The 144,179-nt window shown below is 37.8% G+C and overlaps 2 protein-coding genes across 3 annotated transcripts; both read left to right on the top strand.

The window, feature by feature from the left end:
• Positions 1 to 26,489: 26,489 nt before the first annotated feature.
• ETFQO (electron-transfer flavoprotein:ubiquinone oxidoreductase) lies at positions 26,490 to 86,734 on the top strand. 2 transcript variants are annotated; one of them, XM_010260221.3, is made up of 18 exons: positions 26,490 to 27,195; positions 31,378 to 31,454; positions 33,757 to 33,863; positions 34,609 to 34,690; positions 34,770 to 34,878; positions 41,182 to 41,228; positions 41,363 to 41,437; positions 41,939 to 42,055; positions 54,554 to 54,622; positions 61,511 to 61,603; positions 62,005 to 62,107; positions 64,544 to 64,668; positions 65,731 to 65,780; positions 65,889 to 65,955; positions 81,300 to 81,379; positions 85,507 to 85,635; positions 85,726 to 85,792; positions 86,290 to 86,734. In XM_010260221.3, the coding sequence occupies exons 1-18, from the start codon at positions 26,691 to 26,693 to the stop codon at positions 86,371 to 86,373; spliced, it is 1,986 nt and encodes a 661-aa protein (XP_010258523.1). In that variant the 5' UTR covers positions 26,490 to 26,690; the 3' UTR covers positions 86,374 to 86,734. The 2 variants fall into 2 exon arrangements, with proteins under 2 accessions (XP_010258523.1, XP_088747127.1); XM_088891001.1 differs by lacking the exons at positions 85,507 to 85,635; positions 85,726 to 85,792; positions 86,290 to 86,734 and having other exon boundaries at positions 65,889 to 66,010.
• Positions 86,735 to 103,861: 17,127 nt separating this feature from the next.
• On the top strand, positions 103,862 to 141,225 carry LOC104598261 (ER membrane protein complex subunit-like protein). Its single transcript, XM_010260220.3, has 8 exons — positions 103,862 to 104,268; positions 104,497 to 104,559; positions 104,654 to 104,749; positions 115,316 to 115,363; positions 127,717 to 127,788; positions 129,641 to 129,699; positions 140,623 to 140,713; positions 140,846 to 141,225. The coding sequence occupies exons 1-8, from the start codon at positions 103,951 to 103,953 to the stop codon at positions 140,984 to 140,986; spliced, it is 888 nt and encodes a 295-aa protein (XP_010258522.1). The 5' UTR covers positions 103,862 to 103,950; the 3' UTR covers positions 140,987 to 141,225.
• The last annotated feature ends 2,954 nt before the right edge of the window (positions 141,226 to 144,179 follow it).

Raw genomic sequence — 144,179 nt, 5'->3', positions numbered from 1 at the left:
TTCTGGTGACCCAACTTTCTTGAACAGAAGAGACAAGGATTTGGGACTGCTCATTTTTTGTCAACATTTGGATGGTTGATAAAGAGAATTATATGACACTCAAAGGGTATTTGTGTCTTTTCAAATGACACTTAAAGGTTGGTTAATGGCAGGTACTGGATTGGCACATTTTGAACGTTTAGGTACTAAATTGTCGCGTTTTAAAATTCAGGGACCAAAGTGCCATTGGACCCAAAGTATAGGGTACTAATTTGGAGTTTTCCCTACTTATAATGTGTTTATTTTGCAAGTGGCTGTATAGTTTTCATTTGTTAAAATTAATTAAAAAGTATGAAGCTAGCTTATAACTTGGATACGCTTACCCTAATGGTTGGGTAATTAAGCTTAGAAAACATATTTGAATTTGACAAGTCAAACCGTTAGATAAATGACACATGTTTTAATCGAAGACTATTCCTAGCTCAAGATTGGTTCTTAGAAACCCATTAGGTCATGGTTAGAACTTGGAAACAACCCTAGCACAATAGGCCCTAGAAGTGTAGGGAGTAGGATCAATAACAACAATAACAAATATTTTTCATAAGTAGTACTAACAAATATTTTTCATAAGCAGTGCTAACAAATATTTTTTCATAAGCAATGAGAAGCATATAGAAGGTACAAAAAAAAAAAAGTAATAGTTTTCTAATCACATTAAAAATATATATATATATATATATATATATATATAAAGAATAATAAAAAAATAAACAATAAAAATATTGGTTTTCCTAATTAGACTAGAAGACAGTCTTCCTAATTGGGTTAGGAGTTATTATTAGCATACTAAAATCAGCCTCATGTCAACATGGTGTTTCTTTTTTTTTTCTCCCTGGAGTCCTAGGCCCATGACAATTAAGATTGCACTCTTCCTATTTTAGTGGTGTTTCTTGGTCTTGAAGTAGGAAAACAAGGGAATGGGTTGATCAACCCCTTAAAAAAAAGAGAGAGAAAGAGATAATTATGTCGAAATACCATTTGAAATTTCGGAATTAATGAGTCCAACATCCATTTGAGTTTTGGCATCATTTGAATCGAAATTTCATAATTAATCTAGTAAAAAATTCCGTTTGATATTATTCTGTTCTCAAGCGAAATACCCATCCGACCTTATTGTTTGATTCCAAAATGTTGTTTTATTTATGTCATTTAGTGAATATTCTATTTGTTAGATTTTTGACAAGTTGTTTTATTTATTTTCTTGATTATTTTGCTTATTGATATTTAGATTACAATCCAATATTGTGATTTGTTAATATTTAGTCTTTCAAATTTTTTTGTTGATAATCTACCCAAAATTATTACCTGCTTATGACTCTAATAGACAGGTCTAACCCGAATCCGACTTTGGTTGATTTAAAGCCAAACAATTAATTCAATCAACCGAGTTAGTGTAGTTTATTGATACATGCTCTTATGTACTTTGTTTCGCTTTTCCATCGAACAGATTATTTTTAACCATTGTAACCACTAAAAGAAATTATCATTTCCATCTTGTTAATATGTTTTGCATTTTAGCATATAGTGGCCAGGAATTTACATGAATTTACATTTCACCATTACTGGAAGATTCACTTTCGGTGGATTGTTACGTTAGGGAATTTCATTTTTTTTATAACTTGTTTTCCAGATTTGAAATCATTCCTTTGAAACTGCATGATTAAGGCTTTACCCATGAGTTTTCTAAAGAAATTGTTTTCCGAATGACCTTCAAAGCATGCTATTTGAAAACGGTATTTTAGGTCAAACAGCTATTTATCAAAGGCACGCATTTATCACAAAACACTATTCCAATAAGGTTTTTTTTTTATATATACAAATAGTTATTTCCAAAAACATGCTCTCAATACAATTTTCTAAGATATGTAAAATATGTTAGATCTGAAATTTTACTGTTGTTTCTCAAAAAACGTGGTTTTAAAACATGGTCCTTTTGCGATAAAAAAATACGACTTTGAGATAGGCTAACAAATTTTGAAACGAGTTTTTATGCGTTCATTACATATCTTGCAATGTGTTTTGAGTCTTGCGATGAAGTTACGATACACCGATATATTCTAAATAGTACAATATAATTGTTGTTAATGGACATATTTTGATTTGTGCGGTGAATCTTAACCATGTTTATTATATATACATATATACATCTACATATATGCTCATACCTCCTGGAAACCCCAAGATTGCACACTGCTAAGCCTTGGACACGTAGCAAAAACTGAATTTCCCTACAAAGTAATTCAAATTTTCCTTTCTATGAAAACGTTAATTTATTATTTACATAATGTTATTTGGGATAACTCCTTCACACCTAATAGTATCTCAGATGATTGGAATAACAGTATTCATTTTCTCTAACGATCTGCGATAAAGTCCACATAGAATCCCAATCCTTCTACAAAAAGGATCAAATACCCTTCCCTAAGCGCATACTAAAATTACTCACAACCTTATCGCACCCAGTGAAAATTCGAGAAACAGAACAATAGCCGATTTTCTCTCCTCTCTAACAGTTTGTGATTAAAGGCCAGTTATGATGGCCAATCACCATGAAACATACAAGCATGTTCACTCACAATGAAGATTCACAAAATATTCAATTTTGAACACTTGGGTTTTATTTGTGACCTATATACGCAATTTGCGATAAAACTTGAGACTTCGAATACCCACACCATGTTACTCAACAAATTGTGTTGGGCCTTTAAATCTGAAGTTTTGATAAGTACCTATGGTGCGATGATGTTAGTTTTCGATTTTAGAATGGCATGGCTAATACGGTATATCTTGGGAATTGGTATAACACTCGATTTCCCCCTCTAGCGGTCTATGACTAAAGTTTGAAGTTGTATATATGTCAACACCCTTACAGTCCAATCATAACAACACTCGGGTGATAAAAGTTTGCAAAACATCCAAATTCAAATCTTATTTCGATAGTTGCACTAAGTTTCTAAACTAAGGAGTATGCACGATCCACTTTGCCAGAACAAAAGTTGCAATAATGTTTTCCTTCAAAGCTTCAATACTTCTAAATATCGAGTGAACATAGGATCACTATTAACATGAACGCACAAACCTAGCCATTGCCTGGAAAAGGCAACCCACATTACAATCCCATATGTTGTCTCATTATCCCCTCCCCTGTTAATGGCCATGGGGGGTTGAAATACGGAAACTCAGCACTAGCTTGCCCTTGCCAGGAAGGAGCATTACACATAGTAATTCCGAGTGTCCTTTGCTAATTTCCTTCCCATCAATGGTCTGGGGGTTGAGACACACAAACAAGGCATAACATTGACCATTGACAAGAAGAAAATCACCAAAAGACAGGGGGGCTAAATCGTGGAATGTAGGGAGTCCCCATCGTAGACACAAGATGCATCCCACCTACACAAAATCACAAAAATAGGGAAAATTCCCAGACCCAACGCATAGGGAGTCCCCATCGTAGACACAAGACGCATCCCACCTACACAAAATCACAAAAATAGGGCAAATTCCTAGACCAACGCATGAAAACCAACTCACCTCAAGATCTAAAATCAAATACGAAGGTAAGTGCTTATCGATAATCTCCCACTTACCAATAAGCAGGGGCTAATGTAGGGACATAGTGGTCACTAAGACCATCAGAGTACAGAGGGTGTCAAACCAGCGCTACATGGACGCCTGTGATGAATCCATAACCCATTGCACGATCGCGATAAGTTCATCGCAGATCTGCAATTGCGATGAACTCATACCTAGAATAAGTTGCGATGAACTTTGGCTTGCGTGAATCTGCGATAAAGCAAAGACATGCATAGGTTTGTGATGAACCCCGAACAAACGCGGAGTTGCGATAAACCTGACACCATTACAAGAACTGCGGAATCACGGTAGACTATGAATAAATGCTGGCTACACGTTTGTCTTTCAGTTACGCATGCGGGTACGCACTTTAAATGATGACGTCACTCACACCACGTCAATACAATAGGATCACGTACGGAGAGAATCTGGAAGGGTAGGATTCTCTAATAATGATCCCTTAATAAGACCTCCTTTCCTAATAGGAGAGATCCTCTTTCCTAACAGGAAAGAACTCCTTCCCTAATAGTTTTAACTCTCTCTCTATAAAAGGGAGAGAGCAATTCTTTCTTAGGGAGACAATACAATACAACCTTGACCTAGGGCTTCTGAGGGAGGAACTCCCTTCTCTCCTCTCTTCTTCTCTCTTCTCCACCTCCTCTCTCATTATTGTCGCCCTCTTCGGACCTTTGGAGACTGACCGACTGCTAGGAGTCTACGGTGAAAAAAACAACATAATGTAGTACGCCAAAGCATTAAACCAGTTCAAGTAATTAGACATCAAAGGATTTATAGAACCATTACTAGGGGTGTCCACGGATCAATTAACCGAACCATGGACAATTTTTGCAAACCTAATTGGTCCTACCGATTTTTCAATTTCTCCAAACCGACACTGAATCGATACCATCAATTAATCAGTTTGCCGGTTTTGGATTTTGACCAGTTCGATTCTTCGGTTTTTTGGTTTTTTATATTTATAATATATATTATATAAATTTATGTATAATATTATATGATAAAAAATAAATGATATATTATATATTATAAAATATATAATATATATTATATTTATAAATAGATTATTATAAATATAATATATGTATATATTTATATATAATATATAGAAAATATGTGACATATATTTAAAATATATATAAAATATACATATAAATATATATACTGGTCAGTTCGGTTAATCGTCAATTTTTTTCTACGGTAACCAAAAACCGAACCGGCCCTTCAATTTTTCAAAAATACCAAACCAAAACTGATGGACACCCCTAACCATTACTTTGTTGGAGGAAGAAAATGATGGATGCAAGGTAGCTAAAGATTATGAAATTGAGGAATAATAGAAAGGGAAACCATTGAGACAGGGGAAAGAGATTTGGAAGAGGTCCCAGCCAATGTAAGTTTTGCATAGTGAGAGATATATCCAGTGGTATCAAATAATTCAATAGAAAATTCAAATATAAGTTATACCAAGGAGAGCCAGACAAAAACTACCAAACAAAATTTAGATTTTTTTAGTACATTAGCAAAAATTGGAGTTAGTAAATAGAAATCCAAGCCCTTATGCCGAGTCCATAAATATAATCAGTTTTATTGAAACTCCAAAGTTGATTTCATGAATAAATAGTTTTTGTTTTTAGTGAATTATGGTTCCAGTCTCTTTTTCAACTCTCTTCTAGTGGTATAAAGGACCATTACAGTGTTGGCTCCAACTATCTAGGGCCTAGGAGGGATGATCTGGATATGGACCTAATCATTAACCTGAGTGTGCCTTGTGGCCTAATCATTGATGAGCTGGATATGGCCTATGGTTCTACCATTGTTTGCTTCTAAATTTATTTCTTTCTTTTAGATCAGAAGCCCTTCTATATATGATTTGAATTTTTTGCTTTCTCCTTTCCATCTTACATCACATGTTTGTTTTAATGCAGAGTAAGGTAATATCCATCCTAATTAAACCATTCCTAGAAACTCTTGTGGGACCCATGGTTTAGACTGTATCATTGGATTCAGTGGCCTATCCTTGCTGTAGGATAAGTCAAGTATAATAATAAAAAGTCATAGTGTTACCATTTTAAGATAAGAAAAGAGGGGGTAGGTTCCTAGATTCCTGCATGCTTCACATGGTCTTTGTTGTGGGCAATTAAGAAATTTAGTTGGGTTGGATGACTCCGACCCACTAACACCCACCATTCACTGATAAAGAAAAAAAATAATTATTTCTTGATAGGTTAGGGAGAAGTGGTTGAATTATATAATATGAAAATGAAAACCAAAACCAAGAGAGTAGTGTTGGTCATAAGGCAACCAAAGATCAAGAATAATTAGCATCTATTCATAGAAGTATGTCCTAGGCAGGACAAGAACTTGATAATGCTTTCAGAACACAAAAGATCAAGAATAATTAGCATAATTTATTTTTTATAATATAATATTATATATATTTATATAATATATATTATAAATATAAAAAACAAAAAAAAAACTGAAGAATCAAATCAGTCAAAAACCAAAATCAACAAACCGGTTAACCGATGATATCAATTCAGTTTCAGTTTAGAGAAATTGAAAAATCGGTAGGACCGATTAAGTTTGCAAAAATTGTTTATGGTTTGGTTAACCGAACCGTGGATCCCTCAACTTGCCTCCAAAGCTACTATACCTGAACCACCACCACCATCCTCCACTCCCTTATTACATTTTAAAATGGAACCCAACATGTGACCCTTGAAGCAGGTCTAGGTTTCAATTTTCATGGATCTGAGATGCACAAGACATATCCCATGGAATGCCTATATCCCCCATCTAAATCCTCACCACAGTAATAGGTGATGAATCAACATAACATCATGTGCAACAGTGACCATCCTAGGATTGCACATCTTTGCTCAAAACTGATAGACCCATGTAGAACACCTTTGCAAGTGGCATTACCTATTGTGATTTAGATGCACCTACTCAAGTAGTTGGTGGTTCTACTTCAAGTGAGTATAAAGAATGGCTTAATCGTATATCATACAAACGAATTCATCATCTTCGTGGACCATCAAGTATGATATAGTTGCCAATATTGTAAACATCTTTAATTTTTTTTGCAAAAAGTCCTCTAGAAAAAATATTATAATTTAAAATGGTCATTTACATAAACACCCCATATAATTTTACATATTTATTAAATTTACCTATAATTTGCATATTACGAAAATATCCCTATAATTTGCAATCATGTTATTTAATTGACCTTAAGGCTCAGTTTGGAAGGAGTACAAATACAAACATGTACAATGCAAATACATATAAAAAAATACAAAATACAAGATTTTGTGATAGGTTAAATAAAATATAATTCCTATGATACGTTCTTAGTTGAAGGTTTTCAATGTTGAATGATATTTTGACTGTGATGGGACAGCTAAACTCATGACCATAGTAGTCTTAGAGGCAAATATCCATAATTTTTCTAGAACATGTAAAAAGAAAATCCTTGCATTTGGTTTTTGTTGTTGGAGAGCATTAAGTTATTTTCAATAGGGCTCAAAAGACAAAGTATCTAATAAACCGAAAATTTTCCACTATTAGACTTCTAGTTTAATTGTTAAAAATGGTTCCATGAGATTTAGACCATTAGATATTTGTTGTATATTAATATCCACCATCAGATGCTAGTACACCCTTAAATTTGCTTTTCACAAAATTTGGACCATCCTTTCCGTACACAAAATATGGGTCATTTGATCTATGTCTTATGTCTTATTCCATTTAAATAGTTGGATATTTGTATTTCATTAATTTTGATCATTAGATTTTCCATACACACAATTTGGGTTTCTAGGTCCATACTATATATCATATAAACTATTGGATATACATATCACAAAGTGTGGGACGTTAGATGAGAATCGATTTGTCTTGATGCCTAATATGTATAGTGTATAGTGTGCTCATTTGTATAGTACTTGTCTTAAATATGATTTGTTAAGCAAATAGAAAGATATCACCAAGGGAAGGGAAATAGGACTTAGCTCAGAATATAATGAGATCGGATCCGCTTCACAAAGGATGGTGTCCGTATTTATAGAAGTGAAGGAAAGGGTTATGATGACGGGTAATTTGGTATTTTCATATAAAAAGTGACACGTGGACATCATCGACAGCACAATGCCAAGTCAGCAGATTAACTCGACGGTCAACTCAGAGCGCTTCACCCGAGCCATCCTCCACCTCACCTAGTCCGACGACCACCTCGGCAAGGCCGAGCTGGCAAATCCCATAAGATTATGCCGACTTGTTCTAAGAGCCAACCGAGTTGAGAGGACCTAAGGCGACTTGCGAGGAAGAGCTCGTCCAACTATTCACGCGTCCCGTTCCAGGGGCTCCAATATTGCAGCTATTGGAACAGTTTGTCGTACCGCACACCGCAATCCAAGCGAACAATCTATAACCGCCGCAAAGATCGCGTAACTAACACCTCAACGTGCCTCATATTGTGGAAACAGTTCCGCCAGAAGCTCAGGGGCGTTATTAGGACCCCCTGATCCCCCGAAAATTATAAAAAGGATCAGAACCCCCCAGAGAGGTATGCGCACATATACATTCAAGCTCTCTCACTTTCTAAAATACTTTCTAAACAACCTTTCTGACTTAAGCATCGGAGTGTTCTCCCTAGGTAAAGCTACCTGGGCACTCTCACCCTTCTTTCCCTATAGCTCGCTTCAGCTCAGGCATCCAAACGTTAACTCGGCCATCCAGCTCGGCCTAGCTAGATTGGCACCTGAATAGAGTCCAAGTCATAGTACATGAGGGAACGACCAGATTGTGCATCATCAATTGACACTGCCTGTGGGAATCGCAGCAAAAAGCTAAGTTCCCTTCCTTTATTCTCTTTTGAAAGTCCATCAATGGCATCTTCAAGTAACCATCCTGCTAACAACAATGTCAATGGCCAAGTCCCCACTGTCACCATGATTGATGTTCCTTTAACCCAAATGAAGTATAGGACAATGTGAACATACCTCCTCCTATGGTGGAGCCCGCGGTGGCTCCTACAGTGGTTAACATGTAGTAGTTGAATGACCTAGTACAATGCATGCAAGGAATGACCGAACAACTCAGATCTTGGGAAAATAGATTCACCTTCAAGGCCGAACAATAGCAATAACAACAACAATAGCGACAACAACAGTTTCCGCAGGTACCCCTCTAGTAGGTACCTCAGAACAGTTAACAGGTACCATGGAATAGTCAACAAGTACCTCTGAATAGTCAGCAAACACCTCGGAATAGTCAACAAGTGCCTCGGGATAGTCAGCAAGTACCTCGAAACAGCCAGTAGGTACCACCCCAGAACATCGGCCTAAACTAGCCCAATCATGAAGATCCAACTCTCCCACAGGTGTGCAGTCGGGTTCAGGTCCCCAATGGAGATGAAAACCTAGATCATGTCAACGATGCAGCTTGAAATGATCAGCTTCCATCAGAGAGCTGAGCTGAGGTTCCTATTGGGACCGATGCTGCCAGCTCAACTAAAGGTGTTAGGAAGAAACAGAAGAAGCGCATGCAGCGTGCCAACAAGAAAAGCCAGCTCACTCCAATGAGAAGTGAACTTCATAAGGGAGAAAATGACACAGCTACTAGCAGGATAGTTTCCCTCTCTGAACCTCTCTGCTTAACTCATGAAACCCCACTAGCTCCTGATATCCTTAAACCCCAAGACCAAAGAACTTCAGGGCACTAGCTCTTGAATCTTACAAATATAAGACGAACCAGTGGAGCATGCCAACAGTTTCCAGGCTCTCATGCTCCTCCATGGAGCCAACGACGCAAGCATATGAATAGCTTTTCTGACAACACTAAAAGAAGAAGCTTGGCTCTGGTGCTCCAGACTAACCCCCGATTCCATTAAGAACTGGGACAAGTTCACCAAACTTTTCATCAACCAGTTCGCCATGGGCAAGAGGCATTCCCAGTCGGCAACTTGTCTGTTGAACGTGATCCAAAAACCGAATGAAACATTGAGAGACTATATCAAGAGGTTCAACATAGAATGTCCCTAGATTCCAAACTTAGATCTTGCCATTCAACTCATCACAGCTAAGAATGGAGTGCAGCACCCCGAGCTGAAATGGGAAATTGAATTACACCCTCCAACTACCATGGAAGAGTTTCTCGACATAACACATCAATTCATCAAAGCTGAGGAAGCTATGGGATCGAAGTCCAACCTGGTTGGAAAAAGGAAACGAGCTGAGGAAGAAACAAGTCACAACAAGACTAAGTGAAGGAGTAAATCCCCCAAAAGAGGCAAATCACCGAAAGGCAGGCACAATTGTTTGTCGCACAGGAGTAAGTTGCCGGCCAAAGGTTCGAGCAAGTGGTCAACAACACCACCAGCGTATACCAGGACCTTCACCCCACTGAATACCAAGAAGAAGGAAATTTTGATGCAGATCAAGTCAAATGACTATGTGAAATGGCCAACCAAGATGAGGGGGGACTCCTCCACCTGGAACCTGAACAAATATTGTCATTTCCATAAGGATGTAGGACATGACACAGATAATTGCTGGAACCTGAAGAATGAGATTGAAGATCTCATCAAGAGAGGATACCTGAGACAATTTATCAAAGATGAGAGGCAACCTGAAGAAGGAACGAGCAGAGAAGCGCCACAGGCCAGCTGAGAACAGGAACCAGCTGCCTGAAGCCAACAGCAGCCAAAAAAACAGGTCTGAGGGACCATTACTGTGATTACTGGAGGTTCGATCCTTGCTGGCTGCACTACTTTAGTGGGAAGAAACTCAGTTAGAGAACTAGAACGGGAGGACAGAAACCCGCTGAAGTGACTTAGGAGGGAGGAGGTGATCTACTTCATTGAAGATGACATACATGGGATCCAGTACCCACACGATGATGCACTAGTTGTTAGGCTACTTATTAATGATTTCAGGGTCAAGAGGATCCTAGTTGATTTTAGCAGCTCCGCCGACATACTCTTTCTAGAAGCCTTAAAGCGAATGGAGCTTGGCAAGGACAACCTACAGCCCGTCGACATTCCCCTGGTAGGTTTCAGCGGCGAGGTAGTCCACCCCCTTAGCAAGGTTAGAGTGCCGGTTAAGGCGGGCTCGCCTCCTACACTATGCATTTTGAGCATGACTTTTTAGTAGTTGCCACCTCCTTCCCCCTACAATGCAATATTGGGGCGACCAATTCTACACACTTTGTGAGTTGTTGTTTCAACATACCATCTAGCATTGAAGTTTTCGATAGATACTGGCATAGGGGTGTTGCATGGTGATCAACTGGAATCCAGAAAATGCTATGTAGTAGCTCTGAAAACTAAGGGCAAGATAGCCACTAACCTAGACCTGGAGTCACCTCCAGAAAATGTTGAGGAGCAAACTTGCCTGACAGAAGAGACCATTATGGTCCCCATCTCTGAGGCAGAACCTGGAGAAACATTACAAATTGGAGCTTGCCTGACGGAACCCATGCACTCCGAGCTTGTAAATTTTTTATTAAATAATTTAGATGTATTCGCCTGGTCAGCTGCAGAAATGCCTAGCATATACCCCAAACTCATCACTTACTGACTTAACGTTGACTCCGCAGTTAGACATGTCTGGTAGAGAAAGCGTAACCTCACCCCAAAAAGGTGGCAAATAGTAGACGAGGAGGTGGAAAAACTGTTAGCAACGGACTTCGTGAAAGAAGTCTAGTACCCGAGCTGGATGGCAAATCCAGTCTTGGTGAAGAAAGCCAATGGCAAGTGGTGCGTGTGTGTCGACTACATGGACTTAAACCGAGCCCGCATGAAGGATAGCTTTCCCCTGTCCCGCATAGATCGCTTGGTCGATGCGACCTCAAGTTTTGAGCTGCTCAACTTTATGGATGCCTATTCCGACTATAACCAGATCCTGATGGATCCAGAAGACCAAGAAAAGACTGTTTTTGTGACTAAAACAGGCTTGTACTGTTACAAGGTCATGCCCTTTGGACTAAAAAATGCTGGAGCGGCCTTCCAGCGTCTTGTAAATTCTATTTTTTTCTAATTTGATTGGTGACAAAGTAGAATATTATGTAGATGACATGGTAGTAAAGACTCTTTTTTCAAAGGATTTGATTGCCAATCTAAATCTTGTCTTTAACGTTTTAAGAGAACATAATTTGAAATTAAACCCAAATAAGTGTGCTTTTGGTGTGACTTTAGGTAAGTTCTTGGGTTACATCATCAGCCAGCGTGGCATAGAGGCGAACCCCAAAAAAATCCAGGCTATCTTAGATATGAAACCACCTAGCTCGGTCAAGGAGACCCAAAGACTAACCGGACGGGTAGCCGCCTTGAACCGATTTATGTCCAAATCGGCTGGGAAGTGCCTTCCCTTCTTCAAGGCTATAAAGAAAAACTAGGCCTTTGAGTGGACCGGAGAGTGTCAGGTTGCCTTTGATGAGCTGAAACAATACCTTAGCTCGCCCCCCTCTTGACCAGACTCGAGACTGGGACGAGCTTAAACTTTACCTCTCTGCGAGTGACGAGGTGGTTAGCTCAGTCTTGATAAAAAAAGTTGGCAAGATACAACGACTAGTGTACTACGTAAGCAATGTCCTACACGCAGCGGAGACAAGGTTCCCCGACATAGAGAAGCTTGCATTCGCACTAGTGCTAGCTGCTCGAAAGCTAAGGCCTTACTTTCATGCCCATACCATTGTTGTCCCAACCGATCGACCTCTAAGGCAAGTTTTTTAAAAGCCCTAGGTCTCGAGGAGACTGATAAAGTGGGAAATAGAGCTTAGTGAATACGACATCCGATACGAGCCACGACCAACAATAAAGGCGCGTGTTCTGGTAGATTTCATTGCTGAGTGCACCTTTAGCTCGCCAATCACTGAGGTGACAGATCCCGAAAGCACATCAACGGCTTCGTTCAGCGCGACACCACCCCTAGCTCACGAGATAGCAGGCTGGGATGAGGAGCCCGAGATACTCAATGTACATGTTTTGTTTAACCAGAACGGGAGTGGAGATGGGTTGATACTCTACGGACCTAGCAAGGTTAAGTTAGAATACGCGCTCTGATTCCAGTTCCGATCTTTGAACAATGAGGCTAAATATGAGGCATTGATAGCTGGGCTACCACTGGAAAAGGAAGTGGGAACCAAACACCTTGTAGTCTGTAGTGACTCGCAGCTCATTGTTAATCAAATGAATGGAGAATACGAGGCGCGAGAATCCTTCATGGCAGCCTACCTGGCCAAGGTGAGGGAACTCTTGCCAAATTTTGACTCCTGCTATCTCCAACAAATTCTGAGATTGAAAAATACAGAGGCTAATGCCCTCTCTAGACTTGTGATAATGATTGACTCAATAAAAAGAACGGTCTACATAGAAGAGCTACCTCGCATATCGATAGAAAAAGGGGTAAAAGAGGTCGCCCATACAACTGATACAGAGTCGAGCTGGATAGACCCAATCTTCAACTACCTAAAGAATGGCATAGTGCCAAAAGAGAAAAATGCAGCTCGGTGAATAGAATGACAGTCAGCTTGCTACGTGATAGTTGGCAAGCTACTCTATAGAAGGACCATCACGCTGCCCTACCTACGATGTCGGCGACAAGCTGGAGCAGATCAGGTGTTACACGAGATCCACAAAGGACTCTGTAGAGGACACATGGTGGGCAAGGCCCTCGCTCAGAAGCCTTTGCGGTAAGGGTACTACTGGCCTACTATGAAGGCAGACATGACTGACCTAGTCCAGTGGTGCGACAAATGCTTACGACATGCCAACATCTTACACCAATTGGCTACTGACCTAAGGCACTTCACCAGCCCGTGGCTGTTCACACAGTGGGGCATAGACTTGTTGGGCCCCTTCCCCCCAGCAAAAGGACAGAAAAAGTTCCTGTTAGTAGTAGTAGACTATTTCACTAAGTGGGTAGAAGTTGAGCCTTTGGTCACCATAACAGCTCGCAACGTCCAAAATTTCTTCTGGCATAGCATTGTCTATAGGGTTTGTCTACCTAGAGTATTCATTTCAGATAACGGGAAGCAGTTCGAGGATATTAAGTTTCAAAATTGGTGCGGACAGATGGGAATTAAGAAAAACTTCACCTCGGTAGCACACCCCCAAGCTAACGGACAAGATGAAGACACCAACAGGGCCATTCTACGTGGCCTCAAAGCTCGGCTCTCCCAAGCTAAGTGTTTGTGGGTGGACGAGTTACCCAGCGTACTGTGGGCCTACAAAATTACCATCAAGACAGCAATAGGTGAGACACTTTTCAACTTAACCTATGGGACTAAAGCAGTGATACCAACTGAAATGGAAATACCGACATTGCGATCTGAAGAATTCACTGAAGAGTTAAATGAAGAAGATTTGCGAGCAAGCCTCGACTTGGTGGAGGAAGTCAGAGACCTGGCCTACATTCGGATCGTAGCATGCCAACGATGTTTAGCTTGGTACTAAAACACCCGAGTTAAGAAATGTCACTTCAGGATTAGTGACCTGATAACCAGAAAGGTTATGGTACCCGACCCCAGTGTAGGAAAGCTCAGCCCAAATTGGGAAGGCCCCTACAGGGTTTCTAAGATCATAGGTGGAAATGCGTATGAGCTCGAAACACTCGAGGGAAGGATAGTGCCCCAGGCATAGAATATAGACAACCTGCGTAGGTATTATCTTTGAAAACGAAGTGTTTCAAGCTACACCTATGAACTAGCCAGAGATCAACTAACAACTTGGCCAAAAGTTATGGAAAGCAAATTGATAGAGTTAAAAAGTATAGAGATAGGTTCTATCAGCAATACTATGACTGAGCCATGCTAATCAACGTAAAAGCAGCCAAGTGAACAAAAGATGGGACAAAAACAACAACTTCTATTAGAAAAAGAAAAGGGCCAAACGACCATATAGTAAGCAGGCCAAATGGCCGCTAAAAAAAAAGAAAGAGAGCAAGACAGAAATATAGACATAATAGGACACGCAGGCCCCAGAAAGCTTACAGGAGCATACAAGCCCGTGGAATAATAGAGACATCACCACCACCACCAAGACCGGCCGAGCTACTCATCGTAATCATCATCCAGGGCCTCCACATCATCTCCCTCCTTGACCCCTTCTTCGTCGTCATCCTCCTCCTCTTCTGGGGTCAAGGTCTCTTCATCTACCTGGGTAATGAGATCGTCCGGGACCCTGCATGTAGAGATGGAGTTGACATCAAGGTCGGGATACAAGGACTTCAGATAACGACGGCACAACTTGAAACCCTTCTTCATCGAAGGCATGCCATCTAGTGCCCTCTGCTTCTCGTATTCAAGGGATTGCAGATAAAGGGCAACTGCCTCTTCCCTAGCTCGGTGCATGTCCTGAGCACACTTCGACCGCCTCTCCTCTAGCTCGTGCAGTGCCTCGATCAGCTCGCATTGTGACTGGGTCAACTCGCGCTACAAGTTCATTGGTGTTCCTAGCACTCTCCCCCTTCAAATCGACCTGGAGCTTCTACATTTCAGCATTAAGCAAGCCGATGTTCGCTTGCATGCTGGCCCATTCCTTCTGCCCTGAATGAGTGCGGTCCAACAAAATCTAGCCATAGGTGTTCACCTGCAAGAATTGAAACTAGAATGAGATGTTTTGCAAAAAAGGGATCAAGAAATCTAAAAGGAAAAGAAAAACCTGGATGATGCATTGGGTCAGCCGGGCTCCAGTCTCAATGAGGTCCAGCTCGCCAAATTGTCACATGTCCTCAGGAAGAATTATTCCCCAGACCAATCGAAGAGCTATGCGCACGTTGTTCGACTAATCGGTCACTGACACGTTAGGTACGCTAGGGATAAAGGGAGGGATGTCAAAAATATAGGGGCCAACCTCTCATTCCTCCAGGCCAACCTGAGACTCAGGCGGGTGCTTCTCAGTACACATCGGATCTTTATCCCCCTCCAGGTCGACGACGGGAGGGGTGCAGGACAAAGTCCCCCTACAGAAGAATGACACTCAGCTAGGCGATTTTTTCGAGAAGACCTCCTTTCTTTATCGGCCGACATCATTGAAGACAATCTCACCATACCTACGAATGAGAACAAAACCATTAGTCGAGCTAATAAGAAAGGAAAATAAGCAGATGAATGACCCGACAACTGACTTACCTATGCGACTTAGGCCCGCCTAAACAAGCATGGGCTCAACCAGAAACTCCTCTATTTTAACCCGTTCCTGGACGAGCTACTAAACTGCAGCCTGTAGCTCGACATCTTTGCTCTCAACAACCTTTTGGCAAGTACTATACCAAGTAGTATCAACATCCCAACCTCCGTCCTTTTCAAGAAAGAAGAACCTCTTCTTCCACCCTCTAACCTTGTTGGGAAAATCAAATATCTTCCTTCCACTATGAAAGGGAAGGTAAAAGCAAAATGGGCCTGAAATTCTTTTCATCTGGACTAAAGTAGAGAAAGCCTCAAGGCTCGAGGGGAAGTGCCGATGGTGGCACAACCCATCGGACCCCATTTGGGGTGAGCTGACCCAGCAACACCCGGTAGCGCCTTAAGACAGCAGCTATAAATGGATGGAGAGGGAAGTGGATACCGGCTGCTAGTGATTCCTCATAGACACACAACCCATCTCGGCCATGGTCCCAAGGGTAGTAATTGGTGGCAGGCGTGATCCAACGATATTTGTTGGGAATTTCATATCTTTGGCATATGCCGATTATCTCCTCCCCAGACAGCTGGGTCAACTCAAACACGTTTATTAGCATTTCCACCATTTCCCTTTTTCCCACCAAAGCACCGCTATAATAAACCCTGCAAGAACCCTCTCCTGAGGAGCTCACCTCTTCGTCTGACCTATCATTGGACAACCTATCTTCAGAAGGGCAATGAGACATGACCATAATCAGAAATACTCATCGAGAAGATGAAGATCAAGAACGACTACGATTCGGATCAGCAAAAGAAAGAAGCTCGCTTCACCAGATCGCAGACCACCAGTCCTCCCTAGAAAAATCCAAAAAGCATCAGTAAGTGAGTGAGGACCTTGTCAGGGCCCCCATACTTATAGCTCATGGAGGATGAAACCGATGGTGCAGATCCAAGCTACAACTAGTAAGGGTGTGCATGCCAAAGAGCATACAAATTCAAAATTTTGAATTTGTGTGTACTCAAATTCAGATTTGAGCGCGCGCTCACAATTAAAACGCGTGCTCAAAATTTCTCCAAGCGCCCACATGGGAATTCTCCCTCTTCAAAAAAATCCCAAAAGGCCCGGTCCAGGCTACAAGCCAAACTCGGGCGAGCTGAACCACCCACAAGGCAAACAGACCAAACACCCTAGAAGAACCTACTTTCTTCACCAGATGGACTTCGGCTTGAGAGTGGGAGGCAATTGATGAGGGGTAATTTGGCCCTCCCATACAAAAAGTGACACGTGGACATCATCGACAACACAGGTCAACTCGGAGCGCCTCACCCGAGCCAACCTTCACCTCGCCTAGTCCGACCTCCACCTCGGCAAGGCCGAGCTGGCAGATCCCGTAAGATTATGGTGACTTGTTCTAAGAGCCAGCTGAGCTGAGAGGACCTAAGGTGACCTACGAGGAAGAGCTCGTCCAACTGTTCACCCGTCCTGCTCCATGGGCGCCGATATCGCGGCCATTGGAATAGTTGGTCATACCGTAAGCTGCAATCCAAGCAAACAATCTATAACTGTCGCGGAGATTATGTAACTGACACCTCAACGCGCCTCATATTGCAGAAATAGTTCCGCCAGAAGCTCAGGGGCATTATCAGGACCCCTTGAGCCCTCAAAAACTACAAAAAGGATCAGAACCCCTAAGAGAGGTATGGGCACTTATACACTCAAGCTCTCTCACTTTCTAAATAACCTTTCTAACTTAAGCATCAAAGTGTTCTCCCTAGGTAAAGCTACATGGGCACTCTCACCCTTCTTTCCCTGCAGCTCGCTTCAGCTCGAGCATCCAAACGTCAGCTTGGCCCAGCTAGATCGACACCTGAACAGAGTTCAAGTCATAGTACACGAGGGAGCGACCAGATTGTGCATCATCAAGTTACGTTGCATGAAGCAAGAATTCTAAGATATTTTCTAGCGTAAGTAATATTTGGGAATAGATTTCATCTATTTCTCCCCTTAGAGCACATGTCTTTTAGGACCACAAGGTCATCATAGCACGACCTCAAGCTTTCTCCAAGAGTGATGCATTTTAATATGACACTCAAGTACAACTAGTCGTGGTTTCCCTAAGGCATTGATCACACATCTAACACCCTCAAAGCCACCTTCTCACTTTGTACTCTTGGTTTAGTCTCATAAGGTTTGATTGAATTAATAGGGTTTGATATGCCTCACGAGGTGAAGTTAGTTTAACCTTGCAGGGTTTGGCTTGCAAGGATGAATTAGCCTTGCCTCGCAAGTTTGAATTACTCTATCCATGGATGTTTGATTACTACTCTTACAAGGTTTTGCAAATAACTTTGACTTTGTGAGGGCACATTGTTTCTGCTTTTTAATGCATTACAAAACACCAATCTTGTCATTTATCATAAGTCTCATCGTATATGTTGGTGGGGTTCTACCTCTTTACCCTTGAATATATATAAACTATCCCACACATATGAACAGATGATAACAAAACAATGTTGCAATAGCGTAACCAAACCAAACATGAAGGATGAAACATTGCAGCCAGTGGAAACTCTCATTCCAAAACAATCAAATACAAATATGTACAATGCAAAACCTTTTAATATTGTATTTTTAAACCTTGTATTTGAATTGTACATATTTGTGTTTTCACTCTTCCTAAACTAAGCATAAGGATTAGTTTGGGAAACATTGCAACAAGGGGAAATTGTAATACCTAAAATAACCAAATGTAAAGGATGAACCATTGTATCCAGGGAAAATGTCACACCCAAAATGATTGGAGTCACTAAATAATCAACTACACAAGAGGTAGTAATTGATTACCTGTCATAGTTGAGCTTAGTATTACACTGGCTCTAGATAATAGTCAACTAATGAAAAGGAAATATTTGACTATGTCTATCAACCAATAATGAGTTATTGATAGTAGTTGATTACAAGAGAAAAGAGATTATCTCCTATAAGTAGTAGTTGACTACTTAGACATGATAGTCGACTACTTACTTCATACAGGATGAAGTAGTCAATTACTTGATCATGGTAATCAACTATTTCATGAAGAAAAAGATGCTTTTGACTGTTTGAAGGCTCGATGATTATTTTCTCTTTTGTTAAGCATTTAAGAATGTTGAAAACAAGTTATAAATATTTCCTAAAGTGGATTAATCCTGTTCCACCAGCTCTATAACAATCACAAGTTCTCTAAACTTTATTCATGCTATATATGCATGAGTTCAAACTGAAATTTTCACAGAAGTAAATTTAGCAAGAGCAAGAGAGTGAAGTAGTTTGAAGAGTTCTCAATTGAAAGAGTCTATCCTTGGGGGAAAAGATTGAAAAGGCTATTTGTGCTTCATTAATTGTCTTCTAGAATCATTAGTTTTTTCAAGTGCTAGTGCTTATATTTGTTATGTTTACTCTTACATCTGAATAGTTTGTTCTATATTTGTATATCTACTTAGTAGAGGCATTACCTTGTGCTGATTTTGTTCTTCTTATCATACTTGTTGTGATTAATGAGCTAGTGGTTTATGGTTGATGGTTGTTGAGTCTTTTGGGCTTGAACACTAAAAGTTTGGGATAACATCCACAAGTCTATTTGATGAAAGGTCTTATTGGCACCCATAAGTTTATTTGATTAAAGATTTCTTGTGGTTTCTAATTAATTTGTAAGGGAAAAATAAAACAAAGAAGAATCTTGATCTACCTAAGATCACACCCATGGTGGTGTGCAAAACCTTAATTCTAAAACAAAATATCTGCATACCTCTTATGTAGATTCAAATTTCTGTAGTAGATCCATAGGAACTTAATTCTAACTATAGCCTTGCAAGTGTTTGGCCTCTAAGGTTGATCCACACGAAGCATCAATAATCAAAATCCCCAATTCTTAAGGTAAATCATGATCTAGGAGAGAAAAAAAATGGGAGAATGAGGGTTGGGTAGTTCCAAGAATGTGTTAGTAGTATGTTTTAGGGTTAGGGTTTAGTAGATAATGTGATAATCTATTCCTAGGGCCACCCCTTGCTTATTTTATATCACATGTGCTCCTTTTTTATTAGGAGAAGATTTATATAATAAATTTCCTTAATTGCAACAAAGTCCCTAATTTTTACAATTAGATCCCTCCACTAAGACCCCCTTAGCATACCTTCATACTTTGTCTGCGTATTACCCCTTAATGTGTGTGACCTCTTAGGTTTAATGTTATTAGGCATCTTATATAGAATTCTTTCTATTTTAATTAATTTAACTCTTTTAATTCTCCCTTGAATATGAATAATCAACCATTATACATAGGGGTTCCACAAACCATGAATGATACCTAGTAGTATGTCATGGCTATTCTAACAACTTTTAGTTGTTTGAACCTTTTCATCTCCAGTTACTATATAGTCAAATCCTTCTATCATATAATGTCCCTAGAGAGCAAAGGGTCGTGGAGAATAAGTCAAATCCTACCGGCTTAGTCATATGTTCCATTGAATTAATGATGATGCATATGGTGATACTTGTAACTCTTTCCATATACCATATTACCTTGTCCAAGGACTTCTGGAGTCTCACCAATTTTTGTCTCATAGGACATTCTTTCTCCTCGTATAGAGTGATAGATTACTTGTGCATTCACAAACCTCTATGCATAAGACACCACAATCAACATGTGCATACTTAAATCCTTTGATTAAGGCATAAGTATTTATTTGCACTATCAAACTATAATGCTTCATATACAATATATCCATAATGCCTTAGGTATGAATGAGTATTATCTGTATGATTGGGATGATAGGAACAATTATTGACTAAGGGATTCCATATAGTTATTCTATCATGGATCATGTTCAGTAGACCTGTTATCTAAGAGGCACCCACATGTTTGTTTTAGTGTCTCAATACAAGTGACTTGATATTCATCACCCCATAAGGTAAGCATAATATGTGTAAATCTATATAGACTATCAAAGCCCTCTTGATAGTCCTATGACTAAGAACTATTTTAGGATCTTTGTGCCACTAAAAGTATATCTTAAATTTCTAGTACACTTAGAAATATGTTTACTTAACAAAGAAGCAATGGACTATTTATGTAAACATAGGGTGGTAAACATGAATGAAAAATGCCCAATTACATTATTAAATGTAATACGAATAGTATAAGATTGCCCTTTACATTGTCACAAGATTGGTTTTAGGGCACAAAACTAATGGTTGAGGCATTACCTTGTATTATATTTATTTATTTTGTTATAATATTTGTTGGTTAATTAGCTAGTGGTTTCTAGCTGATAGTTGTTGAGTGTTTTGAGTTTGAACATTAAAAGGTTGGGATAGCACCCATAAGCCTATTAGATGAAAGGTCTTGTTGGCACCTAGAAGTCCAACCGTTGTAAAGGTCTTATTGGCACCCGGAGAGTCCAACTATTGTAAGGGTTTTGTTGGTACCTAAGGTCTATCTCATCTTGGGTAAGATAATTGTGCCACCATCCTTTGAGTTGTCCCGTGAAGGACTTAGTTATCACTGTGGTAATGACCCTATCTTCATTTTCAACCAATTTACCAGCACTAGCATACATCGCCATATGGTGAATCATTTCATGAATTTGGTATTTGGATTTTCCATTCATAGAAAGTATTACCATCATAACTAATTTGAGGTTTGGTCGGTTTTTCGAACAATAAATCTACTAGAATATGCCTAGGATAATAGGGCTTCTTGCTTTTATATGAGAGCTTATTTAGCTTTATTGAGGGATATTCTGTTGGCTCTACTTCTGATCCAAATCTTTCACTTAATAAATCAACTAAGTGGGAATCATATGCCTTTTTTGTCCTTTTCTTCTTCTGGTATTTGTTCTTTAGAAGAAGATTTTGAATATTCTCCTCTTTCTCATTTAGAGGACGAAATCATCTTCACGGCTAATACTTTGTAGTCTATTTTAGACAAATCTAAAGCCTTCTTCTTAAATTTCATGCTTGGAGGGAATTCCCATATCATTTCCATAGGTTTTTCTTTTTTAATTACTAATGTTCTCTAATTAGAGATTTCTAGTGAACTCAATAATGTTTCTATTCTATTTATTTGAGAACAATGTTCTAGAATATATGAGAAAAAAGAAAAGAAATCAAAATATTCTAAAACTAAGAAAAATTATAAGACCCATACCTGCTATAAATGTGGAAAGAAGGGACACTATGCTAATAAGTGTTTTAAAAATTCTAAAAAGATTAATGAGTTAGAGGAATCTAATAAAGGAGAATAAACCACTTCTGATGAAGGAGAATCTTCTACTTCCTTAGAAGCTTGTTGCAAAAAAAATGGTCTTTGTACTTGTAAATATGAAACAAGTACAGAAGAAGAATTGAAAAGTATTAATATGCTTTCGTTAGATGAGGAACACCTTCTACAAATTCTAGAATACATTCTTGATGAGGAAACCAAAAAAAAGCATCTGTTTATAGCAATGCAAAGTAACAAAGGAAAAGGATAAAAACAAAAATCTAAAAGAGATTTATTCACATCTGAGAACATAATATCATATGATGAGATGAAAAAGGCTCAAGTAAGCACCTCACGACCTCCTACTTTAATAGACCTTAAAGATTTAAGGTCCTCAGAAGTTGAACAATTAGTCTTATAAAGATTTAATGTATCAAGATAGATAGGTCCTCAGAACTTATAGAATTTGTAGGAGAAGATGAAGTGTTTATATATTAAATTGAAGAAGTCAAGTACCAAAAGTGGTACTCAAAAGTGACTCTTAGAATTAAGGGTTTTTATCTTACCACTATAGTCGTAATTGATTCAGGGGCATATATAAATTGCATCTAAGGACTCATTCCTTCCAAACATTTTGAAAAAAACCACTCAACAAGTGAGTGCAAATGAGAGAAAGTTGGGAATTAAATATAAAATTCCTACAGCCTACATTTGTAATCAATGCACCTGCCTAAATACTACATTCCTTATGATAAGGAACTAAAGGCAAGATGTTATTCTAGGAACCCCTTTCTTATTGTCAATCCTACCCTGCCAAATAAACTCCGTAGGAATTACAACCACCACAGATGAAATAACTATCACTTATAAATTTTGTTGAAAACCTAAGACAACAACCTTAAACACTTTAAAAGAGAGTCTAAAAAATAAAGTCAAATTTGTTTCTGAATTAATGACAGAAATAATAGGAAAGCAACTAGTTAAATCCCTTGAAGAGCAAAAAATTCAATTAGAAATTGAGAATTTTCAATCTAAATTAGAAAAGGAAATATGCGTTGAAACTCCAAGCACTTTCTGGCATAAGAAGAAGCATGAGGTAGATCTTCCATATGAAGAAGGATTTAGTGAAGCTAAAATTCCTACAAAGGCCAAACCTATTCAAATGAATAGTAGATTATTACAAATCTATAAAAAATAAATCCAAGACTTATTAGTTAAAGGTCTAATTAGACCAAGTAAGTCTCTATGGAGTTGCCCATCATTTTATGTAGAAAAAATAGTAGAAATCAAAAGAGGAGTACCTAGGCTAGTAAAAAATTATAAACCATTAAATAAAGCCTTAAGATGAATTAGGTATCTCATTCCTAATAAATAAGATTTAATAAATAGTTTATATGCCGTAGAAATATTTTCTAAGTTTGACTTAAAGTTAGGACATTGACAAATACAAATAAATGAAAAAGATAGGTATAAAACTACCTTTATAGTACCATTGGGGCATTATGAATGGAACGTTATGCCCTTTGGCTTAAAAAACACCCCTTCAAAATTTCAAAGGATTATGAATGAAATATTTAATCCTTATACTCAATTTATAATTATCAATATAGATGATGTCTTCGTATATTTTCAATCCTTGAAGTCTCATTGGAAACATCTAAGTATATTTCTCAAAGTCATGAAAGAAAACGGCTTAGCAGCATCAGCTAGAAAAATGAAACTTTTCCAAATTGGAACTAGATTTTTAGGATATCAAATATCCAAAGGAAAAGTAGCGCCTATCCAAAGGGTGATTGAATTTGTAGATAAATTTCCTTATAAAATAAAGGACAAAAATCAACTTCAAAGATTTTTAGGTAGTCTTAATTATGTAGCAGACTACTACAAAGATTTGGCTAAAGATTGCCAATTACTCAAAAAAAGACTTGAGAAAAGTCCTCCATAATGGAATGATCAGTTCACTGAAACAGTAAAGAGGATTAAACAAATAGTCAAAACCCTTCCTTGTCTCAATATTCCTCGCCCTTAAATCCCTAAGATCATTGCAACTGATGCTAGTGAAATGGGATATGGAGGGATCCTAAAGCAGAATAGAAACGACAATGATGAAATTATCAGATTTACCTATGGAACCTAGAATGAAACTCAACAAAAATATTCCAATGTCAAAAAGGAGATGTTAAGCATTGTTTTATGCATAATAAAATTTCAAGGTGATTTAATAAATCAACATTTTACTTTGCAAATTGATTGTAAATCTGCAAAAGAGATTTTGGAAAAAGATGTAAAAAAACTTGGTTTCAAAACAGATTTTTGCCCGATGGCAAACAAATTTATCAGTTTTTTATTGCAAAATTAAATATATTAAAGGTGTTGATAATGTTTTTCCTGACTTTATAACCAAAGAATTTCTCTAAGGACATCTAATTAAAAATGGCAAACAACAACAGGAATTATCTTCCAAGCCCTAATCAGAGGCAATTCAATAGAAGGAGTCATTAGTCCAGCCCAATTTCTTATAGGACTAATTAGTCCAATAGAACTAATTCTCCCTTAAATAGGGATCAATCTCTGCCAATTGATGAGACTGAAATTAGCCAATATATGACTAACTCTTATGAGTTTATTATAACAATAAGTTGTGCGAAGGCATCAGTGATTTCATCCTCCATAAATATTGATGGAGCAATAAATGTGTTCGTCTCTGAATATTTAGAGGGACATCATTTTATTGTCTGTTGTCTAAATAAAGGCCAAAGATATTATGAAGAGATCCTTATTTTAAGGATTCTAGAATCCAACACTATTTTAAGGATTCTAGAAAAACTAGTATAGCTTATTCAAAGCTAATAATTGTTAAATTCCTGACTAAAGATTCATGGGGAGAACCCAATAGACATAAATTTATCACCAGGACAATTGATTGAAGACCTAGAGTATTCAACTACTATGATTATCAAGATGCCTAGTACAAGGTATTCTTAATCCAGAATACTGTGTTCCGTCATTCTTGGTTCATTAGATTCTTAGAAGACTTTCAAGGCCCATATCTAGACTGGGTCTATCTCTAGTGGACATCTTGGGGAGCGCCTGATGATATATTTCCCCAAAAAAGAATTATTAGATAAATATATAAAATTTGGCTAAGGGAGGAGTTATCTGGAGCATGATCATGTAAAACAATTTAAGTTTTTCAAGACCTATCGCGTTCCCTAATCCTAAGGTGGAAGTATCACCTAGGTGTTTCATGGATGCCACTTGCTATAGAAAGAACTATAGAAATCAAGTGATGGGACAAATTTGATCTTACAACCACTCTAAAGCTTCAAGAATACAAATATGCTTAGTACAACTACATCCAAAGTAATACAAAATACAAGGTTGTGTACTCTACATATTTGCATTTGTATTCTTTCCAAACTGAGCCTTTGGTCGTGAGACATAGTAGATGCCATCATGTCAAAAGTAGCTACCTAGTAACTATGTTGATTCATTTCAGCTAGGGGTAGTATCAATGGACTAGTTTTGGGTTGGACCTCTCCAAATCAAAATCAATTTGGACGGATTGTTGAGATATATTGAATTGGATCACTCTAGACTTAATGATCTAAATATTTATTGGGTTGGATTGGACCTGATGCATCCATAGATAGTAGGTGAGAATACAGGTGTCAATAGACTAAGTTTGGGTTGGAAACAATCTAAATTAAAACCAATTTTAACAGGTTCGATAATTTAGACATTGAATTGGACCGATCCAAAATAGTCCAAAGTAATCCAAAGTAATCATCATATTAGATTAGACCTCATCCAAGCTCATATTAGACCGGATTAGATTATACCAAATGACACCCCTGCATTCAACCATGGACCATGGGCCATTGCTTTGCTTTATGTAGCAAGTAGCAACCATCTTCGCAATTCAGCTGGTTCTAATTGAACTAGGTTAGCTTTTTTGTTAGTTTTTATTTTGTTATTATTATTTTTTTCTCTTTTAAACTATGAATCTAGAAATATAATCGATTCTATCGGGCCTGGTTAGCCTGACTAGTAATCGATCCAATGCTGGATTTGAAATTGTAGTATGTGTTTGGAACTATGGACATTTATTGACTAAACGTTTTGTACTTGATTTATTTGAAAAATCGAGAAAAGTAATGATGAACCCGTTTATTAACACTTAGGCACCACATCAGTAAAATAATTTATAGACACTAAATGGTATTCCCCCAATGATAAGCGCACACATAAATTGAAGTCTAATTTTACAAGTCCCTCTGAATAGGGATTCACATAATGAGAGAAATGTTGAAGTGCTGCCTACCTGATAATATTTATTTAATAAATGCACACGGTTCCAAACACCCATCCTAGAATATGTTGTAGGGGAGATTATTTTTCGGTTCGGACCTATCTTCGGATGTTGCAGGATCCGATCCGAATCCGGCACGATTACTACACATATTTGAACCTTGAAGTACCATCATTATCATCCCACGGAGAAGGAATGCAAACAATGAACCTCCAAAAGCTGCCTATTTCTGACATGTGTAAACGTAGGGAAGATCCGAAGATGGACAAACATCATGACGACTGACGAGACGGCGAGCGCGAGACCCTTTTATATTAAGAAAGTGTCCCGTCGGCCTTATATCATCCTTGGAGTCTCATCAGCAAAACGGTACAACCATGATCGGATTCCTCTCTATCCTCTGCAAATCGAACAGTCTCAGGAGCCACAGTTCGAAAATATCACATTTGATCCAAAATTCGTCCTCTAAATCCATTTTCAGGTCTACCCATCTGTCTAATCCAATCAACAATAGCATTCCCTCCTCAATTCAATTCAATTTCGGCTCCCCAATCTCTTCAGCTTCTTTTTTCTTGCCTGGGTTTTCTGTAAAAGGCTTGGCCTTCACAAATTGGGCAGAAAAGGGAGATGGGCTTTCCTTGTTTAGCAATTCTAGTTTGAGATGTCCATTCAAAGAAGGAGCTGGGTTTCTGCGACTTCGCAGTTCGGCTGGAGGGTCGAGAACTTTCTCTAGTGAATCCGAACGGGAGTCCATAAATTACGATGTTGTCATTGTGGGAGCTGGGCCCGCTGGGTTGTCGGCGGCGATCCGTTTGAAGCAGCTATGCCGAGAAAAGGATGTTGATTTGTCCATCTGTGTCGTCGAGAAAGGTGCTGAAGTGGGTGAGTACCTCTGCTTTATTGGATTTTGACTGATTTGGGCTATTAATTCTATGTATTAGCTTGCAATTTCTGAAGTAAACATGGTAGCTGTTGTTAATCCCTCCTAAAATGCCCAAGCTTGTTCTTACAATAAAGAGAGTGATATTTTGTTAGATATACAATGATTACCATCTTCTAGAACTATACTACTTAGCTTATTTGGGAAGGCCAGGTGGATGCAAAAATTATCATGTTGACATAACAAAACGATCAATATTAGCTTGCAATATTATGATGGAATGGTGAAGCGTGACTCTTGTAGCTCATCCAAATAGTTGGATAGGGCTTAGAGGTCGTTTGATAAAGGATGAAATGCTGACCTGACTGAAGGAGCTCACAACCTCTCCTGGTCACTAAAAGACGATGCAGTTAAATTCATCCATTTAAGCTGTTATCACAGTCTCTTAATTGAATTAAGTTCAGTTGATTGAGTTCATTGGAGATTGGGGACCCTCCATAGCAAAAGAGACTGAAGAGGTTGTAATCATGATTCTTAAGTGAGATATAATACCGGTAAAGGACACTTTCTGACTTTGGATATAAGGTCTTGGTCCCCAGAAACCTGGACAATCTGCTTGTTTGAAGGTTCCAAGAAACCTGGACAATCCCCAGAAACCTGGAGCTTTTGGTCTAGGTCCATCCCAAGAAAAGATGAACTTGAGAGCCTCCCTTAAAAAAAGCGAAGTAGTAAATAACACTTAGATTTTATATCAGGTTAGCCCAACCATGTATACAAATGGTTTACCCGAAAAAAAAATGTATACAAACAGGAAACAATATTTTATTGCATCTTCTCTCAAGATCTCAAGTGAGAGTTTTAAAGTTGTCACTTTGTATACATGGGATATAAAATTGATTGTACTAGGCCCTTTTTGATCAGAAACTAAGAACAAAACTTTTATTAATATAAACATAAATTGTACAGTTTTTTTTTTTTTTATATACAAAATTGAGAGCATAGTCATGCTATCCCCATAGTTGTCAAGGCAGCGCCTAGGCGACAAGGCACCCTTGGAGGCTCGCTTTGCCTAGTTGCCAAGCAGTTTTGTATACTGTCTTATAAAATACTTTTATATTGTTATTTTTTTGAAATTATAATTATAAAATAGACATTATTAAACAAAAATATTCATTTTTATTCATAAAAGAAAATCATTTTTTGTGTTTATAAACTAATTTCTTTTTATTTTCTTATTTGTTAGGGTTTAATCAACACAAACATTGCTAATTGCTGTATTGATCCCTCAAAGACTTCAAAATCTGAACCAATAAGTAAGGGAAGAGCTTAAAATTTTGTCTAATCAACACATTTTTTCTTCTTCTTTTCCTATAACAAAAATAGGGTTCAACCACTATATTTTTTGAATTTTCTTTTCTTTCTTCTTTTTCTTCTCATAAATATGTTGATTTTCTAGACTCAAACATGAAGTTTATAATTTTCTTATGAAAATTACGGATAGTTGTTTAGGAAAGATGGTTATGGAACCTAGGGAACTACCCTAGGATATGCAGTTTTTACTTACAAAAATCCAACACCTAGGCGACTAGGTTTCCCCTTGTTGCCTAGCCTTGCCTTGGCGCCTTAAAAACTATGGCTATCCCTTCCCGAGTAGATTATTACAATTTTTCCCAAAACAATTGATTTCCATTCATCCCTTGCTTTGTTAGATTATCAGCCCAAGTATTTTCTGATCTTTTTTTTTGATGAGTAATAAAAGTTTTATTAAACTGCTTTAGAATTGAAACATCATACAACAACCCATGGAGATGTGCGAGCTGCAGCCTCTCCCAAAAGCTCATAAATAAACTAGTAATGAATTACATAAAACACAGCTGAGCCCAAAAACAATTCTTCCCTATTTATTCCTTGTTTGGCTAACACATCAGCTAAAGTATTTGCTGATCTCCCCACCCACTGTATAGAAACCAACATGTTCCTTGTCAGTCAAATAAATTTCTTAATTTCATTCTTGTAGTACCATATTGTATCATTGGGAGTTTTCTGCCAGAACACCACCACCTTGGAATTCCCTTCAATGATTAGATGCTCTACCCCCAATTGGTTTGCAAACTGCAGTCTGCACCCCTTGTACAGCAGATAAAAGCTCTGCCCTAACAGAATCTCCAACTCCTAAGGACCTGAGTAGAGCAGTACCACCTCTCCAAACTCATTCCTTAGAGCACCCCCCATTCCAGACAGCCCAGGATTGCCCAAGCTACTTCCATCAAAGTTAGCTATAAAGAGCCTTCAGATGGAGGACCACCTTGTAACTGTCTTATTTTTAATGGAAGAGCACCTTTCTACTTGTGCCCAGTTTCTCCAAAGGTCATCATAGGAGAATTGCTGAAAGATTTCCAAAATCTCGCAAGGTCCAAATCAAGGCAGCACAAGTACATTTCCACATGATTCTCCCTCTTTTACTAGGCCAAAGGAGAGTGTTCAAAGATCAAGCGGACTTCAGCTGGTAATCTCCAACTGCTCCCAAACAATGAGAGTAGCCAAACCCATAAGTTTGCAGAGAATGGACAAGATATTAGTAGATGATAACAATCCTCCCCATACTAGTTGGGAGAAATATAAATGAATGCTCTTCGCTTTTGTAGGTTATCTAGAGTGTTTACTTTCCCATAATACACTTCCCAACAAAATGCCATAATCTTTGGTGGAACCAGTCTGCACCAAATTTCCTTTGAAGGAAAAGGCTGTGGGATAGAGGATTGGGAAATGGACTTGAAATTAATGAATAGTCAACCTAATCAACCACAAAGTTATGTTAAAGCTTTATTTATTTGTTTGTATCTCTACTTATTTGAAATTATATAAAATTAATTTTGTTATATTCCTACTGTTGCTTAAAAATTTTTGATGGAATATGACTGGGTGGTGGTATATAAAATAGAAAAAAAAGGCATGAAATAAAAGAAGGCAGTGGAGAAGTTCTTTTAAGTTTTCTACTAATTAGTAGTGTGCTGGTATGGACTCATCACAAAGAAAGGGTATATCTGATCTGATAGTCAAGGTTGCATTTTTTTTCCTTTGGAAAACAAAGGCTGTAATTTCATATTCTAGCTTATCTAGCCTAAATTTTTATCTTTGCAAAATGAAGATTGTAAACTCAATGTACAATTTCATTATTTTATTACATAGTTGTACTCTATATTAACTTATTTACGAGATTGCATTGATGTCTTAAATTTAGAACATATCTTTTCATATCATCTAGTCAACACCTAAGCATTGACTAGTCATTGCCTCATTGCATTGATAACACTACATCTATACCATATAAGGCGAACATTGCCTTGGTTTTGTTGCAGGTCATAAAAGTTGAATCCAAATATCATATTATCATATATGGTTAATACTTGCACATGTGCATAGCATGTTGTCACGAGGTGACAAGATTGAGTCGACCCTACCGAGGAGAGGGCTGATGGAAGAGGTTCCATGAACAATCTAGAAGCTTTCAGAAGCCCCAAGACACTTCAAGAAGAGTTCAAGGAGATTTCGAAAGCATTCCAAAAGCCTCATGAAGACCCCTTGAACTTTGTACATACTTCTAGAACTATTCTAGAGCATTCATATAAGTCTAGAAGTAGGAGTCTAGAACACCCATGTTCTAGAGAAAGTCTTTAAAGAGGTGGAAGTGCCTATAAAAGGGGACCCCTCCCTCATTTGCAATCAAACAATAAGCAACCAAGCATTCAAGTGTTGTGTCCCTCTCTTGAGCAATACAAGGAGTTCCTTTGAGTTTTCTATCTCTCTTTCCTTATGTGCATTGTGCCTTTGTTTCCTAAGGGTGTGCGTTAGTGTGAGGGACGAGATGGTAAGTTACTTGGTCTCAAAAGCCAGGAGAGTGCTCTAAGTAGGGAATGCTGACTTGTGGAGCGACGGATTGCTGTGCAAGTGTCGCACGAGACGCTAGAGGAGTCTAGGTCCGTGACAACGTGCTCTTACACTAGTGTATATGGTGAAAAGAAACATAAACAACTATTCTCTACATAGATAAAACTTATTTGCCTTGTGTCACTTGTGTCGAGTCTCTAAGAGTTATAAATACTTATAATTTTAGTAAACATTGATCATATTTTGGGAACCGATATTCTCTCCTCTTTACAAGTCATGTTTCCATGTAATTGCAGGTGCTCATATCATATCGGGGAATGTTTTTGAGCCTCGTGCACTTGATGAACTTTTTCCACTGTGGAGACAGGAGGAGGTATGTAAATGCACACTAGACTTCTTGGTGGAAGAGATAAAGAATCAAATTTGAAAATTTCTAGATTACTTGTATATATTTTTTAATTTTTACAATAGGGGTACTTTGGACATTTTACATATTGTCTGTAGGGTTTGGCCTAATAGTTTGATTTGTCTAGATATGGTTTGTTTTTAAAATTTCAAAATTTCAAGGTTGTTGGTTAAATCGGTTAGGAGTTATTGTTTTCATATGACAGTGGCAACTTTTTAGTTTCAGCTTTTTCTGGTTCTAGTAGGATTGACCACCCTATCAAACTTGGTTGCTCTTTACAACTATCATTCAAATTCTACCTTCAAAATTTCATTGAGAAACTTCAATCCTAGACCAATTTTCCCCAATTTGAATTTTTATAGTTTTTTGACAAAATTTCAGTTGTAGATAAGCTCTGAGAGACCATAAGATAACCAATCTGTAGCTTCAGTCCTAAAATCACCTCTAAACCCTATTTTATGTTGTTGTGGTGTATCCTCTCATATATGTATGTATGATATTTTAGTGCAATGATATTTTGGTAAGAAGGTTAGAGTGCTTTGGAGTGTCATCCCTTTCATGGTCTGTTGGGGGATATTGGAGAGAAATAATAGGTATATCTTTTAAGACAAAAAATTGTCTAGAAGAAGATTTGTTGATGATATTTTTTTCCATTATTTTGGACTGGTTTTTAATTTTTTAATTCATCCAGGATTTCAGGATGTGAACAGAGGCTCTTGGTTCAAGTTTGTGGTCAACTTTGTGTTTAGTAAATAGTAAATAGTAAATGAGAATGAATGAATTGCTTTGTGTTTATTGGTTGGATTCTGTTATTTGATTGGGGAATAGGGTGTATGATCTATCTTTTATAGTGAAATCTCTTTACCAATTTGATATTATCTATTCTTCCTTTAGGCTATGTTTGGTTTGAAGGAAAAGGTTGGGAATGGAAGGGAAATGTATGGAAACCTTTCCCTACTTTTTCCTTCAAACCAAACACATCCTTACGATAAAAAACTGGCTAGGGGATTTCTTTGCTGGAATACCATGGTAGCTCTTTGTGCATGTGTGCTATGGTACGTCAAAGGCAGAGAGGTTGTTCCAATCATATGTGCACTTCCTTTTGTTTTCTTTCTCCCCCTTAGTTGCTAGGTGCAAAATTTAAGCAAAGATGGTAACATTTATGCCTCTTTCAGAATAACTCAAGCCATGGTTATATCCTTGAAGTAAATTTGTCAAAGAATTTATAGGATAGTCTGTTTGAGCAATTTGAAGCAGTGGCCTGGTCTCCTCCACCTCGTGGCTGGTTCAAATTGAACTTTGATGGGAGCAGTCTGGGAAATCCAGGCCCTGAAGGTATTGGAGGAGCTATCAGGGATGATGAAGGCAACATTTGTGCCCTATTTTCAGGTCCAGCTGGGCATAGTGAAGTGGCATATACAGAATTCTTAGCTGCTGTATTTGGGCTTGAGAAGGCTAAGGAATTGGGCCTGGAAAGTCTAATTATTGAAGGTGATTCCAAAACAGTTGTGGACTGGTTAAGAAAAGGGGAAGGAGTCTCTTGGCACCTAAGGAATGGCCTTAGGAGATTCAAAAGGCTCTCCAGGGATATGCTGTTTCAAATTAATTGGGTTAGAAAATTGGCCAACGGTTTGGCTTAACAAGGGGTACAAAGACGGTCTATGTTTTGGGTCTTTATGTAATATTTGGGGGTTTGGACATTTGGTGTCCTCTTTGTTTCCTTCACAACTTCTTGTTGTACTGCTTTATTTAATTTTAATGAAATCGATTTTCTGAGTTATTGATGAACAATAAAACAATGAGTAATTTAGGTAAAGCACCCTATTTATTCGTTTCATGTAGAAGATCTTCTGAGAAAAATTAAATATATTTGGTCTTTTCTTTTCTTTTTCTATTTTTTCTGTTTAGAGCCATTGAGTTTGACCTCCTCATGGGCTACAACTCTAATACATTTCACTGGATGAACCTAGCCACCCAAACAATTTTATTGTTTATAAATAGCCTGGAAGATAAGGTAGCACTTTCTAGAAAAAAGGTGTATTGATCAGATGGCTAGATTATTCAATGAAGCTGATTTTCTGTCAAAGATGTCTTCTAAATGGAGCCTTATCAGGTGGTTCTCATTGATCAAATTCAGAATATGCATCGACTTGGTAATGGAATATTAATTAAAAGAGTATGATTATCCTAGAAATGTTTATTTAATTTGCAGTAACCTTCACTTTTTTCTCTCTTTGGGTTCTTACATATGTTTTAATATTATTTGCAGTCTCCAGTCTGTGTTCCTGTTTCTTCTGACAAATTTTGGCTACTGACAAAGGAACATGCATTTTCACTTCCAAGTCCTTTTGATAACAAAGGAAATTATGTAATAAGGTAGTTCCTTTATTTGATTACAATAGGAGTAAGATAGTCTAGTAGAAGAATGTCTTTACTATTCAGGTGTTAGGAACTGATTTGCCTACCCAAAAATCCTTAAGCCATTCACTGACTTTTTCTCATTTTTTTGATAGTAAAGTAATTATTCAACTTTCATGGCTTATCTGTTAGACATTCTCCAGTTTGTCTGCAATGTTGTGACATCAATTGGATCTGTGAGTCACAGCCAAGACTCGTTATATTTTGATACTAATATCATGGGGAAGTTGTTGAATGTGGTAACTTCAGTATGTTTCAACCTTTTATGATTCATCTTAATTATTCAGAAAATTTGAAAGTCATTTGGTTGTATTTGAAAAGAAAATTTACACTGGATTTGGTGCATCTTTGCTATTTCATTGTGAAAGAGGTTGGTTCTCTAATTTATGCATATGTGTCAAAACACAATTTGTTGCAATATAGGGTGGCAGGCTGAAGATTTTCACCCATGCTCCAAATAGTTGTAACTTTCTCTTGTCATGAGAAATTTTGGTAATATCTTCTATTTTAAGAAGATGCTCTAACAAATTCAGTATTTATTATACTATATCATTCCTCTCCCTTGCTTTGAGATAATATCACTTTTGGTCATGTTTTGTTTATCTACTTATGTTGGCTTTATCTGCCATTTTTTTTCATACTTTTAAGGAACCATTTCCTCTTTATAAAGCTTACAATAACAATCCTAGGCCCTGTGATGAAGTTTGAGCCAGTTAGTACGTTGGATGGGAACGAAAGCAGAAGAGTTGGGAGTTGAAATATACCCAGGCTTTGCAGCTAGTGAGGTACTCTCCTCTGTTGAGTTGGTACATAGCAGAGCATATGTTATTGAGGACTGATTATATATGAGTTTGGTATTGGCAGATCTTGTATGATGCAAATCACAAGGTTGTGGGAATTGGAACTAATGATATGGGCATTTCTAAAGATGGTTCAAAAAGGGAAAATTTTCAGCGTGGTGTTGAACTAAAAGGCAAGCATTCTTGATTTATTTCCAGACAATCTGTGATCCTAGATGGATGAAATGGCCTCATTTATACATCCAGAATCCTAGATAAAATGAAATAACTATATTTGTTAGTTATCCTTGGTTTATGATGGACACAGAGGGGGTGGAACTCTTTCTATGGGTCTATCATACCTAAGGTTTTCTAAAATTAATAATTGTTTCAGTTGTATGACTGCATAACCATACAATTTGCATGTGTATAAACTTTCAGAGGAATGCAATAGCACCAACGATCATTGGCAATCCAATCACTTGATCTCTAGCATAAGAGATTTCCTAAATTGGCATGCTAAATGAATGGTGCTACCACCATGTGGTTGAGTCATGGTATTCCTTTTCTGGTAGTTGGCATCCATACTGTCTAGTGATTCTAGTCCATGGATATTTTACATTCTCTCAAACAAAGCTTTTGAGCACATATTCATATCTGTAATATAATTCTGGCATTTTTTCCCTTATGGTGTGCCTTGTAACTAGCTTACCTAGTTATGTACTCATGGTCATCAATCTGTTCTTTATGCTCCTTGTCATTAGCAAGTATTTTCTGTCAATTTTTGTAGATATTCTTTTGTCTAGTCAATGAGATTCTACACCTGAAAAGATTTTCTTATTTAAGCTTTAGTTTTTGCCTTTGAGAGTGAGGACTTGCCTTATTGCATGCATTAATGTGCTTATGTGCATTTTCACATTCTGCATATTGTTTTCTACCTTCCTCAATCAATTAAGAATGTAATTACTTTCTTTCAGAACGTAAGTTTTGAATTTAAAATTGTTTACATATCCCGAATTTAAAATTGGCAATACAACTCTTTCAGCAGATGTCTAATCTCAAGGTGAACTTGGATAAGAGTAGTATGGTGGGTGTGAATTTGAAGGAGAGGGAGCTAAGTGAATATGCAGGTGTGTTAGGTTGTGCAACCTCGGATTGGCCTATGATTTACTTGGGCTTCCCCTTGGGGGATAACCCTAAAAAGGTAAGCTTTTGGAACCCGATGGTGGAAATATTTGAAAAAAGGCTTGCTTCTTGGAGGAAAAGTTATATTTCCTTGGGGGGGGGGAGTCATTTTGATTAGGTCAACCCTAGCTAACCTACATGTTTACTTCCTATCAATGTTTAAGATCCCCGTTTCTAACATTTTGGAAAAATTAATGAAGGATTTCTTGTAGGAGCCTGGAGAGGAAAAGTGGGACCATAGGGTGAGATGGGAGGTGGTAACTAGATGTAAAAAGCTAGGAGGTCTTGGGATTGGGAATATTAGGAAAAGGAACATGGCATTGTTGGGGAAATGGTTATGGAGGTTTCCATTGGAAAGAGACAAATTGTGGACAAAGATTGTGGCTAACATACATGGGCTGGAAGACAATGGTTGGGAACCTGGAATTTTGGCAAGGGCTACAACGGCCTCTCCTTGGAAAGCCATTTATAAGATGTTTCCGGTTTTCTCCCCTTGGATCAGGTATGGTCTTAACTCCGGTAATAGAATAAAATTTTGGGAACAACATTGGGTTGGGGGCTCACCTTTGATGGACCAATTTCCCTCTTTGTATGCCCTATCAGATTTGAAAAATGCACCCATATCATCCTTTTTAAGCCCTTCAGATTCTCCTTCTGGTTTTGGGTGGAACCTAGGTTTGAGAAGGGCAACTAGGGATATAGACTTGGGCCACATCATGTCTTTGTTAGCCATCCTTTTTTTTTATGAATGTCTTTGTTAGCCATCCTTGAAGATGTTTTCTTGGACCCTAATAAGGAGGACACCAAATTTTGGATTCCTTCCTCATCAAGTATTTTCTCTTGTGCTTCGTTTTTTGAGACATTAACTCAGCCTTCTGATCCTATTGGGTTGTCCTTCCCGGTTAAAGAAATTTGGAGTAAGCCCATTCCTCCTTGGGTTGGTAGTTTTTGTTGGGAAACTTTTTGAAAGAATTAACACAAATGACCTACTTCAGAAAAAGAAACCCAATTCTTGTTTACTTCCTAATAGGTGTACTCTCTGTAAAGCTGACGGGGAAACTAGTTACCACCTTATGGTTACTTGTTCGGTTGCTAAAACAATATGAGAGTGGGTTTTTTCCCTCTTTGGGTGTATTTGGATTCCCCCTGGGAGCGTCCAAAGCTTGTTCTCTTCTTCTTTTTCAGATGGTCGAAGAAGAGAGGGAAGATTATGTGGAGAAGCATTAGGGCAACAGTGTGTTGGTCCCTATGGGAAGAAAGAAACTCACGAATATTTTTAGACAAGGAAAGACCCCTGGAAAACTTATTAGATCTAATACTTTTAAGGGTAGCCCACTGGCTGAAAACTATGGAGCTGTTCTTAGGTTATTCTGTGGCTGATTTGGTAAGAAATTGGAAAGAGATATCTTCCTCTCCCCTATGTAAGAGGACTCGTAGTCCTTCTTGGTCCCCTCCTCCCTTGGGGTTCATAAAACTGAATTTTGATGGTAGCTGCTTAAGGAACCCATGGCCTTTTGGGATTGGGGGAGTGTTCAGGAATGATGATGGGGTTATCATGTTCTCAAGCCCAATTGGAGAAGGAGACTCTCTTAGGGCTGAGATTCTTGCAGCCCTGGAAGGTATCAAATGAGCAAGGGAGTTGAACATCAGATGTTTGGCCCTTGAAGGCGACTCGGAGGTGGTGATTACGTGGCTAAAGGAAGAAGGCAATGGTTTGTGGAGTTATAACAATGAGAAGAGAAAATTCAAATGGCTGAGTAGGGATATTGTGTTGCATTACAGCTGGGTGAAGAGGACTGCTAATTCATTTGCTGACAGGTTAGCCAAGCAAGGGGTGAATAGGGAATCTATATTTTGAGCTAACTTTTGACTTTTTTCCTTTGTACTCTGTGGGTGGGGAGTTAAGACATTTTGCCTCCCCCTTTTGTACTTAAAGTTTCATATCATTAATAAAGTTTCTTGTTATTGATCAAAAAAAAAAAAGAAAGGGTATCTTGGGTTGTATTGTACATAATATATACAATAATTCAGAATGGAGAGAACTTTTTAGGTCTACTTTCTTCTCCCCAACATTTCTAAAACTCCTTGGTTGATCCAGGATGGAAGGAATGCTCAGAAATCGTGAAGGAGCTACAGTTCTAGAATCCTTAGACCTTGTTAGATTACAAATATTGGTAAGGGCTGTGTTTCTATCATTGCTCACCTGGTTACAATGGTTCTATAATAGTGGCGGGTGATTTGCAAGTGGTGATAGGGTGAACAACAGAGGGAGGGGATGGATCTTGGAGCTTATGGTACAATATTTGAGGGGCAAGATACTTGGCACATGACTAAGGTGCAGTTTCAGATGGGACTCCCAGGTTTTCCAATTGAATGGCAGATATACTAGCTAGGGAAGAGGTAAATGGAAAACCATTGTAGTTTGTACATAAGCAGTAGGACAGTGAAAAAGTTCTTATCTTGGGTGTAAGGGAGGTGACTGATCGAGGGCTCAACTTATACTGTTAAGAAGCATAGTGTACATACTGTATTTTAATAAAATGCTGATAGTTCATCATCATCTAAGCCATGTCTATGGGTCAGATACATGAATTCTGTTTCACCATTCTGTTCTGTTTAGTGCCATATCCATCATTAAATTATAGGTTCTAAAAAATACTGATAGTTACTGATCAGAAAAAAAAACCGGAGCAGAGAGATAAACCTAGGAAAAATTGCTACAATTGGTTCTAGTAAAATCTAATGTTTGAACTTTATTTGGTCACACAAAGGAATTTGATGGATTTGCATGTTGGGAAGTTGGGGTTGTCAAGTGCCAGGTTTTAGGTAGGTTCTTCTCTAAATGGGCTCCATTAATTAGGTATTTGCATTTTATATCAAATGCACCGACTCACATTTATGTTGACAGTAGAGTTTACTAGAGTATCTTAAGTTGACTGGTTCCTATGTTCTTAAGTATATATACACATGAAATGATATATACCGTGATGTATAAGTCTAGTTGACTTCTGAAACACTTTGAATGTACAAGTCTAGTTGTAATTTTTTGTTTCTGCTCTGCTTCTGCTTTGTAAGAGTTGGGATGACTTCTTGTCACCAAAACATAGTATTTTCTGCTTGGTTGAATGAATTTTTTCTTTATTGATATTCAAAAAAAATGATATACACCCTGGTGTAGCACTGCCTTCTCCGATATCATCACTGCAGAAAAAAAAATTATTCACCTTATGTTTGCTGATGATATCATTACTTGTTGCCAAAACAGAGGTGAAGAAGATCTAGTCAATTTGTTGGCTTTAATTAGATGCTTTGAGAAAGTGTCAAATTTGAAGATCAATCTTGAGAAAAGTTACTTGGTAGGTCTGAGGTTGGGGAGTAGGTTGGTGGGTAGATATGCATAGATTTTAGGTTGCTCCGTGTTATAGAGCAAGTCAAACAGAAATATGCTGTATGGGTGTGTCTAGAATGATCCAGAAAGAGATCTTTATATATTAATGATAGTAAAATGGACAATTCTGTCCTTACTCCTTACAAAGAGAGTGATACAAGTATAAGTACAAAGATGATTCAGTGTATATGGAGTATGATACAACAGTACTCCTTAGGTAGAAAAGAAACTGAAAAGTACATAAGTAAAACTGACCACAAGTTGTTTGTATAGTGTAGCATCACATAATAACTCATATCATTTTTGGACAACTTAAGACTAAGCTCCATGGGAATGTCAACTTGTTTCGAGTCAGAAAGATGAGCCATGCTGACAAGATCTAAAGGTTGCAACTTGCAAGGACCATTCAGTGTATCTGGTTTGTTTTCTGTAAAATCCTTTTACCCCAAGGTTGCAAGGATGGATGAGATTTCTTTCCCAGTTGATTTGGTTTTGCATTCTCCAGTGCCTTCAAAAGTCTCTTTTCTGGTGTGGAGAGCATTTCTTAATTCTTGTTTAATGAAGGAAACTTGAGAAGAAGAAGAATGGTATTTAATGGTGAGACTTGTGTTTTGTGCAATGGTGCAATGGTGAGACTTGTGTTTAGTCTGTCTACCTTTGAATGGCACACAAAGAGAGGGAGAATTATGTGGAAGTGCATAAGAGCAGCTTTGTTGTGGACTGTCTGGGAAGAAAGGAATACCAGAATTTTTTGTGAAAAAGAAAGGAGTTTTTGGAAGTTGAAGAATGTATTCTGACAAGGGTGCAATTAAGTGGCTGAAAACTCTAAATTTCTTTGATGCATACCCTTTCGATGACCTATGGAGAAGCTGGTTAGCAGTGGCTAATACTTCTACCAGAAAGGACAGATATGTGGTTGAATGGATGCCACCTGGGGAGGAGTTTATTAAGCTGAATTTTGATGGAAGTAGCCGAGGTAATCCTGAACCTTTAGGCATAGGAGGAGTGCTGAGAAATAAAGACAGTAGCTTTATATCTTTGTATTCAGGTCCTGCGGGTGTGGGAGACTCTTTAAGGGCTGAATTACTTGCTTCTGTACAAGGAATCCAGCTCGCAAACCAGCTAGGAATAGAGCATCTGATTATTGAAGGGGACTCCCAGGTGATAGTGGGTTGGTTGAAGGATCCAGACTCTGTGATCTGGGGCTTTAGAGATTTTCTCAAAAAGGTTAAATGGCTAACAAGGAATATGACAATCAGAGTTCAGTGGGTATGCAGATTGGCAAACTCAATGGCTGATTCACTTGCAAAACAGGGGGCTCTTTGGGCTACTTTATTTTGGGCTTCTGTGTAATTTCTTTTGTACTTGTAATTTTGTAACTAGTCTTAAAGGAAAGGTCGCACTTCATGCCTTTTCCATGGATTGCCTGTAAATCTTATTTGCTGGATTAATAAAATCTTACTCATTTATCACAAAAAAAAAATGGAGAGCTCTAATCACATTTTCACCCAGTACAAACTTACTGAAACCCTCTGGTAGTGGGTGAAAGATGTTTTTGAGAACTCAATGCTACCTTTAGTTGGGTAAGGAGAACTGCAAATGGAATGGCTAATGTAGGGAATTAGTAGACCTCAGTTGTTCTGGGCAAAAGTTTAAGTTTTGATGCTTATTGGGTCTTGTTTGCACCAACCTGTTGTACTCTCCTTAATTTTCTTAATGATTAATAAAATTCCTTGCTGACCAAAAAAAAAAAAAAAAGATGTTCTTGAGGTGGCCGGATGCAACCTAGACTCTTCTGCTCCTGCATCAGGCCCCCTCCACCCAAAAGCTCCATTGGCATAGATTTATTCTCTTAATAATGATTAAGTTTACAATTGTACAAGATTGATGTCTCTATACTGAACTCAAATGGGTGAGTATGCAGGGCGTATTACACTTCTTGCTGAAGGATGCCGAGGCTCTTTATCAGAGGTTTGCTCAAAAGTCTAGTAGATATAATAATAAATTCAAACATTATTTCTCCTATGTGGTACTGCTGGTTTATTTTTATTATTTTTTTGCAAACCTCTTTTACTGAGTTGGACCTTTCTGTTGTATATATACAGAAAATAATAAGAGATTACAATCTGAGAGAAAAAGGGAATGCACAACATCAGACATATGCTTTAGGCATTAAAGAGGTAATTTATAGTCATTTGCTAATTTTGTTTCTTGAGATCTGTGTTTGTTGTATGTTTTCTCGATCTCATTCTTTTCTCTTAATTTGATTACTCATTCTTAATGATGTTTCCTCCTAAAGGAGGCCTTTATGACTTATATGCATTTCCATTCCTGTCTTGTCCAGACTTTTTAATCTGGTTCACTACTATTACTAAATTTTCTTTTGTTCCTGGTAATAGTTGTTTCCTTCTCATAGGACCAATGCAGTGGGCCCATGATGAGATTCTTTGACATAATAAAAAATTTACACAATTTTTTCTGAGTGGTCATTGTTTTGGGTTTGATTATTTTTTCATGATTTTCCACAGTTATTGGTTTTACTGAATCTCACCAAATGCCAACTAGTTTTCCAGTTACAATTCTTCCTTTGACTCTAATGAAAAGAAAGAAAATTTATAGCTCATGCCTACTAACTTTGGCATATTGAATGAAGAAAAATGCCTAACTTGTGGCATATCCAGGTATGGGAAATTGATGAAGGCAAGCATAAACCTGGTTTTGTGCTTCATACAGTGGGATGGCCAATAGACAGTAAGACATATGGGGGTTCCTTTCTGTACCACATGAAAGATAGACAGGCAAGTATGGTTTTGTTTTTCTTTCTATTTCTTTCTTGTGATCAGAAAACCAATTACCATGAATTATTTGTTGACATTGCATCTCCATCTTGTAAGCCATTATTTGGTTACATTTCTCTTTGGTTTTAATTTCAGCATTTTAGACATTTTCTTTTACTATATTTTTTTTTCTTACTATTATTCTTTTTGTTTTCCAAGTTCCCTTCTTGTTCTTCAAGCATTTGTAATTTTGATTTTGCTTATTAATCTATACAGGACAGCTAGACAAGAAGAATCATTTTTTTAACGGATAACAGAGAAAATTTTATTAAAGAAGAAAAACAGTCCAAACGAATGAGAGGACTGATTTAAAAAGTGTGAAAAAAGGTTAGATATCAGCAGCAAAGAGAGAAGAAGAAGTCGGCTGCAATAGGGTTTTGGGAGATGAGTTATTCGAACATCTCTCCCTTTCCTAATCTTTTCATTAAAAATAATTTACAAAGTTTTTGTATTTACAAGGAGGCTCTTAATTGGGCGATTAACTTAATTAAGCATAAAACATAAAGAAACATAAAGGCCCATTAACAAAAAGGAATATAAACATAAAGAAATAAGAGCAGCCTATGGGCCATTCGGCCCTTCTCTCTACACTTCCCCTCAAGCTGAGCATAGATGCCAATCATGCCCAACTTGCCAATGTTATGTTGTAGTTTGGCCTTGGAGATTCCCTTGGTAAGAATGTTAGCTAACTGCTCCTTAGATGTAATGAATGGTAGACAAACTTCTCCAAAAGCCACTCTTTCTCGGGTACTGTCAACTTCAATATGTTTAGTCCTATCATGTTGCACCAGATTGTGGGCAATGTTGATGGCGGCCTGATTATCACAATATAGCATCAATGGCTTATCATACTCAACACCTAGTTCCTCCATCAGGGATCAAAGCCAAAGTAACTCAGAAACTCCATGAGCCATAGCGCTATACTCGACCTCAGGTGAGGATCTAGCAACAACAGATTGTTTCTTGCTTCTCCAAGAAACAATATTAATTGCCACCATGCTACAGTATCCCGAAGTTGACCTCTTATCATCAATGTTTTCTGTCCAGTCAACATCTATGTAAGCCTCTAGTTTCATATGGCCATGCTTAGTAAAAAGAATGCCCTTCCTAGGCGTACTCTTCAAATAACATAAAATCTGTTCTGTTGCTGCCATATGAGTGTCCCTGGGAGCATGCATGAAATGGCTAATGCAACTAATGGCATATGCAATGTCGGGTCGAGTCATACAAAGATATAACAGTTTCCCTAGTAACCTTTGAAACACTCTCTTATTTTTCAATAGTTTTCCATCAGAGGCAGAAAGTTTGTGACTCATATCAATAGGAGTAGCCACTCTTCTTGCACCCATTTTGCCTGTTTTAGTGAGCAAGTCTAGAGCATACTTGCATTGAGAGATAAAGATTCCATCCTTAGACCAAACCACTTCAATGCCAAGGAAATACCTGAACTCCCCCAGATCTTTGATCTCAAACTCTGTATGAAGGAAAGATTTAAGATCATCAATCCCTGTCACATTAGTGCTAATCATTACAATATCATCAACATAGACTATGAGATATACCACCAATGAACCTCTCATTTCACAGAGGGTATGACCAAACCGAGTCTATACGTAACCAAAGTTAACAAGAGGAGCCCTAAACCTTTCAAACCACACCCTAGGCGACTATTTGAGTCCATAGAGAGACTTCTTCAACTTGCATACTTTTTCCTCCATGTCTGTGCCATACATCCCTGGTGGGAGAGACATATAAACTTCCTCATGTAATTCTCCATTCAAGAATGCATTTTTCACATCCAACTGATAAAGAGGGGCCAGTCTAAATGAGCTGCCAAAGTTAGTAGAACCTGCACAAATGTCATCTTTGTAACAAGAGCAAAAGTCTCTAGATAGTCAATCCCATAAGTTTGTGTATAGCCTTTTGCAACCAACCGAGATTTGTACCTCTCAATAGAGCCATCAACATGATATTTAATGGTATACACCCACTTACAACCCATTGGCTCATTCCCTTTAGACAAATCAACCACTTCCCATGTGTCATTCATGTGTAGAGCATCTATTTCAGTTCTCATAGCATCCCTCCGTCCTGGAATAGTAAGAGCTTTTGATACAGACTTGGGTATAGGGTTAGAAGCAACAGAAGGAAGAAAGGCATAATATGAAGGAGAAAGAAGGCCATAGGAAAGATGTTTGGAAATGCAATGTACAGTACACTTCCATGTACCTTTCCTAATAGCAATAGGGACATCAAGATCTGGGAAGGAAGGCTACAAAGGGATGGTATCAGTACCTATTTTCTCTTCAATAACTGGAAGTGCAGGAGGCTCATGTGATGTTGAGGAAACAATCTGCTCACTCCTGGTCCTTTGCCACCGGTACCACCTAGGATTAAAAGGAGGACGAGGAGGTAATGGAGGAGGAACATGAATATTAGAAGGAGCAGGAGGTGATTGTACCCCCCTTGACTCATCAGGAATAGAAGGAAACTCAAGAGGGATAGGAAGGGGGAGTGCAAACAACTGTGACAAATACTCTCCCTGTGAACTATGCTTCCCCCGAGATGAAGCATTGAAAGGAGTGGACTCATCAAAAGTAACATCCATTGAAACATAATGAGTCACAGTTCTAGGATCAAAACAACAATAACCCTTTTGTGTGGAGACATAACCAAGGAAGATGCACTTATGGGCCTTTGGTTCAAATTTATGTCTCTAGGTACTAGAAATGTATACATAACAAGTGCAGCCAAAGACACGAAGAAGAATAGAAAAAAGGTCCTTATCTGGATAAAGGAGGTTAAGAGGGGACTTAAAGCCCAACACTCTGGATGGCATGCAGTTGATTAGATAGGTTGTAGTGAGAACAACATCCCCCCAAAATCTTGTAGGGACATGTGAGGCAAACAAAATGCTTCTTGCAACTTCAACTATGTGATGGTTCTTCCTCTCAGCTACTCCATTTTGTTTTGGAGTACGAACACAAGAACTCTGGTGAATGACCCCAGAATCAGTGAGATAAGAGGTTAGGTTTTTCTCAAAGTATTCTTTTGCATTATTGGATCTGAATATTTTGATTCTTGTATCAAACTGGGTAAGAACAAATTCATGGAACTGCCTCACAAGCTTGGGAACTTCATCTCGAGATCTCATAAAAAATAACCAAGTATTTTGAGAGAAATCGTCAATGAACAAGATAAAGTATCTATAACCTCCCATAGAGGGTAAGTGGTATAGCCTCCACACATCAGAGTGCACAATATGAAAAGGAAAGGAGGATCTTTTATTATTCAGGATAACTGTTTCTACAATGTTTTGATAACTCACAGGACTCACAATGAAGGCTAAACAAGTTAATTCCCTTAAACAATTTTGGGAATAAATGACTCAAAGCAGAAAAAGATAAATGACCCAAACGAAAATGACATAACACGATACGACTAAAAGACTCTAAAGAAGTAGATCCAAAAGCAGCTTTTCTAAGTTGTCCTTGGCTTTGTCCAGGAGTATCCAACAAGTATATTCCATTCGCCTCATGGCCACTCCCAATCACTTTCTAAGACTTCAGGTCCTGAAAAACACAATAAGAAGAGAAGAAGGTTACACTGCAATTTAAGGATTTAATTAGGCCACTCACAGACAATAAATTAGTATTCAGTCTAGGGACATGAAGGACAGAAGAAAGGGAGTTTGTAACCTTGATGGTTCCCTTGCCAAAGATAAGAGCAAGTGAGCCATTAGCTAGGGTATCTTATCATGGCCAGGAAGCAAATCATAAGAAATAAATAGAGTGGAAAGGCTGGTCATATGATCAGGAGCACTAGAATCAATAATCCAAGGATCCTACGATTACCTGAGATAGTTTCATGATTGGCTGTAGCATGTATACCTGAATGTGCAAATGCAGAAGTAGTTGGATTTTCCGGAGAGTTGGAGGAGGAGGCTGCACTCTCAAGGTGACTGATCATCCTCCCATACTTCTCATACTCTGCCTTCATAACTGCTAACTGCTCACTAGCAATCCTTTCATCTATGAAACACCTATTATTATCTGAGATTGTGGCTGTGTTGGCACTTCCTGACTTCCCATTATCAACCTTCTTTTGAAAACGAGGTGGAAGGAATTCTGGATGCAGTTTTCAACATTTATCTTTTGTATGTTTGGGTTTCTTGCAGTACTCACATATAACCTCCTTCTTCCCTGAACCACCTAAACTACCTGTAGTCACCTTAGATTTCAGCCCCATATTAGCAAAATGGTCACTTGGGATAGTCCCTTGAACCTAGACCAGCCTCCTTCTCTCTTCACTACTCACCATGGCATTGGCCTAAGACAAAGATACATTATCCTTAGCTAGGATATTTTGTCTGGTAATGTCAAACTCTAGATTCAACCCTGTCAAGAATTCAAAAACCCTATTCCTCTCAATTAATTTCTTGTATGTCTTAGAATCGTGCTTTCCCAAACAACAATTTCCATTAGATCTATCTCTTGCCACAAGGATTTCAGCATTGAGAAGTATACTACTAAAGGTCTCTCCCCTTGCCTTAGATTATTCACATCACTCCTTATCTTATATGCCCTGGCCACATTCAGTTTTTGTGAATAAGTTTCAGCAATATTATCCCATATTTTCTTGGCTGAATTCATCCATAAATAATGCTGACTAATTTGTGGTTGTATCGAATTCACTAACCATCCAATAACAGTATAATTCTCTTGTAGCCATTTCTCATAAGATGGGTCATCTTCTGGTGGTGCTTTCTTGCTCCTGGAGATATAACCCCTCTTGCCTCTACTACAAACATGTATTTTTACTGATTGTGACCATGCTAGATAGTTAGTTCCATCGAGCTTGACTATGGTCACAGCCAATAATGAGTCTACAAGTGCTCCCAGAACCTGTCCGAATTCTAAGCCACACTTATTTTCAACTCCAGAAACATCCATCTTCCTCAAACAACTCCAAAAGAACTTTAAACAACTTCAAATGATAAACAAGGAAGACAGGAAAAAGCAGACACCAAGTACCAACCTCTATGAAGTCGTATCTGCCAGTTGCGTCTCACCCAGAACCCAGGAGAAATAGGAAAACAGCAGCCACTCCTGGTAGGCTTCACAGAACTGCACAAGACTTAGATCGATCTTCAAGATAAAGAAAAAGAACCCCTTTGGTCACTGATTGCCAAGGTGAAGCTCCCTGTGGGGCCCACAATCAGAATTCTCTAGTTGATTAGGGTTTTGGGTAAAAAACTCCAAGGACTGTCAGAATAATGACCAAGACAGCATCCTTTTCTCCAAAAAACCACTAACAACTGGGCTGAATATTTTCTTCAATGACTCATTCGATTCAGTTCTCCATACACACTGTGTATGGGAAAAAAAGGAGAAAAAAGGGAGAAGAAAGGATCCCTCTCTGATACCAAGAAGAAAAACAGTCCAAATGAATGAGAGGACTGATTTAAAAAGTGTGAAAAAAGGTCGATATCAGCAGCAAAGAGAGAAGAAGAAGAAGAAGAAGAAGTCGGCTGCAATAGGGTTTTGGGAGATGAGTTGTTCGAACATCTCTCCCTTCCTAATCTTTTCGTTAAAAATAATTTACAAAGTTTTTGTATTTACAAGGAGGCCCTTAATTGGGGCAATTAACTTAATTAAACATAAAATATAAAGAAACATAAAGGCCCATTAACAAAAAGGAATAGAAAATAAAGAAATAAGAGCAGCCTATGTGCCATTCGACCCATTCTCTCTACAATTAATTATGAATTATGAAGAAAGAACAAGCATTTGCAACCAGTTCTAAACACCCCAAAAGCACGTCTGCAACACTGCCTGGGCCATAATTTGGATTCTTCCTTGACTGTTTAGGTTTACATTAAGTATCCCATTTGTACTCCAAATGATCTGTTACACATTTTCTCCCCACTTTGCTAAAATATCTGCTATTGTCCTTCCCCACATTTTTCATCTCCCTCATAGTTGTTTGGAATTGCCATGTGACCAAGCTATCATTTATAAGACAGCCCAGCATCATTTTTGAATCACTTTCTACAGCCAGATTTCTTAAACCAAGGGATCTTGCCATCCTCATTCCTTGAAGTATGGCCACTGTTTGTGCTCTTGTTGAATTTCTATAGCCTATGGACCTGAAGGTAAGGCTAGAATTGACCCTCTTTCATCTCTGAAGGTGCCTCCTATGCCAGATGGGCTAGGATTGCCTAATCTACACTACACTCATCAAAATTCAACTTTATAATATTTGATTGTGGTGGTGATCTGTTAGGTTACTGCACCCAACTTCCTCAGCTGAGAAAAGGTAAGAAGAAGGAATTGAGTTCAGAGCTTTCTCTGCATTTATCTTGTTTGATGGCCTTTGTATAGGCTTACATCATGATAACTTTCCATGCATCAGTTATAGCAGACTATCATGATTTCTGTCAAGTGTCAAGCTTCCAATTGCTGAGTTGACATGGGTTGAACCATGGGTCACTCAAAGTAACTATTATAGAGGGACTGAGGGATGTCTCGAGCATCTGATTTCGTGGGCCTGTTGTCTAAGGGACTAGCTAGGCTTGGACTTCTAATAGCTCCCCTTTCAGTTCAACTTTGTCCTCAAGGTTGATGGAAGGAAATTCTTGTTGTAATTTATTGAAGGGCTCCCATGTAGTAGCATCTTCACACGGTAAGTTGGACCATAATACCAATGCTTCTTTGGGAATATGGTGCCCTTTGTGCACTCACTTGAGGTCAATTATTTTGAGTGGCTTCACTTATAGTTCCCCCTAGAAAAAGTGAGCAATTATTTTGAAGGGCTCCCATGTTGTACTCCCTGTGTCTGTACCTTCAGTGGTTGTCTGGAAATCCTTGTGTTGATTCTTCCTAGAGCTTGAACCATTCCTTGCATTCATAGCACTGTACACGAGACAAGTCCTTCTTGGGCTTGGATTTAGTCATCAGAAAGGCTGTCTTTGTTCCTAAATCAGATTTCGACCTCAAGGTCGATTGAGTAATGAGTCTAGTTTCCTCCCTGAGAAGCTCCCCCAAAATTGTGTCAAGTGTGGGAGGAGTGCCCCTACTGAGAATGTTGGATCTTACAATTTCATATTCAGGTCTCAAATGCATCAGAAAATGCATGATTTTCCTCCTATCAAAGTGTTCTTTCAGATTTTTGATGCAGCAAGCAGAGGTGTTTTCACCCATGTGAACTAATTCATACTCCGCCCACAAGTTCACAAAACCAGCATAGTACTGCTGTATTTTCTTCTCACCCTGGCTGTAAGAAAATATCTCTTTCTCTATCTGATATTGACACGAGATGTTGGACTGTTGATACACCTTTTCCATGTAGGTGAACATCTCACTAGCAGTTCGATAACTTCTCATTGGAATAGCAATCTCAGTTTCAACAGATCCGAGAAGCCACGACACCACTTTGGCATTGTCAATCTTCCACTGTTTCAGCCCCTTAGAATCAGACTCATCTGGTTGTTTTGTGGAACCATCCACAAATCCCCATAATCCATTTCCTTCAACATAAAACTGGAAATGGAATTTCCAGAAAGCATAGTTTGTTCCATTGAACTTCACTGGTAGAATATCTCTTTTATCCATGGCATTTCAGCAAAGCAAGGAAAACTGAGAAAATAGAGCAGCCGAAGATTCAAAAAAGTCCAAAACTCGATGGAATAAATGTGTCCAACCACACGTCACAGAGAGGAATCAAAATCCAATAAAGAAACCAGTCACACAGAGTTCTCGAACTGATAACAGTCCAAAAAAGGTAAGTTTTCTGGACTGTCGAACAAGAAGAAGGGCAGAACACTCTTCAATAGGAATCCGAACCAAAAAAAAATTATAGATCTATATAGATCTGACCTGGGCGACTTCAGATCTGAAGTTTCACAGTGATTGGAGTAGCCGATTGAGAGAAAATGAAGAAACCCTATTTCTGATAGCGAGCTTCCAGAGAAATAGCAGTAGAGATGTGCCAATCAGTACAGCAACATACGAAATCTAAAACTGAAGAAGATGGGTCGATCTCACAGATCTAAAAGGATGTCAATCAAGGACAGGTTGAAAAACCTGCTCTGATACCATGTCAACTTGGGTCAAATCAGAGGAGAAAGAGTTGAGAGTGAAAAGGGTGTGTTCTATCTTGAACCACACGCCCAGAAATATTTAACTTATATATGAGATAATACAATGTATGGAAAGGACAGTTATGTGTCCTTGTCTTACAAGAAATAATAAAACAGAAGATATTGTACATAAGTTACAACATAAAAGGGTGGTCCCAAGGGCCAAAAAAGGAAATAAAATGTAAGAGACATAGATCAGTCTCTACAGCTAAGAGGAAAAATTGTCATATTGTTGAGATTATTAGGAATTCTTTTTTGCCTCTCAATTAGGTTTTGGGGAGATGTTCTTATTGTTACCTATTTGATAAATTCTATGCCTTTACGGTTTCTTGGTCTTAAGTCCCCTTTCAGTCTTCTTTTTGCTGATGAGGAGCTTTTTTTATTCCTTTTAGAGTCTTTGGTGCACTTGTTATATTCACATTCCTAGTTCCCAAAGACATAAGTTTGAACAAACACAAAGACAAAACATGTATCTTCCTTGAGTATGCCTCCACATAGAAGAGTTGTTGTTGCTATGATCTTAAAAGTAAAACTTGTTTTGTTTTCATCAGTGTCACCTTTACAAAGTTTGTGCCCTTATATCATATTCCTTGTAAGGGGGAGAATCCTATATTATTGAACCCCCCTCTTCTACCTCAAGTTCCTTGTAATAGTACTCTTGTTCTCCTCCTGCTCCTACTTCTACCCCTACTATTCTTTCTCCATCTACCACCCATTGAATGCAGGTATATCAAAGGTACACAGATAGGTTGTTTGTTTCCCTTCATCATCAAAGCCTCCTACACAACCAATTGTTGAAAAGACAATAGTACAGATCCCCATGCTCAACACTTAATGTTTTTTCTTGACCTAGACCTTCCCATTGCTACAAGGCATGACTTGCATCTAAGGGATACACATTGATGTATGGTATTGATTACTTGGAGATTTTTTCTCTAGTCACCAAGATGAATTCCATTTGTGTTCTTTTGTCCTTGGTAACTACATTTTCATCATCCTTATATCAATTTGACTTAAATAATTCTTTTGTAATGGAAATTTACATGAAGAAGTGTATATGTCTCCTCCTATGGGTATGTATGATAAGGAGATGTGAAGGAAAGAATGTTGGCTGAAGAATCTCTCTATTGTCTCAAACAATCTCTTAGAGCTTGGTTTGAGAGATTCCATAATGCCCTTGTTGGAGTTGGCTACACACGACCCAATTGGATTACACCCTCTTTTATGAAGAGGATAGATAATTTCATGACCATTCTTATTGTTTATGTTGATGATATAGATGTTAATGGAGATGATGTGTAGAAAATAGCAAAATCGAAGCAGTTTCTTAGCAAAAAATTTGAGATTAAAGACCTTGGTGAAATGTGATATTTCTTGGGATTAAAGTAGCAAGATCCAAAGAAGGTATCATTATCTCCGAAAGGAAGTGCGTCCTTGACTTGCTGGTAGAAACTATAAAACATGGGGCCAAGCCCGTTTCTACCCTCATTTACTATAATTACAAGTTATCTGCCTCAAATGGTGAGTTATTGTTTGATATAGGAGTGTTTCAAAGGCTTGTGGGGAAGCTATTGTATCTTTTATGGCTTGGCCTGACATTTCCTAGGCTGTGTGTGTTATTAGTTAATTTACATATGCTCCCAAAGACACTCACTTGGTGGCTACTGAGGGGGTTTTTTATGCTATTTGAAAAGTACACCTGGCAAAGCGATTTTGTTTTCTAATTATGGGCATAAAAGGATAAAGCATATACAAATGTAGATTGGGTAGGTTGTATTGATGATAGAAGATCTAGATTTGGATATTGTACTTCAGTTGTTGGCAACTTGGTTTCTTGTTAAAGTAAAGGCAAATGGTTGTGGCGAAGTCTTCAGTTGAGGCATAGTATAGAGCAAATGGTTCCTGGAGTGTTAAAATTGTTGTTGAGATCACTATTGGGAAAGCTGGGCACAATTCATGACAAGCCAATTCTGTTGTATTATAACAACCAAGCAGCTATCAATATGGCTTACAATCCATACAACATGATAGGACAAAACATATTGAGGTAGATAGACACTTCATAAGGGAGAGTTTTGCCTTAGGGAAGTTTGTCTACCTTTTATTGCATCTGAGGATCTATGGATGTTTTCACCAAGGAAGTTCCAAAGCCTAAATTACAGCAGTATATATGCAAGGTAGGCATGATTAACATCTATGCTCAACTTGCGGGGAAGTGTTGAGTTATTCGGCCATGCAAAGTCTTTTAGTGTTTCTCTCCTTTATTTTATACTAATGGGCCATGTAAGTCTATTTTATGTATTTATTCTTATAGACTCCCTATTAAGGGATTTCTTGCAATTATACATTTAATTATGTTTAGATATAATAAAGCTCGATTAGAGAGTTGGGAGATGGCTACAATTCCCTTTTTACCAATAACTGCAACTTTCATTAACAGTAAAATAACAGCTAATACAAACATACTTGCAAATAAAACAGCTTATCTCCATGACCAATAAGTTTACAATTGAACCCCATATAGATGATCTTTCCCAACCTCTTGTTTTGCCAAAGGATCAGCCATGCTGTTTGCCATTCTTTACACCTATTGTATTCTAACATCCATATCCCTAGTTATCCAATTAAACCTTTTTAGTTCATTTTTGTGCATCCATAACTCATTTCCTTTGCTTAGCAGTCACTTGATTACCAATTGAGTCTCCTTCAACAATCAGTTTATGCACGCTCAGCTCTTTTGCTCTAATTGTCCATTTGACGACTGCCATTACTTCAGCCTTCAATGAATCACCAATTCCAATCGGACTTGAATATAATGCCACTACATGTCCTAACTCATTCCTGAAAATTCCTCCAACACATGAGGGGCCTACTTCCATCAAAATTGAGCTCTATGTACCCCCACAAATGGAGGTGTCCAACATCTACTAATCCTGATTTTCAAGGATGATGTGTTAGCCACTTCCTAGTAAAATCCTCCACCTAGAAGTCCAAGAACAACTCTAGAGGTTTTAGTCAATGAGTAGCTCTAGTGGATGCACATTCAATCAATGCCTCCTTCCTCCTCTCTTTTTCTTTGAAGATTCTTGCATTATTGTCCTCCCAATGAATCTATATTACTGCAGCTCTAAGACTTCACATGATTCTACCTCTCTTCGTTGGTCAAGAAAGCATGGTGGGAGGCTGGTAGCAAGGAAGCTTGACATATTTGTTGGAGTTCACCTACAACTAAACAAAGCAAAGAGCCATTCCCAGATACAATTAGAAAAATGGACAGGAAATTAGTAAGTGGAAACATAATTCACCATCTGCCTCTTGCAAAAAACACACCAATTAGGAGATAAGCGCAAATAAGGTATCCTTTTCTGTAGCAAGTCATAAGTGTTAATTTTCTCATGAAAGACCTCCAAGTTAAAAGTTCCTACTCTAGGTGGAATGGGTCCTCCCCAAATCTCTTTCACTAGAAGAGGCTAAAGAGGAGGCAAGGGATAGGTAAAAGCCTTGAAAAAGGAACCATACAAGAAAGAACCTGAAGGGGAAAGGGTCCAAATTTGACTGTCAAAATTTTCAAGATCCAAGAAGATACCATCAAGGAATTTTATTAAATTTAGGACTAAAGGAACCTCAGAATCCCTTATCCTACATCAAAAAAGAGTGAAAATTGATCTTTCAAAGGGGTTGTTCTCACCCAAGTATGTTCCCGGAATTTGACTTGATTACCCATGCAAACATCATACCTGACAAAGGGAAGAAACTGAGGGAGAATTTCATTGATAGCCTTCCAAGGGGACCTCCTTCTAGATCTGGCAACAAACCCTATTTCATTCTCTCTTCTGTAATGATCTGAACTTTCTTTTCTTAATTCCTGCTTAATCTTCTAGATTAAACAACAAGATTCAGTGCTATTCTGTTTCACTACTAATCATTGACTAAGAAGAATTTCTAATTACTTGGTCAACATTCATAAAGTATTGTCACTTTTTGGCATTGTAAGATTTTCAAATGGTTAGCTTATCCTTTATTCTTATTATTTTACTTTCTTATGCTTATTATGTATGTCAAATTTACCATAAATTGGTGTTTGAATTCCTGGTTATGCATCCAAATGAAATTAACTCTATGATTGAATGGCCAAGTCAATTGGCAAAAATTAATTATAGACGTAAATTTGGTGTTTCAAAATGGTCATAGAGAACCAAAGAAGAGATCACTTTGTTTGGTATTGAGTCAATGACAATGACATATACCGTCCACTACAAGATTCCTATTTGGTTCGTGACTGCTAACATATGTAGAGTTCTTATTTGGTTACATTGCAGATTTCTATTGGCCTTGTGCTTGCCTTGAACTATCGCAATCCTTTCTTGAACCCATATGAGGAATTCCAGGTAAGACCAATATCCTCCACTTTAATGTTCTAAATACATACTTTCATTGATATGAAATTGTGATTATGGTGTCTTTAAACCTTGGGGCTGCATTTATTTTCCTATATCTTGTACATGAATAATGCATGATCCAAATTTCAAGAATGATGACATTACGTGGTTATGTGTATTGTAATATAATTCCAAAAGCCCATCTGTAAAATGTTCACCATAATTCGCAATATTAGCGATATTTGGTGTAATTTCCCTAGAATCTCCCTATTTTGCTAGGTATCAATATGAAATTTTCTAAGTCTTTTTTTTTCTTTACATCCCTGATATTTTTCCAATATTTTGGTTATATTTTAGATTTCATTGATAGACTATACATACAGTATTTTCTGATATTTCATCAAAATCATCATAACTTTATTTAATTTTTCCCTAAAAGAATAAATGGGGATTCACTGATTGGATGATTGGCTTAGTATATTAATGTAACTCACTTACTAAGTCACTATAATTCAAAAGAAAATGAAAAATACACAACTATAAAAGAGAATTCTAAATCTAATCAAAATGCAAATAACAAAAAGACAAAAGTCAAAATGACAAGTAAATACAATTGTTTTCTATGGTTTTTTGAGCCATGAATGTGCAGTTATACAATATTCCTGATTTTTTAGATTTTTCAAATTTCTTAATGAAATTAGCAAAATTATCTTTGTATGACGAAATGCCCATCAATATCGGAATTGCAAACCGTGATCATGATGCTTACACGAACATGTCCTAGAAACGAGAAAGATTTACATAATTTTAAAATGTATGTGCAAGAGGAGGTTCCATGGTGTATTGTGTGATCAGATAATGATTGACACTAGGGTAGAATTAAAAGCGAAATTATACCCATGGGGAGATACTCTAGTATAAAAGATATTGAAATTGTTAGTGTAGGGGTATTTCTGTCTTTATACTTATATTAAGGTTGCTGATCTGTAATGTTATGTTAGAATCAGTGCTCCTTACTTAAATAAGGGCACATATGTCTTTTCCACTATTTTTAATAATAAAAGCACATGTCTGGCCGAATGGGAGTAGGTTTTTGAATTCCAGTTCGAACCAGACTTTTCTCCTTTTCTGTCTCTCTTTCTTCCACCTTTCTACCTCTTTCTACGTGACTGATCTCAGACAAACAGAACTCCAAGGCAGGCCAAATCATAACATGGTATCAGAGCAACTCGAATCTGCCTAGATTTCTGTTCTCTACGCACCCAATCTAGGGTTTTCTCTTGATTTTCCTGCTATCAAGTGGAGATAAGGGAAAGGGCTGCAAAGGAGTGATCGCCCTCTTCCCTTGGAGGTTTCTATGCCTCTAGTTGTGTCTTGTGTGGACTGATTTTCTACTCGTGTGGTTGTTCTTCCAGTGATAAGGTAAGAGATTTCTATGCATGTTTTCTATTATGAATCAAATAGGAAGTACGTTTCAGATCATATGCTGGGATTTCAGACAGTAGCGTGTTAGGGTTTATGCTATTTTTGGGTGATTCGAAGGAAGAGTTGTGATCATATAGTGGTGAGATTTCAGGTAGCCGTAGGGGTAGGGTCTGTGGTGTCAAGAGTACAATTCTCAGCAATAAAAAAAAGAGTGCTGAAATCAGTGTGACTACTATGATCTAGTCGAGTACAGTGTGTAGAATTCAGTGATAACAGAATTCAGAAAGTGTGCAGAACCGGTGATAACAGAATGGGAGATGACAGTGATAGTAAACCTAATGTGATGGTGCCTACTGACTACCTGAACGTTCAAATGACCTCCATTAAACTGAATGGAAAGAATTATGTGCCTTGGGCTAAATCTGTTGAAGTCTTTCTGAAGGCAAAGAAGGTAAAACACATAAGAGAAGAGAAACCCTCCACTGACTCTCACGAGTATGAAGACTGGGAACAAGAGGATGCACAAATTATCACGTGGTTATGGAATAGTATGGAACCCAGGATTAGTGTAAATTTCATGTTTCTTGACACTACCAAAGATGTGTGGGACCATGCTAAAAAATTGTATTCGGGTCAGGACAATACAACCGGAGTGTATCAGTTGTATCAGGAATACTTTAATCTGCAACAGGGCAATCAGAGTCTTGAGGAGTACTATGCCAATATGAGAAACATCCGTAATGAGTTGAATGTTTATCATTCTCTCACTTCTGATGTCAAAATTCAGCAACAACAGAGAGAACAACTTGATGTGACTCGATTTTTGGTGGGACTGAAATCTGAATATGAACCAATACGAGCTCAGATACTAGGAGGGTCAGCTCTCCCTTCTTTAGAAGAGATATTTGCTCGACTCCAGAGGACTTCTATTGGATCTACTGAGAACTCTAATATCTCAGATAGATCAGCCTTTGTTGTGTCGAGAGGCCGTGGTGCTAGAGGTGGAGCTCGGGGAGATCAGTCTGGCCGTGGTGGTAATAGTGGTCCGGTGTATGGCCAAAGTGGCGGTGGTGGGCCTACTTATAACCATGGTGGTGGTCGTACTGGAGGTAGAGATTCAGGGGGAGCCCGTGGTAGAGGACGTGGCTCGGGTCCGAGGAGGTGTACTCATTGTGGTATGGATGGACATACCATTAACTATTGCTATGATCTACATGGTTCACCCTCAACCTGGGCCAATCATGCTGTGACTAGTGACACCAGTTCCAGTTTTAGACAGGAGAATCATTCATCTGATCAAATACCTCCTACACCCACAAATGGTCCCGTGAAGGAGATGGTGAGTGTTCCCCGTGATGAGTATGAGAGGTTTATCCTGTCCATGTCATAGCAGAACACGGCTACTTTCGCACACTCAGGTATGGCTTGTTTGGCATCCACACCCAATTCCTGGAGCATTGACTCTGGAGCCTCCGATTACATGACTGGAACTCCAGGTGTGTTTTCTTCCCTCTCTCATTGCTCAACATCACAATCTGTCACCCTTGCTAATGGTTCCACATCCTCAATTTGTGGTGTTGGTAATGTTGACCTAGACCCTGTATCCCTATCCTTAGTTTTGTATGTTCCTAAATTGCCTTTTAATCTTATGTCTGTTAGTAAGTTGACCAAGTCACTTAATTGTTCCGTTACCTTTTATCCTTCTATGTGTTTTTTTCATGATCTCAAGACGGGGATGAAGATTGGTGGAGGGCATGAAGCTGGTGGACTGTATTACCTTGACGGTGGTGGAAGAACTTCAACAACTCTCCAGTCATCTCTTTCTCCACTCCAGTGGCACTGTCGATTTGGTCATCCGTCGCTGAAAGTTTTGAAGCCTTTGGTTCCGTCTTTGTGTCAACTTTCTGTTTTGGACTGTGAGTCGTGTCAGTTTGGGAAACACCATCGTGTTCGCTTTAGTCCTAGGGTTGATAACCGTGTGTCGAGTCCTTTTTCTTTGATTCACTCCGATGTTTGGGGTCCTTATAAAGTGATGTCGTATAATGGATATAGATATTTTGTCATTTTTGTAGATGATTTTTCAAGGATGACGTGGCTCTATCTAATGAAAGAAAGAAGTGAATTGTTTACCATCTTTCAGAAATTTTATGCTGAGATTCGTAATCAGTTTGGTATTCACATTAAATTTTTCCGTTCTGATAATGGTCGTGAATATTTATCTTCATCATTTCAAGAATACTTAGATCAACATGGCATTATACATTAGACCTCATGTACCTACACCCCACAACAAAATGGGGTGGCTGAGAGAAAGAATCGCCATCTCTTGGAAACAGCACGATCCCTCATGCATCACATGAATGTTCCCAAACCCTTTTGGAGTGATGCGGTGCTTACCTCTTGCTTTCTGATTAATCGGATGCCCACGTCCATCCTTGATGGTCATTCTCCATTTACGATCTTGTTTCCCACCTTGTCTCCGTTTCCTCTTTCTCCTCGGGTATTTGGGTGTGTCTGCTTCGTCCATAATCTGGGCCCCGGGAACGACAAGTTCGACGCCCGTTCTCTTAAGTGCATCTTCCTTGGCTATTCTCGAACCCAGAAAGGGTATAAGTGTTACCATCCTAGTTCTCGATGGCCCTTTGTGTGTGCTGATGTCACATTCTTTGAGTCTACTCCGTTCTTTTTGGGATCCGGTGATGCTTCTTCCCCTTTTCACCTATGGAAACACCTATAGAAACAAATACTAGGCTTGTTGGGTGCTAAATCAACTGAAACACCTATGGAAACAAATACTAGGCTAAGCAGTGATATGGGTGAAGTGTTTGAAGACCCTGGCAGATACCGATGACTTGTAGGTAAACTGAACTACCTAACCATTACTCGGCTAGACATTTCATTTGCGGTTAGTGTGGTAAGTCAGTTCATGTAGAAACCTCTGGTTCCTCATTGGAATGCAGTTCTGAGAATTGTGAGGTATTTAAAAGGGGCCCCGGGTCGTGGTTTGATATATAGAAGCGGCGGAAAACTTAAAATAGAAGGGTATTCTGATGCTGACTGGGTTGGTTTTGTGTCTGATAGGTGGTCTACCACAGGCTATTGCACTTTTCTGGGGGGTAACCTGGTGACATGGAAAAGTAAGAAGCAGACAGTCGTGGCAAGAAGTAGTGCAAAAGCAGAATATAGAGCTATGGCACATACTACTTGTGAATTAGTGTGGCTAAGGAACCTTCTACAAGAGGTAGGGTACAACATCAATACTCCAATGAAGCTCTATTGTGACAATCAGGCTGCAGTTCATATTTCTTCTAATCCGGTGTTTCATGAAAGAACCAAGCACATTGAGGTTGACTGTCACTTTGTGAGGGAGAAAGTGTTGAATGGAGTGCTAGACACTGCATACGTCAATACAGGAAACCGGTGGGCAGACTTATTTACAAAAGGGTTGAGTCGGGGAAGAGTGGACTACATATGTAACAAGCTGGGATTGTATGATATATACTCACCAGCTTGAGGGGGAGTGTTAGTGTAGGGGTATTTCTGTCTTTATACTTATATTAAGATTGCTGATCTGTAATGTTATGTTAGAACCAATGCTCCTTACTTAAATAAGGGCACATATGTCTTTTCCACTATTTTTAATAATAAAAGCACATGTCTGGCCTAATGGGAGTAGGTTTTTGACTTCCAGTTCGAACCAGACTTTTCTCCTTTTCTCTTTCTCTCTTTCTTCCACCTTTCTACCTCTTTCTACGTGACTGATCTCAGACAAACAGAACTCCAAGGCAGGCCGAATCATAACAGAAATAAAGACTACTAAAACAGAATATAGAACACGTAGGCCTTTACCCAATAATGGTCCCAACTATTTGGGGTCTTGGGAGGGGTAGACTGGCTATGGTCTTAATCTTTGGCATTTTTTTTTCACTCAAAGTGGCTGCCCTCAGACTTGAGCCCATGTTCTCACACCTGCCAGCTTGAGAATACATGCAATATAAACTTAGTGATGACAAGAGTCAGAATCATGGTGCAGTCAAGAATGTACGACCAAGAGATATCTCAGTGTTACAACTTTTGTTATGTTGGTTCAATAATTAATAGTGAGGGTGATGTTATGTGGGAAGGATCATTTTTGACTTCCATGTAGCTGATGTTATGTGGGTATGGTCATCCTGTTCACAAATAATAATACCATTTGGTCTGACTGTAAACATTTTCCTTGGCTTTGTCATGCTTTAATGTAGATATAATTATGGTGAACTCTGATAAAACATAGACCCCACTGCGGTCCTTTTTGTTTGGCCCCTTTGTGCATGTGTACCTCAACATGACCTATGATAGAGATACTTCAGCTTGCTTAGTGTTCTTTATTTGTGTGTTGGACATTGAATTGATACTTCTAGAACATATTTATTTCTTGTATATCATCAATTGTTCTCTTATTCACATAACCTGTTTTGTCAACAAGAATGTATAAAACTACTAATAATTGTTGTGCTGAAATTACTAGAGATTTGGTTAACTTAGAATAAGGTGGAACTAAAGGAAAGTTGTCTTGCGAAAACAAAAAGATTAGCAGATTGATTTTTTTTTTACTACTGACAGATCAGAAACATTTTATTAAGAATTATAAAATGGTATATAAGTAGTAAGTATTACGAGTAGAGCCTCTAGTCTCCCTCTTAATGTTACAAGTATCCCTTGAGCTCCCTCACCTCCAAATAGTTAAATTGGATATCAGATCTACATTCTTGTGTTATATATTTTGAGAATTGAGAGATTTTATCTTATTTGTCTTGCCTTTTATGCATCTTAGCATTCTTATATACAGCTTTTGCTCCATGGACAGTAACTTAGAAAAGCAGATTGTGTCCAAGTAGGGGAAGGCATTAGATAAAGAGGAAGGGGTTTTGAAATTAGTCTGTAAAATATTCAAATGAATCAAGCAGCAAAGTGATGTTTTTGGGTAGACCATAATTGTATGCTTGCTCTTTTAGAATTATGAAATTCTCTAATTTCTAGTTACGAATTGATTCCTTGTCAATTATATTTAGTTCATCCCATTCATTTGTCTTTACCAAGGTTCAAAGTATTGATACACCTAGTACACCTGAACATGTGTTTCTGGTGAGTGATACAATTTTTTTTTGTTTCATATTTTTATAGGGGGTTTCTAATACTTCTACTTAATGTTTAAAAATATCATAATTTCTGAATCAGCATTTTGGTGACCCTCCAGAATGATACATCATATCGATACTTTGAAACCTGACCTTAAAAACCTGGAATCCTGGCATATATCTATGTTTACTCTTGCCTAATTTTGAAAGAATAGTGCTATTATTATTTAGCTACCTTTAGTACTATTGGCAATGCATGGTTGTAACTTGTGATGATATATTCCATCTAATTAGTTTGAATACTTGAAATCAGATGTTAATTCCTAATTATCTGTTGCTTTTTCTTTTCTAGAAACTCAAACACCATCCTGCAATCAAACCTATATTGGAAGGTGGAACAGTTCTGCAATATGGTGCTCGAACTTTGAATGAAGGCGGTTTTCAGGTGCATCAAATAAACTTCTTGTCGGTAATATAAGGAGGGAGAACAAGAATTTGGTTCGGAGAACAGAGACAGTCTTCCTGCATATTTCATACATCCTTTGACTGGAATGGCCTCATTGCCAAAAATCAATTTAGTTTATCCTTATCATCCAATTCGTTGTATTGCATTGGATGATAATGAGAAGATTGCAACAACCCAAAAAGAGGCCATAGGTTAAGTTCTAGGGGCCATCGATGACTTGGTTTTGCTTCAATGCTGCCACAGTATGCAAGGGAGATTGTTTATGCCCTTCCCATTACCATCAAGTCTCTATTTGATCTGAGTTGTGGTGTTGATTTTCTGCTTCATGTAAATGGTTTTTATATCATGCAAATATGAATATGGTGCTAGTTACATTTCAGTCTATTCCCTATCCAGTTTTCCCGGGAGGAGCAATTGTGGGATGTTCTGTTGGCTTCTTAAATGTGCCAAAGATAAAGGGGACACATACTGCAATGAAATCAGGTATTACTCACTTCTTTATTGTTGAACACTTGATATGTCTTATGTTGGTTAGTTTTGATAACAACTAGATGCAAACATGATTCTTCAAATAATGAAGTATTTATATAAAACAAAGCAATATTGGATATTCCTATATCTATTCTATAAAATATGATCGATAGGGGAAAATGATAGAGAAAGTAATTGGATTTTGCATCCATTCTTTTTTTCTTGTTTCTTATCAAAGAAGAGAACCTGATAGAATTAAAAGCTAGGAATTCAGGAATTCACATACCTTATTTTTGAAATAGCTATAAATTCTACAAGTAATATCTATTATACATAATCACATACATGCACAGGCACAAATGTGCTTAAAAAGTTCTCAATATTGGCAAGATTTGGCAAAATGTACCTGAAATTTTCCCTTTTCACTAGGGAGTGGAATGAAATATTTCAAGAATCTTTTCTCCCTTATATATCTTATACATTGCTGATATATTGGTGATATTTTGAATTTCAATGATAAATTATACATTTAAGATTAAAATTGTATGCATATGTATAGTAACAAATAACAAGTAATAGGAATCAAAATGGGAATGATACATATAGAAGAGAAGATGACTAAAAGACTAAGGTCTTGTTCTTTTGGTTTGTTTTCAACCTCCGATGTCCTAAAAGCAAAATTTTTTAGACCAAACTATTCTTTTAATACCTCTTACTCTTATTTTTAGACTTCAGACATTAGACTTGACAACATTTTTACTTTTTGTCCCCAAAATGCCCTTCGTGCAATTTATTCATTATTTTTTATTAGTAACACACTCTTACTATACATTATTAAAATTTTATAAATAAAATACTAAAATATTATTTTAATATTATTACTATAATAATATTCTAATAACATAATGTTAAAATACAATGATATTAACATTATTGTATTTTTAAATCATATTAAAATAATATTTTAATTAAAACTAATATTTAAAATAATATAAAAATATTATTGTTTTAATATTTTAATAGTATTTTATTATGTTCTTAATTTTATGAATGTTATTAATATTTTATAATTATGTTATTATGTTATCTATATTTTATTAATTATATTATTATTTTGTTATTAATAATGTTAATTATCAATAACGGAAACATCCATTCTCATAATGAACTATGGGGGGAAAATGGTAAAGTAACCACTTTTAAATTCAGCATTCATATTTCTAAACAATATTCTCTGCATTCAGATATTTGATAAAACAAAAGGCACCAATTTTCAAAGTACTTTCTTTTAGAGCTTTTTAGCTTTTCAGACGTCAAACTTTAGACCAACAAAACAACACCTAAAAGGAGATAGATAGAGATGCCTATTCAAGTCTTTTAATGTTCTCTGATTTGATATACGCAGCAATGTTATCAATGTGGTGAAGTGATGACTAGTTGTTTAGCCTCTCTAGTAGATAATTAGCCATCAATAAAAAAAGATATGTTCTAAATTTAAGATATCGTGCAATCTCATAAGTTAGTTAACATAAACTACATTCATGCAAGAAAAGGATGATGTAAATATTTAGTTTAGTCATTGTTTTTTACATAGGAAAAAATTTCCAAGGAAAGAGAGCAACTTTGATTATTTGATGTGCCCTTTTCTTATAGCAACTCCATATCAACACACCACTGATTGGAAGAAAACTTAAAAGAATTCCTCCACTATATTCTCTTATTTTGTGCCTTTATTTCTATTTTATATAACGTCTGATCAAGTTCCATCATAAATACTTAAATCAACAGCATGAATATAAACAAAAGGCAATCATATTCTATATTGTTTCATATAATTAGAGATGCAAAAAAAAGCTCTAAAATGACTGTAGCTGACCTGTCTGACTAGTCACTTATACTAGTTGACCCATTTGATGCTTATTGTCCTAGGATACCACATTATGAGTATCAACCAACTAGTTAGTGATGCGCTTGGCTTGGCCTTCAACTGACTAGTTAGTCAACTAGTTGATGACTAGACAACGCTTTTGTAACACTTATATACAGTTGTTCGCTATGTTATCTTAATTTAAATATGCAACTATACCTTTTATTAACAAATTCTATGTTTTTGGTAATTCCCTGATTTCCTGAGATTATATATAAAGCTAAAGTAGTGAAATATCACTGAAATTCCTCCATCTCTGCATGGAAAAACATCCATTGATATCAAAATTGCAAACTTTGCAAACATTTCATATTATGATTTTTTTTGTGTGCCATCATATATCTATTGTCCCTTTTTAGTGGAACCTTCTTCTTACATTGATTATTATCAATTCATGTCATTTCTCTGGTATCATTGTTTAGCCACAATTCTCTGAATCAGTAAAAAATGGGGCTTATTGAGTTGTGATCTGTGGTTTTATAACCTTGGTTGTATGTCATATCAAACATTACTTGACGTAGGAATGCTAGCAGCAGAAGCTGTATTCCATACACTTCAAGAAGGTTCTAGTATGGAAGCATATTGGGACAATTTAAAGAAGTCATGGGTATGGGAGGAACTCTATAGAGCACGGAATTACCGTCCGGTTAGTATTTTGAAAAGATATAATCAACTAATCCCAACTATTCTTTTTCTCTTTGATTTTATGCCTTTTTTATGTTAACAAAATCATATTATATTAATCAAAATGATAGAAGATGTACATGGAAGGATGTATAATTAGATAATCCAAATTCTGTGATTATCAAATTCTGTATGAATATTGCATCATTTAAAAGATTCAGTTATGTTGGTTATATTTGTCTGTGCATATTAGAATATGTTTTGTATATCTCATTAAGATGCATTGGGAGTACTTACAAGACAAACTCAGATACATACAAAAGTTTGTTATACAAGTTATAAATATGATGTTTATGATGAAACTACTACTATATTACATTCCTTTCTTTCTTATTAAAAGTTTTTACTTTCTATAAAAAGAAAAAATGAACAGAAAATTGATATATAGAGTAGGCCATTTTTAGGGATTTTTTTTTTAGATTGAGTTTGCGTGATCACATAATTTTCAAGATGATAGGTAAAATTTCTTTTTTTACATGTTATATACTCGCTGTTTTTGGTCTTTCACAATGATTCAATTTTGATGGTTAGGTTCATCCTGTAGGAAAAATTGTATAAAGAATTTTCTATGGTTACATATGGCAGAAGTTTTCTAGAGGGCCTATATCAATAAAAATGTAATATATTGTGGGGTTCTGCATCATCAAGAAATCATTTTGTTATCTTGAAACATTTGAATTATTGTCCATTTTTGTAGTCACTTCTGTCTTTCAATTGGCTACACTTGAGCGACTACATGGTTCTCATCGTTTTATACTTAATGTTCCTTTTGGGAGTTCAAAAAACAAAGGAGAAAGAAAGAAAAGGAGACATTTTGTTATTGAATTTCTTGATTTGTAGGATGGTCAGAATCAGGATCATCCATCATTTTTTATTTTTATGTGGCAGCATACCAGCCCACTTATTGGTGGTTGATCTTTGAGAAATGCAAAAATTCTATGATGCAGAGCATTGTGAGATGCAATTTATCAGTCTTTTTCTTTTCAGTCTTTACATTCAACTTTTAGTGGTTCTATTTTTGTAGGCATTTGAGTATGGGATGATCCCAGGTTTGGCTTTATCTGCATTGGAACAGTAAGATATCACTACATCAAGTTTCCATTCTTCAAGAACTTTCTATCTTTTGTATTCGATGCTTATCTCTGATGGATCCACACTTGGTGGTTCTTTTCTTGTTGTCAGCTACATTCTGAAAGGAAGGTCTCCATTGACATTAAAGCATGGGAAACCTGATCATGAAGCAACTGATGTAAGTGTAGAGATTCGATGGGCTTACATGGGCTGATGCTTATTGTGGGGATCAGGTGTACTTTTGCATGATGTATCTTATACACAATATCATTTTTTCTGTACATCTCTTTTATTCTTGTAAGAGAAGGGCATAATGGTCCTTTTTCATTCTTTTATATCATTAGTATACAAAGTTTCCTTTTGGGTGTGTGACATTAAGCACACCCTAGGGGTGATCATGGTTTGGTTAACCAAACCATCGACCCTTTTTTTTTTGAAACCAAACCAGTACCACCATTTTTGAAAAACCGTAAACCGAAACCAAACCAAAACCAATTGGTTAACCGGTTGATTGGTTCGGTTCTTCAGTTTCTCGATTTTTATATTTACAATATATATTACGAATAATATATAATATATAATTTATTGTAAATATACTGTATATTATAAGTAGATAATTATAAATATAATATATATGCATATGTATTTATATATAGTGCATATAAATTTATGTTAATAGATAATATAATATAATATATACCGATCGGTTCTGTTAACCAGATTTTTCGGTTTAGTTTCCTCAGTTCTGTTCAGCTTTTCGGTTTTTTTGGCTTTTGTTGAGCACCCCTAGTACACCCTACTCAAACTGTTCTATTGCTCTATTCATACTGTGTTTTCATGGTATCGGAGCAGGTTTCTCAAACCCATTTTTGATTAAAGACCAAATCTTGGATTTTAAAAGGGATATTCCAGGACCTTCAGATCGTCTACTTTGCAGTCCTTTGGGAACCTTCAGGAGGCTGTATTGATCAGCACAAGTACTCGTATATTTCTCTGGAAAATTACTTTTCAGATTGGAGTTCTCTTTTTCCTCTCTATTAGATGATCCGATTAGGTTGGGGCTTGATATCTTGTCTTGCCCTAGCCTACTCTTTCTATTTGTCAATCTGGATTTTGAAGGGTTTTGATCCCTCTCTTCAAGTTGGAAAGCCTGCAACTTACCTTTTTTGGATTGGTACCTCTTGTTAGGTGTGAGCAAAAAAAAAAAACGAAAAACCGAATTGACCAAAACCGAACCGAAAATTCAGTTAAACAAACCGGTCGGTTCGGTTTCAGTTCAGTATTTAAAAAAAACCAAAGGTACCGGTTCGGCTTTGGTTAACCAAAATAGAAAACCGGTGGTTAACCGAAGCAATTGGTATACATATATTTATATATATTTTATGTATATTTATATATAGTATATATATATATATATATTTTTATATTTTCTATACATTGTAAATTAATAAATATGCATTATATATATTTATAGTATTTTATTATATACTTATATATTTTCTATAATAAATATTGTAAATAATAAAAAACCGACAAACCGAACCGACGGTTAACCAAACCGATCAACCGGTTAACCGATCGGCTTCGGTTACCAAAAACCAGTAACCCTAGTTCGGTTTCAAAAATTAACCCACGGTTCGGTTAACTGAACTGTGAGTGCCCCTACCTCTTGTTTCTGGTTATTGGAAGATTCTTTGGAAGGAATATATTCTGTTGTGTAGTGGTTTACTGAAACCCTTGTTGATTTGCTCAACTATCTTTGATTGGTTATAACTTGCTGAAATGGCCTTTGAAACGGGAGAAATACTGTTGGTTAATTTTCATGGAACTAACTATGCGCTCTAGAAATTCATTTCCAATTCCTTGTTGAAAGAAAGAAACTCTGGGGATATGTAGATAGTACGGGAAAGAAACTAGGTGAATCTGATTCTAAGAATCTGAAGGAATGGAAGATCGATAATGCTAGAGTTGTGTTGTGGCTTCTTGGTTCGATTGAAACCGATGTTGCTATTACCAATGAGAGGTTTCCAAACTGCTAGTGAGATGTTTGCCTATAGGAAAAAGGTATTCAATAATCTCACGCTAATTCTATATGTCTTCTTTTGGATTTAGTCCTTTAATTTATATGATTCTCTCTATAGATTCCAAATTTTTGGGTATTATTGAGAGGAGATGTGCACTTGACAATTATAGAGGAGTTGAAATGAGAGAACAGTTAGGAATCATCGATTGAAGAGTGATTCTGAATTGAACATTTATAGCATTTTTCTTGGGGGAGGAGTGGTTACAAAGGCCAAGAATACTATAACAGGTAGCATGGACAAGCAAGATTGGATAATTTACAATAAGGAAAAAATCAATTGATTGATGTTCTAGCGGTAAAAAATGACTCCCTCTGGAGTAATTGAATTGGTAGAATTGGAAGACACAGTGAGTGTTGAGCGAGAGGAGAAGGAGAAGAAGGGAAGAAGAAGAAGAAGAAGAAGAAGAAGAGGCTACAGAGTTAAGGCCTCAAAACTGAACAGCTTCAGTCGAGTAAAGCATTGTATTTATACTATACTGGCCGTACAACACAATAGGTCTACAAAATTACAAAAATACCCCTGTGGGTACTAAACCTGTATACAGAACATATAATACACCTGTCAACACTCCCCCTCAAGTTGGGGCATAGATATCAATCATGCCCAACTTGTCACAGAGACCTTGATGTCTGAAATGGCTTAGCCCTTTTGTGAAGATGTCTGTTAGTTGGTCTTCAGAGCTGATGTATGGAGTGCATACTTCGCCTGTGATGATTTTCTCTCTGATAAAGTGCTTGTCAACCTCAATGTGCTTTGTTCTGTCATATAGTACCGGATTGGCAGCAATACTTATAGCTGCCTTGTTGTCACAGAGTAGAGTTATGGGTTTATCAACTGGAAAACCCCACTCTCCCAATAGATTCCTTATCCACATACATTCGGCAACTCCGTGTGCCATTGCATGGTACTCAGCTTCAGCACTGGATCTAGCAACCACGGTTTGCTTCTTACTCCACTAGTAGACCTTCTGTCACATTGAGATCCAGCCCAATCCGCATCTGTGTAAATTTCAACTCTCAAATGCCCATGTTTCTGGAATAATAAGCCAGCACCCAGGAACTTCTTAAGATACCGCATTATTCTCTCTACTACTTCAAAATGAGTGGACCTAGGTGCATGCATGAACTGGCTGAGGACACCAACAGCATATGCTATGTCTGGACGAGTCATACAGAGGTACAGCAATCTCCCTACCAGCCTCTGAAATTGCTTCACATCCTTAAGAGGTTCACCTTGGTTGTCACTTAACTTATGGTTGGGGTCAATAGGAGAGTCAGTTAGTTTAACCCCAATCTTTCCAATGTCCTTAAGCAAATCTAGGACATATTTCTTTTGGGAGATGAAGATACCCTTTTTTGATCGGGCAACCTCAATTCCAAGGAAGTATTTGGCGGGTCCTAGATCTTTCACTTCGAACTGAGTGGCAAGGAAGCCCTTCAAACTTTGAATTTCATCCTTCCAGTCGCCAGTAACAATTATGTCATCCACATATACTATTAGGGCAGCCATTTTACCTTCTACTCTTTTTACAAACAGTGTGTGATCTGACTGACATTGCTTGTATCCCCTCTGTTGAACTGCAATATGAAATCTGCTGAACCAAGCTCTTGGTGATTGCTTCAGCCCATATAAAGACTTCTTAAACTTGCATACCTTTTGTTCACTTCCTTGAGCAAAAAAACCGGGGGGTTGAACCATATAAACTTCCTCTTCAAGGTCACCATTCAAGAAGGCATTCTTGATGTCGAGCTGATGTAGATCCCAATTCAGATTGGCAGCAAGAGAAAAAAGGACTCTAATAGAGTTCATTTTGGCTACAAGGGCAAAGGTTTCTGCATAATCAACCCCATATACTTGAGTAAAACCCTTTGCCACTAAACGAGCTTTATACCTCTCCACGGCTCCATCAGCCCCATGCTTAACAGTGAACACCCATTTACATCCAACTGGATCTTTTCCCTTAGGGAGATCAACAAGCTCCCACGTGCCATTCTTATGAAGAGCATCAATTTCTTCCTTCATGGCATTTGTCCATTCTGGTACTGAGAGAGCCTCTACCACATTCTTGGGAATAGGGATACTGTCAATGGAGGTAAGGAAGGCACAAAATGAAGGTGAGATATTCTCATAGGAAACAAAGTTGAAAATGGGGTGTTTAGTGGTGCACGACCTAACACCTTTCCTGTGGGCAATGGGAAGGTCAAGATCATTAGCAACAGGGAGGTTGGGAGTCAAGTTACCTGAGTGAGTATGATCTTCCCCCAAGGAATTTGATGGCATTTGAAGTACGGCTTCTGGATTCTCCACAGCTCTTGAATCTGGTTGGCCTTTACGACGACGAGAAAAAACACGGAAAGGAGGAGGATCGGAAGGAGAAGGGGGAGAAGGAGAAGGAGTAGGAAGAGGAGGAAGCTGAACCAGTTTCTCCTCATTCCTACACTCTCCCTGAGGAGAAACAGGAAAGAAGGGCTCATCTTCAAAGAAGGTAACATCCATGGAGACATAGAATTTCCGAGAAACAGGATCAAAGCAACGATACCCTTTCTGAGAGAATGAGTAGCCAAGAAATATGCACGGGATAGCACGAGAGTCCAATTTCCCTCGGGTGGGAGATAGGTTTTGGACAAAACACCGACAACCAAAAACACGAGGAGGAATAGAAAGAAGAGGGGCTTTAGGGAAGAGAAGCTGATGTGGGGCTTTGTACTCTAACCAACGAGAGGGCATTCGGTTAATGAGGTATATAGAACAAAGGACTGCCTCAAGCCAAAAACGTTTGGGAACATTCATGTGGAGTAGTAAACCCCGTGCCACTTCAAGAAGGTGTCAGTTCTTCCGTTTAGCCACACCATTTTGTTGTGGTGTGCGGGCACAAGAGCTCCGGTGAAGTGAGCCATGTGAAGCAAAGAACTCCGTGAGGTCACTATGAAAGAATTCTTTTGCATTGTCTGATTGAAATATTTGGATTTCGGTCTAAAATTGGGTGAAGACCATCCACTAAAAATCTTGGATAATTTTTGGTACTTCCTCACGGGTCCGCATTGGATATAAGTGTATCTGGAATAATCGTCAATGAAGGTAATGAAGTACTTGTAGCCACTCTTAGAAGGTAAAGTAACAAGGCCCCACACATCAGAATGCACAATGTGAAAAGGAAACTCAGATTTACTATTTCTTTGAGGGAATTGAGTTCTACAATGCTTGCTTAACTGACACGTTTGACAAGAAAAATTAGAAACAGACACAGACTTGCACAGTTCTGGGAAGACAACTTTTAAGGACTCAAAAGACAAATGACCCAGACGACAATGCCACAAATACATTTTACTCTTTCTGAATTGACTCATAGACTCTATAACATGAAGGCCAGCCGTATTCTCCAGCATATAGAGTCCATCAACCATACATCCCCTACCAATCATCCTCCTCGAGGCCAGATCCTGGATCACACAATGAGAAGGGAAAAAAGTCACAGAACAGTTTAAGGAATTTGTAACACTAGTGACTGAAAACAAATTCATAGGGAATTTTGGAACATGAAGAACATTAGAAAGAGTAAGGCCGAGAGGAAGAGAGAGAGTTCCTTGACCAGCTATGGAGGTGAATGATCCATCAGCTAATCTCACTTTATCTCTTCCGGAAAGGGGATGATAAGTTTGAAAATAAGAGGACATACTAGTCATGTGTTTTGACGCTCCAGAATCAATGATCCATGGAGAGTCAAGGTCGTGAGAAGCAACATGGAAAGTTGTGGTAGGATTACCTGATGTGGATGCAAAAGAGGTGGTGGGAGGAGCATCCAACTGGCGAATTGCACTACCATAAAGCTCCAAATGGTCACGGAAGGAGTTTACAATATCCTCCCTTGGGTCAGATCCAGAGTAGCTATGTTGGCCATGTGGTGTTTGAGTCACAGTAGAAGTGGAGGGCTGATTCTCCCGAGTAACCATATTGGCCATGTGGTGTTTCTTGGTACCTTGTTGCCCGGGTCTTCTACTTACATCTGAGCCTTGCTTCTTAGGTAAATCCTGAGCCCACTTTGGTTTCCCATGGAGATCCCAACAAATATCTTTGGTGTGCCGGGGCTTTTGACAATTGGTGCACCACAATTTTTCCTTATCTTCTGCTTTCTTCTGGAGATCCCCTCTTGAAAGAAGGTCCACCACTAGTAGAGGAATCCCCCTTTGCCGCCAACACAATTGCATCCCCTCCGGTGTTGTTCATCAAGTTTCTTCTGCTCTCTTCAGACTGGACAAGAGCATAGACCTCCTGAATTGAAGGAAGATCCTTAGAACTTAGAATTTGTACTCTGATGGATTCATAGATAGGATTGAGACCATGTAAAAAAGCCAACACTCTTTGCTGTGAGACAAGTTTCTTATCCAATTTTGCATCTTCATCACATGGAGATCAAAAGCCAAGACATAATCATACCGTTCTCTTAATCCCATCTCTCATGTTCTGCATTTCCAGAAGGTGGTTCTTTGATTCTTCCATTTATGTAGCCTATTTTTCCCCTTGCAGTTATGTATAGCTTGATCCCCCTTGACCACTCTAGGTAGTTTAACCCATCAAGAGGAACAACAGCCATGGGGAAGGATAGGTCATTGTTCCCACTCGTTCCATTCAGCATTGTGGAGATCCTGGATGTAGCTGAATTTTCAGTATTCATGATTCTAGGTTTAGAGATACACAAGAACAACAGCACACTGCCTTACAGAGCTGCTACAGTCCACAACAATACACTTGCTGATTTTCGGTTTCACAGAGAACCAAGCACAAACACTGCGGCTGCAGTACTAGGATGTATGACCTCACTGTGTAGGAGTCCACAGAACAATATATGAACTGCTCTTGCAGTGTAACCAGGTCTGAATGATCTACAGTTTTACAACTTCAATACAGCTTCTCAACCAAGAGAGAAAAAAAAAACTCAGTAGAAACAGCAATACAAGTGGTGGTGCACCACACCTAATCGGCTGATATCCACTTTCCAGGGCAGCTGAACAGTCACTTAGGGTCTAGGGTTCAACAACAGTCCCTTGGAGAGTTGAATAGAGCAACACACAATCGGAGGAAGGGGAACAGTCCCTACACAGATTTTGGGACATTAACAGTCATGCAAGAAGAGAGCCATAAACAGGAAAAAAGTTTCAGTACCTATGTCACCCGAACTGTGAATAGGTAGAACAGTCATGGATTCGAACTTCTCTTCAGGTCAGAACCTTCCTTCGTACATCTGGGATGGATTTCCATAGACTTCTTAGCCGAGCAACACCAGCTACCAGCACCTAAGGCTGGAAGTTGAATAGTCAGTAGCAGAACCCTTTTTTCTGCGCCAGGAAGATGAACAGTCAGCTTTCATGTAGCAGAACCCAACTCGACAGTGGAGACAATCCGCAGCACTAGAGAATGCTTCCTCTCCTTGTCTTCGAGCATCAGGACTATAGCTTCTACGCAGCAGTGGAGAGAGACCTCAGCTGGTTGTTTTCCAGGCCTGAACAGTCCTGCTCTGATACCATGTTGAGCAGGAGGAGAAGGAGAAGAAGAAGGGAAGGAGGAAGAAGAAGAAGAAGAAGAAGAAGAAGAAGAAGAGGCTACAGAGTTAAGGCCTCAAAACTGAACAGCTTCAGTCGAGTGAAGCATTGTATTTATACTATACTGGCCGTACAACACAATAGGTCTACAAAATTACAAAAATATCCCTGCGGGTACTAAACCTGTATACAAAACATATAATACACCTGTCAACAGTGAGCAAGTAGAAGAAAGGGTGAAGAAGCAAAGGAAGAGATGATGCATCTAAAGGAGGCTCCAAAGTGAGAGAATGAAGAGGCTGTAGAACTAGATCTCACTATTATAAATCCTCTGGCCTTTGGGGTGTTGGGATTGGAGTTAAAGTGGTGGAAGGAGGCGGTTTGTGTGGTTTATTTGAAGGGTACTTCAAGTGGGTTCTGGATAGGGTTGAGTGGTTTCCTTGTGGGGGGTTTGTGGTCTTTGTTCTTGGATGGGATGTGTTGGAAAACGTGGGGTTACTGGTGCAGATCTATATTTGGTAGTTGTGTAAAAATAGAATTGTATATATTCCTAGGATTGTGGAAGGATTGATTTAGAAAGTTTTTCTTTCTATTTCTTTCTTTCTATTCTTGTACTTTCTATTTTCTTTTCTTTCTAATTTTTCTACTTTCTATTTTCTTTTCTTTCTATTTATTGCAGTAGCTTACTGTATAAATATGCCGATTGGCAATAGAATGAAATACATCAGTATTCTACCATTCCAAAACATGGTATCAGAGCTCTAGTTTTGTCAACCTTGAGATTTTTTTCGGCCTTCATTGCCAGTTTTTCGTGTTTTTATCTTCTGGCCTTCAGTGTTGATCTATAACCAGAAGTGTTCCTTTATTCTCCTTTATTCTAGCCAGTTCTTCCCTCCTTTATTCTCCTTTCCTGCTGGCCTTATTTTTCTTCCATTAACAATGTCCGACATGACTGCAACAAGTGCTCCCGTCCAAACCAATGAAGGAGCAACAAATTCTCATCCTCACACTGGTGATTTGCAGAATATTCAGACAACATATAGACTGAATGGCCAGAACTACTTGAAGTGGTCACAACTAGTGCGTACCTATTTGAAGGGAAAAGGAAAAATTAGTCACCTTCTTGGAACAGGGCCAAAGTTGGGCGAGCCAAATTTTGATGCTTGGGACGAAGAGGACTCCATGATTATGTCATGGTTGTGGAGTTCAATGACACCCGAGATCAGTGATACTTGTATGTTTCTTCCCTCTGCAAAGGCTATTTGGAATGATGTCCGACAAACCTATTCCAAAGCCCATGACGCTGCTCGTGTCTATGAGGTCAAAGTGAAGGCAGTGGCGGCCAAACAAGGGAGCAGAAGTGTTACAGAGTATGCAAATCTGCTGCAAAATTTATGGCATGAGCTTGATCATTATCGGGTTCTTGAGACAAAGCGCTCTGATGATGCTGTGATCTTGAAGAATTTTATTGAAAGAAATAGGGTGTATGATTTTTAGGTCGGACTGAATGCTGAATTTGATCAGGTCCGAATACAAATTCTTGGCAAAGAAGAAGTGCCTCTATTGAATGAAGTCGTAGCCCTTGTTAGAGCTGAGGAAAGCCGCCGTGGAATCATGCTTAAGCCTAAAGATCCCGAAGGCTCAGCCATGGTGGCAAGGGGAGGAAGTTACAGTGGTTCAAAGGGTGAGAACAATCACAACTTGGCTCGTGACACAACTACCCGTGACTCTAACGATAGCCTCTGGTGCACCTATTGCAAGAAGCCCAAACACACAAAAGATCGGTGCTGGAAACTTCATGGGAAACCTCCCACATCCAGCAAGGAATGGGGAAATTGAGGAGTTTCAAAAGGAGTTCAACAGGCCCATAATGTCTCCACAACCCCGCAGCAAGAACACTCAAGTCAGGGACCATTTAATGATGAAGAAATTGAAAGGCTAAGGAGCTTCCTGAAATCCTTGAAACCAGGAAGTGGTTCTACCTCTCTTGCTCTCTCAGGTGAGTCTTTATCTCTAGGATTACATGCCTCGGCTAGTGTTTTTCCATGGATTCTTGATTCTGGAGCTACTGACCACATGACACCCTCTTCACTACATTTTCTCACCTATACACCCTGTCCTAGTAATAGAAAAATTTCTGTTGCTGATGGTTCTTTCACCATAGTGGTAGGGATTGGGAATATTCAAATTACTCCATCCCTATTGCTTAAAAATGTGCTTCATGTTCCTAAGTTATCCACTAGCCTTATCTCTATACATAAACTCACACAGGATGTGAACTGCAATGTTGTGTTCTTTCCTTCTTACTGTGTATTTCAGGACCAGGTTTCGGGGAAGAAGATTGGACTTGCTAAGGAAAGGGATGGACTCTACTACCTTGAAGCAACCAGCAAACCATCTCACATTGTTATGCATGTCACACACGAGTCATTCTTATCTACCTCCAATAAAGATTTAATTTTGCGTCATCACTTCCGTTTCAGTCATCCTTCATTTCCTATTTTAAAAACAATGCTTCCTTCCTTGTTTAAAGGAATTGATGTTGAAACCTTTCATTGTGATGTTTGTGAACTTGCTAAGCACAAAAGGGTTTCTTTCCCAATCAGCAATAAAAGATCTTTAACTCCTTTTTATTTGATTCATTCGGATATATGGGGCCCTTCTCAAATTCCCAACATTACTAGTTCTAGATGGTTTGTCACCTTTATTGACGATTGCACTAGGGTCACATGGATCTTTCTTCTTAAGTCTAAATCTGATGTGGGTACCATTCTTCCCAACTTTCATAACATGGTCCAAACTCAGTTTGGTGTGAGAATTAAAAGGTTTCGATCTGATAATGCTACAGATTATTTTAATCAGAATTTGTCCCCATTTTTTCAGAAAGAAGGCATTGTGCATGAATCCTCTTGTGTTAACACTCCCCAACAGAATGGGATAGTTGAGTGGAAAATGGCCATCTTTTGCAAACCACCCGAGCCTTTCTCTTTCAAAACCAGGTGCCAAAACAATATTGGGGGGAAGCTGTCCTTATTGCTACATACACCATAAATAGACTACCATCTAAAGTTCTTGACAACCGAAGCCCAATACAAGTCCTTTCTCAATTCTACACTGATATTCGAACCTCAAATAATCTCACACCAAGAATTTTTGGCTGCACTGCCTTTGTTCATGTCCATAATAAGGGAAAATTGGATCCACGAGCAATCAGGTGTGTCTTCTTAGGATATTCCCCAACTCAGAAAGGTTATAAATGTTATCATCCAGCCACCAGAAAATTTTACACCTCCATCGATGTCACATTTGAGGAATCCTTTTCACTCAACCTTATCTTCAGGGGGAGCCCTCATTAATGGAAGATAAGGCCTCAGATCTACTCTCCTTAAATGTATTACCCTCCTCACAGTCATCCAACCGTCAAGAATCACATCCCTCTGAGTCACAATCCTCTAAGCCCCACATTCCCGAGTCTCAACAAGAGTCAAACAACTCGATCATTGAACCAAATTCAGACACTATTAACCCCACCAATGTTGTGCATGATGATGTGAGATATATGCAGGTTTACTCTAGGAGAAGAAATCTAGATCCTCAACTTGTGCAAGTCCAAGATTCAATTCCTAATCCTGGAACTGAGGGATATGCAGAACCTGAACCTGCACCTTCACATCCTGAGTATAACCTACAAATTGCACTGAGAAAAGGAACCAGAGAATGTACCAAACGCCCATTGTACCCTTTAGCCAGATCTGTGTCGTTCTAAAGATTCTCTAAATCCCATAAAAGTTTTCTAGCCAGCCTTAACACCATTCCAATTCCTAATACTCTAGCCGAGGCACTTTCTAATAAGGAGTGGAGAAAAGCCATGAGAGTGGAAATGGAGGCACTAGAAAAGAACAACACATGGGAAGTTGTGGATCTACCAAGAAACAAGAAGACTGTAGGTTGTAAATGGGTGTTCACAATTAAGTACAAATCTGATGGGTCGTTAGAAAGGTACAAAGCACGACTGGTAGCCAAGGGATATACACAGACTTATGGGGTAGATTATCAAGAAACTTTTGCCCCAGTAGCTAAAATGAATACAGTAAGAGTGTTGCTGTCTTTGGCTGCTAACTATAATTGGGATTTGCAACAGTTTGATGTAAAGAATGCATTTCTCCATGGTGATCTAGAAGAGGAGATATACATGGACATTCCACCGGGTTTTGGAGAAGGCATTAAGGGGAACAAAGTTTGTAGGTTGAAGAAAGCATTGTACGGCCTCAAACAATCTCCGAGAGCATGGTTTGGAAGGTTTACAAAGGTGATGCTTAGTACAGGTTACAAGCAAAGTCAAGGTGACCACACATTGTTTATCAAACACACAGCCTCAGGGGGAGTTACTGCACTATTAGTCTATGTGGACGATATAATCGTTACTGGGAATGATAAAAAGGAGAAGGAAGCATTGAAAAACTGCCTTTCCAGAGAATTTGAGATAAAAGACTTGGGGAGACTAAAGTATTTTCTCGGAATTGAAGTTGCACATTCTAAACAAGGCATCTTTATCTCTCAACAAAAGTATGTTGTTGATCTTTTGTATCAAACACACAGCCTCAGGGGGAGTTACTGCACTATTAGTCTATGTGGACGATATAATCGTTACTGGGAATGATAAAAAGGAGAAGGAAGCATTGAAAAACTGCCTTTCCAGAGAATTTGAGATAAAAGACTTGGGGAGACTAAAGTATTTTCTCGGAATTGAAGTTGCACATTCTAAACAAGGCATCTTTATCTCTCAACAAAAGTATGTTGTTGATCTTTTGAGAGAAACAGGAAATATGGCATGTAAACCAACTTCCACGCCTGTAGATCCCAATCATAAACTTGGAGAAGCCAGCGAGAATGCAAGTGTAGACAAGGAGATGTTCCAAAGACTGGTTGGAAAACTCATTTATCTTGCACATACACGGCCAAATATTGCATACGATGTAAGTGTAATAAGTCAGTTTATGCATAATCCTAAAGAAGTTCATCTGCAGGCTGCTCATCGAATTCTGCACTATTTGAAAGCCAATCCAGGAAAAGGAATTTTATTCTGCACTATACAGATGCCGATTATGCAGGATCTCCAGTAGATAGATGGTCCACTTCCGGTTACTGTACCTTCTTGGGAGGAAACTTAGTCACTTGAAGGAGTAAGAAGCAAAATGTAGTGGCTCGGTCAAGTGCAGAGGCAGAATTCAGGGCTATGGCACAAGGAGTGTGTGAATTACTCTGGTTGAAGATAATTTTAGAAGACCTGAAGATTCCACGAGAAGAGCCTATGAAACTATATTGTGATAACAAGTCAGTCATCAATATTGCTCACAATTCTGTTCAACATGACAGGACGAAGCACATCGAAATTGACCGACACTTTATAAAAGAGAAACTGGACAGCAAGTTGATTTGCACTCCCTATGTGTCTACAAAAGGACAACTGGCCGATGTACTTACTAAAGGGCTCAATAATACAGACTTTCGAAGAATTATAGCCAAGCTGGGAATGGAGGATCTCTATTCACCAACTTGAGGGGGAGTGTTGGAAAACGTGGGGTTACTGGTGCAGATCTATATTTGGTAGTTGTGTAAAAATAGAATTGTATATATTCCTAGGATTGTGGAAGGATTGATTTAGAAAGTTTTTCTTTCTATTTCTTTCTTTCTATTCTTATACTTTCTATTTTCTTTTCTTTCTATTTTTCTACTTTCTATTTTCTTTTCTTTCTATTTTTTTTCCTTTCTATTTATTGCAGCAGCTTACTGTATAAATATGCCGATTGGCAATAGAATGAAATACATCAGTATTCTACCATTCCAAAACAGGATGTCTATGCCTTTTGGTTGGGTTTTATCTTGATTTGAGGCTTTCATGTATATCAGAGGTTTATAAGACATTGCAAGGCAGAGATTGAGGTTTTTCTTCTTGCCTCCTTTTTTGTACTCCTTGTGTAGCTTATATTTGTATATTGTTATTTTACCGGTCAGGAGAAAAAAATAAATAAAAACTAGTAGGGCTCCTTTGCTTAGGGGTCCTTTCCTTTTCTGATTCACTCACTGGGAATAAAGTGCATAGAGAGCATTTGTTGGGGGCTCGAGGGGCTAAGCAGTAGATTGCCCTTTATGTTCTGAATTATAGTTTTTTTTTGAAGAGTAAAATAAAATTCATTAAACAAAGAAGAGGAAACAAACCCAAATAACCAACAAAGATCTCAATAGTCCCAGACTAAAACCCATAAAACCACAACTGACAACACTTGAAGCTTTTCTCAAACCAATCGCAAGCACAACCCAAGAAAACGAGCCAGAAACCCATGTGAGCAAAAGCATCCAAATCACCCCTAACCAGAAACTTAAACACTCCTTGCTCCACGACCAAGACCTCAATCTTCCACCACGAACTCATCCTCCCAACTTGAAATATCTTCATCCCACCACTAGTCGCCTTCTCGATGAGTTTCTTTATTCATCTTCTCTTCCCATTTCCTTCTTTCAAACTCCTCAAAAGCCCTTCTAGCAAACTCCTCACCACCCTAGAAAAACAAACCCAAGCTCTTTCCAATCATGACCTCTCTACCCACCAAATTCTGAAGGGTCCCACTCCCTGTCCTAATATCAACGCCCCCGTCTTTTTGCATTGTCTTGCTCTTACCAGAAGCAAAGTTGTCAACATTCAGGTTGTCCTTCTGTTGCTTCTCTCCTGAATAGGAAGACACAGGCTGGCTTTGCGCCATTGTCCCCCTGTTTTCAGTGCCAGATGACCTGCTGCCTCTTAATTTTTCCTTTTATAAACCTATTTGTAGTTTTTCGTGGGGCCTGCTCCTGCCAGGCCAAGGTTTAGCCTGGAGAATACCTTCGTCACATGCACTGCATTAAGAGTCTTCAGGCTACGAGATTTCTTGTTGATCACCTCGCTTTTTCATCAATCTTGCTCCTACGGCCCAGATCAACCCCCAATCTTCCTGCCATCACCTCTCCGGATTGAAAGCTATCCTCATCGTAACTCCACTCTAGGCTCCCCACACCTTCTCCATCACCTGTTTCCCCTCTCCTTATTCTCATTGTTCATCACCTACAGAGACACACCCTTCCCCAATCTCCTTCTCCCCGCAGGAAGAATCACTCCCGGAGTCAATACATCACACTTTACAGATTCCAGTCTGCACCTATCTGAAACTTCGGATGCAGCAGAATCACAAAGAAACTCTGCACCTCCGTCACCCATGGCACAGCTATCAGGCTCTTTATCCTCTAAAATCCCAGGGCTGCTTGCATGATCTATGCTTGTTTCTCCAATAAAACTCTTCTTCCCACTCTTGTCATACTTGACAGCCACCCATATCCATGTTTCTCCCTTGCTTTTTCATCTCCTATTGAGGCCAATAAAATTGAGCATGAAGCAATTTCCTTTTTTTTTTTTTTGGTTGCTGATTAGGATGTTATTCCCATTGATTGTCAGGGGTTGCCATACCCTTGTAAAGTCAATCTAAAGGATATTTACCTCTCTCCTCTTGTTTCTTCTTATGCTTGTAATATAAACTTTGAGGAGCTGATTTTCACCAGATTGATTTGTTCGTTTAGCTTTTCTCATAAAATTCATTGATAAAATTATGAGTTTGTCTCTTACTATGCCTAAAAGTTTTTTATTCATTCTTCTTGAATCACGAAATGTTTGAAAGTTGTATGTTGTGTAAACTTTTGCTACTTGGATGGGTAGGATATAGATACATTAGTGAACACATTAAGTTGTAAATTCGCACCTTTGATGAATGCTGATGTCTTTTTTTATTATTTTTAACATTTGTTTGGGCTTCTACATAACAGTTAGATGCCTTTTGTATCAGATACCAATTACTTTGCTCTCTCATGTGCAGGTTGCAAGTGTACACTCTCCGATTCACTACTCAAAGCCAGATGGATTGGTGTCATTTGATGTTCCAACCTCTTTATACAGGTCTGATGGTTACGATGGTTACCTATTCCTCTATATATGCATTAACTCTTATTAGCTACTTAATTGTCTTCTTTGGATTTATTTATGTGTTGTAGGAAAATGAAAATCCTTTTCAGCCTTATGTTGAGCATTAGCAACTGGTACTATTGAAGAAAAAATTTAGTATAGTTGTGCTAGGAGGATTACTAACATCAGGACATCCACATGTCCAACTGCTATCTGGCCTACAGTCATAGAGTCATTTTCTGTAATCATGACTTTTTTCCAAAAAAAAAAAACCTTTTTTCCAGCCTTGGGTCTGTAGCATTGGCAGCTGGGACTTGTGAAGAGAAAATCTATGATAGTTGTGCTAGGATGAATACTAAGGTCAGGAAACCCAGAATCTGACCTGCAGCCATTTCTGATGATCATAATTTCTTTTTGCCCCCAACTCATAGGCTGTCATTAGTTTTATTGCTATGAAGATAACTTGACAAGCTCGGAAGCCCGTAGTCTCTAAATAATGCTGAGCAATTTTGCTAATTGCTGTGAGTGTTGATATGCAAGCTTGTTTGTAATCAGGGGCGTTTTTGTTATTCAATATGAGCTATCTATCTCTCTACCAATCAAGGGTATCTTTGTAATTTTGTCCACAACTATATAATCTAATGAATGGGGTGTGTTCTCACTTTTACTGCCCTAACTCTTCCTCTTTTCTTCTCTCATACTTCCCTCCTATTTTTCTTATTCTTTTCTTGCTTTTTGCCTTCATTTTTCTTTAATGTTTTCTCACTACTTGGTATCAAAGCAGGGGGAAGCTCATTTTTTGGTGTTTTGGAGAACCTCAGCTAGGGATGATGTCATCATGTCTGTGTGATGACATCAGAAAACTGTATTGAAAACCTCTTTTTTATAATAAAAGAAAATTTCATAAGAGAAAAAAGAGAATACAACAGAAAGGTGACAAGCTATCACCCGAGAGAAAAAGAACTCCGACTGAACTACATCAAGCAACCACAGAAAACAAAAGAACTCCTAACATACAAAACAATGCTAACCTCCCACAAACCTCCAATCTCCATCACCACCCCCGAACAACATGCCCGACTCCAACAAAACAAAACAAAGACAATTTGGTGCTACAGGAGTAAAATGAAAAAAATTTACTTAGCTAACCAGGAATATGAATTTAAGGATACAATGGGTGAGAAGATCAGCAAATGGGATGGCGGATGCTTTGTCTAAACAAGGGGTGGACAGGTCTATTTTATTCAAGGCACAGTTGTAATATGTTCTTATTTGTATGAGAGATAGTAGCTCGTGCCTCTATGAGGGATGATTGTAAAGTCTTTACATTACGTATTTTAATAAAACTCTAATTATTCATAAAAAAAAGCAAAACAAAACAAAGACAGCATACAAATGTCATACAATGGATGATCGACAATCTACTTCAGGTTATTGCACTTTTCTGGAGAAGCAACAAACAATCTATTATGGCTCAATCAAGTGCAAAGGCAGACTATTGAGCATTTGGCTCATGGAATATCGGAGTTATTATGGTTGAAGAACCTGTTGATTGAAATTGGGTTACAATTTGACACTTCCCTGAAGTTATATTGTGACAACCAAGCAACTATAAGTATTGCTCTCAATCTTGTCCAGCATAACCGTACAAAGCACATTGAGGTTGATAGACATTTTATTAAGAAAAGAGTGGCTAATGGTGAAATCTGCTTACCATTTGTTAGGTCAGGATATCAATTTGCGGACTCTCTCAACAAAAGTTTTCTCAATCTAAATTGGAAAACAATCTTGGCAAGCTAGGCATGATTGACATCTATGCTCATCTTGAGGGGGAGTGTTGTGAGTGTTGATAAGTAAGCTCATATGTACTCAGGGGCATTTTTGTCATGCCATATGGGCTATCTATCTCTCTAATAATCAGGGGTATCTTTGTAATATTCCCATGATTATATAATTTAATGAATGGAGTATGGCCCTCAATTTTGCTGCCCTAACTCTTCGTCTTTTCTTCCCCTTCTACTTCTCTCTTATTGTTCTTCTTTTCTTCCTTCTTGCTTTCATTTTTCTTTAATCTTTTCTCACTACTCTAATCCATGGTTCGCAATATCAGCGATATTTGGCAAATTATCCCTAATATATTCCTTTTTGCTAAGTGGTGATATGAAATTTTTCGGGAATCTTTTCTTCCAAATATCTTTGATATTTTGTTGATATGTCAGCGATATTTCAGATTTCATTGATATACTATATATTTAAGGTTTAAAATTTTAGAATATTATTAAAAACTTCCGATATTTTATTATAATCATCATAATTCTTTAAAAGTATTTTCCTAAAAGAACCAATGGAGAATTTGTGACTGGACAATTGGCTTACTATTTTCATATGATTCACTTACTAAGTCACTATAATTCAAAAGAAGTAGAAAAATGCATATAACTACGAAAGAGTGTTCTCAATATAATCCAAACTGTAGTAACAAAAAAGATAAAAGTCAAAATGCCAAGTAATTGACATATTAAATGAAGAGAAGGTGGTTAAAAGGCAAAAAGGGAGATAGAGAAAGGTACCTATTAAAGTCTCTTAATTTTCTCCTATTTGATTTATACAGTTCTTTGCTATAGCTGTGCAATTATATTTTTTATAATGATTTGTTAAAGATTTATTAACTAATTCTGTGTTTCTAGAAAACTTGCCTGGTATTTTAGATTTTCCAAATATCTTAGCGGAATTAGCAAAATATCTCTGAGATATCTGCATCTCTACATTGGTGAAATGCCCATTGATATCAAAATTACAAACCATGCTCTAATCAAACCCCAAAGAAATGAATATAAAACAATGTGTCGATTAAATTGGAAAAAAAAAAGATACATGATTGAATATGCAAATTTAGGAACGTAGTGAAACAAGAGGCCCAGCCAAGAAGCTGAGGGTCTCATTTCTCTAGGAGGGTTATAAGCCCCTTCAGGTGTGTTGACAGATTGGATTATTGGAATTCTATCCTCTTTTAGCATTTATTATTATTGGACCTTTGTTACTTGTTTTCTTTTATTATGCTTATGGGCCATGGGCCTTTTATTTTTATTTTATTTTTCTTTTTTTTCTTATTGCCACTAATCAGAAGTCTTGTAACTTAACAGTTATTGATTGGCTTGACTGATTAAAAGAAGTGGAGGTCTCTTTATTCCCCATTATTGGCTGTGTTCTTTCCACTCTCTTCTTCCCCTAGTTTCTTCTACTGTTCTTTCCTTCTCTTCTTCTCAATAATTCTCAGATTCCATTGATTTTTTATTGCTGAAAACACAAATAGACGGTGATCTTCCATTTGTGATTAGAGTTTAATGCTCAAGCATCTGTTGAGGATTATCTTCTGCTTGGTCAATATATATTTTTGAAATATATAATCGTTATTGCATAGTAATTCAAGACTCCGGAATGTTGAGCAGCAGGATGGTGTTATAAAGTCTGACTATGCTGTTAATTACTATTTTAGGTGTATCTTAATAGCAGATAAATTTATTAATCCCAAAGGTTGAGATTAGTTTCCCAAAATTAATGTGAGCACTTCTACAATGAAAATTGGCAGTTTGGTCTTTGACTTCCTGTTTTCCTCAGAAGCCAGATTGATTTTCTTGGATTAGATCCTTGCAGGAAGTCTTTTTTCTTATTTTCCTTCTAAAAATCTATGTTTCACGAGTAATTGGAGTATTTAGAATGCCTTTTGTATGATTTTTGTCTTGGTTCTGACTTCTGAGTTTTTGATCTTGTGATGGCCCCTTTTGATTGTTTGTATATTTTGGGTCACTCTGTGGCTGTCTCAATAGCCCATGATGACTATGTTCTTTGATTCCTCCATGATTCTAAATTGTATATTTTTCATCTCAATACAATTTAGTCTACACCCCAAAAAAAGTGATTGAATATTTGATTGTATTACTTAGTGGATCCACAAAAGAGGAAAACTTTCTTAGTGTCATTGTTCACACAGTGCACATGCAGTTGGTTAAGTCAACATTTGATGAAGCCCCCTAGGGAAGCCTTGTATTCTCTCTCTCTCTCTCTCCCTTTTTTGTATTTTTTAGGTCATAATATATTTTTTTGTTTTTTTTTTCTGTTAGGAGCAACACAAACCATGAACATGACCAACCAGCCCATCTTCATCTGAGGGATCCAACAATACCCGAACGTGTAAATTTGCCAAAATATGCAGGACCTGAGTCACGATACTGCCCTGCACGCGTATACGAGTAGAGTGCACTGTACTTTATCTTGTGATTCCAGTGATCTTATGTTGTGGATTCCATCTGACATTTCTTTGGTATTTGCATGAAACAAAGGTATGTCATTAATGAGCAAGGTCAGCAAAAGTTGCAAATCAATGCTCAAAACTGCCTCCATTGCAAGGTTAGTTAACTTTTGCCTAGATTATTCTGGTGTATTGTCAGGTTAATCATATTTTTTTTTCAAGTGACCAAATGAAAATGGCATCTTTTAGTTGGATCTCTATGTGAATACAAACTTAGGTGATCACATGTTGTATCAACATGTATTTAAGCATGTATAGAATAAAAAGGTAGGTAAGGTATTTAGAAAGCTTTAGTCCCGTTTTCCTTTTCTATTTGAAAATCTTAACTGCATGAGGGGAAGGAAATAATCAAATCCAATGATATTACTGCACCCTCCCTACTTTGTCAAACTATTCAACATGTATTGGAAAATTCATCCTCCACAATCTCAAGGGGGGGAAGAATTTAGTAGTCTACTATTCAAGTATTCAACCAGACAACCCTTGAATATGCAGTCATGCTGTTCCTGCCATTTCTTGATATTTTTCATCTTTTTTTTCCTACCATCTCACATTCATTTGGTTATTCCAAAATTATCTATTGTTAATTTTGCAGGCATGCGATATCAAGGACCCAAAACAAAATATTGAGTGGACAGTACCAGAAGGAGGCGGTGGTCCAGGATATTCAATCATGTAGATTCCCCATCTTTTCAATTTTCTAATGTAAATAATTATGTTCTGCTATTCCTCTCTAACTATGATGCCATATTCCTTTATCTTCTCTGGAGAGAGAAATAGAAGGGGGGTGAGGGAGGTAAAACCCCAAATAATGTAAAGCATTTCCTTTTGGTCAGTTACATAATGCATGACTGGTGGTTCTAGAAGAGGTATTGTTGAAAGGTCTCTCAACAATTTAAATTGGTCCAACACTCCAACTTCCAGGAGTGCCCTTAGTAATCGAATTTGTTCTACTTGTGGTCCGGCCTAGATGATCAATGGTGGAAGAACTGGAAATCCCATTTTGAAATTAATTTAATCAGTCTTTTAATTTTCTTACACTTCATGTTTCACAAAAATAATCCCTTTTGAATCCTTGAAAGTGGCACACAAGCATGCCGATAATATCAGCAAGTGTTGATAACCTCTCTTGTGTTTCTTTCTTTTTCATGTTTTTTTTTGGGGGGGTTTAATTAAACATAAAAGTTTTAAAATGCTAACATGCATCTTGGCTATTACCCCAATACAGACATGGCCAGGGCCGTGTAGCTGAATACTGAGCTAAGCTGCCTGCTAGATTGTTCAATAAAACTCAGATAATGCACAAATTCCGGGGATTGCTCTTCCTTGAGCCCGACTGTAGCATTTTGAAATTTTACAACACCTTATATTAAAATTTTAATAAGACATCACATAGTCTATTTACTTTTCATTGATTTATGAGGTCGGATCTCCTTCCAATAAAAATGAGATCACATCAACCCCCCACAATTGCCTCACATGCACATCTCAGTGTGCATTGAGAATACCTCCCGTACTTGCCATTGGGAGATATTTCCAATGATGTGCTGTGGGGCGTTCGCTGTGAGGTGCCAATGTGAATCCAATAAAAACTTCCCCAACATGATTTGTGTCCGCACGAATCATGTTGGAATGGTTTTCTATTGCGAGGAGATTTGAGTTTTAGGTTCACGTTTAACAAGGTGTGCATTAAAGACTAACAATGTTTAAGATGTCACACATGTCATAACTGGTTAGCTCATGTTTGAATTATGCTGTCTATAAATGCACCTAGATTTTGCCCTCTTTCTTTAAAAACTGTCATATGCAAATTGGGTGTTATGGAGCCTCAATTGACTTGGTTTTTTACATTTTGTGAATTGGATCAAAGAAAGTTTTCTTTTTCTCTTAATTTTTTATGGGCATTAGGCCATGTTTGGTTCGCTGCCATTGGCCTCATTCTTTTAATTCTTACTGATTTTGGAAAAGAATGGGTAAGAATGAATGAGATGTGGGTGTTTGGGTAACCATTTCTTGCTGTAAGACTCATTCTGAAAAGAATGAAACTTGGGTCTTGGGCAAAAAATATAACATTTTGCAGCACGAAAAATATTCATGCTACCGCCCCATTCTTTTTTCAAAGTGTTTGAACCCTTGTCTCGACTGAACCTTTTGTCACTCCCTCTCTCAATCTCTCTGGTAAAATCAATCAACTAAGATTGATCTCAATCTCTTGAAACTAAGATCGATCTCTCTTCTTCTTCTTTTTCTTCTCGGTCTTCTTCTCAAGCTGCACACAGAGCACGGAGCTAACAGTGAAGGTAAGTTGGATACCTCCTCCTCTTCCTCCTTCTTATGTATTTCTTGCTCTGTTTTTTCCCCTTTTCTAGGTCGACCACCAATTTGTATTCATCACAAAGCTAACAGTGAAGGTAATGTTGTTGTCTTTAATTTGTAAAATTGTTTAATTGTCAGTATTTAGTCTCTATGTATCCATCATTTAATGTTCAAAGCCAAAATCCCCAAAATATTCAGGCAGAGCTTCAATTTTCAAAATATAATAGTTTCAAGCATTCGGCACGTACCGTGATTTGGTGACAATTTGTTGTAATAGTTTCAGGCATTCGGCACGTACCGTGATTTGGTAACAAATTGCTGTAATAGTTTCAGGCATTCGGCATCTTAGCTATAGCTAAGTATTCCAATTTAGTGTTCATCCAAACTCCAAAGTAACAGCCCATACCAAGATGCATGTCATTTTAGGAAAAAAACGAAAACAGAATTTTCAAACGCCAAGTCTCAAGATACAGCATTCAGTGGCTGGAGAAAGCTACAAGGGCCATTATGATTTCCTTGCTAGAAACCAATGAGTCATGATTTGAACTTTTAATTAGGAAGGTGGTGCGTGCCTTAATTTGGACCTAGCTCTACTACTTCACTCGAGTAACACAAACCTATTGCATGCAACTGAAACAAATTATTTTGTCCAACCCCAGTTGAGAGCAACAAAATAACAGGAATTAGTAGAATTGTTTGATCTTTGTTGTCCTTGTAACCAAAAATGATTTGTTGGTAACCTTGTTTGTTTTTTGACAAAACAGGATAAATTTCATAGATAGTGACATAGTGTATAAGATAACTTTGATTAAAAACACATGTTTTTATCCACATATAACAATTTACAGTTTTACAATAAACCGGTTGACTTGAAAATCTTCGATTCATAAGGCCATAATTGGTTACTAAAAGGCAACTTGCTATTGTGATGATAGGTCCATTACAACAGAAATTTGAACTTAATGTACTAGTGAACTAAAACCCTTGCACACAAAAAAATTTAAGAAAAAAAAAAAAAAAACTTGGAGTTGCTCCCCCTGTTGTGACAAATTAACTCCTTTCTTAGTTGTTGAGTAGATTTGAAAGCTCATTTACTAAGGGCTGGTTTGATTGGACTGGTTTTAAATCTCTACCATGATCATTTTATGCTTGTCCTATTTTGGTTAATTAAGGCCAAGTCTAGGCGAAGGTGAAGGGGAGTTTTTTTTTTTATTTCTAATGTCCAAAGTGAGGTAGGATTCACCTTTGGGGCTTCATGTTATTGGGTTTTGGTTGTGACCTCAAAAGTTTCCTACTGGTGAGGTTGCCATATGAGGAGTTGGTGTGGTTTTAAATTCTGATTCAAAGGGTTGGTTCAAGCATATAATTTCTGGGTTTACTTAGGTTTGAATAGCTCCATGTTCAATTCTATTATTCATTTCCAAATGTAATCAAGTATGACTAATCTTTTGCTAACTGTGGTCATCTATCAAAAAAAGCACACTGTGGTGATATTTGTCCTGTTAGATTTTCTTAGGCATTAATGACCTCAGGTAAATTTGTTTTATTAGAAAAGTTCAATAAAATGTCATTTATCCAGTCCAAATATGCAATATAGCTGTACTCCCCCACATGCACATGTAAGACCTATACCTGAAAACTGTTTGTGGCATAGGTCTTTGGTCTGGCTTTCTCTATTTTTTCTCTTACTTCTGTCAAACCATAACCTAAGGAATTTTTTTTTCTTTTTCCCAACTTGCCCTTCCTCACTAATTCAAGGAATCAAATGCAGCCAAACTAAAACCAAACTTTCCCTATCTCACTAATTTTCTGTATTGAGGTTTTCTAGCCAAAATTGTAACTTCTGTTACGAGTATTAAAAGATTTTTCCATCACAGAAGTGTTTGCACCAGGTTACTAGACTTCATTCCATGATCTACTTATTGTTTGTTTGTTTCCCAAATATTGTTACTAAAATTTGGAAAATCAATTTCCTCTCTCTCATCATGGCCTAGATGTATACAGATGTATTCATGATTCATGCTGATTGATCTACCTCACATCAGGAGATGGGTCTTTATCTAAATGTTATTCTACTTTGTCCAACAGGCAGTTGAGAAGATGGCATGCATTTCAAATCTGCAAAGGGGAAGTGGAGGAACTGAAGAAGTTAGCTATTAGGGTTTTGGGTTGTCCCCCACGAATTAAGTGTAATAAAGAATTTTGGGTTGTAAGTCTATATTATGTTTTAGTGTTAAAGGTTCTGAATTTATCCCCCACAAATTCAGTTTCCAGTGGTGGTCTATGTAGTTGGGAAACCGAATTATCTCTTTTTCTTGTCTGAAGAAAACATCTTCCTCCACCTGCCAGCAATGCCATAACTTTTAACTAATCCATCTAATGTTCAATTTTGGGTTTTGAGTGCAGGGCAAGGATATCTTGCATGAAACTATACAATCCTTTTCCTGGTGGAATATACAGTTATCTTCCTTTGATCAGTTCAGTTTTACCATCTTCTCCCTTTTAAGAAACTTAGGTGACTTGCTATTGATGAACAAATCCCAGGAACCAATTTGATTAAATGGGGATACGGGTTCTGATACCAGTCCTGTTAGGGGAAGACTGAAGAGTGATTGAAGTCTTGTAATGGGACCCAGACTATTTAATGCCTAGCCTAACATCAGGGTACATTGCTAGTGATGGATTCCACTGGGGAAGTCTTGCAATGGGACTGAAGTTTTTTCCTATTAATTTTTGCAATGTGCGTTTGTTTTTATGTAAAGTTGACATGTAAGTTTGATAAGAGTGCAAAAAGTGAGTACAGATTTATTCAAATAAAATGATGTAAATCTGTTTATTGAGGATGTTTTGAATTCATGAGGATTTTCCATGGGGGAAGAATGGTCTACCAACCTACATAAAAAGAATGAGGGAAAAAAAAGTAATGGAAATTTTAAGGATCATCCCACAACTTTTCTTTTCTTACTCTTTTTCAGGAACCAATAACAGCCTTAGTAGATCTCAGGAATTGAAGATAATTCAACCTACTACTTGAAATCTCAAAATTAAAATGCTAGTTTTGAAGATAACAAGCAATATTGGCTTATTGCTTGTCAGGGGACCCACCATTCACATGATCTCTCACCTACTTCATCAATACCAATACACTAGAATCTAATGTACCAAGTACATTAGATTTAAATCTAATTATAAGCAAAAGGGTTTGCTGTATACTAAACCATGCACGTACCAGCATATGCAGCACAAATTAGAGATTCTTTGGGTGGTGCAGGAGACTTGAGTGTGCATTGATGCATGGCACTATATATTAAGTGTTGGTGAGGAAGAGGTAACCTACATCCAAAGGATTAGATTGTCATGCTCATGGTTTTCTAAATCTAAACCTCAGGATGCAAAGTAATCACTCCTAACTCAACAGTATTTGATGATGATCTGGGAGAAAAATTCCATAAAGATTTGAGAGAATAATGTAAGCTTGCTAGATAGCTGCATGGAAGAGAGTATAAAGCCAGGATTAGCTAGCTTGGTGTTCCCATAGTCCGTAAGTAAGATTTATCTTTTGGAAATTATAGGTGTAAGAAGGATGGATTTCATTCAGAATATTAGAGATACTTTGTAGCTATTTTTTCTATTCGCCACCATATCTCCAGGAATCTGTCATTGCTTCCAGCTTTAATATCAAAAGTATTTCTTACTGCATGTACATGTATGGATGCATATATATGCATACTGGCATATACATCAATGGCATTGAATATGTACTTATATATTAATGAATAGATGCATCGGTTACATGGTTGAATGATATATAGATGATGAGTTAACTCACCACATTCATGATCAACTTAGGATCACTAGGGAAACAAGTTAGCCTTCCCTTACCATAACCGAGTATCAGACTATCAATGGTTCTGTAATTGATCAAAATGAGGGAAGAAGGAAACGTGATGAGAAATCAGTTTGCTTTAGTAGTGAAAGTAAATAATTTTGGAGAGAGAGAGACCCCTTCAATCCAACCTGGAAATTATGAAATTATGAAAATCTTCAATCCAATCCCTTCAAAATTATGAAAAGTAAATAATTTTGACGTCATACATTGCTTCTTTTCATTTTTTATATATTATTTTAATGCAACAAACTACAAAATCTTCTCAAGTTTTTTTGTGTGTTATTGATGTGGGGCCCACATGATTCCATGATATATTTGCCATCGAGTGTTGTATGTAGGGGTATCAATTGGACTGGATTTGGTCCAATCCGAGCCAGTTCAATGTGAGTCCATTATAAATGGACCAGGTCCAATCCAATCCAATGAATATTTTGGACCAGTATAAAAACACTTATGAAAATATTTTCTCGAAAGCACTTTTATAAAAGTAATTTTATAAAAATTATGGTCATGTTTGGTTCACTATTGTAGGCCTCATTCTCTTAATTCTTGCTCATTCTTGGCAAGAATGGGCAAGAATGAATAACATTAGAGTGTTTTACAAAAGCAAAGTACTTTTACAAAAGTATTTTTATGAGAGCATTTTTATAAAAGTACTTTTTACATGAAAGCATTTTTACAAAAGCACTTCTATAAAAGTAATTTTATGTAAAGTACTTTTACAAAATCACTTACAAAAGTACTTTTACGAAAGCACTTATACAACAATACTTTTACAAAAGCACTTTTTTGAAAATATTTTTATGAAAGTACTTTTAAAAAAGTACTTTTATGAAAGCACTTTTACGGAAGTACTTTTACAAAAGCATTTTTACAAAAGTGCTTTTATTCATGCACTTTACATTGAATTGGACCCAATTTGATCCATTTGCATTTTAATTGGATAGGATTATTAATTTAGTAGTAACAACATCAAAACTATTCAATTGTGCTAATTTGATTTATGTCATATTTCATTTGTTGCATTTTATTCTTAACTAAACAATTATTTAGGGTATGTTTGGTTTTGTAGAATAGTTGCCTGGAATTGGAATCAGAATGGCCAAAATAGTTTGTTTGACGAGAATGGGATTTTGATTCCCATTCCTGGCGGAATGGGATTCCCCCGTATGGGGAATGGCCACTCTCTCAAGAAGTAAAGAACTTAAGACAAAAAACTTAAACCCTAATATTAATAAAATAATAATATATTATTAAATTAATAATAAGATAATAATATATCGATAATAAATATTAGTAAACAATTAAAAAATGTTAGTAAAGTAGTAACAAAATAATAGTGATATAATAAACTATTACTAAATTAATAATAACATGCAAAGATATTGATTGTTATATATAATGATAATGATAATAATAATAATAATAATAATAATAATAATAATAATAATAATAATAATAATAAAATAAAAATATTAATACAATATAATTAAAGCAAAAATAAAATAAGAATATATTAATAATTAAAATAATAATACAATATTAGTAAAATACTAATAAAATAATAGTAGTATAATAAAATATTAATAAAAAGCAAAGATATTATTTATTAAATAATAATAGTAATAATAATAATTAATTGCAAATAAAATAATAATATAACATAATTAAAGTAATAATAAAATGATAATATACTAATTATAAAATAATAATAAATTAATTTTAAAATAAAAAACAAAAGTAATTGAATATTAATAAACTAATAAGAAAATATTAATAAGATGTAAAAATAAAAATATCATTAAAGTCATAATAAAATAATAATATATTAATAAAATATTCATAAATTAATGATAAATAATAAGATATTAATTATTAAATACTAATAAAGTAATAATAACAATGTACTAATGAAATAATAATTATATATTCATAAAATATTAATAAAGTAATAATAAAATAATAAATAGACTAATATAAAATTCAAAGTTTTTGATTGATTCCGATTCCAACTCCAAATGAACCAAACAGGCATCAACAATAGGTGTAGGTACATAGTGGTCACTCAAACCATCAAAGCATAAAGGGTGTCAAATTAATACCACACTGATGTCTGCAATGAGTTTATAACTCATCGGATGTCTGCGATGAGTTCATAACTCATCACATGATTGCGACAAATTCGTACCCAGAACAGGTTGCGATGAACTTTAGCCAGTGTAAACATGTGGTGAGCTTTGGACATGCGTGACCCCACGACGAGCTTTGCAAACGAGTGGATCTACGATGGGCTCCAAAACTATTGCAAAGCCACAAAAAGCGTTGAACTACTACGAAGCAATAATAAATGCTAGAAACACGTGTGTCTTTAATTTACGTGCATGACAGGACACTTTGTAGACCTAATAAAGGCGCCAGCTAAATAATGGTGTCATTCATGCCACGTCGGTTAAAAGGGTCATGAAAGGAAGTAGCACACACAAATTATGAGAATTCTTGGATGAAAGGAAAGTATGTCCCTAAGATATCTCATGAGACACGTAGTGAAACTCTAGCAGTGTTCCCTGACAACTAATAGCGAATCCAATATTCCATTTCCTAGTGGGAATCAAATGCTTTTAACCCCTTCCTTTCGAGACCTCAGGATTTCTCCCTATAAATAGGGTTCAATCTCGTAACGAAATCATCATTTTATCATTCTCATTTTTCCTAGCCTTTAACCTACCTCCTGCACCTAGTCTTACTTTGTCCTTAGGGAGTACGTAACTTCACCACCACACTTACAATAGGTGATTCCAATTCTAATTCATAGGGATTCTGATTCCAATTCTGATCTTATCCACAAACCAAATGGGCCCTTATATTTATAAACATTCCCATGGTAAAAATTTCTGACAAATTCAAGAAAATTATGTTTATTAAAATTGCATATCATATTTGACCATATAATTAATGAAAAACTCAAATAGCTATATGAAACGTTTAACCATCTTTGAAAATATTCGATACATGAGTTCAAATTAAGGGCCTCTACCCATTATATCACCATACCATAGTTAAGAAAAAAAATGATTGAAGAAGATCAATAATAATTAGAAAAATAAAAACACAAGACCTAATGGAAAATGAACTCCAACACATGCAAAACTAAAGAATAAAGATATTCCACCTTCCATTTGTATACCTGAATTGGCCTGGAAGCAACATAGCAATGGCATGTTGAAGAAAATTATACAAACAAAACCTCTAACGAAAAACAAAAACAAAAATATTAATAGTAAAAAATAAAAAGAAACTAGCATGGGAACAAACTTTTAGGCTCAATTTGGAAGAACTACAAATACAAATATGTATAATGCAAAACTTTGTATTTTGTATGTATTTGTATTGTACATATTTGCACTCTTTCTAAATTGAGCCTTAGGCTGCGTTTGGTTGAGGTGCAAATACTGGATCAGTGTTATAATGCACTCTGGATCAGTTTTCTAGTCGTTTGGTTGCAACGTAAAAGTGTATCGTGGATCAAGGTAAAATTGTATTTTTATTAGATATTACTTCATTTACTAGAGTTCAAATTTGCGCCCCATCGGTTCTCGCCCCACAAACGCCTCACACACCGAGCGTCCGCCATCTGTCCCTTCGCACGCAATTAGCTTGTCCCGCGTGCATGGGATGGTCGTTAGCTCGTCCTATTAGCCCCAAAACTAGCCCAAAACTGAGTCAAACATTCCCGCGTAACTTGAGCTGTTAATCCCCTGAACCTTGTTCTTCTCCCCTCACTCAAGTTCTTCTTTGGCACTAGCAATCGCTTGACCATGTATTCTCCAACGAGCAGTGCTTTGACGAGGGGTTGAAGTTGATGGTCCTTTAATGGTTGTTGGATTTTAATCTCATAAGAGATTAAATCCAATGGATTTGATTAGTCAATTACATGAGAAATTGCACTTATACACTTAATTGAAAAATTAGCTTTTCTCTTACAAAACCCAATCTTGAACTTATTCCACATTGGAAAATTATAAATTTTGTTTTCAGTATTTTAATAGGAGTTGATTTACACTCTTTAGAAATAGTAGAGGAAAATATGGGGGTTTGAAATTATAACCGCTCATAAACTATTTAAGGAGCATGAATCAAATTGTAACCGTTCAAGGTACTTTATCGTCTAAAGTTAAGTGACCCCATATTCCCAATAGATTCGAACGATGCATGTTGCCTCTCTGTGGAGAAGGAAGGAGCTGTGAGTAGAACTTCCAAGGTGTTTTCATGGCGAAGTAGAAGCTGCTTTGACGGTTCGTTGAGGAAATCCTCGGTTATTCGTTCTTCCTTCTTTGCTTTCTGGAAGCTTTCTCTTTTCAATTTTCTTTCTCTTTTGAGAGCTTAGATTCTTGGTGGAGAAAAGATTAGGTTCTGCTGTTCTTTACTTCCTTGACTGGTAGTTGCTTGTTGCATTTCTACTTGCTACGTTCTGAGTCACTGGGGAAAAGAAGGTGATGCTTTATATATTGCTGAAAATGTTTTCAGAAGAAACTTAGAAACCCAACGTAGTGTTGTGTAGGAAGTAGGAACCTTTCAAGCGTACGTACGTAGAAGATCTTTGAAGAGGTGAAGTGGAGTTTCTGATCCAAAAATGTACGAGTTTTTGCGGGACTCAGAAGGTGAAATCGGTTCAGCAGAGACACTAAATTCTAGCCAGAGTTCGATGAGCAGCGATAGCTGCAGTAGCATCAGTCGTCTTTCATTTGATGCTCTCGAAATCTCCGCCAAAACTTCGTCTTATTACTCGCCTGAGAACTTTGCCGTCAAGCCCCACTGGTCATCGGACTTCGCGTGGGAAGCTATACGTTCCGCCATTTCCCGCCGCAAGAGCGGGATGACTTTCAGGGATTTCAAGCACGTTCGTCGAATTGGGAGCGGCGACATTGGGAGCGTCTACCTGTGCCGTCTCAGGACCTCCGGTGCCGGCGATGATAGCTGCTATTACGCCATGAAGGTTGTGGATAAAGAAGCGCTTACGTTGAAGAAGAAGGTAGAGAGGGCGGAGACGGAGAAGAGGATTCTGAAGATGCTGGACCTTCCATTCCTTCCTACTCTCTATGCAGAATTGGAAGCGTTCGCATTACGCTTGCGTGGTTATGGAGTTCTGCTCTGGCAACTGAATGAAGTAATAGCAGCTCGCTCGACTGAATGAAGTGTAGTCCAGTGCCTCGACGGCTGGTATTACATCGGGTAACTGAATGAAGTGTAGCCAAATATCATACACATAAGAATAATGTTGGAGAATACCTGGTCAAGGTGAACTGGTCGGAGTGGTCACCGGTGCTGGAGAAGGAGAACTCGGGTGAGGGGAGAAGAACGGGGTTCAGGGGACCGGCAGCTCAAGCATGCGGGAATGTTTGACTCGGTTTTGGGCTAGTTTTGGGGCTAAAGGGACGTTAGCCCTGCACGTGGGACAAGTTAATTGCGTGCGAAGGGACAGATGGCGGACTCTCGGTGTATGGAGCGTTTGTGGGGCGAGAGCCGGTGAGGCGCAGATTTGAATTCCATTTACGAAGGAAACTTTACTTCGATAAAATCGAAGTAAACATTTCCTTTCCTCCATTCTTCGATTGTTAGGAAACAAGCCATCGTTTTGTTCTTATCTTCCCTCCTCCCTTGCATAGTGTGATAGTACTCCACCAGAGGTTGAGTTACAATGGGTAATTTAGATCCGTCGAACCTGTCATCGGTGACATATGTAAAAAAAACTATTATCTGACAGAAATAGGGACTTTTGGAAAACTCCATCAAAGAGAGAACTGGAGAGAGAAGAACAACCGCTGCAAAGGAACTAATAACCAATTTCTAACCTGAAGAAAGAGACCTTGTAGTAGTCTGGCTAGTGGCTAGGAATGGCAACGGGGCGGGTGTGGGGTGGGGCACCTCCTCCCCGTCCCTGCCCCGAAGTCAAGATATCTTGTCCCGTACCTGTCCCGTCTCCGGTGGCAAGGCGAGGCATTCATTCTCTATCAGGGACAGGGAATTTCCGAATTCTCCTCGCTCTAAAGTAATTATTTAAAAATTATCTATTTTATGGACAATTTATACATAGGATATAGGAATTTGGGGGTATTTTAGAATTGAATTATAATACTTTAGAGATAATTCAAAAATAAAATTATGAGATCCTAGGATTTTAAGAATTTAAGAAAAATTTAGAGATATTTTAAATATCAATATTAAACTTAGAGATATTATTGATAAAAAAATATTAAACTTAGAGATATTTTACTAATTTACCTTCGGGTTCGGGGAATTATATACAAAATCCGTCCCCACCCCGTATCCGGTTTAGAGAAAAATCATTTTCCCCGTCCCCACCCCGTCCTTGTTTAAGGTTGGGGAAAACCCGCCCCTTTTGGGGTGGGGCGGGGCCCCTGTTTTATGGGGGAAATTGCCATCCCTAAGTCTAGCTTAAGGGTGTCAATGGATCGGTTTTGGATTGGACCTCGTCTAGTCCAACATCAATTTGGACGGACTAACAAGATATATTGGATTGGACCAATCTGATCTAAAATATTTATTAGATTGGAATGGACCTTGTCCATTTCTAACAAATTTATATTGGATTGGGTTGGTTTAAGCCAATATCTTGTCCATTGATATAAGATAAAATACAAGTGTCAATGGACCAGGTTTGGATTGAAACCAATTTAAATCAAAATGAATTTGAACAGATTGGATGATCCAGACATTAAATTGGATCAGTCCAAATTGGTCCAAAACATTCATTGAAATAGATTGGACCTGGTCCATTTATAATGGACTCACATTGGACTGGATCGGATTGGACACCCCTAGTCTGGCTCTCCAAAGCAAGTCAAAGATGGGTGGTAATAGGCATTATATATGGAAAACTCAAATCCATCTTCACCTTTCCTTGAAATACAACAATCAAATTGCAGTACAGAGCTCAAGCCCTTCTTTTTTATGCATACTTTCATCAAAGCTTTCCATGGCAACAAACCCTCTCCAGCAAAGTTGAAACAAGGATCTTTTTCTCCTGAATAATATTTCCTCCTCAGAATCATGTCCTATGATTGATTGTGTCCTAGTCCATAAGGCTGTGTTTGGTTTGAAGGAAAAAGTGAAAAAGGTAGGGAAACCTTTACAAATTTTGTATAAATTTCCCTACCTTTCCACTATGTTGGTTTGAAGGAAAATGTAGGGAAATGTAGAAAAACCTTTACAACCCTTGTATTGATTTCCTTGTCATTCCTTACCTTTTCCTTCAAACCAAACATAGGCAATTAAATTCCCCAAAGGAGCAGCTTAACGCCTCTGCCAAAGACATTAAGTCAAGGCTATATAACATACAAAAGAGTAAAGGAATTGAAATGTGCTTAAAGATTGCTAGTATTTGAGGTTCAATTGCAAGATTTGAAACAACTAGGGTTTTACAAATGAGATCTATTTAAATTCTATTGAATTCATGAAGCTTTGAATCACCTGAAACGTGCTTGAAGATTGCTTGTATTTCAGCTTTAGCTGTCCAAGGTTGTCTTCTAAAAAACATCGAAGAGAAAACCGACTATGGCGAAAAAGTAAATAAGAACAATAACTAAGATGTCTTGAGCAATGTTCGACTTGGATTTGCACCCTCGTAATAATCCAAACATCCACATTTTAACACGTTTGGTTTGAATCGTTTTTACCAAATATGAAGAGTGCACTATTTTTTGGATGTGAGTGAACTTGAACCTCTTCTAATTGCTTTTATAGAATGCTTGGATGTCTTTAATGATATGCTAAACGAAAACCATGATTGCTTGCACTTTGAGTTGATGCATGCGATGGTGAGGGTGGAGTCTCCTTCGATAGCGAAATCTTCAAACGGTAACTCTAGCGTGCCTTGAAGAGCCTCCCATGCCGCCCAAGCCTCAACAACTGTAACATTGTTGAAGCCAATGGAATGAAAGTTGAAGGAAAGAATAGCTCCAAATCAGTCTTTGGCCACCCAAGCTATACTAGTCAAACTGGTGCTTCTAACAGAAACAACAAAATTGATTTCCATCTTACATAAATAATCTCTCTCCTATTCTCTCTTATGTTGATGAGTAGAGAGGTATCCTTCAAGTCTCTAAGATCACAAGCAGTGTTTTCTAATACATTTGTAGGGGAGGGGGTTTGAGAGTTAAAGACCACATTATTTATGCCAATTTTTCTCCTGATTCTATTGCCCCCAGGTCTTTAGATATTCTAACCCACCAATCTATAAATCTTTCATTGGATTTGGGTCCCATTTGGGGGGGGGGGGGGGGGTAGAAGAGTCCAAATTTGATTTGAGAAAGTACAATTCACAAATAAATGATCAATTGGTTCCAACTTTGAGATGCAAATGGGACAATTATGCCTACACTTGTGAGTCTTGATCTTGTAGTATTTTTCCCATACTTGAGAACAACAAGAATAGCTTCACTATTGGCTGAATTTTCAATTTCCTAGGAAGAAACTTCACAGCCAAAACTTGTTCATTATCGCTATCAATATCAGCTTAAAGCTAGGTCGCTGAATTAGTAGTAAATTCCCCATTACATCTCGGACCCCATTTCAATTCAACATTCATATTAGTCTTTGGAATAAAATATCATTCAAGGACATTTGTTTATTTTAGGAAAAATATTTATTGGGATTCTAGAATACTCCCAACTCATCATAGTTGGGTTAAAAAAACTCACCAACCTTATTGTTAGTATTGTTAGGGCCTGTTCGTTTCCTCTTAATTCTTATCTCTCAAGAGGAATTTTTTAACTTTAAGAGAAAAATGGTTGTTCGTTTCCTCTTATCTCTTAAAATGCAATCATACAATTTTTTGTTTTTTAGTGATACTCCCAAAAAGACAAACAAAAACTCTTATACATGAGGTCAAAATGGATATTTGATCATTTTCAAAATTCAGAATTCAAAACAGCATTCTCCACATTCAGATAAAAGAAAAGTTCACCAATACCAATATACCTCTTAATGTAATTGTTGCATTTTTAGATGTAAAACTTTAGAGCAAACAAACAGACCCTTAATCCTAAGCTCCCCCAAGTTCAACAATTTAAATAGAGGACCTTTCCCAGTCCAATTGTCCATCCAAATCAGAATATTATCTCCATTTCCCATAATCCATCTCATACCCTTGAGGATAAAATTCCGGCTACTAAGAATTCCTTTCCAATTAAGGGACATATTAGCTTTTGGGGAAACTTCCTAGAAACTTTGATTTTTAAGATATTTATTTTGAACTACTTTTACCCATAAACTATCATGGTCGTTCAACACCCTCCATCCTAACTTAGCCATGCAAGCCAAATTGATTTTTTCTTTTAGCTTCTCAAAAACCAAGCCCTCCAAGACTAGTTGGTTTGCATAAGTTCTTCCACTTTGTCCAAACAAGTTTTTTCCTATTCGAACTTTCACTAAAAAAAAAAAAAAATCTCTTTGGGTGTTATCAATTTCCTTAAGGCTCAGTTTGGAAGGAAGACAAATATAAATATGTACAGTGCAAATACATACAAAATACATGATTTTGCACTCAACAAATTTGTATTTATACTCTTTCCAAACTGAACCTAAGCATTAGAGTCAAAAGGGAAAAGCAGGCCATCCGAAAGAAAGGGATGGCACTGGTCACAAACTTAATTAGAACTGCTTTTCCAGCTCTAGAGAGAGTATTGGCCTTCCAATTAAGCTTTTGGGTAACTAAACCAAGACTAGCCCTAAATATTTTTTTAGATTTCGTAGCCTTAGGGATTCCAAGATTTCGAGCAACAAAATTTTGGAGTCTATTGGGCAATTTTTTTTAAAAAAGAACTTTAGATTTATTAAAATTAACCTTCTGACTTGGTGCAATCTCATTTTGATGCAGGATTGATTTGATCCCAATGCATCCATTAATAGACACCCTACCAAAGATCATTCAATCATCTGCAAATTGTAGAATGGGAATCTTCAAGGTTAACTTAATCCCTATATTCGATTCTGTACTTTTAGAAACCTTTTTTACTTTGCTTGTGAGGGATTCTGCACAAATGATAAAGATGTACGGTGAGAGGGGCCACCTTGCCTTATTCTTCTACTGGCTTTGAATCTTGGACCAAGCAATTAATTAAGTGTGACTAAATCCCAATTTCTTTTGGCATTCTTCTATAAATTTCCACTCCAAACAATTGTACGCTTTTTCCATATCTAATTTGCAGCTCATCCAAGTGGGGACCCGGTCCCACTTTGCTTACACCTAAACTGATGACTGCATTTACAATGTACGGAAATGTATTTGTAGCACAACCAAACACAGCCTTGGTAAAGATGGTTGTCATCTTTCCCAAGGATTGCATTAGTGTAAATTTTCAAGAGCATTCCTTTAGGTTCTTCGTGGGGCCAACAACCCAATTAGATTCAAGGTCTTGAAACGGCTACAAGATATGAATTCTGCCATCACTGCTTTCAATGACTTGTTCTTCTCCGTTGATTCATCTTAGACAATCCAAGAAGAATGTTCCATTCCGTGTTATTGTTCACATCTAAAACATTGTATCCTAAATACGTGTCAGTGGAAAGTGGAATTGAGAATAAATTTTGTTGGGAGATTTTCTACTATATTGGGATTGGTTTCTTAGCATAGAAACTTAACTTGGAGTCGGAAAGGAAGGGAATGCCATGCTAAGTTGGCAACTTATAAGACTTAGGAAAGGAATGAGGCAATCTAGAATTGTGGGGACAGAGAAGGAGAGAAAGGAGATGCATATGACATGGCATGTTTTGTTTTAATATGTGTTTAGTTTGCTGCTTTGAGCCTCATTCATTTAATTCTTGTTTATTTATGATAAGAATAGGCAAGAATGAATAACATTAGGGCATTTGGTTACAAAATTCTTGCCATATGCTCTATTCTTTTCAAAATGAAAAATCAGTTCATAGCACAAAAATTAAAATGCATCATGAAAAGTAATCATGTCTCATTTTATTCCTTTTCATTCTTTAAAAAAATTCTATGTCATAGCTGTCACAATAAATGCTTACTAGTGGACTGCTGTGGAAACTTATATTGACAAACATTGACCACTGGCTATTCACCAGTAAACACCTATGCTGATGGGTTTGGAGACCTAGGTCGGCGATCTATGATTGTCGACACAACTTTATTTTGCAAAAAATGAAAATGAGTAATATAGGACACTTGTCAGTCTGGAAAGAATTCATTTTTTAGGGAAAAAGCATTTTGATTCATAGGTTATAGCAATATTTTCTCCTTAAGTTCAGTTTCGGAGTATAAATACAAATATATATGGTACAAATACATACAAAAAATACATAGTTTAGCACTCTACATATATTTGTATTTGTAGTCCTTCCAAACCGAGCCTTATGTCCATTTTTATCCATTCTTGTCCGTGTCGAGAGTTGAACCAAACAGGGCATACAAGTTCATAGGGATGACAATTTTCTCCATCCTCGTAGGGACCCGACTTCCCCGACCCAATGAAGATTGTTTTGGTGGGGCGGGAACAGGGATGGGGATTAATAGGAATTCCCGATCGAGTGTCAGGATTAGGGATGGGGATTGAGGTCCCCGCCTCGCTTGACCCCGATTATGTATATAGATTATATTATTATATTATATATATATATATATATCAAAACATATTTAAAAAAGTATTTATAATTTAAAATTTTTGTTTATTTTAAATAAATAGTTAAATACTGTTATCTAAAAAAATCAGGAATTCGGATCCCCGCGGGAACCCATGGCTGTTGGGGATCGGAGATGGAGGAGAAATTTTATCTCCGGCGGGGATGGGGTTTATTTTTATAATCGGGGTCGGAGACGGGGAACATGATCCCCGCCCCGAACCCGCCCCGTTTTATAATCGGGATTCCTAATAGTGCAATTTGCCAAAATCCGGCCGGGCCCGGTCCATGAGGAAGAGAGAATAAGATGGAATAGATTCCGAAACTCCTATTATCCTATAAACCGATCAGAACAATCACTGCTCTTTTGATTGAATCCGTGAATCGATCAAAATGGAGAGAAGAAATCGCAAGACTCTACTGTTCTGCTTCTGCTTATTCTTCTCGTTGATAATCTTGTCCTCCGCCTTTCAATCCGACGAGCTCCTTCAGGACGACGAGGAGTTCGGACTCGAAGGAAGAAGAGCTCCCGACCTCGATCACATAAACCCTACTCGAACTCCGTCTGCTCCGGTAAGAAGGAGATCTTCATCTGATCACGATTCGGATTCGAAGGTTCAGTTTTCGCTTGAACATGCCTTTGCAGACTCTGATTTCTCTCCTGCTGGAACCTTCACTGCTCGCCTCAAGACCTCCAGTCATGGTGGACAGGTGGGTATTCCTCTCTTTTCTTTTTTCATGTCAGATTGTCAGTTTTAGGATCGAATTTGGTCTTTCTTTCTTCGTGAGTTTCTTTGGGTATATTTACTGCTTTGGTTCTTGAATTTGTCTCAATGGCTTTTGTTCGACTTTAGCAGTTGGGAATTTCTGATTCCGAAAGACAAATTCCCTCTCTCTCTCTCTCTCTCTGACGTCAAAGTTTAATTTTTGGCTTTGCAGACTTTAACTAAACTTCGATTTTCAAGGACTGGTTTTAGTGAAACAGAGAAGGAAGAGTTCAAAGTAATTTCTCTTCTACATCTACTTGTCTCTTTCTTCTGTTATTGTTTTGCACCGGACAGTAGCTTTAATGAGGCATTAACATTATTTCCTGCAGAAGCTGCTGAAGGATGACGAATTCTATAGGATAAGAATACCGTCTAATGTATTGAGCCCTCCGGGGAAGGATTACATTATATCGTCAGTCAAAGCAGTAAGTTGGCAATAATCTCTCTCTCTCTCTTGCTGTAAAAGGACCAAAGATATAACTGAAGTTTTACAGATTGAAAAAAAATTTCCGCCCCTTCTGCAGTGAAAAAAGTGGAGCTTCTTTTGCAATTTGCAATTTAGTTGATTTTTGCTTTTAATAGAATTGTGGGTGCATATTTACTTCAATATTAATTTTATTTTCTACAGGGAGACATAGTATCGAGTATGGAATTCAGAACTGGGGCATAATAAATGGCAGTGTGAAAAAGTAAGACTTCATGAAAAAGTAAGGAAGTACACTAGGAAAAAGAAAAGAGCCAACAAGTCCATTGCCTCTCCTAATAAGAAACTATTGTACAAATAGAAAGAGGGGAGCGATGGAACTTATCATTTTAAAGCACACTGAACTACTGTAGAAGACTCCAGGTGTAAATACTTCTCGGTTTTCAGGATACCTGTTAGGGAGGCCAAGAAGTTGGAGAGATTAATGAGAAATTTTCTTTGGGAGCCAGGGGAGGAAAAAATGATCATCTAACAAATTGGGGAATAGTTTATAGGAGGAAAGAGGAGGGTGGGTTGGGTCTAGGGAATTTAGTTTTAAAGAATAAAACTCTCTTAGGAAAATGGTTGTGGAGGTGGCCTATAGAATGGGAGAGGCTGTGGCATGAGGTGATAGATAGTATACATGACAGTTTGGGAAATGGATGGGTTGTTGGTGTATTGTGTCAAGCCACGTTGGCAACCCCTTGGAAAGCAATTCAGAGTATCCTCCTTCAATTCCTCAATTTTGTCAAGTATGATGTCAACTCTTGTACTTCTGTTTTGTTTTGGGAAGACATCTGGGTGGGCAATTCTGCTCTTAAGGGCACTTTTCCTTCTCTCTATCCCCTTTCTCTCTACAAGGAAAAAACTATCTCTCACTTTCTTCCAGCACCTGTTTCTCCATCCTCTCTGAATTGGGACTTTGGGTTTCGTAGGGGCTTGAGGGATCATGAACTCTGAAACTCTCGTGTTTCAGACCTTTTGTCACTACTTGAAAGTGTTTTTCTGGACCCCCCGGATCTGATGTGAGATTATGGTCCCCTCATCTAAAAGGTTACTTCACGTGCACCTCTTTCTTTAAGTCCCTTTGCTCTTCCCCAGGACTTATGGGTTTTCTAGCTAAGGAGATCTGGTCTAGACATGTACCTCCTAAAATTACTATTTTCTATTGGGAGGTGTTCTATAGGAAGATAAACACTTTGGACTACTTGCAGAAGAGAGGGCCTTCCATGTGTTTATCTCCTAACTGGTGTGTACTTTGCAGGGTTAATGGTGATGATTGCTCCCACTTACTTTTAACTTGTTCTTTTTTTGCTACTATTTGGGGTTGGATCTTTGCCTTGTTTGGGTGCAAGTGGAATTTGACTACAACCATCGATCAACTTTTTGATGATCCCTCCTTTGTGTGGCCCACAAAAACTGGTAAAACAATGTGGAGGTGCATTAGAGCTGCTGCTTTGTGGACAATTTGGGAAGAAAGAAATGTTGGGCTATTCCAAGAGAAGGAGAGAAGTATTCAGATTGTAAAGGATTGTATTTTGACTAGGGTAATCCATTGGCTGAGATCTTTGGACTCCTTTCACACATTCTCTTGATGACATTTGGAGGAACTGGATAACTGTAGCTAGTAGCAGTACCAGGAAGAATAGGGTACCAACTGTGTGGGTGTGTCCTTTCGGAGGCTGGACAAAGTTGAATTTTGATGGTAGTAGCCAAGGCAACCCAGGTCCTTCAGGGATAAGAGGGGTGCTGAGAGATAAAGACAACAGAACTTTAGCCTTATTCTTAGGCCCCATGGGTATAGGAGATTCTATTAGAGCTGAGCGTCTAGCGGTGGTACAGGGTATTCAGATTGTAGACCAGTTAGGAGTTCAAAATCTGCTTATTGAAGGAGATTCCAAAGTTGTTGTGGGTTGGCTAACAAATCCAGATTCAGTTATTTGGTGCTATAGGGACCTTCTGAGGAAAGTTAATTGGTTTTCAAGGAACATGACTTTTACTTCTTAGTGGGTGGGTAGAATAGCTAATGCCATAGCGTATGGGTTAGCTAAGCAAGGGGCCTCAAGGGAACATTTATTCTGGGCAGCTTTGTAAATTTTTGTTTTCTAGTCTGATGTAATAATACAATGTTGTTGTTTAGGAGAGGTACTAGCTCGTGCCTCTCCTTGGACAGTCTGTATTGTATTATCATATTGATCTTTTTTGAATAAAATCTTACTCATTTATCAAGAAAAAAAAGACTCCAGGTGCAAATGCAAAACACAAGCTATGAAATGCTCCTGTGTGAAACGAGTGATGAAAGTGCGAACTGGCCTGAGTTGTGTCACTTGGTCACTTTCCTTAAAACCACATTTGCCCCCTATGGTACAACTAAGATCTTGCGAATTAGTTTCTATGATGAAACGGTCCATCCATAGGCTTTTGATAGACTTGTACTTGTTTACCAGCCCTCTTCAAGTCACTTATGAAGATGTTTAGACTAAGATAACAAACACAAGATGACTGTTAAGAATTGTGTGTCACTGGCTTCTCTGATCCTTTATTTATAGAGAATTAACAAACACCTGAACAAATAAAAAAACAGCCCAAGAGAGTCACTTGTTTAAAGAGATACAAGGAAGAAGAAAAAACGATGATTAAACAAGCAATTAAAGTTTAAAATGATAAAAAGGATATGGTGTGTTGTGCGTCCAACCCAGCTTGGCTTGGCACATGTGTGTGTGAAAAGCACCCCTAACCCCACAATATATAGTTGTGCTTTAATGGGTCCCCTATCCATAGGAAGAGTGAGTTAACTTATTAGGTGAACACCATTTCCCTTTCCAAAGCAATGTAGGGCAAAGTGTTTCACATGTTACAAGAGGCATGAAAAGAGCTACCAAATTGAGGAGCAAAAAATGTGCCTAATCTCTCGAATAGAAAACTTGGATGTAAAGGAATCTCAAAATGGGTTGATTGAGGAGGACAGAGTGTTAAAGAGACAATTGAAAAAGGATTTGGAAGAGGTGTTACTGAGGGAAGAAATCAGTTGGAGACATGTGTGTGTGAAAAGCACCCCTAACCCCACAATATATAGTTGTGCTTTAATGGGTCCCCTATCCATAGGAAGAGTGAGTTAACTTATTAGGTGAACACCATTTCCCTTTCCAAAGCAATGTAGGGCAAAGTGTTTCACATGTTACAAGAGGCATGAAAAGAGCTACCAAATTGAGGAGCAAAAAATGTGCCTAATCTCTCGAATAGAAAACTTGGATGTAAAGGAATCTCAAAATGGGTTGATTGAGGAGGACAGAGTGTTAAAGAGACAATTGAAAAAGGATTTGGAAGAGGTGTTACTGAGGGAAGAAATCAGTTGGAGACAAAAATCTAGACACAAGTGGATTACGGAAGGCGATGGGAACACTAGATTTTTCCATGATTTGGCAAATGGGAGACGAAGAAAGAATCTTGTGACCAAGTTAGAGATAGGAGAGAAGGTGATTACCAACCAGGATGACAGCCAGAAAATTTGTGGACCACTTCAAATCGATTTATAGAAGACCTTTGAGTGAGAGAGCAGTCGTGGAAGGGGTGGAATGGCCAAGAATTGAGGACGGAATGGCAAGGTGGCTGGAAAGGGATTTTGAAGAAGAAGGGATTAAGAAAGCTGTCTTTCTAATGGATAAGATCCAAGGCTCCAGATCCAGATGGCTTTACAATGGGTTTTTATCAAGACTATTGGGAGGTGTTGAAAGAGGATTTAGTTGAAGTCTTTAAGGAATTTGCAGACAATCATGTAATAAGCAAGACAATCATGTAATAAGCCTTGGAATCAATGCCACTTTTTTGGCCTTGATACCTAAGAAGATTGATGCCAACCACTCGAAAGATTATAGGCCAATTAGTCTAGTGACAAGCATTTATAAAATTCTAGCTAAAGTGCTTTCGTTGAGGATCAAAATAGTTCTCCCTTCTATCATTAGTGAAACCCAGGGGGCTTTCATTCGAGGGCGACAAATAACAGATCAAATCTTAATTATGAATGAGTGTGTGGAGGAAATGAAAAGGTCTAGGAAGAGAGGTTTCATTTGTAAATTGGATCTTGAAAAGGCCTATGACTTGGTGGACTGGGAGTTTTTATTAGAGGTGATGCGAAACTGTGGATTTGGGGACAAGTGGTGGAGTTGGATATTTGGGTGTATCAGTACTTGTCATTACTCTATTTTGGTAAATGGTATTCTTTTTATCAGCATAGAAACTTTCATTAAAAATTAAGTTACAATAAGTAAAGATTGCAGAGGGACAAACTGCAATCTCCACTAATTAGTTACAATTCTGCCTAGTACAATGAAGATCTATTTGCCCCTTGTTTTGCTAGGGTATCCGCCATTCCATTTGCATCCTGTTTAATCCTACCAAATTGAGAGTTGAACTTCCTTGCAAGTGTGTCAATTTCTCTAAAGATAAATTTGAGCTTCCAAGGTACTGATGTGATGTTTTTGGCCCAAGAGATGCCCAATAGTGAGTCTCCTTCTATTTCTAAGTCTGTTGTTCCTATTTGCTCAACCATCTTTAGACCTTGAAGTAGGGCTAGAGATTCAGCTTGTATTGAGTCACCAATACCTATTGGTCCTGAGTAGAGTGCCACCACTGCACCTAGATGATTTATAAACACACCCCCTATGCCTGCTCTTCCTGGGTTGCCAAGAGAACTCCCATCAACGTTCAGTTTTAATTTGTTTAGTGCTGTTGGCTTCCATTCCATGCTTACAAGTACTTTGGGTACATCTATTTGTGCTACTTCAGCCCAATTTCTCAGTATCTCATTTGTGGAGTAGTTTTTGAATATCTCCATGGTCTTCACCCAATGTGCAGTTCTGATTTTTATGGCTTCAATAACTTCCTCCTTTGTTTTCCTCTTTCCAGAAAAGATTCTTAGGTTTCTTTCCTCCCATATAGTCCATACTGTAGCTGATCTTACTACGTTTCATAAGCACTTTCCTCTTTTCTTTTGTTGACACAGGAAAGAGGGGCTGAATAGACTTACCACATCCTGGGGGGGAACCCATCTACATCCAAAGAGAGAACAAACAACATTCCAAATACCAGAAGCAAAAGAGTAGGATAAAAGTAAGTGGGTTAGGGTTTCACTACATCCCAAACAAAGGACACACACATGAGGAGAGAGGAAATTGTTTGGCCTCATTTTCTGTAGCACATCACAAGTGTTTACCTTCCCTAGGAACACTTCCCGACAAAAAGCTTGTACTTTTGGAGGGATTGGTTTAGACCAGATTTCTCTCACTGGGAAGTTCACTCCCATAGGATCAATGTGAGTGAGCAAACCGAAGAAAGATGCATAGGAAAATAAACCATCAGAAGTTGGGGACCAAACTCTACAATCAGCTATAGATTGGTCCAAGTAGACCTTCTCAAGTGTTGAAATCAAAAGCATTAGAGACTCACAATCATTTTCCCTCAACCCTCTTCTGAAACCAAAATCCCAAGAGATCCCTAAATCTGAAAGCACACCTAGCCTAGCAACAGGTTTGTTTTTATGGTTTGATAAGGAGTAGAGGTCTGGGAATTTGAACATAAGAGGCACTTCCCCAACCCAAAGGTCTTCCTAGAATAAGACTTTGTTACCACAACCGACATCAAACTTGATAAATTGAAGAAAAGTTGAATATACCTAAAAAATTGCCTTCCAAGGAGAAGATGGAGCTGCATTGGGGGCTAGTTTTGCATCCTAGCCGTTATTTGCTTCAACATGTGAGCTTTTAATGACCCTGTGCCACAATCTTTCTTCTTCACAAGGGAATCTCCACAGCCATTTCCCAAGAAGGGCCTTGTTTTTCTTTAACAGGTTCCCTATACCTAGTCCACCCTAGTAAATGGTATGGCGAGGGACTTTTTTCCAGTTTGCAGGGGTGTCAGGCAAGGGGATCCACTCTCACCCTTCCTTTTTACCTTAGTAGCTGATGTGATTAGTAGGATCATTACTAAGGCTGACAGTGAAGATGCCATTAGGGGTTGGAGAATAGGGAGATACCAAGTCCCTGTTACCCATCTTCAGTTTGCAGATGACCTAATGATCTTTTGTGAAGGAGGTTTTAGTGAAAAGGTAGCAGACCTAAAGGAGCTAATCAAAGGATTTAAAAGTATTTCTAATCTGACAATAAATTTGGAAAAGAGTTGCCTAGCGGGTATAAATTTGGAGGTAGGGGAGGTCGAGGCTATTGTGGAGTGTCTTGAGTGTTCCATCTCTGCACTTAGGGCTTCCTTTAGGGGCAAATCCTAGGGAGAGTAGATTTTGGACCCCGATGATAGAAAAGTTTGAGAAGAGATTAGCCTCATGGAAGAGGAATTATATCTCTTTAGGAAGGAGAATTACCTTAATAAGAGCTACCTTGGCTAACTTACCTACCTATTTTTTGTCTGTCTTTAGGATACCAGTTAGGGAAGCTAGGAAACTGGAGAAGTTGATGAGAGATTTCCTATGGGAGCCAGAACAAGAAAAAAAGGATCATTTGGTTAATTGGGAAATTGTGTGCAGAAGTAAAGAAGAGGGGGGTTTGGGACTTGGGAGGGTGACTGGAAAAAAATCAAGCTCTGTTAGGGAAATGGTTGTGGTGATGTTCATTGGAAAGAGAGAGGCTATGGCATGAGGTGGTGGGAAGCATTCATGGGAGGTCAGAGAATGGATGGGATGCTGGTGTATCAAGGCAGGATAACCTAGCAGCACCTTGGAAGTTCATTCACAACACCCTTCCTTAATTCCTCAATTTTATCAGGTATGAAGTTTGTTCTGTCAACGCTGTTCGTTTTTGGGAGGATATTTGGGTAGGAGACACACCTTTAAAGGACTTGTTTCCTTTGCTATTTTCTGTTTCTTTGTATAAAAAAGAGGTAGTCTCAAAATTTGTCTCACCTTTAGGAACACCCTTAGATCCTACTTGGGATTTTGGGTTTCGTAGAGGACTAAGGGATGATGAAATTGAATCTCTTTCTGTCTTGCTTTGTTGTCTTAATCAGGTTTGTTTGGATCCCTTCAAGCCAGATAAGAGGGTGTGGACTTGTGCTTCTTTCTTCAAGTCCATCTCTCAACTTTGTACTCAACAACCCTTTCCGTCAAAAGAAATTTGGTGCAGGCCAGTTCCCCTAAAGATTATGGCGTTTTGTTGGGAAGTATTCCATGGGAAAGTAAACACTCTAGATAACCTACAAAAGAGGAGACCTTTCCTCTATATTTCTCCTAATTGGTGTATCCTCTGTAGAGCTCACGGTGGGATTGTTATCACCTATTAATATCTCGTCCCTTTTCTGCAGACATTTGGGCTTGGCTACTTTCGTTGTTTGGGAGTAGTTGGAGTCTACCTGTAGAAGTTCGCATGCTCTTCAACCATTCTACTTTTTTTGGACTACAAAAATAGGGAGAATTATGTGGAGATGTGCTCGCGCTGCCTTGATTTGGACTCTTTGGGAAGAAAGGAATGCTAAAAATTTTCGAGAAAAGGAAAGGAGCAGTCAGGATTTGAAAGATTGTGTGCTGACTAAGGCAATACCTTGGCTGAAGACTTTGGAAATCTTTCATCAATTCTCCTTTAATGACCTTTGGAGAAATTGGTTAGCAGTAGCGAGGTGTTCACCCCTAAAGGACAAATCAATTACAAGCTGGTCTCCTCCATCTGAAGGTTCACTGAAGTTGAACTTTGATGGAAGTAGCATGGGTAGTCCATGATTATTCGGAATGGGGGGTGCTTTGAGAAATGAGAAGGGAGAGATTTTGTTGCTCTACTCAGGTCCCTTAGGAATTGGGGACTCTATCAGGGCAGAGCTATTAGTTGCTGTACAAGGGGTGCAATTTGCAAACCAGTTGGGGGTACAACACCTAATAATCGAAGGAAATTCCAAAGTGGTGGTGGGTTGGTTGAAAAATCCAGAAGAGGCTATGTGGCACTACAAGAATGAAATGAAGAAATTCAGTTGGTTGACAAGGAATATGTTGGTCACTGTACAATGGGTGGGGAGATCAGCAAATACTTTCATTAAAGATCCTCTTGTTCCTTTCTTCCCATACAATCCATAACACGGCGGCTCTCACTACTTTCCACAAAATTCTTCCCCTTTTTTTCGGTTGTCTCAAGAAATTTGGATCAAAGAGACCTACCACATCCTAAGGAGGAGCCCATCTGCACCCAAAGAGAAAACAAAAACTGCTCCCAAATATAAAGTACAAAAGGACAGGATAAAAATATATGGGAAATGGTTTCACCATTGCTCTTACATAGAAAGCACATGTGAGGAGAAAGACATTTGTTTGGCCTTCTTTTTTGCAGCATATCACAAGTGTTAATATTCCCAAGGAAAACTTCCCAACAAAGTGCCTGGATTTTAGGAGAGATTGACTTACTCCAAATTTCTTTCAACGGGAAATTTACCCCCATGTTGTAGGCTGAACTAAGAAGTTGAAAAAAGAAGCACAAGTGAAAGTACCATCTGAAGTGATAGATGAAACCTTGTTGTCCTCTACATTTTGATCCAAGAAGGTAGAGTCAATATTGGCCAAAAGGGGAATGAGAGATTCACATTCTATTTCCCTCATGCCCCTTCTAAAACCAAAATCCCAATTTATGCCTAATGTAGAAAGTTCACAACCTTAGAGATGGGTTCAAATTTGTAACTCGGTAGTGCTTAAAGCACAGGAAATTGGACCTTTAGTGGTTACATACATATCCAAAGGTCCTCCCCCAAAACAAGACTCTCAACCCGTTTCCCACATCATATTGGATGAGATTCACAAAGGAAGGATAAATCTCAAAAATTGCTTTTCAGGGAGAAAAAGAAGTTGCATTGGAAGCTACCTTTGCATCCCAGCCATTGTGCATCCGACCATGTATGCTTGCAATCACCTTGTGCCAAAGCCTACCACTTTCCAAAGGGAACCTCCGCAGCCATTTCGCTAAGAGGGCTATATTCTTTTGGGTGAAATTTCTTATTCCTAACCCACCCTTTTCTTTGGGTTTACTAACCTGTTCCCATTTCATCAAGTGGTCTTTCTTTCCCTCCCCTGCTTCCCACACCCCATCAACTTTTCTAGTTCCCTAGCTATTTTCGTAGGGATGCGGAAAGTGGACAAAAAGTAAATGGGAAGATAAGCTAAGGTGGCTTTGATCAGGGTTATCCTTCCACCCAAAGAAACGTAGCTTCTTTTTCCAAAGAGCCAATTTTTTAGTAAACCTCTCTAGCACAGGCTTCCAAAAGCTTTGAGATCTAGGATTTCCTCCCAAAGGTAAACCAAGGTACTCCACACCCTAAGAACTCTGCTATTCTAAGGGTTTCCTCTTGCATATTCAGTCCCACCAAACAACTCTTCCCCAGGTTGATCCTTAACTTGGAGAGATTCTCAAAAGAGATGACAAGGGTCTTTAGGCTTCCGAGGGATTCAAGGCTGAAATCATCACAAAACAAGATAATATCATCTGCAAATTGCAAATGGTTAACTACCACCTCAGCCCTTCCCACTCTCCAGCCTCTGATTAGGTTATCCAAGTCCGCTTTTATGATCATTCTACTTAGGACTTCAGCATTCAAGGAAAGAGGAAAGGGTATAAGGGGTCACCTTGTCCCAAACCTCTTTTGGCTGGGATGAAGTCTCTAGAAGATCCATTGATCAAAATAGAATACTACACTGAGCTTAAACAACCCTTAATCCAAAATCTCCATTTTTCCCTGAAACCAACTCTCTCCTTAATCTCTAGAAGGAAGGACCAATCCACCAAGTCATAAGCCTTCTCTAAGTCCAACTTGCAAATAAACCCTTTTCCCTTTTATTTTCTTATTCTCTGCTACACATTCATTAGCCACTTGAATCTGGTCCACAATTTTTCTCCCTTCCACAAAGGCACCTTGGTTTTGTGAGATAACTGCGGGTAAAACCTTCTTTAACCTTCCTGAAAGAACTTTACAAAATAGTAGGCCAATTAACTTGGTGGGTAGCCTTTACAAAATAATTGCAAAAGTTCTTTCATGAATTGTGATTTTGTATTACTTGATTATTTAGTACAGCCAATATTTTGAAAACCAGACCTCACAAACCAGGGCCCTGGTTCTGGCCTTCCATTTCAACTTGGTGGTTCAATTTCCTGGTTTTCAATTATCTGGAAAGGGATCTAGTTCCGGATGAACCTAGTTTAACTGGATGAGCTGGTTCCATTTTCAAAACATTGTTATAATCAATTGTGTAGTGTTGTTTTTATAATTCAAGCCTTCAACATTTACATTGTTGTACCAAAAGTTTATTCAATTATTTCTATAAGACAAAATATACCATTAAAAGCTAAGGCATGAAAATTCAAGTTTATCTGCCAAGTCTCCAGATCCTAATTTTCTGTCTTGTAGAGTCTGATGCCTTCTACCAATCTTGGATTTTGAAATTGTATACATACAACATGAATATATTGAATTTTTGAGAACTGTAGAAAATAGAAATACATTTTATTGGACTGGTTTCTACATAATGCTAAACATGTAGTATGTTTCATTTCAGAGGTGTCTTCCACGCGAAGGTCTGGATGAGCATTTTGTCATTCACATGGTAATTCTCCAATCCAGTGATTCCAGTCCTATTTATTGGACTTTAAAATGCTGTTATCTCACTCCTATAATTTCTAGTGTTCTAAAATATGCATTTATGTTGGCTATACAAACTTTTACAGTATGAGCTAAAGTAGGCATTTTTCCAGCATACCATTCAGTTAGACAACTGAAGGATGTTTGTTGTTGATATTGAGAAATTAAAGGTACTGGTTTAATAGTAACATGTACCTCTATGATTGACCCCAACATCAGAGAAATTTTATCACACATTGTGTATGCTGATAGCACAAAACTGTATATTTTCAGAAAAAAGAAGACTTCCTAGCCTCCAAATAATGTGTTGTTACTGAGGTAGTATTCCCTACATAAGAGATCTATTTCAGATCAGCCAGCATGGAATCAAACCCCATATATGGGTGATTTAGACTCTTAGGAGCTCAGTTTCAAAGAGTGAAAAATGGACAAGATCAAAGGTGGACTATTCAATCTGTCCCCCTTTTATTTTTGAGAAAATGTTCAGTCTGTTCCCTTGAATTTCAGAAAGTTTGGACTCCTTGTATGGTTAGACTGACGGGCCAGATGCTGTCCAAAAATTGAAGAAAAAAATTTAGGGATGAATTTGAGAAGGATGAAATCATTATTGATGAAACACATGGAGTTGGAAGCTCAATAGATTTGGAGATGGTGGTGAATACAGAGGCAGAGGTGAGTGAAATACTTTTTTTTTTAATTGGAGGGGAGAATTTGCATGGAAAAGTTTAAAGAGTTGGAAGAAAAATTGTGTGGGGCTTTGAAGGGCAAGGAGAAACTCAATCTGAAAATGGATGGGGTTGATGCTAGGCAAGGTTCTAAATATCGACACGGGCCTATAAGATCCAATGCAGTAAGAAGGTTTAGAAGCCAGAAAAACAGTCAGACCGTGCAAGTCTCGAAAGGTTTTTCTAGATTGGGGGGGGGGGGGTATTTGGGATCAGGCTGAATAAGAAGGGAAAGAAAACAAAAAGAGTGAACAAGAGAAAAAGAGAGGATTTGACTATGGTCACTAGAGTTGATGAACAGTCAGACACAAAGGGGACACAAAGGCTGAGTAGTTTTTTTGTTTTGTTTTATTTTATTTTTTGGGAGTCTATGTCTTTGGGTATAGGGTCTTGTTTTCAGGGGTTAAGGTTGGAAGGGTGGGTAGCCAGGGAGCTAGTTGTTCATGAATGGTGGGTGAGTAATTTTCTGGGTGTTTGTGGGTTTTTCTCAGCTTGGGATTTTTTGTTTATGTTTCTTTGGCTATGGGATTTTTTGGGAGTCTATGTCTTTGGGTATAGGGTTTTGTTTTCAGGGGTTAAGGCTGGAAGGGTGGGTAGCCAGGGAGCTAGTTGTTCATGAATGGTGGGTGAGTAATTTTCTGGGTGTTTGTGGGTTTTTCTCAGCTTGGGATTTTTTGTTTATGTTTCTTTGGCTATGGGGAGTGTCAGTCCAAAGAATAAAGGAGGGTTTGGGTTGGGGCTTTGGTTCTACTTTTTGGGTGTTTCCTTATCACCTGTATTGTATTCTCTTTCTCTCTCTACAACTTAATATATTTTATTTTTTATTTATTTAAAAAAATCTTCTACCAAAACAAATTGAAAAAGCAAGGTTCAATCCCCTTCCAAAGCCTCTTTGTCTGAACCCAACGTGAATTCCTTTCTTGAGAGGGAAATGTGATATTCAACAGTCCTTGAATCCAAACACAAAGAGATTGAAATTCCTTACTATCCATCTTCAACCTTGCCTTGTTACCATCATAACCTAGAGAGATAGGAGTATTCTAGGGTTTCAACCAGCTAATGTAAAGAGAAAGAGAAGAGAATAAAAATAACAAAATCTGTCGACCCCGATCCCCAAAGGGTCTAAAATACTATCAGAAGAGTTTACATGCACAATTATTGTTTTGCCCCTTTGGGCCATAAAGAAAAAAGAAACATAAATAAGCGTATGATACTATACTGCTTTCCTACAATAATAATATAGAACTTTACTCTATGCACAGTCCCTTTGTTCACACTAGCAATAATTCTTCACCTCCCCAAATTTAGGTTTCTAACGTTCCAATGCATATAACATTAGTATCAAGTATCACTTCTTCATGTTCTATCTTTCCACCCCCATTTGTATTTCTCCCCCTTCTTCCTTGTTCTTCACAATCTTGACCTCTAGTAAAATCCCGTGGATGTAGGCTACCGAGCCAAACAACATTATATCTTGGTGTTTTCTCTATTTCTTCTTCCTATTTTCTTCTTGATTTACTATTCTCTTTCCTGTTAGGTGACATTTGGGATCTCCTGATTGCATTACCTTAAGTATTTTAAGAAAGATGCTCACTCAGCCTATTAGGCACATGTCTAGGTGACAAGACAGGCACCTCAGTGTCTAAAGATGCTAGGTGGGCACTTCACAACATGCTCAACATATTTTAATTTGTTGACTCATTTTATTAAAACAAACATGATACACCACAATATGGTCAGCATTACCTCAAAGTGTGACAAAGGAGAAAAGACCAACTCTCCATGTAATCTGAAGGTGGAAGATGGTGATTTCAAGCATGGTCATGATAGATGTTGTTAATATTGAAGGAAGATTAGAGTTGTTAGAGGCATGTTTAGTGGGAAGATTCAATCAGACCCAAATGAGAAAGATGTTGGTGATTGGGCTTTGGAATGATGGAGAGATAATGGATTGCAGAGGGTGTGAAGACCTTAATTTGGTTTACATTTGTTTTATGTTTAAAGAAAAGAAGATGCAGAAGATGTTTTGAAGGGAGAAGTGATAGGAAGATACAGATACCAGAACTAAGAATATGAACACTCAAGCAAGATGGGCAAGAACATCCGCTAATGATTTGGCGGATGGCTTAACTAAGCAAGGAGTCCATGGACAACATTTGTATTGGGTTCAATTGTAATAGGATGATGGGGTTCCATTGATGCAAAGGGATTTCAGATCTAACAACATCTTGTCATTACTCTTTTTTCACTTTTCTCAAGTATTTAATAAAATTTTCTGCATTGCTAATAAAAAAAAAAAGAGAGAATCAGGATGATGGTATCCCTGGTCGGTCAAGTGAGGAATACTTCGGGCAAAAGTTTTCTATGGATCAATTTTTACAGGATTCCTTTTCATGCCTGTTGTGTACAGACCTTCAAGACAATTGCGGATGCTTGTAGAAAATTTAGGAAATATGATTTTCACAATAGGTGGGGTGATCTCTAGTCACATGGAAACTGGTAGAGACAGGATGTGCAGGTGATACCAATACCATTGAAGCCGGAACTGTTTTTTGCTGGTCAATGTCTTTGAAATCAGGCTGGTAATAGAAGGTAAAGATCCAACCATTGGCATTAGATCAATGACGATGCAGGAGTTTCAGGGCAGTGATGGTGGGAGTGAGGTGATAGAGAAGATGAAAGGTCTAGAGGAAAGGGAGATGAAGCATCGTGGGGAAGGGGCAGAATGGGAAGGAAGATGATGTGTTGAAAAGGAAGGGCAAGGAGGTAATTTTGGAAGAGGGTAAAGGGGATAAAAATGGGGACAAGTTTTAAATTTGGTAAGGGGGAGCTGGTCCATAGACCAACAAATGACATTGGACTGAGCAGTTGGTGGGCACGTGGGGGATGTAGGGATGATCAAATAAATAAGGTTATAAAGGGTCAAGGTATAAAAGGTCAAGTTAAAACGAATGGGCTGAATGTTTTTAAATAAGATGAGGAATGAAACAAGGGTTTTAAATAAGAAGAGGAATATTTGTGGTGTATTAAAAGATACATCCGTGATGGCAGGGGCAAAAAGGAGAAGGAAAAGTATGATTTGAAGATGGAGAAAAGGCCAGCTTGTGTAAGAAAAATGTTGCAGATGGAAGCATTAGCCTCTCAGACTTGAGCATCAAGAAAAATGCGGCAATTCAAAGTTTTGATAGAGGTGGAGACAGACCAAGCTGTGCGGATAAAGTTGCCGAAGATACAATAACTCTGAGTTAGCAGAATGATGAAAATGGTGAAGACAAGGTGGGTGCTGATAAAATTGTGAATCGAAGAGACGAAGAGAAGGGGGCAGGAGGAGGGAGAGGAGGCTTCAGCGGGAGGGGAAGGGGTAAGTTTAGTGGAAATAGAGATTGAAGTAGGAGTAATCCATGATAGTTTGCAGGAAACCAGCGGAGATGCTTTAGAGGTGGATCAGGAGGTTGAGCCTGAGAGGAGGTTGTAAGGAGGAAGGGTAGGGCAGGGAAATTGAAGTGAAAAATAACAATCTAGAAGACCAAGAGAGGGTAGGAGAGAGGTGGGAAGTGACCCCAACAGTGACAGAGGAGAGTTAAGGAGAAAGAGCTGAGCAGAGATGACATTGGAAAGGCAAATGTTTATAACAGGAGAAAGAAGTACAGAACTAAACCCATTGACATTGGTGGGGATGAGGAATCTTTGGGGGGAAGGGGAAGAAGACAGGGGAGATGATAATAGATGAAACACAAAAAGTTCAGAAAGAGTTTGATTTAGAGGAAGTGGTGAATAAAGAGGTGGATGTAAGTAAGATCCTAGGGCTGCCCTTTGGGAGGGGGGGTGAAGAGTTGGAGGAGAGGGAAGGGAAACAGGATAATTTGGTTAAGGAGGTAGGAGATTTTAACTTAGAAGCAGAGGAGTTGAAGAAAGAATAAAATCATTTGGAGTGGTGGGGGCTATTGCAGAAGAAAGTAGAATGGAATTTAAATTTTTGAGAGGAATGCAGTTTTGGAATTGGAAAGGATCAATGCCAATTCCAATTGCTAAAGTGATGGAGGGTGGAGTATTTGAAGAGGTTTCCTAATGCAGTAAGACTAAGACATTTCAAAAGGTACAAAAATATCGAGTTAAATTTGGAGTGGTGGGGGCTATTGCAGAAGAAAGTAGAATGGAATTTAAATTTTTGAGAGGAATGCAGTTTTGGAATTGGAAAGGATCAATGCCAATTCCAATTGCTAAAGTGATGGAGGGTGGAGTATTTGAAGAGGTTTCCTAATGCAGTAAGACTAAGACATTTCAAAAGGTACAAAAATATCGAGTTAAATTTGGAGTGGTGGGGGCTATTGCAGAAGAAAGTAGAATGGAATTTAAATTTTTTAGAGGAATGCAGTTTTGGAATTGGAAAGGATCAATGCCAATTCCAATTGCTAAAGTGATGGAGGGTGGAGTATTTGAAGAGGTTTCCTAATGCAGTAAGACTAAGACATTTCAAAAGGTACAAAAATATCGAGTTATACAAGTATCTAAAGTTTTCGCTAGGCTGAAGGAAAATTGATATGGGATTGGACCTACCAAAAAGGTCAAGAAATCCAAAAAAGTTCTGAAGAGAAGTAAGGAGGTTCTTGTAATAACCTCTGACGAGGCAGAACAGTTATGTCCTGTGGTGGGGCTTTTTGGTTAAGTTTGTTGGGGATGTTTGGATGGTTTTAAGTTTTTTGTTTTGGGGTTTGGTATTGGGACTTGGTTGTAAGGTTGAGTAGATTGCAGATCCCTTGTTGGTTCGTGTAGAATGCAAAAGTTGAATAGATTGCAGAAAGAATGCTGCATTGAGTCAGGCTTGAATAGAAGTAATGTCCACTCGCAAATAAAGGAAGTGACTATGAATCCAGATGGAGAGATTAGAGATCAACTTAGACTCCTGGATAGAAGCCTGGTTGGTTGTTTTGTAAATTCGATCGAAGAAGATTGAAGAGTGGGCCATTACTATCGATCAAAAAAAAGAGTGGGCCATTACTGAATGGCAGCCTGTGAAGCCTTTTTCATATCAGAAGGCTGAATGCTGGCTTCTTCTTATTCACTTTCAAAAGCGAGAAGGAGGCAAGCAATGTCTTGAGGAGAGAACAAGATAAGTTTCATTCTCCTGACCTTAGAATTGGAAGGTGGAATCCTTTAGTTGGAGCAATCAGGGATGTGGGTCCTTTAAACATGGTGTGGATTTGCTGATCCAAAAAAATCATGGTGTGGATTTATGTGTTTGGGATTCATTTGCATGCATGGAGTTTTCAAACCTTTGAGGTCATGGGGGATGCATGCAGAAAGTTCAGATTTATTGATCCTAGAACAAATTCTTGGAGAAATTTGATTGCTGCTCGCATTTTAATTGAAGTCGAGGAGATTCATCTTGTTCCTACTTCCATTTCCCTTCAATTTGCTGGTGAAATCTTCGATTTAAGGCTGGTTGATGAAGGTTCATACCTGGTGAGATGGATTGAAAATATGAAGTTGTGGAGTGAGGAGGCTAAGAAGGCCTGTTTGCATTCTGATGATCTTGGAGGGAAGGCAAACAGTCAGGTTGAAGAGGGTGTGAGGTTGAAGATGAGGGTATTTTTGGAATTGAAATTTTTAATGGTTTGGTTGGGGACTTTCTATGGGTTACATTGATTATAATGATCGTAGAGTTCCAAAAAGAATTGAAAGTGGTGGGGCCCATGCAAAGTTAAGTGGGGATGTAATAAAGGTGGGTTTTCTCTTATTAAAAGATGGTGGTGCTAGGGGAGAGGCTAAATCTTTGGGGCATGTGGAAGAAGAGAAAGAGGAGGAGAGGGTTGGGACTTGGGATGAATAAAGAAAAGGAGGTTTTTGAAAAATCAGAAGACAAAAGAGGCATTTCGGACTGGAAGAAGTGTTGGAGGTTCGAGTGTGGATCGTGTTTCAAGAGTCAATCTCACTAATAGAGTTGGGGAGACCTCTAAGATACATTGCCTCAAGCTAAGGGTCTTGAGCAAGAGAAAGTTTAAGCGGATTCGAGGATTTGGGCTTATGATTCATTCTGAGAAATTTGGAAAGTTGTTCTCAAGTTTGAGAGTTGAAAATGTTCATGCAGATCATAAGGAGGGGGGCATTGTGGTAGATACAAGGATAAGCTTGATCTAGGGGAATAGTGCGGTAGAAGGAAGGAGAGGACAAGGCCTGATTAGCAAGCAGGTAAGTTCATTTCTTTTGGTGATTTCGTGGTGAACCTCTTTCCTAATGCATCTCAATCATGGAGTCTGAATGTGGAGGACCAAGTGGCTGCTTGTTTAGAAGGTCAGAAGGAGGGAAGGGAGGTGGGCTCGGGGGAAGAACAAAAGGAAATAATAAGGTGGGAAGGTGAGGGCAAGGAAGGAAAGATAGGAAAAGATGGTTGTGAAGGGGGTGATGATAATTGACCGAATGTTAATTGCTATGTAGAGGATTCAGACAAGGAAGGGGAATTTGGTTCGTCATCCGGGTGTGAGGGTGTTCAAAAGTTTGAAGTTTCAGTTGGTAGGCTTGGAGTCGATTTAGGTTAGAGAAGAAATGTGAACAAGGAGACGTTGAATCTCTAGAAGTGGTGGAGAAAGCTAGAGAAATAAGCAAGTCTCATTTTGTCCACATGTCAAAGGTTTTTTTAAGACTAAAAGATGGATTGATTGGGGCTGGTCCTTCCAATAAATATAAGAGAGTCTATAAGAGGAAGAGATTAAGAGATAAAGATTCAAAGAAGAAGGGTGATGGAGGGGGGAGGAGCTTCAAGTTGTAGCAGGGGAGAAAATGTTGACTTCAACAAAGGAAGGTTTGGAGGTTAGGCTAGGGTCAGGGAAAAAGGAGGGAGGTTGAGTTGGTGGAGTTGTTTCGCTAGGTCTCAACAAGATGGAAAGGAGGAGGGAGGTAAAGTGGAGATTAAGAGTCTGGTCAATAGGGATGTTAGAACTGGCAAGAGCTTAGGGCTATTATTGGGGTGGTGAGGAGTTCGCTAGTAGGGCTTTTGAAGCATCTAAAAAAAAGCCAAAGGGAAGAGAGAATGAAGAAGAACATAATAGGGGAAGGAGGAAAGGTGTGGAACAGGATGGCGATGGCTATGACAAGATGTTTGAAGCTGAAGACTAGATACATTTGCATTGGGGGGGGGGGGGTCTCTTGTTTTCATTATGCTTGTTTGTTTTTGTTATCCTTTTGTAATTTGGTTGGATGTTATCTTAGCACCCCTATGTTGGTTGTAATCGGTTTTCCTTTTTTCTCAATGAATTTTTCTTTTTACTTTTCAAAATAAAAAAAGTAAGGTTGTGATGGTTTGTTTTGGGGGTTGTTTTCTTCTCTCGGTGACTTCTGATCACCTTTCTTGTACTTTATTTTTTATTTTAAGAAATTTTATGTTATTATAATCTAACAGCTCTAAACTGTCATGTTTTTCCATCTCTATTTCTTTTACATACTTAAATTGATTTTCTTTTTCCATTACCTTGGTTTACTAATTCATAACAAGAGAGAGTTGAGGAGGATGTTGCCCATAGAATTAGAGCAGGATGGGCAAAATGGCGAGGTGCATCTAGAGTTATGTGATGGGTAAATACCACTCAAGTTAAAAGGAAAATTCTATAAAACAGTTGTACAGCCAACTATGCTGTATGGAATGGAGTTTTGGGCAGCCAAGAAACATGTTCAAAAAATGAGTGTGGCAGAAATGCATATGCTGAGATGGATGAATTGAAACCATAACCTTTACTGCTTATGTTAGAGACCTTGCTAACAGGAAGGAAACTTGAAAATGTATCACTGCAAGATGTGGGAAAAAAGATTATGTTAGAGACCTTTACAAAAAAAAAAATGACTGTGTAAAGATTATGTTATAGACCTTTACGGATTATCTGCAGAAATTCTGTTAATTTACAGATTATGTTATAGACCTTTACGGATTATCAGTAGAAATGGTCTGTTAATTTACAGATTATTACAGATTAAGGAGAGTTGGTGGTACCAACCTTGCTAATGGGAAGATTGCTAACTTGTTCAAGTTTGATTGCTACTGGAAGAGGAAGGAAAAGAAAAATTTGCTATCAGAATGATATTGGAAAAGGAAGAAACAGGGTGTAGGAAAGGTCTTCGAATGGAAGACACCTTATTCAAAAAAGCAGGGAAGCAATACCATAGTATTTGGCAATTCCCAACTACATCATGGTTTGATTTTGGTTTCCTCTACAATTTGAAATTTTGAGAGGAAGGATGATGTGGCCTAATAGGATAGGCTAAAGCCATGATGACTTGGCTTAATGGGAAGGCTGGGAAGGGGGAATGGAGGAAGGGAGAGGACTTAAGGAGGAAGCAGGAAGGGGGAAGGGAGAAAGGAGAAGCATGCTGACGTGGACTGCTTTGCTTTTCTATATATAGGAAAATGACCTCAGTTTTCTTAGGGATCCACAGCATCAATGGTAGACCATATCCATCAGATATGCACTTCCTGAGCCACTTTTCTGGACTCCAACTCGTAGGAAGAGCAATCAGCCCCTATAGTCCAGTTTTCCAATTGCAACCTTATTCCTTCCATTAACCATACTGGTTTTGCCAAAAAGACAGTCAGCATCAGCTCTAGAGGCAACATAAACAATAATATGTCATGTATTTTTTATTGTTAACTTGTACTTTATTGGTTGTATAAAAATAGTATCTACAATGATATTAATTGGTATTTGTATAGGCTTGCATATGCCACTATCCCCAAGTTTTCCTGTCAAACTAGGTCACCCCCCAAAAAGAATAAATCATGTATTAAATGCTTAACCTTCAACCCTGACAATGGTAGCCATGTTTCCCTTGCCCAATCTTTCAGTTCTCTTTCACCATTTACTTTTTGTCCTTATATCCACCAATATGACAACCTTGGAAGAATGCCTTCTGGAAGCCTATTCCTTCGAGATCAGTTTCAATGTAGAAAGTCCTCTTTGATAGCTTATTGTTGTCACCCAACAAGGTTCCTCACAGCACAATTATCAAAAAAAAAAAAAACAAGGTTCCTCACAGCATCCTTGAACAGTACACCTTTTCATACTTTCACCTCCCAGTAAGCACCCATGTTGTGAACCCAGAGAGGAAGATTTATATGCCACCCTCTTCTTCTGGTAAGTGCTCCTTCCAAATGCTCTTCAGTTCACTGCCCGTAATACACTAGCACTGGTGAAGTTGCATGGTCATTTGAGCAACTTATCTTACTGATAAAAAAGAAAGCTTCTACATGGGTCCAAAGAAGGTTTTCTGCTGATTTTACATTGTAATGGTGGGTGTGAATTTGAAGGAGAGGGAGTTAAGTGAATATGCAGGCATGTTAGGTTGTGCAACCTCGGACTGGCCGATGACTTAGGCCTCCCCTTGGGAGATAACCCTAAGAAAGTAAGCTTTTGGAACCCGGTGGTGGAGAGATTTGAAAAAAGGCTTGCTTCTTGGAGGAAAAATTATCTTTCCTTGGGGGGGGGGAGTTACTTTGATTAGGTCAACCCTAGCTAACCTACCTATTTACTTCCTATCAGTATTTAAGATCTCCACAAAGGTGTCTAACATTTTGGAAAGATTCATGAGGAACTTCTTGTGGGAGCCTGGAGAGGAAAAGCGGGACCATAGGGTGAGATGGGAGTTGGTAACTAGATGTAAAAAGCTAGGAGGTCTTGGGATTGGGAATATTAGGAAAAGGAACATGGCATTGTTAGGGAAATGGTTATGGAGATTTCCATTGGAAAGAGACAAATTGTGGACAAAGATTGTGGCTAGCATACATGGGTTGGAAGACAATGGTTGGGACCTGGAATTTTGGCAAGGGCTACAACTGCCTCTCCTTGGAAAGCCATTTATAAATTGTTTCCAATCTTCTCCCCTTGGATCAGATATGGTCTTAACTCCGGTAATAGAATAAAATTTTGGGAACAACATTGGGTTGGGGATCACCTTTGATGGACCAATTTCCTTCTTTGTATGCTCTTTCAGATTTGAAAAATGAACCCATATCATCCTTCTTATGCCCTTCAAACTCTCCTTCTGGTTTTGGGTGGAACCTAGGTCTGAGAAGGGCAATTAGGGATACAGACTTGGGCTACATCATATTTTCTCTTGTGCTTCGTTTTTTGAGACATTAACTCAACCTTCTGATCTTATTGGGTTGTCCTTCCCGGTTAACAAAATTTGTAGTAGGCCCATTCCTCCTCAGGTTGGTAGTTTTTGTTGGGAAACTTTCCTGGAAAGAATTAACACAAATGATCTACTTAAAAAAAAAAGAGACCTAATTCTTGTTTACTTCCTACTAGGTGTACTCTCTGTAAAGCTGATGGGGAAACTGGTTACCACCTTATGGTTACTTGTTCGGTTGCTAAAACAGTATGGGAGTGGGTTTTTTCCCTCTTTGGGTGTATTTAGATTCCCCTTGGGAGCGTCCAAAGCTTGTTCTCTTCTTTTTTCAGATGGCCGAAGAAGAGAGGGAAGATTATGTGGAGAAGCATCAGGGCAGCAATGTGTTGGTCACTATGGGAAGAAAGAAACTCGCGAATATATTCAGACAAGGAAAGAACCCTAGAAAACTTATTAGATCTAATTCTTTTAAGGGTAGCCCATTGGCTGAAAACTGTGGAGCTGTTCTCAGGCTATTCTGTGGCTGATTTGGTAAGAAATTGGAAAGAGATACCTTCCTCTGCCCTATGTAAGAGGACTCGTAGTCCTTCTTGGTCCCCTCGTCCCTTTGGGTTCATAAAACTGATTGGTCCTTGAAGGTGACTCGGAGGTGGTGATTTGGTGGCTAAAGGAAGAAGACAATGGCCTGTGGAGTTCTAACAATGAGAAGAAAAATTTCAAATGGCTGAGTAGGGAGATTGTGCTGCATTATAGCTGGGTGAAGAGGACTGCTAATTCATTTGCTGATGGGTTAGCCAAGCAAGGGGTGAATAGGGAATCTTTCTTTTGGGCTAACTTTTGACTTTTTTCCATTGTATTCTGTTGGTGGGGAGTTAAGACATTTTACCTACCCCCTTTGTACCTAAAGTTTCACATAGTTTCATATCATTAATAAAGTTTCATGTTACTGATCAAAAAAAAAAAAAATTGTCATCCTCTTCTGCTGCAAGACGAAGCACAGACTAGAGCTTCACTGCTTTGCTGCTCAACTGCAAAATGTCATTGCACCTTACTTAAGGTGTTGATTCTTGTCTTAATACATTCAACCATATATTACAATCTTTAATCTTATTTCCAAATCTCATCTATATCCTGATAAAACCTGCATATTATCATTCTCATAACCACTCAAATGCAAAATCCCTAATTGTATTTCTCTTCAGCCTAATATTAACCCCCTTTTCAAGTTTTTGTGTGCTTGTTCCAGCTCAGTTACCTTGTGTAGTAACCAGTAAGTTGCTTGCCTTGCTTCCTATATTCATAAAAAATAAAATGTAGTGCTATATTCTATGGTACATGCAATTTTGGATATTTTTTGCTTCCATAATGATCTATTGGTCATTTTTGTTTAAATGAATTGTTTTGTACAGCATATATGCATTATTGAGTTTTTTCAGCTAGTCCTAATGATTGCTTTCCTTTCCCTTTCCCCTTTTTACAGGATGGTGTGAATATTTTGGCTGTTAACTATGGTTCTCCTGGAGCATGCCAGTATCCTCGGCCACTGAAATATGTGAGGCAGATTGAATCTTGTTTTCTGTTCTCTCCTATAAAAGTAAAAAAAAAAAAAGAGGAAAAAATCCTGTTTAGACTTTTTGCATGTGAGATATGTGAGAGCACATAGGATAGTTTCCACCAGACCACTAAGCAACTCCAATTATTTATTTCTTAATAAAGAACTAACCAACTAAATGACAAAGAGTACCGCTATCTTCTGTCTTGGACAGTATTTTCTTCCTACAAGCAATTAATTTCCCAATAAAAAGCAGGGTAGTCAAATAATGCTGGTCATGTCTTGGATTGGTTTTCCAATTTATGCTATTCATCATGGTATTTGGTTTATGTTGCTTGCTGCAAATTATGTGAACAATCTGGTATTTGTTTTGTTCTTCCCTGCATCATTTATTCTCCAAGATTATGTTAGAGGTCATTGTCATATTCTTTATGGTGAAAAGAGGAAAGAAGAAAAAGAAGTTTTGAATTTTGCTTCTCCACCCTAACTTTTTTTTTTGGTTCACAATTCCAAAAAATAATTAATCTCTCTCTCTCTCATGAAGTTTCATTGTCAATCAAACAAGACTCTAAGGTGGGACGATCACTATATATATATTATATTATATTGGTGAGACTGATTTGTCTAAACTATAAAGAACCCTGTTTGGAGGACTCAGTCTATTGGGTTCATTTGAACAATGGTTTGTGTTATGCATGCAATTCAATATCTTGTCTTCTCTGCATGAGACTGAAAATTCCGCTCGTGAAGGAGTGATGACCAGGCATGAACAGTTATGCTGAGAAAATGTGTGGTCTCTAAGATTTTCTTCACTATTTGCTGCATTTTTTTTTTTTGATTGGAGACAGAGACAATTTAATGTGACCTTTTCCGGTGCTTTGGCTTGGTAATTCATAATAAGGGCAAAAGCACTTGGATTAAACCTGGGCATGTGGGCCAGAATTGCTGTATGGAGCTGAGTGTTGGGCAGTCAAGACACATGTCCAAAATATGAATGTGATAGAAATGTATATGCTGAGATGGATAATTGGAAAAACTAGAAAGTATAGGGTCAGAAATGAAGTCATTTGGAAGGAACATAGGAGTAGCTCCAAGCCAATGGGTGATAAAATGAGAAAAAGTAGATGGGTGATTCAGTCTCGTGTAGAAGACCACCTACATTACCATAAGAAAAAAAATCAGTTATAAGTTGGACTTGTAGATTTCAGCAATAAAAATCATGTAGAATCAATGTGTAACAGAAAAATAAGCAAGAAACTTAGAGCAGCAAGATGGAAGAGAAAGAGAGGGAGAGGAAGGTGTGAATAGGAGAATAGATCGTGGGGTCTAATGAGATCACCATTAGTATTTATAGCAAGGTTCAAAATATCGATACAGGCCGATATGCTGGTAGGGGTGTATTGGCCTGTATCGAGGCTCACTTTTCCTTTTTATTAGTTTTTTTTTTCAATCTGATTCAGAGGGGTCGGTTTAAGGCCCGTCTACCCCCTGAACCAGGGTCTGACCCAAAACACCCACTGTAGGGGTGTATTGGGAAGCCACCGGTACGATACGTATCAGCCAATACGGCCTGATATGTATTGAAATTTTTAACCTTGATTTATAGTGGTTCATGTCTTTAGATTCTCACCTGGACATATATGTGAGCAGCTAAGCATTTAGGGATTTTGGAAAACATGTGAATCAGATTGTTCTTGGAACAATGCCTGCTTGTCAAAATGAATTTTCACCATATATATTCAGTGAAAAATTCCTGGTTTTCAAGGCCAATATCAAAGCATGGGTACAGAAAAGTGCAGCTTTTTATGTTCCTGGTTTGCATCAGCTGATATCCCATTGTTTTTCTTTTCAGCCTGGGAAGTGGTCTTTCAACTCCTACACAGTCCTGAAGAACAGCGAACAGGCACCGAGGTAATATGATTATAGTGGCTCCTTCCATGTTCAAGTTCTGTAAGTTTTATTGCAGGAACATAAAAAATATGCGTTGAGGTGGATATGGTGGCAATACATCCAAGAATCAACCATTGAGTGATGGGCTATTCTTTTTTTATCAATGATGGTATACTTCATAGGCATGCATAGTTGCACAAACACAGACATGTATGATGCAACATACACACATTAACATAAATACATGCATAAACACAACAGATATATGGATAAAAGCTCATTAGTGTGTAGCAGGAAGCTTCCCTACATGAACCACCTATTTTTACCACATGGATTGGCCACATGTTCAGTCCCATAGTCTATCAGCCATATGCCCCACCTTTTGTTGATGGTTTTCGCAACTAACCTAATAGTCACTCAAGTTGAACTTTTTAATTGCTTATAGTGGGCTTATTTTGCAAATGTGGTGAGGTGTTTGCCAATTCTTTTCGCACAAAGAATGAGGAGGAACTAGCAAACCTGCAAATATAATAAAAGGTTTCCTAATTGGGTCAAATTCAGGAAGGCCTGTTGCTGGTCCAACCTATGTTTCATGTGGTGAAACCTTGTAACTAGTCCAGACTGTCCCTCAAATAGAGGACCCTCTGGATTGTCTACATGTTCACTTCTCCAGTCCACATTACCCCATACCCCAGTCTGTATAGGAGTTTTTCCCAACTAATAATGACCTTCCAAACTTCTTTTTTCTTTTCTTTTTTTTTAATTAAAAGATGCCTAGAGAAACATTGGACACTTGCAAACTGTTTCTGGATGAAAAATTTTCCATGAGGGGTGAGGAGAGGAATGTGGTGATTCCTTTAGAGCCCCAAAATAAGTTGCCAGGTGGAAATTTCCTGGATTGTTTAGACTTCTGTAGTACATTACAGGATATCTCTCTCCCAATTCAGCACTCTTTTCTCAATAGATAGATTTCTTTGTTGCTATTTACACACATGAATAAATTTGGAAGTTTGTTTAATCTTACAATGCAACAATGGATACTTGTACAGAATCTGTATATTGGTGGGTAGAAAGAAGAAAAAGATAAGAAAAGAATAAGAAAGAAGAAACAAGAGCAAGAGGAGAAGAGAGACAGGAACAGACCTGGCAATTGAGGAGAATAATTTAATCTCCCAGCTTGTGAGGCCTATTTGTATAGATTTCTTATAACCAATCAAATTGCAACATTGCCCCTGTTTATTAAGAATATTGTGATTCCCAAACTACCCCAGTCAAGGAATAATGAAAAGACACATATACCCGTGTCTAAATAAGAATAAACAGCATAAAATAAAGAAAATAAATAAAAGCTATTCTCTAATACTCTGCTCCAAGCTGGTATATATGTCATATAGACCCAGTTTGTTAATAAGAAAAATCTAAGGTTGATGTAGTGCCTTGTTGAGCAAATATGCTTACTGATCTCCAGTCTTTACAAACTATTCACATCTCAGCATTGAATCTTTTTTCTGATGAAAGCAGTCAATGTTGATATGCTTTGTCCTTTCATGGAACACAAAGTTTGATGCAATGTGTATCACAGCTGGAATATCATAGTATAGGTGCATAGGAAGTGTCACTATGATTTTTATCTCAAGTGGACTCTTGAGGCATACTAGCTTACCTATAATATGATTGATGGCTCTATATTCTACTTAATGGTGATTGTAGGAACCATAGTGAAGGATACAGGTAAGTTGAAGGAAAGGTTGTAGTTGTTGGAAGCTTGTTTGATGGGTAGATTCATTGACCCTGATCCAGATGAGTTGGATGTTTACAGGTGGGCAAAAAAAAAAGAATTGTGTGTTGGGTTTTTTAGACATGAGAAAACTTAATGCAGGGATATTTCTATTTTCGTTTAAGAAAAAAGATGCAAAGGGGGTTCTGAAGAATGGAGTAGTGTGTATGAAGAGGAAACGTAAGTTGAGACTTGATAGATGGACTCTGATGGCGTGAAAGATCAGAAACACGACAAGAAGAAACTTTGTCTGGATGAACATCTTCAGCATCCCAGTGCACACCTGGTGTACTCAAACATTTAGGGTGGTTGGGAACGTTTATGGCAGGTTGAAGAGATTTGACTCTAGAAATAGAAGATGGAACCAATTGCAATTTGCAAGAATTTTGATAGAAACAGGGCAAGTTGATGAGTATTCTGTCACAACATGGGTATTTTTTTTTGCAAGAAAATTATTATTTTTTTACAGGAAACGGTAACTTTCATTGATGAGATTAAACAAAGGGTACATCTGTCAAGACCCAAATGATAGCTAGCGAATCCAAATACATGATCAATCTTACAAACAAGCCCAACACAAAGCCTCCCTGTTGATTCCTTGCTTAGCTAAAGCATCAGCCATTCTGTTTGCTGATCTTCTTGCCCATTTAAACTGCACCCTTATCTCCCTTTCTAAGTTCATAATTTCCCTTAGCATTTGCCTGAGACCACATTCCCAAATTTCTTGCTTGCATCCAACCCATTACCAGTTTGGAATCTCCTTCCACCTCTAACTGTTGCATTCCCCATTGTTTTGCCAGTCTAAGGCCTTTATTTCTGCCCATCATAGTTGTCAAAGTGCGATGGAATCTGAAAGTATAAAATCTAAAGATCCCTACCCCTCTTAAGCTACTTCATTAGTTTCTATGCTAACCAACATACCTTAATACTGCCTATTAGCGATTAAATCATTCAAACAAGTAACTAAATATAAATTTCAAATAAAAACATAAAATTCTATCATATATACATCATTTAAATATATTAATTTCAATGTTTAATAACCTGTTTCAGGCCAAATGTGGGGAGGGTAGGGTCGGGAAGGGTTTTGCATTTTCATGTGTGGGGAGGGTTTGAGTTCTGAAAATTCAACCTGCTGGTAGGTTTTGGTGAGGTTGGGAGGGTCTAGAATTTACAAAAAGAAATCCCCGAACTCACCCCGTCGCCATCACTGTTGTTGGATGAGGACTATATGGGACTGGTTATTGGACAAGAAGAATTTGCAATAAAATATACCCACCATTCATGCATACTCCACATGATTAACAATCCTAGGTACCTCTTCAGTTAACTCCCCATGTAGGAAAATATTTTTAACATCCAATTAATGTGAGGGCTAGTGGAAAGTAGTAGGAAAAGAAATAACCACTTGGATTGAAGTAATCATAGCAATAGGATAGAATGCTCATCAAAGTCTACACCATAGGTTTGAGCAAAACCATTGCCATATTATATGCCAAATGACACCATCCAATTTCTTTTCCAGAAGGAAGAGGAGCTAAATCCCAAGTTTCATTATGATGTAAGACTTGCATTTTTTTTTTTTGGTACTTAAAAATTTAAGTCATTACTCAAAGAAAGATCTGTTACAAATAAGCCCAGAGAGAGGCTTGAGGTGCAGCCTCACTCTTTAAGAACAAATCAGGACTATATGAGATACAAGTTACCACTAGAGGAGAGATTATACACAATCATAAAGCACCTTCCCACAACAAGTTACCACTAGAAGAGAATCAGCCATCTCATCTTCTTACCCATTGGATCGTCACTATCATATTCCTTGTTACCCAAGGCACCTTCTTAAGATCTCTTAAACCCCAGACAGTCGAATCTGGATCCAGCAACCATCCCACAACAACCTACACAGACTTTGGGATAGATACTGGAGACAAGGATGAAATAAAGGCATGTGCAAAAGAAGACAATGAATTGTAAGAAACAAAATGACTATTGGGGTGAGTACTATAGGATCACTTATTTTTTTCAAAGTTCAATGGGCATGTCAAAGATCCAAGGATGAATGACTCAGACCTTTAGGTGTTGAGACAAATGATGGTGGAGCTTGAGTAATTGGTCGTCTAGTGTAAACCTGTGTGAGAGGTGGTTGGTGAAGTGTCTTTGTAAAGATGGACTTTAAGACCTGTAACCTTTCTTGGTCTTTGAGCATCCTAGTAAGATGCACTTCACTGCACAAGGATCAAGCTTATAAAGATGTTGGTCAAACAATTTCGAAAGCAAAACCACGACCCAAAAGTATTCAGTGGAAGAGAAAACAATGGAGCATTAGTGAAAGTATAGAATTGAAAGTTTTACCCTCAAATACATAAGAAAGCATCTATACACACATACACAATAAAACAAGGTAATGTGCTTTTTTCTCTTTTTTTTTTGAAATTTTGATTTTTTTATTCCATGTTATTTTTTTCAAACAACCAATAGATACTCCAGTTCCCCTCTATTCTCTCCTCCAACCATATCTCCAAAAAAACACTCATTTCCTAAGGTGGTGCTTGGAACCAATGCTTTTTCCTGAGAGGCATTAACAGAAAATGGTGCTGTATAAACATGCTGTTTTCTCAGGTTTTTTATTTGGTGTTGTTGCTGTTGCTGCCACATAAGCATTTTTAATGCCATGTCAGCATACTGTTGCTAGCAACAGTAGAAAAATGGTGTTTTCTCAGGTCGGACCACACCTTTCCTGATTTCCAAGGCATGGTCTGGGAAAACTTTTTTTTTGGAAAAATGGCACACCTTTCAAGGTGTGGTCTGAGAAAGTTTTTCGGAAAAATGGCTAACCAAACAGCAGACGTTTTCCCAAAAAATGAAATTCTGGTGTGGTGCTGATGTGGTGCCGTTTTCTGAGGAAACGACATTGATTCCAAACACCTACTAAATTATCTCTAATTCTTATTTATTCTCCCCTTTCACTAGAGCCCCACTCATTTATACTCCTGTTTTATAGGAACTTCTACTTCTAAATTCTCCAACTCCCTCTATTCTCTCCACTTTCCCATACAAATAAGACCCTACTTAGTAAGATTTGGTTTAGCAACCAACATGAGGGTTAACCTAACTAATTAATAAACTATCTATAGTTCTATACATTATTTCCATTTCAGGTTAATATTTACCCGTTTAAAACAAATGAGGGTCAACCCAAGTACCTAATCACCCATACAAGTGACCTTTTTGACTATTTTTAAAGTATTCAACTACTTAGTTAATTAATGATAACACAATTAAGTCATTAATTACATAATCATCAATTATTTAATTAAAACATAAATAAATCTTAACTCAATTTATTTCATTGACTTACTTAAAGTCATTACCTTAATTAAATCAAACTAAATAACTAAGATTAATTAATTAGTTATTAGTTAACTTTGTGTATGCCTAACCTATACAGGGTTATTTAGTCAGTTACTTTTATTTAGTTAACTTACTTTTATTAATTAAAGTAGGAAATTATTAATTAATCTTTTAATTACATTAATTAACTTAACAAATTTAGTTAACTTAGAAATTTATTATATAATTAAAAGATTAATTAAATAATAAGATAATTATATAATTAGTTTACTGATTAAAACTTAATTACAAAATCTTATTCAATTAGTTAACTAATTGATCAATAACATAATAAATTAGTTATTTGAGTTAATAATGTAATAAAAATTATAGATAAAAAATAATATGGATTAATAAAAATTATTTTAATACTTTTATTTATATAAGTTTTTATTTAAAAATAAAATTAATACACGTTTATTAACAAAACAACAAAAAAGTAAAAAAATAGGTTCAAAAATTAAATCTTATAATTTGATATCTGTTTAAATTTCATCTAAAAAATGATACTACAAATTTGTTGATAAAATTAAAAAATTTACAAAATTATTAATTTTAAACTTAATTAATATTAATTTAAAATCTCCTAATCCATTTAAAAATAACAATAATTAATACTAAATAACAATTTAGTAAAAATTAAAACAATTTAATAAAAAATAAAAACTAATACAATTGGGAATGCCACAATAGTTAAGATAGGGCATGGATGATAATGATGAAAATTCTCCTTCGGGTGCAATTAGTGTGGGTTGGGTTGAGGGTCAACCCAAGCCCAATCCTCGAGCTGACTTGGCCCAACTCAAGGTTAAGCCCAAGTTTACCAACCTAGGCCCAACCCGAGCTTAACCCAACATCTCAATCTGGGCTTGGGTGTGTTAAGCTTTGTAGCCCAATTTCAATGGATTGATAATATGTAGATATGTATATCATAAAATGTTGGGCAGACTTAGATTGGGTTGGGTCGGATAGAGCTACTCGAGGCCTCGACTCAAGCCCAACCTGAGTTTATGTTAGGCCAAAGTTTTTTGGCTCAAGCCCAACTTGAAGTTCGAAAATGTAAAGAGACTGGGCCGAATGGGTCCTAGTATCTTCTCTTGTAATATCTTTTCTTTTCTTGTTGGTTAATGGGCCTGCTATTTCTTTTTGTTTAATCTCTTTATGTTACTGCCTAGCTGGCCGCCCACTTAAGGGCATACTTGTCATTACTCTAACATTAATTCTTAATAAAAAAGGATTAGAGGAGAAAGGGAAGATAATTCGAATCTTCTTCTTCTTCCTTCTCTTTTCGCCATCTTCTTCTCTTGTACTGCTGCTCTTACTTCTCTTCTTCCTTTTTTTCCCTCTAATCTTCAAATTTACACCTAATATTTGAGGACCGATTTACATCTTGGCATCAGAGCAGGTCTATTTCTTCCTTTTTTTTCTTCTTCCTCTTTTCCCATACACCCTTAGATTAAGAGAGTGTATGGAGAGATAGGTTCTCTATAGTTCAGAGGATCTCTGGCCTAGTTGGTAGAGGGTTTGGAGAGTTTAAATCTGGCTGGATATTGCCAAGAAGTGGTGTTGTTCTGTTGCTGCCCAAAACCCTAGCCGATTAGAGATTTTCGAAAGTACAGGTAAAGGTGAAGCTTTGGGTGTGGCGCTCTATGCTTGGGAGGTGTCTTTTGACTCCTAAAGGAGGGCGGTTCAGGTTTTGAAGAGATTGGGAAGCTCTGGTAGGAGCGGCTGCATCTTCTCTCTTTCTCCCCAACAGCTAGACGGAGTAAAACCCTAGTTTTCAAGCATCTGGGTTCTGGTTTGACTTCAAGTAAGTTTATATAGACAAAATTTTTGATTCTTTGATTTTCGTTTGATTAATGGCGCCATATGGAAGTGAGTTCAAGCAAGTGCCGGTTTCCGGCCTTGGCTCGGTAGATTCTGTTTTGACTGGTGTGACCACAATCAAGCTAGATGGGACAAATTATCTTGCTTGGGCACAGTCTATAAGAATTTATGTCTGTAGTAGAGGAAAACTCGGGTATCTCACAGGTAGTAAAGTGAAACCCGAAGAGACAGACCCTGAATTTGAGAGATGGATGCAAGAGAACTATACTGTCATAAGATGGTTGGTCAATTCTATGCAACCTCATATAAGTCAGCATTATCTCTGGATGTCTTCAGCTAAGGAGATATGGGATAGTGTTATTGAGACCTATTCACAGAAGTTGAATGTAGCCAAAGTCTATAAGTTGAAAAGTGATGTGAAGAACCTAAGACAGGGGGAGAAGAGTGTAGCAATTTACTACTCTATACTGAAATCTCTATGGCAAGAAATTGGTGTTATGGAGACAGTTGTATGGGAGAGTAAGAATGATGTTGAAATGTATAGGAAGTTGGTGGAGAGAAATAGGGTGTTTGAATTTCTCACTGGACTCAACCCTGAGTTTGACATCATTAGGTAAAATATCTTGGCCAGAGATGAGGTTATAGGTACTTTATCCTTTTTATTGATGACTACTCTCGTTACACTTGGATTTATCTCATGAAATCCAGGGATGAAGTACCAACTATTGTGCAAAAATTTCATGAACTCATCCTCACCCACTTTAACACTCGAATAAAAATATTCCATTCTGATAATGCTAAGGAGTATTTTGAGAAAACCCACTCCACTTATCTTGAAACTTTTGGGGTTATTCATCAAAGTTCTTGTTCCTACACTCTACAACAGAACGGGGTGGCGGAAAGGAAGAACAGACATGTGGTTGAAGTTGCCAGATCCCTCTTGTTTGCATCCCATGTTCCTATAAAATTTTGGGGAGATGCTGTTCTTACTGCTACTTTTTTGATCAACCGTATGCCCTCCCAGGTCCTTAACTTCAAAACCCCCTTTAGCCTTCTCTTCCCGGATGAGGATATTTTTTCTCTTCCTCTCTGTGTTTTTGGGTGCACTTGCTATGTGCATATTCACAGTCATCAAAGGCACAAGTTTGAACCTAAGGCTCATAAATGTGTTTTTCTGGGATATGCTTCCACACAGAAGGGATATTGCTGTTTTGATCCAGTTAGTGGCACCCACTTTGTATCTCGGGATGTCACATTTGCTTAGTTGACTCCTTTCTTTAGCATTTCTCTTGAAGGGGAGAAATCTGAAGATCCCTTTGCTATGTCTCCAGTTGTTCCTCTTCCCATTCCTCTTGAGTCCTATCATGAGATGTCTACTTCTCCCACTGGACCTACCTCCGATATTCCTATTCCTCCTCCTCCACCTCATTCTCCTATAATTCCTCATCATCCTGTTCTCCAAAGGTGGTACCAAAGGCACAAATTCAGACATGGGCAGGTTGTTTCCACTCCTACAGAAGAGCCTCTTGCTCCTCCCATCATTATTGAGGTAACAGGTTAGCCTTCTTTTGACCCATCTACATCTTTCCCAGACCTTGACCTTCCTATTGCTCTCCGCAAGGGCAAGTGGAAGTGTACAGCCCATTGTATCTCCAAACACATGTCTTACAGCCTTCTCTCTCCTTCCTACTACTCTTTTCTTGCTTTTGTTTCTTCCCATGTGACACCCAGGTCCATACCGGAAGCCTTATCTAAACCTGAATGGAGGGATGCTATGATGGCTGAACTGGATGCTTTGCATAAGAACCATATCTGGTATATTGTTGACTTGCCTGAAGGGAAGGAACCAGTGGATTGTAAATGGGTGTCTACCATTAAATATCACTCTGATGGATCTATTGAGAGGTTTGAGGCTAGGCTGGTTGCTAAGGGCTACACTCAGATGTATGGTATTGACTATCTTAAGACATTTGCTCCTGTAGCTAAGATGACCTCAGTCAGGGTTTTGTTATCTCTAGCCGCTACTTTTGATTGGCCCCTACACCAATTTGATGTTAAAAATGCCTTCTTGAATGGAGACCTACATGAAGAGGTCTATATGTCTTTGCCTCCAGGGGTGTATGGGAAGGAAATGCAAGGCAAGGTGTGTAAACTGCAGAAATCTATTTATGGTCTCAAACAGTATCCTCGGGCTTGGTTTGAGAGGTTCAGGGCTGCTCTTGTCTCCTTTGATTACACGCAAACTCAATCTGATCATACCTTGTTCTTGAAGAGAAATGGCTCTCTGGTGATCTTCTTGATAGTTTATGTTGATGATATTGTAGTCACGGGTAATGACACTCAAGAGATCAGTAAACTAAAAAGATTTCTTAACTCTGAATTTGAGATCAAGGATTTGGGAGATCTTCGGTATTTTTTGGGCATTGAAGTTGCTAGATCCTCAGCTGAAGCAGAATACAGGGCAATGGCACATGGTGTGTCAGAATTACTGTGGCTATGATCCCTTTTTGAAGAATTGGGGGTTGACTACGAGGAGCCAATGATGCTCTACTGTGACAACCAAGCAGCTATCAACATTGCACATAATCCTGTTCAATATGACAGAACTAAGCGCATTGAGGTTGATAAACATTTTATAAGGGAAAGAATTTCCTCAGGAGATGTTTGTTTGCCATTCATCACATCGGACGAACAATTGGCTGATATCTTGACCAAGGAAGTTCCAAGAGGGAAAATGACACACTATATAAGCAAGTTAGGCATGATTGACATCTATGCTTAGTTTGAGGGGGAGTGTAAAGAGACTGGGCTGAATGGGTCCTAGTATCTTCTCTTGAAATATCTTTTCTTTTCTTGTTGGCTAATGGGCCTGTTATTTCTTTTTGTTTAATCTCTTTATGTTACTGCCTAGCTAGCCGACCAATTAAGGGCATACTTGTCATTACTCTAACATTAATTCTTAATAAAAAATGATTTGAGGAGAAAGGAAGATAATTCGAATCTTCTTCTTCTTCCTTCTCTTTTCGCCATCTTCTTCTCCTGTACTGCTGCTCTTACTTCTCTTCTTCCTTTTTTTCCCTCTAATCTTCAAATTTACACCTAATATTTGAGGACTGATTTACATCTGAAAACTCAAGCCCAACCTGTGCAAAGCTTTGATTGAGCCACACTAGGCTCGGGTTGGGCCATCCCAAGTTGCACCCCTAGCTCCTTTTGCCTCAAATTCTTTTAATAAAGCTTGTGCATTGCACGGGTCCCCACTAGTATAGTTAATAAGATAGAATGCAGTAAAAATAACATAACTCCAAATTTGTGGTACTGTCATTTGAAGGAAAAGAATTGTAGTCACTTCGTAGAGATAATGGTTTCTACATTTAGCTACAATATTTGGTTGTGGTGTATGAACACATGATCTTTAGTGTCAGATCTCATTCTTTTGCATTCTTTTGCATTATCAGATTGAAGAGCACAAATAGTAGAGCCAAATTGGGATTTTATTTTTATGAAAAATGGTTTAAAAGAGAAAATAACTCAAACATGTCTACTCTCTAACACAGAAATAAGTAAAACAAGTAAAAAATTGTGGTTGTGTAAACCTTGATGTTTCTCTAGCTATAAATGTTGCATGTGATAAATTGACCCATAATATATGGTAGAGCCTTGACTAGCCACCTTTTGGATTCGCATTGACCCACATCAGCTCAATAATATGTGATTCTAATGGTTCATAGATGGCCATTTTAGTTTGTCACATCAATGGTTAAGAAGACTAATGTCAGTCAGAATTTTATGGTCATACAATTGAGCTTTTTTGTGGATTAGCAGATTACTAAAGTGGAAGTTAATTAAATTGGTTGACATTCAACAGAATTCTAATTTGTCACTATTGTGTTTGATTATGATTTATTTCATATTCTCTTCTACTAAAAATTGCAGTTTGGTTTTTGCAGAACTCCAGTGTTTTCAGAAGAAATTCTTGGTGGGGAAAACATAGAAGGTGAAAGCACAAAACCACCAGAGAGATCATTTTGGGCTAAATATGTGAGTGACATCATTTTTACAGTTTCACTGGATAATTTTTCTGGTCTCTGTCCTAGTTATTGTCATTTACACCGCAAAGGAGAAATTAATCCTATTTGCTTTTGTTTTTTGCCCTTTGGCCCAATGATTCAGTGGATGTATCTGATTCCTCTCGGGCTTATCGTCATGAATGCCATCACTCAAGCAATGAACTTGCCTGAAGAACAAGCAGTGGCCCAAACACAGCAGACAATGCAACAGCGTGCACCAAGTTCTGCTGTGCGAAGAAGATGACAGATTAAAAACAATTTGGTATGAATTACATTGCGGTTACCTTCCTGTAAATGGATTGTGCTGCATCCACCCAAAATCTGAACCACAATCCATGCTCGTGGATCTTGATGTCAACTTTCATTTGAAGGGGGAACTAAACATGAAGCTTGACTCACGTCAAGTCGATGTAATTTATTTCAGCATTTTCTTATTTGCATGCTTTTTCTAAGTGCTTGAATGGATTTCTAGTTCTAGCACAATCTTGTTGAAGTGCCAGTGGTGTTCGGTAGGGAAATTTGACTTCATCATGGATTTAGATGATAGAAGTGCCAGTGGTGTCCGTGCTTCTGACCAATCTACATTAGAATCCAGCCGATTACTGAATCATTCAGTGGACATAACATTAAACATTGTCCGTCGCACAGTAACAACAGACCTGTGATGTTAACCATCATCCCAGACTTAATTAATTGTACCCTGAGATCGGATTTCACATTCCAGGGTTAGTAAGGTCAGCTGAAGACTTAACAAATCACCCGGTGCCAGATTTCCGATGATAGAAGAGCAAAGCATGCCAATCCAAAAGGCAAAAGCTGCAGCCCATCTAGTAGATCCAAATGTTTGCAGAATTCACACAAGATCCAAAAGCTTGCATCTTTTCATCATCTGGCTACCAAGGTTCAAAGTATCGGTATTACAAAGAGTATCAGGGATATAGAAGGCTCCAGAGAATCATCTCTAGCTTGTTGAGGATCCCCATTGAAAGGGAAAGGGAAAGCTACCTCCTTTTTTTGATAAGTGAAAAGGAAAAACTATCTGGGCTCTCCAATTATAGATGGAAGGCTGATTAGGGAGACTTTCAGAGAAATAGAGGAGAAAGTAAAAAGTTGGCAGGTTGAAAAAAAAAAGCATCTAATGGTATGATGTTGCAATTTCTCATGAAATCTTTTAAGCTATAAAAAATGGTAGTGGAAAATGTGGATGTAAAACAACGAGGAATTCTATGGGGTAAAAAAGATGATAAAAAGCCATAAATCTAGTCAATGGAATACAATGTGTAAGGTGAAGTCCAAAAGAGGATAAAGCATTAAAAACCTCAGTAGGGTTAATGTAAGTTGTATTACAAAACTAGGTTGGAAAATCCTTACTTAACCTATTGGTTCAAGAAATCAAAAGTAAGTACCTTAAATGTGAGAATTTTTGGCAATTCTCCCCTAAAAAATATATATCATGGGCTAGAGGAATTTTAGAACATAGGGAAGTATTTAAAAAAGGAGATTGGATAGAAAATTGGCAATGGTAAATCCATACAATTCTGGTGTGATAATTGGTTTGGTGATTCTTCTTTGAACGACAATTTAAATCTCTCCCATAATGACCAATCTTGCATGGTCAATGAGTTTATGATAGAAGACTTAAAAGTGTGAATGATAATGTGGAACTTTTGTTTGACTAAAATACCCTAATTTTTGAATTTGGTCTCTTTCTAATTATATGGACAGAATGTAATTTGAATAACCACTTTTATTTTCATTCAAATTCCTCTCATTGTCTTATATAGTGCATTTATTCCCATTAACATTCATTGAATCATATTTTTACTAGAATATCTTTATTTTTGAATTTGGTCCCTCTCTAATTGTGAAAGCACAAATTGTAATTTGAACTATTACATTTCTTCTTGTTTAATTCCCTTTCATTAAGTCCCATATTTAGGATATTAACTCCCATTCTTTCATTGAATTTTATATTAATTATCCACATTAAAGAAAAATAAGTGTAATAAAGAATAATTGTTTTTAATGAAGAAAGAAACAAAATACAAATTTAAAACCAAACAAAAAATGGAGTTGTTTTCCTGTTTGATGGTGAGTTAACAATTCAACATTTTAGGTAAAATCTGTTAGCCCTAGATGTCCTAATTAAATAATAAAAAAATAAAAAAAAAGATTAACATACACAAAAGTATAAAATGCAAAATAGTTTTGTAGAAAACATTTGGGCACATCTCTAATATCATAAATTCATCATATTAAACAAAAATAAGTATGACAAATAAGAATAATTTTTATAGACATGAAAATATAAAAAATTATAAAAAAATTAGAAACATATTATCTACTATCATCATTCTCATAAAAAATTTCCACATGCACACTTTCTAGTTTTAGAAAAGGTGCATCTAGTGATATGGGACAAAATTAATTCCATCTATTGGAGAGAATGACATTATGATATACAGACTAGACACTAAAGAGAGATTCCCATTTAAATCCCCTTACATCTTGATGGAGGATAATATTGAATTGATCAACTATGTAAATGGGGTTTTGAGGTTATAGAAAATTCAATGCCCCTCAAAAATTAGGTTTTTATGTATTAAAAAAATAAAATGTTGATTGGTTAAAAGTGCTAGGGGATGAGGCATGATGTTCATTGTTGTTTTGTGGCTACGATGAATTATCTCATCCTTTGTGGGGAAGGGAGATAAATTTGGAATGATGATATCATTCCAACATCATCATCAAATGAGGGCTTTCTTGACTAGTGGGAACATGTGGCGACTCTTGGGGATAAAGACAACCAACCATAGTTGTCAAGGTGATGCCTAGGCGGCAAGGTGCCCTTGGAGGCTCGGCTCGCCCAGTCACCTAGCAGTTTTGCATACTATCTTATAAAATTCTTTTATATTGTTACTTTTTTGAGATCATAATTATAAAATAGACATTATTAAACAAAAATATGCATTTTTTGGGTTTATAAACTAATTTCTTTTTATTATTTTCTTATTTGTTAGGGTTTAATCAACACAAACATTGCTAAATGTTGTACTGAACCCTCAAAGACTTCAGAATTTGAACCAATAAGGGAAAAACTTAAAGTTTTGTTTAATCAACACATTTCCTCCTCCACATCTTCTTCTTCGTCTTCTTCTTCCACCTTTTCTTTTCTTCTTTTTCTACAACAAAAATAGGGTTTTAGTCCCCATATTTTTTGAATTTTCTTTTCTTTCTTCCTTTTCTTCTCATAAATATGTTGATTTTCTAGACATAAACATGAAGTTTATAATTTTCTTGTGAAAATTATAGATAGTTATTAAGGAAATATGGTTATGGAACCTTGGGAACTACCTAGGATATGTATTTTTCACTTAAAAAAAATTCATCGCTTAGGCGACTAGGCAACAAGGCGCTCCCCCCTGTCGCCTAGCCTC

This window comes from Nelumbo nucifera, chromosome 7 (genome assembly GCF_055504915.1).
Source record: "Nelumbo nucifera cultivar China Antique chromosome 7, China Antique-T2T, whole genome shotgun sequence".
Classification (NCBI taxonomy): domain Eukaryota; kingdom Viridiplantae; phylum Streptophyta; class Magnoliopsida; order Proteales; family Nelumbonaceae; genus Nelumbo; species Nelumbo nucifera.
Note: the sequence above shows the minus strand (reverse complement) of the source record. Positions and strands in the feature narration are given on the sequence as shown.

Coding starts and splice junctions, on each gene's coding strand:
- ETFQO (XM_010260221.3), top strand. CDS start 26,691: ATGATCGGATTCCTCTCTATCCTCTGCAAATCGAACAGTCTCAGGAGC. Junction 62,108..64,543: donor ACATACTGCAATGAAATCAG/GTATTACTCACT, acceptor TACTTGACGTAG/GAATGCTAGCAGCAGAAGCT. Junction 81,380..85,506: donor GTTCCAACCTCTTTATACAG/GTCTGATGGTTA, acceptor TTTTTCTGTTAG/GAGCAACACAAACCATGAAC.
- LOC104598261 (XM_010260220.3), top strand. CDS start 103,951: ATGGAGAGAAGAAATCGCAAGACTCTACTGTTCTGCTTCTGCTTATTC. Junction 115,364..127,716: donor AGCATTTTGTCATTCACATG/GTAATTCTCCAA, acceptor CCCTTTTTACAG/GATGGTGTGAATATTTTGGC. Junction 140,714..140,845: donor GATCATTTTGGGCTAAATAT/GTGAGTGACATC, acceptor CCAATGATTCAG/TGGATGTATCTGATTCCTCT.